The following is a 144,179-nucleotide window of genomic DNA, read 5'->3' as shown; positions in this document are numbered from 1 at the left end:
GGAACAGCCTATTTGTTGAGAAATTTCTTTCTGGGTCTTAAGGTACCTTCACACATAATGATATTGTTAACGATATCGTTGCTATTTGTGACGTAGCAACGATATCGTTAATGAAATCGTTATGTGTGACAGCGACCAACGATCAGGCCCCTGCTGGGAGATCGTTGGTCGCTGAATAAAGTCCAGAACTTTATTTTGTCGCTGGACTCCTCCTGACATCGCTGGATCGGCGTGTGTGACACCGATCCAGCGATGTCTTCACTGGTAACCAGGGTAAACATCGGGTAACTAAGCGCAGGGCCGCGCTTAGTAACCCGATGTTTACCCTGGTTACCATGCTAAAAGTAAAAAAAAAAAAACACTAGATACTTACCTACCGCTGTCTGTCCTCCAGCGCTGTGCTCTGCACTCCTCCTGTACTGGCTGTGAGCCGGAAAGCAGAGCGGTGACGTCACCGCTCTGCTTTTCGGCTCACAGACAGTACAGGAGGAGAGCAGAGAAGCAGAGCGCAGCGCTGGAGGACAGACAGCGGTAGGTAAGTATCTAGTGTTTGTTTTTTTTTACTTTTAGCATGGTAACCAGGGTAAACATCGGGTTACTAAGCGCGGCCCTGCGCTTAGTTACCCGATGTTTACCCTGGTTACCGGCATCGTTGGTCGCTGGAGAGCGGTCTGTGTGACAGCTCTCCAGCGACCAAACAGCGACGCTGCAGCGATCCGGATCGTTGTCGGTATCGCTGCAGCGTCGCTTAATGTGAAGGGGCCTTTACCCTCTTGCTTGAGGGTGTCAATGATGGCCTTCTTGACATCTGTCAGGTCGCTAGTCTTAAGGTACCTTCACACATAACGATATTGTTAACGATATCGTTGCTATTTGTGACTTAGCAACGATATCGTTAATGAAATCGTTATGTGTGACAGCGACCAACGATCAGGCCCCTGCTGGGAGATCGTTGGTCGCTGAATAAAGTCCAGAACTTTATTTCGTCGCTGGACTCCCTGGAGACATCGCTGGATCGGCGTGTGTGACACCGATCCAGCGATGTCTTCACTGGTAACCAGGGTAAACATCGGGTAACTAAGCGCAGGGCCGCGCTTAGTAACCCGATGTTTACCCTGGTTACCATCCTAAAAGTAAAAAAAAACAAACACTAGATACTTACCTACCGCTGTCTGTCCTCCAGCGCTGCGCTCTGCACTCCTCCTGTACTGGCTGTGAGCCGGAAAGCAGAGCGGTGACGTCACCGCTCTGCTTTCCGGCTCCCAGACAGTACAGGAGGAGAGCAGAGAAGCAGAGCGCAGCGCTGGAGGACAGACAGCGGTAGGTAAGTATCTAGTGTTTGTTTTTTTTTACTTTTAGGATGGTAACCAGGGTAAACATTGGGTTACTAAGCGCGGCCCTGCGCTTAGTTACCCGATGTTTACCCTGGTTACCGGCATCGTTGGTCGCTGGAAAGCGGTCTGTGTGACAGCTCTCCAGCGACCAAACAGCGACGCTGCAGCGATCCGGATCGTTGTCGGTATCGCTGCAGCGTCGCTCAGTGTGAAGGGGCCTTTACCCATGATGGGGGTTTTGAGTAATGAACCAGGCAGGGAGTTTATAAAAGCCTCAGGTATCTTTTGCATGTGTATAGAGTTAATTAGTTGATTCAGAAGATTAGGGTAATAGGTCGTTTAGAGAACCTTTTCTTGATATGCTAATTTATTGAGACAGGTTTTTTGGGTTATCAGGAGTTGTATGCCAAAATCATCAGTATTAAAACAATAAAAGACCTGACAAATTTCAGTTGGTGGATAATGAATCATTAATATATGAAAGTTTAATTGTAATCATTACATTATGGTAAATAATGAAATTTAACACTATATGCTAATTTTTTGAGAAGGACCTGTATATGGGATATCACCATGCTCAAGAGAAATTGCCTAACAAATTGTAAGGTCCACTTTCTCCTATTAACACTTGTGAAACATTTTGGGCTAGACCAATATTTTTTAAGTGGAAACAATTGCCCTTTTGTTGTAGGATTTCCAGGTTGTAGGGTTTCGTTCTAGGTATGTTTTCACCTTTGTGTGAGCTCCCGCAGGTATCCTTCATAGGAAACACATTATCTGGAGACACTGGGCCTCATTTAGCAAAACTGTAAAACTGACCTTGTTGCCCATAGCAACCAATCACAGTTCAACTTTTGTTTTTTTAGAATTAGTTAATGGCATGAAAGATGAGTTGTGATTGGTTGTTATGGGCAACAAGGTCAGTTATACTCTAAGACAAATTTGATAAATGTGAGCCATTATATGTACACATGGCCTCATCTTGCTCTTCCTAACAGTTCAGTCATTGAGCCCAGCATTTTTGGTCATGTTGGCCGTAGAAAAGGAAGAACATTCATGTGATTATGTGTTTGTCTTCAAACATTGCAAAAAAGCAAATAAAAGTGTTATTCCCTCATGAAATGTGATGGAACTACCTGGTTTATACATTTTTCATAAAAGACGTATTTTTATCCTGAAAGGGAGACTGGGGGGACAATCATTACCTTCTCCCCCATCTAGTTTGTTTTCTGTCAATGTAAATAACTACTTGAAAATCAATTAACTCAATTATTTTATTATTATTTATTGTTATAGCGCCATTTATTCCATGGCGCTTTACATGTGAGGAGGGGTATACATAATAAAAACAAGTACAATAATCTTAAACAATACAAGTCATAACTGGTACAGGAGGAGAGAGGACCCTGCCCGCGAAGGCTCACAATCTACAAGTGCGGCCTTCTATTTTGTGGCTGTTACATTTGAGGGCTCAGACGTTCATACAAAATGGGCTTATCTCGGACCGCAATGCACGGACTGTCCGGAGCCCTCCTGACCCAGGTGTGACAGCTTCACATGCTTCTGAGGCTTTCATGCTGACCTTTAGTGGTCTGTGCTCTCACCAATTTGCATGTAGACAGAGTGAGGGGCCCCATACAGACTAGATAGCTGTTGGCCAAACCATGGTTAGTCCTGTCATTTGGCAGGCAGCTACCTCTCCCTACTCCCCCATACACCAAAGTGATCCTGTGTTCACAATCCGTGCATTGCGGTCCGAGATAAGACCTATTTGCATGGACATCTGTCAGTCTATAAGAGAGCAGCTGCCAGATTCCTGGTGGCAACTTATCTTATCAAGAACAAAAAAGATGGACAGTTGAAAATTAAGGCCCCTTCACATTAAGCGACGCTGCAGCGATACCGACAAGGATCCGGATCGCTGCAGCGTCGCTGTTTGGTCGCTGGAGAGCTGTCACACAGACAGCTCTCCAGCGACCAACGATCCCGAAGTCCCCGGGTAACCAGGGTAAACATCGGGTTACTAAGCGCAGGGCCGCGCTTAGTAACCCGATGTTTACCCTGGTTACCAGCGTAAAAGTAAAAAAAAAACAAACAGTACATACTTACCTACCGCTGTCTGTCCCCGGCGCTGTGCTCTGCACTCCTCCTGTACTGGCTGTGAGCACAGCGGCCGGAAAGCAGAGCGGTGACGTCACCGCTCTGCTTTCCGACTGACCGACGCTCACAGCCAGTACAGGAGGAGTGCAGAGCACAGCGCCGGGGACAGACAGCGGTAGGTAAGTATGTAGTGTTTGTTTTTTTTACTTTTAGGATGGTAACCAGGGTAAACATCGGGTTACTAAGCGCGGCCCTGCGCTTAGTTACCCGATGTTTACCCTGGTTACCAGTGAAGACATCGCTGGATCGGTGTCACACACGCCGATCCAGCGATGTCCACGGGAGATCCAGCGACGAAATAAAGTTCTGGACTTTGTTCAGCGACCAACGATCTCCCAGCAGGGGCCTGATCGTTGGTCGCTGTCACACATAACGATTTCCTTAACGATATCGTTGCTACGTCATAAAAAGCAACGATATCGTTAACGATATCGTTATGTGTGAAGGTACCTTTAGACATGATGGATCCTTATCTCCGTTGACATCATTTGTCATTGGATAGTCTAGAGGTCCCTATACACATTAGAATGTCAACCTAGCCTATCGAAATCGACAGGTCCAACCGACTTTAATCTAATGTGTATGGAGGCCTTAAGGCTAGTCTCACATTATGTTTGTGCCTCCTTTGCTGTCTCCATCAGGGACTTCATTTGACATTTTTTTTCTCACAGTGTCTATTTTTTATCCCAGGCACAATAGCATAGTCTGCAGCTCTATTGTATCCAACATAATAAATGGACACCACCGGAAAATATGTTACAGGGAATCCAAAGTTACAGACTTTGGATGCTGTTTGCCTCATAAGGCTGGGGTCACACTAAACATATGAATAATCGGTCTGAGTCTCCCTGCCAAGAGTCACACTTTTCTCTGTATGGTCGTCCGTGTGTAATGTGTTTGCAATGCGATGATGCGACCTATGCATCCGTATGACATGCGTATGGCTTTACATTTCTCACTGATTATCCCATTGAATTTAATGGCTCAATAGGCTGAAATGAAGATGTGTGCGTATTTGTCGCAAGATAGACGAATGGCCCGTGTGGACGATATACATGTACAATCGCAGCATACTGCGATTTCACATGCACGCCTTAAAAAAAATACGGTGATGTGAGCTGCCCCATAGATTAACAGTGGTCCAAGTGCTATGCAATGTGTTCTCCCATAGCACTCGTCTGTATTCTACGATAGTGTGACCCTGGCCTTATACTCTGGCTCCATCCGGGCTCTGAATTCCATTTTTCTGGGCTTCATATGGAAGCCTCTGATGGAGACAGCAAAAGAGGCACAAACATGGTGTGAAAATAGCCTAGTTCGTAAATTACCGTATCTCATCTGTTTAAGTGACATAGTGTGCAACCCATTTTATTTGCAGTTTTCTTGACGTTTTTGGTACTTCTCTCTACTATTATTGAGTTTGATCTCTATATGGAGGTTTTAACAGACTGGTTTCAGTTGGTTCCACTGCATTTCTTATGGAGAAGCTTGTGGGAATTTGCCACAAAAAAGGCGACAGGTTACACTAAGATGTCCATGTCTTCTGTATGTGTTCTATCAGTGTTTTTCATGTATAGATAAAGAATCCATTATAGTATATGTGGCTATTCACATGTTCCTGTTTTTTAGCATAGAGTTTTTGTGTTTTTACATTTCCGTATAGACTTTAAAGTGGTGTTGAGAAGATGCTATGTATGAAATCATCATTAAATTGTATCTCTACTGTAACATATTTTTCTATGTTGAATCACTTGTAAGGCAGTAATTGTAATTGATCACTTGTAAGACAGTTCTACAGTCAAAAGCATCTACAACACATAAAAACACATATACAACAAGTAAAAGTCTATGCACACTATAGACTCCCAAGAGGGTCTCGTGACAGGAAAAAAAAGAGGTCTGTATATATGATCCTGAAAGGGGTGATCCTAAACCAAGTTGAATTTCATCCTATAGGTCTATTCAATAATCTAATCACTTTTCTAATATAGTTAAATAAAAAAATCCCTATGGCTCCCTCTCTACTGCTTCTTTATTTTTTTTACTTCTGTTCCAATGAGGTTTCATTTGAGAATGCACAGTGCATGGTGGGATACTCAAAAGAGACATCATCAAAGGGCCAGGGCTGCGGACACTGCCACAACTGCTTTACCCAACCTGAAGCAATGCGCCATCAGTGACGTCTGTTTTAGGGGCAGAATTTTTCCAGCTCTACTGAGCATGTGCCAGTTGTCAATTCCAGCGTGTGCCCGGAACGCGCTCCCTGTAAGTGCTACACGCGCAGTGGTAGTGCGCTCCCTCGTCAGCTCTATTGAGATGTGTCGAGCCATCGAGAGCGCACTCAGGGCACATGCAAAAGGGGACAACTCAGCATGGAGAGCAAAGACCAGCATGGCCCCCCGAAACAGACGTCACTGATGACGTCTAGTTAACAATTAGGGAGATAGTACACAAGAAAGAACATAAGGATCACATAGACAGGATTATAATGTCTGATCCTATAGCTTCTCCTAGAGATAAGTATTATCAGAGCTGCGGTATCAGTGACATTCTAGGTATGTTCAGCCATGCAAAATCCATATGATAACGGGGCACCGGGACTGATAAGTGTGGGGCTGAACAACTGTATATAGCTGTATAGGTGCTGGTATAAACTTTTTGGGTTTAGTCGCAACATGTAAAGCATAAATGTGAAAAAAGAGCAATCCATGTCGCCTCCTGTGACTTCTTTATTCTTATTGATATTTGTGCTAGGCTGCTCATATAGCGCCAACACATTCCACAGCACAGTACAAACAATGTCACCATTCAGTCCTCTATTCTTTCACTAAAGCCACAGGCTATGAAAACTTTATCTTGCTACATTACTATCTAAATGACCATTTGTCCTCCACCCCCTGTGGTGCATTAACAGAAAAGCAAATACTCAATGCAAATCTAGTTACATTGTCATCTTTTGTATTGACGCAGATCTCTGCACATACAAAGACATCCTTGTCGTTGTTTTCTTCTGCATTAGCCCCCTTTGTTTATTAACACAGTTGCTAGATATGTCCTGAGGCTGAATTCCTCCATACAGGTTCTCAGAGGACAGACCATTCCATTTTTGTCTTTTTTTATACTTGTTTGTTTAACCACATTACTACTGTGTGTGATTCCAGCCTTATGTTGCCATACATGCACATATTACCTGCATATGTTGCAGTGTCTTGATATTTTAGAATTTTTTTTGCAATTAAAATCACATATCCACTAAGTTCCAAGTTTTGCCAGCAGTCTCAAATGTAAAGAGCTCTGGCATCCACATTAAAGACATAACAATGTGTTTGCACCGCCAATGGTCCTTGTCCTATTTCCACCCTCAGTAGACTTCAGGCTCAGTTTTGAGTCTGACAATCAATGAGACAAAAAATATGTAAGGTTTAGGCTACTTTCACACTAGCGTCGGAATCTCCCCGTCGCAATGCGTCGGGCAGAGATTCCGACGCTAGCGTTTAACGCACTGCACAACGGAGGCAGCACATGCATTTCTCCCGCGCATCCGCTGCCCCATTGTGAGGTGCGGGGAGGTGGGGGCGGAGTTCCGGCCGCGCATGCACGGTCGGAAAAAGCGGTCCGTCAGGAGCAAAAAACGTTACATGTAGTGTTTTTTGCTCCCGACGGTCCGCCAAAGCACGACGCATCCGTCGCACGACGGATGCGACGTGTGGCAATCCGTCGCAATGCGTCGTCAATACAAGTCTATGGGGAAAAAACGACGCATTGTGACGGATTGCAGTTAACGCTAGTGTGAAAGTAGCCTTACAGAATAAAATACACATAATGAAGTATTTGGAGGCTTTCAACAATTCCAACGTATCTATCCTTATTTTAGGATAATACCTATTGAGTGTCAGGAATAATCATTTATATCATTGTTTTCTACAAAGCATCAGACGAGCAAAACTTGGAACTGATCTGAATTTATGGCTAACGTGTAATGTGTATGGTGAGCACCTTGGTTACCAGTCTTTCTCAAATGACTGTTCAGCTTCTAGTTTGGTTTAAAAAGTGCTGGCAGAAGATAAGCAAGGCAGCAACACTTTGTCATTTCTCATTTATACCAGATATTTTTAATCAGATATTTTTAAAAAGTGTGTTTTAGTAAAGGAACTTACTGGTTTGTCAACTCTTATGGAAAGGTCGTCAATATGGGATTGGTGGAGATACCATTCACATTAACGCAGCTGTGCTGTTCTGCTTCTTAGACCAGTGTAATAGGCCATATTACCCCCTGTCCAGATTAAACCCGGGTATAGTTTAGTATACCCCAGGGGGGATAAACTGCCCTAAGCAAACCTACCCCAGTGGTAGTGTAAAGGTACCGTCACACATAACGATATCGTTAACGATATTGTTGCTTTTTGTGACGTAGCAACGATATCATTAACGAAATCGTTATGTGTGACAGCGACCAACGATCAGGCCCCTGCTGGGAGATCGTTGGTCGCTGGGCAAAGTTCAGCACTTTATTTTGTCGCTGGATCTCCCGCTGACATCGCTGAATCGGCGTGTGTGACGCCGATTCAGCGATGTCTTCACTGGTAACCAGGGTAAATATCGGGTTACTAAGCGCAGGGCCGCGCTTAGTAACCCGATGTTTACCCTGGTTACCGTTGTAAATGTAAAAAAAAAAAACACTACATACTTACATTCCCGGTGTCTGGTCACGTCCCTCGCCTTCAGCTTCCCGCACTGACTGGTGAGCGCCCGTCAGCCGTAAAGTACAGCGGTGACATCACCGCTGTGCTTTACAGCCGGCGCTCAGTCAGTGCGGGAAGCTGACGGCGAGGGACATGACCAGACACCGAGAATGTAAGTATGTAGTGTTTTTTTTTTTACATTTACAACAGTAACCAGGGTAAACATCGGGTTACTAAGCGCGGCCCTGCGCTTAGTAACCCGATATTTATCCTGGTTACCCGGGGACTTCAGGATCGTTGGCCGCTGGAGAGCTGTCTGTGTGACAGCTCTCCAGCGACCAAACAGCGACGCTGCAGCAATCGACATCATTGTCGGTATCGCTGCAGCGTCGCTTAGTGTGACGGTACCTTAAGAGCGATCCGATTGTCGGATGTACTCACAGCATGCTGAGAGTGTTTTCTCATGGTGAATTGGCATGAGAAATTAATCGGACATCTGCACTGCCCCATAGTATAAAATTGGGCCTAGCGCAATCTGATTTTTAATCGGATTGCACTCATCCGATTTATACGCTGGTGTGAGTGAGAACTTACAGTGTGTTTATTTAGTTACCAAAGGAACTGATAACAGCTGATCACTATGGGTGGCCTGTGTCGGACCACCACCAATCTGATATTGAAGACTTTTTCCCAAGATAGGTCATCATTATCTAAGTAGTGGACAACATGTTTAAAGGTACCGTCACACTCAGCAACTTTGCAAAGAGAGCGACAACAATCCGTGACGTTGCAGCGTCCTGGATAGCGATCTCGTTGTGTTTGACACGCAGCAGCGATCTGGATCCCGCTGTGCCATCGCTGGTCGGAGCTAGAAGTCCAGAACTTTATTTCGTCGCCAGGTCGGCGTGTATCGTCATGTTTGACATCAAAAGCAACGACGCCAGCAACGAGCATAGGGCCCCTAGATGTGTGTCGGATCGGTACACTCCGGCTGTTTGATATGGAGCTAACAACCAGTGAGAACGAGAAGTGAGTCGCCATTACGTCACTGGATCGCTCCTGCATCGTTCTGGAGTTGCTGTGTTTGACGTCTCTACAGCGACCTAAACAGTGACGCTCCAGCGATCTAGTTTAGGTCGGCTCGTTGTCTATATCGCTGCAGCGTCGCTGAGTGTGACGGTACCTTAAGACTTCTGGTGATGCATAGCCCCCAAATGTCCCAGATCCAGTGGCATAGTCCTGGATTTAGGTCTTTGTCGTGGTCTCCCGAATGTCCCGCTCTGCCATTACCAGTGTAGAGTGAGCACTGATTTGCTGAATTCATGCTGCGCATTGCCATACAGAGGAGCCGAGTCCTGTATGTAGTGTTTTCCAACGCTGCCAAGAGTCGCATAAACTATAATATCACATAGCACAATAACACTTTGTTACATATGTTAGATAACGTAAATTATACATATTAAAACGTATCCATACAACAGACAATGAGGAGACGGACCAAGAGCAGAGAGGAACGCTGTGGAGATGGTCCAAGGGCAGTGAGGAATACTGTGGCCACGGCCTGAGAACAGAGAGGAGCACAGAGGAAATGGCCGGAGGAACACAGAGGAGACAGCCTAGGAGTGACATTTCTGGTGGACGGTGCACAAATAGGATCCAATCCCATATGCACATACAGTGCCTTGTGAAAGTTTTCGGCCCCCTGGAACTTTTCAACCTTTTCAAACATGAAGATACCAAATGTACATTTTTTGGTGAAGAATCAACAACTAGTGGAACACAATTGTGAAGTTGAACAAAATTTATCGGTTATTTTAAATTTTTATGGAAACTCAAAAACTGAAAAGTGGGGCGTGCAATATCATTCGTCCCCTTTAACTTAATACTTTGTGGCGCCATCTTTTGCTGCGATTACAGCTGCAAGTCGCTTGGGGTATGTCTCTATCAGTTTTGTACATCGAGAGACTGAAATTCTTGCCCATTCTTCCTTGGCAAACAGCTCGAGCTCAGTGAGTTTTGATGGAGATCGTTTGTGAACAGCAGTTTTCAGCTCTTTCCACAGATTCTAGATTGGATTGAGGTCTGGACTTTGACTTGGCCATTCTAACACCTGGATACATTTATTTATGAACCATTCCATTGTAGATTTTGCTTTAGGTTTGGGATCATTGTCTTGTTGGAAGACAAATCTCCGTCCCAGTCTCAGGTCTTTTGCAGACTCCAACAGGTTTTCTTCAAGAATGGTCCTGTATTTGGCTCCATCCATCTTCCCATCAATTTTAACCATCTTCACTGTCCCTGCTGCATAAAAGCAGGCCCAAACCATGATACTGCCACCACCATGTTTGACAGTGGGGATAGTGTGTTCAGGGTGATGAGCTGTGTTGCCTTTACGCCAAAGATATCGTTTGGCATTGTTGCCAAAAAGTTCAATTTTGGTTTCATCGGACCAGAGCACCTTCTTCCACATGTTTGGTTTGTCTCCCAGGTGGCTTGTTGTAAACTGTACACAACACTTTTTATGGATATCTTTGAGAAATGGCTTTCTTCTTGCCACTCTTCCATAAAGGCCAGATTTGTGCAGTGTACGACTGATTGTTGTCCTGTGGACAGACTGTCCCACCTCAGCAGTAGATCTCTGCAGTTCATCCAGAGTGATCATGGGCCTCTTGGCTGCATCTCTGATCAGTCTTCTCCTTGTTTGAGATGAAAGTTTAGAGGGACGGCCGGGTCTTGGTAGATTTGCAGTGGTATGATACTCCTTCCATTTCAATATGATCGCTTGTACAGTGCTCCTTGGGATGTTTAAAGTTTTGGAAATCGTTTTGCATACAAATCCGACTTTAAAATTCTCCACAACAGTATCATGGACCTGCCTGTTTGTGTTCCTTGGTCTTCATGATGCTCTCTGTGCTTCAAACAGAACCCTGAGACTATCACAGAGCAGGTGCATTTATACGGAGACTTGATTACACACAGGTGGATTATATTTATCATCATTAGGCATTTAGGACAACATTGGATCATTCAGAGATCCACAATGAACTTCTGGAGTGAGTTTGCTGCACTGAAAGTAAAGGGGCCGAATAATAGTGCACGCCCCACTTTTCAGTTTTTGAATTTCCGCAAAAATTTAAAATAAGCAATACATTTTGTTCAACTTCACAATCGTGTTCCACTTGTTGTTGTTTCTTCACCAAAAATTTACATTTGGTATCTTTATGTTTGAAGCAGGGGGCCGAAACTTTCGCAAGGCACTGTATATGAAAAACTTGGCACTCCATTAGTGATCAATAAAGATGACATTTTTTACTTGTAGTATTTTTCAGACAATAAAAGGACGTTTCGGTCTACAACTTGACCTTCATTAGTCAGCTGGAATAGGGAAAACTGCTTGAGCCGATTCTCTCTCCTGCATAATGGTGGATACGGCATAGCTCTCACCTGCGCTGCTCAAGCAGTTTTCCCTATTCCAGCTGACTGGAATACTTCAGTGAGTATGATGTGAAAGTGACATTTTTGGCGTGTTTTTTAGTATTTTCTTTTATGCCGTTCACCAAACGGAACAAAAATGTGCCAGTTTTATAGAGCTGGTCGTTCTGGACGCCGCAATACTAAGTATGTGTACTTCTATTTTGTTTATTTTTGTTTTATCACAAACACTGTGTGTTGAGTGGCGAAACAGATTTTAGTGATTTGTGTGCACTTTTTTTTGTGTTTTTACATGTTTTATTTTACTTCCTCACATTTTTACTTAGTCCCAATGTGGGACATGTATAATTTTTATTTTGATCACTGGTCTCATGCACTGTAGTACTCATGTACAGCAGTGTATGAGACTCTCAGTGTTTCACTATGCCTGTGAGACTCAGCTTATTTCTGGATCTCACAGGCCACCGTACCCTGGGGTCATCACATGACTTCAGAGTACCATGGAAACCATTGGGACCCACGATTTTCATCAAGGGGGTTTGATGGTTACTAAGGAGGTCTTGTAACCTCTTGCAACAACATAAATAATGCTGTAATTGACAGCGGTATTAAAGGGGTTAATCGGGACTGATTGGTTGCAAAACCAGTTGGGTTCGATACTGCAAGGTGTGAGCTGTCATGAACAGCTGACACCCATGGGAATCGGCGCTGTTCCCTTATTCCCCATTGTCGTTTTAAAATGGCAATGTCACAACTTTGTTGTTGTGTATTCAGGGACCAGGTGCTCCTTCCCTGTACCTACCAAAGTAGTAGACGAAGGGGATTGGCACACAACCAAAACCTCACAAGTCTTCGATAAATCCACCAAACGCCTTCTCAAACAACAAACCACCATCTCCTAAACCATGCAGCATAAAGCTAACTCTGGCAATGAGTGCTTGCCAGGGCCCAGAATATACAGCTCTGGCAAAAATTAAGAGACCACAGAAAAATGTTCAGTTTGTCTGATTTTTCTCTTTATAGGTATATTTTTGAGTAAAATGTAATTTTTTCATTTATTCTATAAACTACTGACATGTCTCCGAAGTTCCAAGCAATACATTTTGTATTTTTTTTCTGAAAAGAAGTGGTCAAAATTACAAAAAAAAGCCAGTGCTTTCAGACCTCAAATAATGCAAAGAAAACAAGTTCATAATCATTTAGAAACAACAATACTAATGTTTTAACTCAGAAAGAGTTCAGAAATCAATTTTTTTGTGGAATAACCATGATTTTTAATCACAGCTTTCATGCGCCTTGGCATGCTTTCCACCAGTCTTTCACACTGCTCCTGGCACAAAAATGTAAGCAGTTCTTCTTTGTTTAATGGCTTGTGACTATCCATCAGAGCTGCCACTAGGAATTTTGGGGTCCCTTACTGGCAACATTTTCGGGGCCCCCTTGAGACTCCGCCCAGGCTTCACCCCAGCACTGCCTCCACCCCTTGAACTGTCCACAGTCCCACCCAGTTTTGGAAAAACTCCACTTCTGACCAATCACACATTAACAGTTGCCATCACCAGATAACACATATAGCTAGCAGCTTTTGTTTTGGCCAAAAGATTTTTTAAGCCGCCACCACGACAAGGGCCTTACTCTACTGTAACCTATTAAACAGTTAAAGAGACTCTGTCACCCCCTCCAGCTGTTATAAACTAAAAGAGCCACCTTGTGCAGCAGTAATGCTGCATTCTAACAAGGTGGCTCTTTTAGTTCTTGGTGCAGTTATTGCCAAAATAAAGCGTTTTAAAATTTTGCCAAAATACCTTTCTTTAGACAGGGAGGCAGGTCTTAACCCCCCTGCTGGAAACGCCACACTGCCGTCACTCGAATCTTCTTCGGCACCGGGCGCCGCCCCCTCCGCGCTGTTTTCAAATGAAATCCGGCGCCTGCGCTGTTTAGTACTGGCTGGGGCAGGCGCAGTGAGCTCTGGCCGTCTGACCTCACATGCAGTCTTGCAGACTGCGCCTGTGTGGCCGCCCTGCCTGTGAATCCCAGCCCCGCACTGTGCATAATGCATAACACACTGCGGGGCTGGGATTCACTAGCTAGGTGGCCGCACTGGCAGCACAGGCGCAGTCTGCAAGACTGCATGTGAGGTCAGATGGCCAGAGCTCACTGCGCCTGTACCAGCCAGTACTAAACAGCGCAGGCGCCGGATTTCATGGAAAAACAGCGCGGAGGGGGTGGCACCCGGCGCCCCAGAAGATTTGAGTGACGGCAGTGTGGCGTTTCCAGCAGGGGGGTTAAGACCTGCCTCCCTGTCTAAAAAAAGGTATTTTGGCAAAATTATAAAACGCTTTATTTTGGCAATAACTGCACCAAAAACTAAGAGAGCCACCTTGTTAGAATGCAGTATTACTGCTGCACAAGGTGGCTCTTTTAGTTTATAACGGCTGGAGGGGGTGACAGAGTCCCTTTAAAATATCCAATACAAGTATATTTTTATTTATTTTTCAATTTTTAAAATGACCAATAATATCACATACAAGGGACAAATACCACCGCACCATGATCATACCACATGTTACCACCACATAGTGACCTATAATACCACATACAAGGAACAAATACCACCACACCATGCCCAGACCACATGTTACTGTGATGCTCCAGGATCCTGGTCGTCACAGTGGCGTTGCTTTCCTCACGGGGAGAGTGATGTCACGCTTGGAAGCGATGAAGGATAACGCTCACCAGGTAACACAAACATGCAACATGTTCACACTCAAGGCCACAAGGGGGAGCTTTTTATCCTATTTCTAGGTGACTCCCCTGCATATAGAGATATATTGTGGTTTGGAGGGAAAGTTAGTCAGATAGTGTCGGAGAGCAGATTGGAGCAGTCTGAGGCAGGAAGAACGTATGAGGAGCCGTGCAGCCACGAGAAAGTGCTGCAGCTCTTGGACAGAGATAATACCAAAAGCCGAACAGATTGTAGTGAGCTTGTGGGAGAGCGAAGCACAGGAGAGTGATACCAGTGGAGCAGAGCAGTGAATTAGCTACCTCCCTGGCTGGCGCAGATTACCGGTAGCCGGAATACCGAGGTTGTGAAAGACTCTAAGGCTACGTTCACATGAACGTCCGGCGACGCAACGCACAACGCAAATAAAAATGCACCAAAACGCACGCAAAAACGCTGCGTTTTGCGACGCATGTGTCGTTTTTTGCCGAAATTTGGACGCAAGAAAAATGCAACTTGTTGCGTTTTCTTGGTCCGACGTTTGCGGCAAAAAAGACGCATGCGTCGCACAACGCAACAAACAAAAACGCATGCGTCCCCCATGTTAAATATAGGGGCGCATGACGCATGCGTCGCCGCTGCGTCGCCCGAAGCAAACCCGACGCAAACTAGCATAACGCTAGTGTGAACGTAGCCTAAGACTGACAGCAGAAACCGGCAGGACAGCTAGATTACACATCACCTGTTTACCCGAATACCCACGAGGCACAATGACACATAGAGCCCGGGTCATGATAGAGCTCTTGTAAAAAGGTTCGAGTCACCTGCCATACGGGTTTATGGAGGACAGAGAGAACTGTGAGGACCTTATCAGAAGCCATAGGCAGTAAGGGACTACAACACCACCGCGCATGAGGAAGGCTTTTAGCTCCACCTGGTAAAGGGGACTCTGAATTCGCTTCCAAGCCGGCCGGACCCTGCCTGTCCTGTGATCTGGTGCCCTGGACTGTGACTGCCTGAAGTCTTCAGTAAACCAGGTAAAGAGACTGCAAACCCGTGTCCTCATTCTTTACTGCACTATTCACCATCTTCCATCTACACACCGGGAGCCCTGGGGATATACTTCACCTGTGGGAAGTTATACCATCTAGCTGCCATAACATCACCCCAGAGGACCCTTTAAACCAGCGTCGGTCCTCATTGACCGAATACCACAGGTGGAGTCATGAACATAAACTTTATTCAATTTCCTTTTTACATGGGCGCCCAGGGCCACGGACTGGGTCGCCACCGTGACATCCCCATGTGAATACCGGACCTGGTACCGGGTACCCCACGGCCCTGGCGGGCGACTCATTACCACTACATGGTGACCTAATATTATCACATACAAGGGACAAATACCACTGCCCCATGACCATATTACCACCTCATAGTGACTTATAATACCACCACATAAGGAACAAATACCGCCACACTATATCCAGACCACATATTACCACTACAGTGACCAAATAATATCACATACAAGGGACAAATATCACGCACCATGTCCACACCACATATTACCACCACATGGTGACTAATGATACCACATACAAAGAACAAATACCGCCACACCATGACCCAGGGCCATATTTGCCACTAGGCACTTGAAGGCACGTGCCTAGGGCGCCAGGATGCAGAGGGGTGCACTTGAGCTAGGTTTTTTCTTATTATAAAAGTCCAGGGTCGAGTGCCCGCCCCCCTCCGCCCTCCCTCCCTCCTTCCCGCCCCCCTCCCTGAAGACGTCATACTCGCCCTCCTCCAGCAGTGGCTGCAACTCCGTCTCAGCGCCGGCAGTGCATCCTGTCTTCAGCGGTCATGTGGTACCGCTCATTAAGGTGATGAATATGCACATATTCATCACCTTAATGAGCGGTACCACGTGACCGCTCATACTGGAAAGAAGACGCTGCACAGATGCCGGGAAGTTCTGCTCTGCGTGGTGAGAGGTGAGTATGACAGGTGAGGAGGATGGGGGAGCCATGCACACAGGGTTGGAGGATAGAGGAGCCATGCACGCAGGGGAGGAGGATGGGGGAGCCATGCACGCAGGGTGGGAGTATAGAGGAGCCATGCACGCAGGGGAGGAGGATCGGGGAGCTATGCAAGCAGGGGAGGATGGGGGAACCATGCACGCAGGGTGGGAGGATGAGGGAGCCATGCACGCAGGGGAGGATGGGGGAGCTATGCATGCATGGTGGGAGGATAGAGGAGCCATGCACGCAGGGGAGGAGGATGGGGAGCCATGCACACAGGGGAGGAGGATGGGGGAGCCATGCACGCAGGGGAGGAGGATGAGGGAGCCATGCACGCAGGGGAGGAGGATGAGGGAGCCATGCACGCAGGGGAGGATGGGGGAGCCATGCACGCAGGGTGAGAGGATAGTGGAGCCATGCACGCAGGGGAGGAGGATGGTGAGCCATGCACGCAGGGTGAGAGGATGGAGGAGCCATGCACGCAGGGGAGGAGGATGGGGGAGCCATGCATGCATGGTGGGAGGATAGAGGAGCCATGCACGCAGGGGAGGAGGATGGGGGAGCCATGCACACAGGGTGGGAGGATGGGGGAGCCATGCACACAGGGTGGGAGGATGGGGGAGCCATGCACACAGGATGGGAGGATGGGGAGCCATGCACACAGGGTGGGAAGATGGGGGAGCCATGCACACAGGGTGGGAAGATGGGGGAGCCATGCACACAGGGTGGGAGGATGGAGTATAAATACTGGGCCCTATATGGGGGACACAGTGTAAGAGGACAGTGGGAAGAGGGGGCCGGTATAGAAAGGAGAGATCAGTGTGAAGAGTATGTACCATAAGAGGGACAGTGTGGAAGTCATATTTTGTGCAGACAATATAGTGAGGGGGAAATTTTTATTCAGGAGCATTATAATGACACTTGTATCTTTATGGGCATCATGTGGAGATTTTCTGCAAAAGAACGGAGATGATGGAAGTCTGCAGAGATGGCTGTGGAAGAGAAAACGCATCATGGGATCTGGAGAAGATGAAGAAAAGAAGGAGAACGGCTTGAGAGACGACGTCATCTATAAGGTACCTGGATGTAAAATGTTATTGGTGATATTAACTAACTCATGTTTTTATTTATGTTAGGAGCATTAAAGGGTTGTCCAGGTTTGTGATGAGTCTGCAGTCATTCTTTGTGACTGCAGACTTCTGAGTTCTCACAGTGCGCACTGCACGCTGTCAGAATTCTCTCATGCTGGGGATTTACATACATGCGGTCACATGCTGACTAGACATGTGTGGCCTCTGTCAATGAAAATTAACTGAGTGAGGCCGGGCACGTCTAGTCGGAATGTGGTCAGTATACAAATCACATGCTTGTGCTGACATGACTGTCCACCGGCCAGGGACAATCCTAAAAGTGTGCAGTGCTTAAGTTGTGAGAATTCAGTAGCCTGCAATGTCAGGATTCAGCTCTGCAGGTTCCAGTAGTCGTCAGATGGACACGACACTCATATGTAGAGTTGAGCGACTTTTACTTTTTTAGGGTCGAGTCGGGGTTTCGCGAAACCCGACTATCTCAAAAGTCGAGTCGAGTGAAATCGGCCGATTATCGCGAAAAGTCAGGGATCGACCGAAACACGAAACCCAATGCAAGTCAATGGGGAAGCATAGTCGGCAGTGAGTGGAGGCAAGGAAAACACCTACAGTGCCCATTTTAATGGCAAAAACATTCCATTCTTGTTACTGAAGCTTGTCAATCTTAATTTACCTTATAATAATAGTTAGGCATTGGAAATTGGGGGTCATTTGGCTAAAGTTGTGGGGGGTATGGCTGGTTCAAGTATTTAGTGGGCCCAGGAAACGTGGACCACGTCACGGCAGTGGAGCAGGGAGAGTTAAGTATTTCAACTTTTCAAGTGCTGTGATCCTGAGCAAGCAGGGGGGGCCCACTCATTCGCATTGGCACTGGCACAGGGCCCCTCAAAGTACGGCGGTGTGTTTGCACGGCGGGGGTGCCTCCCACCGGCAGCGACACTTTTGCGTACTATGAGGGGCCCTGTGCCAGTGATGTCGCCAATGAGTATGCCCCCCCACCTGATGAAGGAACCTGCACTTTCATCTGCACCTTCCTCTTTGTCCCTGTGTAAGGTGGTATAGTATGCGGGAAGGGGAACCTGACTTTCAGCAGGGTCAGACTCTGGCTGTGTAGCGTACAAGGGGAATGTAGCGGTCTGGGTCAATGTACCAGCAGACTCATCTAGCACTGGCTGGGCAATGGGCAGGATGAGGAGGAAACACAGATATAGGCCCAAATAATAAAGTGGGCTAAATGCAGTTCAAAATTGGTAACAGGACTAACCAGGCGGCATTGCTTTGTTCAGTGGAGGACAACTGTAATGAGAGGCTGACACAGTGAGTAGGCCCAAATCAGTAAGTAGGCTAAATGCAGTTCAAAATTGGTAACAGTAGTAAACAGGTGGCAATGCTTTGTTCAGTAGAGGAGAACAGCAAGGATGAGGAGGAAACACAGATATAGGCCCAAATAATAAAGTGGGCTAAATGCAGTTCAAAATTGGTAACAGGACTAACCAGGCGGCATTGCTTTGTTCAGTGGAGGACAACTGTAATGAGAGGCTGACACAGTGAGTAGGCCCAAATCAGTAAGTAGGCTAAATGCAGTTCAAAATTGGTAACAGTAGTAAACAGGTGGCAATGCTTTGTTCAGTAGAGGAGAACAGCAAGGAGCGGCAGACACCGTTAGTAGGGCAAACAAAACTAGTAGGCCAAATGCAGTGTAATTTAAAAACTACTTAATGAAAGCTTGAAGATAGAAGCTAAAGCAAGTAAACCTGGAGAACACCTTGGAGCGGCAGACACCGTTAGTAGGCCCCAAACAAACTAGTAGGCCAACTGCAGTGTTATATTAACAACTACTTAATGAGAACCTGAAGATTGAAGCTCGGGAAAATAAACCTGGAGGACACCTTGGAGCGGCAGACACCGTTAGTAGGCCCCAACCAAACTAGTAGGCCTAATGCAGTGTTATATTAACAACTACATAATGAGAGCCTGAAGATTGAAGCTCGGGAAAGTAAACCTGGAGAACACCTTGGAGCGGCAGACACCGTTAGTAGGCCCCAACCAAACTAGTAGGCCAAATGCAGTGTTATATTAACAACTACTTAATGAGAGCCTGAAGATTGAAGCTCGGGAAAGTAAACCTGGAGAACACCTTGGAGCGGCAGACACCGTTCGTAGGCCCCAACCAAACTAGTAGGCCAACTGCAGTGTTATATTAACAACTACTTAATGAGAGCCTGAAGATTGAAGCTAAGGTGTTATGACCTGGTGGTCAGGACAATAATGGACCTGGTGGTTAAGAGCACACGGAATGACCTGATAGTTACTGATAATAAGGATGAGCTCTGGGACGTGGGAACTCTGCTGACCGCAATCCCTAAACCTATCAAACACACTAGAAATAGCCGTGGATTGTGCATAACGCTCCCTATGCAACTCGGCACAGCCTAAGAAACTAGCTAGCCCTGAAGATAGAAAAATAAAGCCTACCTTGCCTCAGAGAAATTCCCCAAAGGAAAAGGCAGCCCCCCACATATAATGACTGTGAGTAAAGATGAAAATACAAACACAGAGATGAAATAGATTTAGCAAAGTGAGGCTCGACTTACTGAACAGACCGAGGATAGGAAAGGTTACTTTGTGGTCAGCACAAAAACCTACAAAAAGACCACGCAGAGGGCGCAAAAAGACCCTCCGCACCGACTCACGGTGCGGAGGCGCTCCCTCTGCGTCCCAGAGCTTCCAGCAAGCAAGACAACAAATTAAATAGCAAGCTGGACAGAAAAAATAGCAAACCAAAGAAATACAAGCTGGAACTTAGCTTCTGATGGGAAGACAGGTCACAAGAACGATCCAGGAGTGAACAGACCAATACTGGAACATTGACAGGTGGCATGGAGCAAAGATCTAAGTGGAGTTAAATAGAGCAGCAGCTAACGAATTAACCTCGTCACCTGTGAAACTCAGAAACACCCACCAGAGGAAGTCCATGGACAGAACCAGCCGAAGTACCATTCATGACCACAGGAGGGAGCCCGACAACAGAATTCACAACACTAAGGCAAGTAAACCTGGAGAACACCTTGGAGCGGCAGACACCGTTAGTAGGCCCCAACCAAACTAGTAGGCCAAATGCAGTGTTATATTAACAACTACTTAATGAGAGCCTGAAGATTGAAGCTCGGGAAAGTAAACCTGGAGAACACCTTGGCGTGGCAGACATCGTTAGTAGGCCCCAACCAAACTAGTAGGCCAAATGCAGTGTTATATTGACAACTACTTAATGAGAGCCTGAAGATTGAAGCTCGGGAAAGTAAACCTGGAGAACACCTTGGAGCAGCAGACACCGTTAGTAGGCCCCAACCAAACTAGTAGGCCAACTGAATTTATATTAACAACTACTTAATGAGAGCCTGAAGATTGAAGCTAAGGCAAGTAAACCTGGAGAACACCTTGGAGCGGCAGACACCGTTAGTAGGCCCCAACCAAACTAGTAGGCCAAATGCAGTGTTATATTAACAACTACTTAATGAGAGCCTGAAGATTGAAGCTCGGGAAAGTAAACCTGGAGAACACCTTGGAGCAGCAGACACCGTTAGTAGGCCCCAACCAAACCAGTAGGCCAAATGCAGTGTTATATTAACAACTACTTAATGAGAGCCTGAAGATTGAAGCTCGGGAAAATAAACCTGGAGGACACCTTGGAGCGGCAGACACCGTTAGTAGGCCCCAACCAAACTAGTAGGCCAACTGAAGTTATATTAACAACTACTTAATGAGAGCCTGAAGATTGAAGCTAAGGCAAGTAAACCTGGAGAACACCTTGGAGCGGCAGGCACCGTTAGTAGGCCCCAACCAAACTAGTAGGCCAAATGCAGTGTTATATTAACAACTACTTAATGAGAGCCTGAAGATTGAAGCTCGGGAAAGTAAACCTGGAGAACACCTTGGAGCAGCAGACACCGTTAGTAGGCCCCAACCAAACCAGTAGGCCAAATGCAGTGTTATATTAACAACTACTTAATGAGAGCCTGAAGATTGAAGCTCGGGAAAATAAACCTGGAGGACACCTTGGAGCGGCAGACACCGTTAGTAGGCCCCAACCAAACTAGTAGGCCAACTGCAGTGTTATATTAACAACTACTTAATGAGAGCCTGAAGATTGAAGCTAAGGCAAGTAAAGCTGGAGAACACCTTGGAGCGGCTGACACCGTTTGTAGAACCAAACCAAACTTGTAGCCCCAATGCAGTTTTCAAATTCCGATAGGCTGAAAACCTGACAATTGCAGCTCAGCTTTTTAAGAGGAGGACAGCTGTATTGAGTATATATAAAGAAAAACCTTGCACTCAACTTTATGCTCTTAGTGAATTTTAATGTAGTACCCAAAAAAACATTTCGGTCCAACACACCGGACCTTAATCAGTTACTGAGATGAAGACAGGCAAGAGTTAACATCCACTTAAACAGAGGAGGGGGTGGTGTGTGCCGTGCATAGACGCGGAGTCCTCCGCTTGTCTGTGACGCATCAGAGCTGAAGTAGTGAAACTGGTCTCAGAGAGAAGAGTAGGTTTCGGACAAAATGTCCAGCAGAGAGACTTATATCTAGTATGTGGCACTGACGTGGAGAATAGGAGTGAGAGGGAACTATATAAGACGAGCAGAGGACTCCGCGTCAATGCACGGCACACACCACTCCCTCCTCTGTTTAAGTGGATGTTAACTCTTGCCTGTCTTCATCTCAGTAACTGATGAAGGTCCGGTGTGTTGGACCGAAACGTTTTTTTGGGTACTACATTAAAATTCACTAAGAGCATAAAGTTGAGTGCAAGGTTTTTCTTTATATATACTGTAAGGTGTGGGAACCTACCTTTGCACCACCACCAGTAGTGCACACGTTTCTACCATTTAAGCTGTATTGAGTAGCGCAGACAGACACTGGTAGTAGGCCTTAGACCACAAAGTTGGCTTGATGCAGGCTTAAAAAAGGTTACAGGGGTACACGGGCAGCATTGGTGTGGTCAGCGGAGGACAATTGGCAAGAGGGACCGCAGACAGACTTAGTAGGCCTAAAATAAAAAATTTAGGCTCAATGCAGGTTTAGTTATGTTGCAGGGGTGCACAGGCAGCATTGGTGTGGTCAGCAGAGGACAATTGGAAGGAGGGACCGCAGACAGACTTAGTAGGCCTAAAATAAAAAATTTAGGCTCAATGCAGGTTTAATTATGTTGCAGGGGTGCACAGGCAGCATTGGTGTGGTCAGCGGAGGACAACTGGAAGGAGGGACCGCAGACAGACTTAGTAGGCCTAAAATAAAAAATTTAGGCTCAATGCAGGTTTAATTATGTTGCAGGGGTGCACAGGCAGCATTGGTGTAGTCAGCGGAGGACAATTGGAAGGAGTGTCTGACACAGTTAGTACTCCAAAATAATAAATACATGTTAATGTGTCGCCCCCCAAAAAATAAATAAATAAACAGGTGGCATACCTAGGTACAGGGGTGGGCTCCTCTGCTGACTTGCAGGCATTGGTATTTGGCGCAAAGTATTAACTGGTGTAAATGTAGGACAGGGCCTCTGAATATTTTTACTAGCATCATATATGTCAACAAATTGGTATTGGCAGTGCCATTGAAGGATTTAACCACATAGACTAATCAGTAGTGGAGCAGTGAGAGATAATTTTGCAAGTGGTAGAGCACTGTTTGAGCTGGGGGGGGGACACTCTCTCGTGGGCGGCGGTACTGGCCCAGGGCCCCTCATGTTACAACGGTGTGTCTGACGTTGGGTGCGCACCACCACCGTCAGAGACACTTCATTGTACTATGAGGGACCCTGTGCCAGTGCCATCACCCAAAAGTGGGCACACCCACCTCTTCAGACACGGCACTCTCAGGGGGGCTTGCGCCAAGTGATGACTGACCACGGCCCCGTGGGGGGAGTCGGCCCATTTAAGGAGGTTTAAAAGTATCGTATGCTGGACATACAGCAGCTGCAAATTGAGAAATTGGAACAGTCAGTAAGACCAGTCCAAAAGCAAGACCTTTTTACAGGAAAGCTAGGTGTCAGCCGGGAAAGGTGGGGCAAAATAATTAGAAATCCATGATTGGTTCATTTTAATGAAGGTTAGATCATCAACATTTTGGGTCGCCAGACGAGTCCTTTTTTTGGTCAGTATTGAACCAGCAGCACTGAATACTCTTTCTGATAGCACACTAGCTGCTGGGCAAGCAAGCTCCTGCAATGCATATTCTGCCAATTCAGGCCAGGTGTCTATTTTGGATGCCCAGTAATCAAATGGGAATGACGGGTGAGGGAGAACATCGATAAGAGAGGAAAAATAGTTAGTAACCATACTGGACAAATGTTGTCTCCTGTCACTTTGAATTGATGCTGCAGTACCTGTCCTGTCTGCGGTCATTGCGAAATCACTCCACAACCTGGTCAGAAAACCCCTCTGTCCAACGCCACTTCTGATTTGTGCACCTCTAACACCTCTGCCATGTTGCCCCCTGCAGCTCGTGTGAGAACCATCACCGCCGCTGTGTGCTGGGAATGCCTGAACCAGTCTACAAGAGTTGCTTGTTTGGTTGCCAATATTTGTTCAAGGTTCTCATGTGGCATGATATTTAGCAATTTCCTTTTATAGCGTGGATCCAGGAGGCAGGCCAACCAGTAATCGTCATCGGTCATCATTTTTATAATGCGGGGGTCCCTTTTTAGGATACGCAAGGCATAATCCGCCATGTGGGCCAATGTTCCAGTTGTCAATTCACTGCTTGTGCTGGGTTGAGGAGCACTTTCTGGCAAATCAACGTCACTTGTCTCCCTCAAAAACACTGAACCTGTCCTTGCAACGCCACCAGTTTCTATTGCCCCCTGAGAAGCTTCCTCATCAAAAAAGTATTTATCCCCATCATCCTCCTCGTACTCCTCCTCTTCGCCCGCCACCTCGTCCAGTAGACTTCCCTGACCAAACAATGGCTGACTGTCATCAAGGCTTCCCTCGTCCTCGGCTGCAGACGCCTGCTCCTTTATGTGCATCAAACTTTGCATCAGCAGACGCATTAGGGGGATGCTCATGCTTATGATGGCGTCGTCTGCACTAACCAGGCATGTGCATTCCTCAAAACACTGAAGGACTTGACACAGGTCTTGTAGCTTCGACCACTGCACACCTGACAACTCCATGTCTGCCATCCAACTGCCTGCCCGTGTATGTGTATCCTCCCACAAATACATAACAGCACGCCTCTGTTCGCACAGCCTCTGAAGGATGTGCAGTGTGGAATTCCACCTTGTTGCAACGTCGATGATTAGGCGGTGCTGGGGAAGCTTCATAGATCGCTGATGGTTCTGCATACGGCTGGAGTGTTCGGGTGAACGGCGGATGTGCGAGCAAAGTCTGCGCACCTTCAGGAGCAGGTCGGGTAACCCCGGATAACTTTTCAGGAAGCACTGCACCACCAGGTTCAAGGTGTGAGCCAGGCAAGGAATGTGTTTCAGTTGTGAAAGGGCTATGGCAGCCATAAAATTCCTTCAGTTATCACTGACTACCTTGCCTGCCTCAAGATGTACACTGCCCAGCCATGACTAAGTTTCTTGCTGCAAGAACTCGGACAGAACTTCCGCGGTGTGTCTGTTGTCGCCCAAACACTTCATTTCCAACACAGCCTGCTGACGCTTGCCACTAGCTGTTCCATAATGGGACACCTCAGGTGCAACAGTGGCAGTTGCGGATGGAGAGGTCGTGCGACTGCGGTCTGTGGACGAGCTCTCGCTTCTGCTGGAGGACAAGGAGGAGGAGGAGGGGTGGCGAACGCCTACAGCCAACTGTTTCCTACACCGTGGGCTAGGCAGAACTGTCCCAATCTGGCTGTCCCCTGTGGACCCTGCATCCACCACATTAACCCAGTGTGCCGTGATGGACATGTAACGTCCCTGGCCATGCCTACTGGACCATGCATCTGTTGTGAGGTGCACCTTTCTACAGACAGATTGACGGAGTGCATGGACAATGCGGTCTTTTACATGCTGGTGGAGGGCTGGGATGGCTTTTCTCGCAAAGAAATGTCGACTGGGTAGGTCGTAGCGTGGTACAGCGTAGGCCATCAGGGCTTTGAAAGCTTCGCTTTCAACTAACTGGTAGGGCATCATCTCTAACGAGATTAGTCTAGCAATGTGGGCGCTCAAACCCTGTGTACGCGGATGAGAGGATGAGTACATCCTTTTCCTAAGGAGAGTCTCTTGTAGGGTGAGCTGGATTGGAGTGCTGCATATGGTGGAACTAGCGGGGGTGATGGTGGACATGGCGGACATGGCAGACTGAGAGAGGGTTGGTGATGGTATTCTTGCAGTTGGCCTACATACAGTGTCTCCTACCACGAACCTGGTGATTCCCTGCACTCTTCCTACTATCAGATACCTTTTCAGGCATTGCACACTGAGCTACTTTAACCGGATGGCCACGCTGTCCTACAACTGTTTTAGGTTTTGACACACATTTTTGGCCAGATACGGGCCTGCCAGATGGAAGCTGTTGCGATGTTGATGCCTGCTGCGGCTCCTCCTCCTCTGCTTCAGAGCTACTGCCGGCTGCCCCCTGTTCCCCCAATGGCTGCCAATCGGGGTCAACAACTGGGTCATCTATGACCTCCTCTTCTATGTCCTGTGCACCTTCCTCTGTGTCACCGTGTAAGCCGGTGCTATAGCGTTCGTGACGGGGCTCCATAGTCTCATCAGGGTCAGATTCTGGATCAGTACACTGCGAGGGCAATGTTGTGATCTGAGTCAAAGGAACAGCATAATAATCTGGCTGTGGCTGTGCATCTGTGCACTCCATGTCCGATTCATCTTGTAATGTGCATGGCCTGTTAACAATTTCCCTTTCTAACCCAGGCACGGTATGTGTAAAGAGCTCCATGGAGTAACCCGTTGTGTCGCCTGACGCATCCTTCTCTGTTGTTCTGGGTGAAGAACACAAGGAAGTGACTTGTTCCTGACCGGGAACATCCACTGACGACGCGCTGCTTTTAAATTTTGCACTTTCCGAAGAGGAGGCGAAAGAGCTAGAGGCAGAGTCAGCAAGAAAAGCCAAAACTTGTTCCTGCTGCTCCGGCTTTAAAAGCGGTTTTCCTACTCCCAGAAAAGGGAGCGTTCGAGGCCTTGTGTAGCCAGACGATGACGCTGGCTCAACAACTCGAGACTTAGGTGCTATATTACCAGCTGGTAATGACCGTCCACGGTCACGACCTCTTCCACCAGACTTCCTCATTCTTGGAAAAATGTAACCAAACTAACAAACGTTATATGGTACTGTAAAACCAGTTAGAAGGTGTACGCAAACTTGTTGTGAATTTAAATCTCCCTTTATAGGTGTGCGAGACTGCAGGGAAAATCAGGCCCACTGTATTACAGTACACAGCTTCAGTGGCAGACAGTGGCTGACAGATATGCCACTAACAGGACTGACGCAGATGCAGTTAGTGGCAATATAAATCTCCCTCTTTATGTGTGGGAGACAGCATAAAAATCAGGCCCACTGTATTACACTACACAGTTTGATTGGCAGAAAGAAGCTGGCAGATATGCCACTAACAGGACTGACGCAGATGCACACACTGGCAATATAAATCTCCCTCTTTATGTGTGGGAGACAGCAGAAAAATCAGGCCCACTGTATTACACTACACAGTTTGATTGGCAGAAAGAGGCTGGTAGATATGCCACTAACAGGACTGACGCAGATGCACATACTGGCAATATAAATCTCCCTTTTTTATATGGGAGACTAGTGAATAAATCAGGCCCACTGTATTACAGTATAGTTTCTGTGGCAGAAAATGACTGACAGATACCACAGACAGGACTGGCACAGATGCACAGATTAGGCAAAATAAAAGTAAGTTTGGTCTTTGGCAAGCTATTTGTCCAAGGCAGAGTTAAGAAAACCCGCCATGGGCTTTTACTTTTGAAGCGGACTACAGGATGGTAGTGGGGTGGTCGGCTTCTTCCAGGCTGGGTCTTACAATTGGACCATGGCCACAGATTACATTTTAAAAACCCTGCAAGCAAAGGGTTGGGTGTGTCAGTTTGGAGTTTGCAAGTTCCAGAGCAGGAGGCTCTGTGCAACCCAGGTCGGTGTGGAGCTAACACAGAGCCATGGAACTCAAGGCGGGTGATGCACCCAAAAGACACGGCAGAGTCACTGTCCACAGCAATGGGTTCTGAGTTCTGGACTGTGTTTACGGATACCCGGCTGCGATCTGGAGGACATTATTCCTTTGTGTGAGTTTTTTGGACATTAAAGACATTTGCTTTGAACTTTCCTGTGGTCCCTGCCTACCTGTTGCACTGCAGCAACCCTGCTGCACTACACCAGCCAGAGAGATGATGGCTCCCACGAGTAAAGAACTGAGAACAAGGAGATAATAAAACATATATTTTTTATTGAATAGTAAAAAACAGTAAAAATAGAGTTAAAATCCATAAAAGGTGCTAGTACGACTGGAGATGCAGTAAGATGCCAGGCATGTATGTAATTAGAACCATTAGGTATTGCTATAATATGGCATCAGAATAACTCAATCATGATGACCACTATAGTAAAGCAAGACTCATTCTAGAAGCAGTATCTCAGTAAAGTTAGCAGCTAACATAATGATAAAACTATAAAGTATTACCTGGTTATATAAAAAACAATGGCTGCTTTTAGAATGTCACTGCGTCCCTCCACCCCGACGCACGTTTCGCCTTGCTTCTTCAGGGGGAGGACACAGATACAGGCAAGGGAAAAAAGTGCCCTATTTTATAAACTGAGAGGTTTGCGGTGACGTCATAGTGCGCTTAATACTGTCTCATCAGAATGTTGAACTAAGGCCCAATTGTTAAATTTTGTACATTTTTGCTTACCCGCAAAACAACCATGTATAAGTTTTGTGCAGTCCATGTGTTTTCTTTTTTTACAGCTGTGATCTATTTTTTACGGACTGTCCAGAAATTTCTGGACTGTTAGCAACTATGTCTCGAATATGCAGCTGTATACATAGATGTATTCGAGGAGTATATATATATATATCTACTATATAAAGCTGAATGTGTGTGTGTGTGTGTGTGTGTGTGTGTGTGTGTGTATGTGTGTGTGTGTGTGTGTATGTATGTCCGGGAATGGCATCTGCACCGTCGCAGCTACAGCCACAAAATTTTTCACAGTCACACGTCTGGACCCCGAGAGCGTCATAGGCTATGTTGTGAGGCGAAATTTTAACCCCGCGCGTTCCAATTCACCAAACAATTTTGCCCCTATCTACATAATGGGGAAAAAAGTGAAAGGAAAAGTGTTGGAAGCGTCGCAGCTACAGCAACAAAATTTTGCACAGTCACACGACTGGACCCTGAGAGCATCATAGGCTACGTTGTGAGGTGAAATTTTAACCCCGCGCTTTCCAATTCACCAAACAATTTTGCCCCTATCTACATAATGGGGAAAAAAGTGAAAGGAAAAGTGTTGGAGGCGTCGCAGCTACAGCCACAAAATTTTGCACAGTCACACGTCTGGACCCTGAGAGCGTCATAGGCTACGTTGTGAGGTGAAGTTTTAACCCCGCGCTTTCCAATTCACCAAACAATTTTGCCCCTATCTACATAATGGGGAAAAAGTGAAATGAAAAGTGTTGGAGGCGTCGCAGCTACAGCCACAAAATTTTGCACAGTCACACGTCTGGACCCTGAGAGCGTCATAGGCTATGTTGTGAGGTGAAATTTTAACTCCGCACTTTCCAATTCACCAAACTATTTTTCCCCTATCTACATAATGGGGAAAAGTGAAAGGAAAAGTGTTGGAGGCAAATTGACAGCTGCCAGATGTGAACAAGGGGGACTTAAAGAGTGAGAGCGATGGCGCCAAAGAGTATATACCGTACAGTTGCTAAGGTGGGACCCCGACATGGGATACTCACCACACACGGGGATATGAACACACACACAAAATGCGCCACACACTACCACGTGCTTGAACACATATACCACCCTCAGCACACATTTCACCACACATACACCAACCTCGCCACATAAGTCGAAACACAAAAGTCGCCGCTCAAAACTCACCACGCGCAAAACTCGCCACATGCAAAAAATAGGCTCACGCAAAACTCGCCACAAGTGCAAAACTCACCTCATGGAAAACTCGCCACACGCAAAACTTGCACATGCGGAAAAATTGCCACATGCACAAAATTTGCAACACATGCAAAAGTTGCCTCACACAAAACTTGCACATACTCAAAAGGCACCAGACATAAAACTCACCACGCGCAAAACTCGCCATGCGCAAAACTTGCTGCACACAACTTGCTACACTAACCTGTCACATGCAACTCGACACACAAAAAGTTGCTACACACATGTTGCCACACAAAACTCATCTCACAAAAGTCGCTACATGCATGTCGCCACACACAACTCAACACACACAACTTGACAAACGAAACTCGCCCTAAAACACACACAAGTCTGGTATTAGCCTTCAAAAATAAAAATCTGATTAATAAGCAGACAAACTACAAGAGCAACAAATGTACCATATAGGAAATAAAGCAGCTGTCAGTCACATGACCTGTCTATTATGTGTATGTGTGAGCTAATATATACTGCCAGGGGGAGGGCTTCCTGTTGGCTGGGGATTTATCAGGCTGCCAATTTATCTTACAAATACTGAGGTAAAAATACTGAGCAAATAACGTGTGAACGAGGTCTAATACAGGAGATCACACAGGTATATACAGGGCAGATGACACACAGATATATACTATATACAGGAGAGATGACACACAGGTATATACTATATAAAGGAGATGACATACAGGTACATACTATATACAGGAGATGACATACAGGTATATACTATATACAGGAGGAGATGACACACAGGTATATACTATATACAGGAGCAGATTACCTACAGGTATATACTATAAACAGGAGGAGATGACATACAGGTATATGCTATATATAGAAGATGACATACAGGTATATACTATATACAGGAGGAGATGACACACAGATATATACTATATACAGGGGAGATGACACACAGGTATATACTATATACAGGAGGAGATGACATACAGGTATATACTATATATAGAAGGAGATGACATACAGGTATATACTATATATAGGAGGAGATGACATACAGGTATATACTATATACAGGGGAGATGACACACAGCAGGTATATACTATATATAGGGGAGATGACATACAGGTATATACTATATACAGGAGATGACATACAGGTGTATACTATATATAAGGGAGATGACAAACATGTATATACTGAGGTGAAAATGAGAGGTGTGAGGTAAAAATGAAAGTGAGGGAAAATAGTGTAGTGATCGGAAAATGACAGATGTGAGGTCGAACTGACAAGTGTTAGGCGGGAATGAGAGGAGTGAGGGAGAAAATGAGAGGTGTGAGGGAGAAAATGAGAGATGTGAGGGGGAAAATTAAAGATGTGATTGGGAAAATGAGAGGCGTGATGGGAAAACAAGAGAAGTGACGTGCTATAACTAACCACAGATATTTACTATGCCCAGGCAACGCCGGGCTCTTCAGCTAGTATATATATATATAACTTTAAACATAGCTGTACTTGAAGTGTATATGCAGCTGCATGCATAGCATTATATATACTTAACGGATCTGTTACAAATGGAAGAAAAACGGATTGCTGAATAACAGATCCGTTTTCTAAAGACTTCAATGTTAAAAAACGCATCCAGCAGAGATCAGTTATTTAAAAACGGAAGTTGTGTCTGCAATGAATTGCTGCGGGATCCTTTCTAACTGATCACTACTGGATATGTGAACATGGCCTTGCCCTGTACTATTGTGTAGCTCTATAAAGACACATTATCCCTCACATTGCTTTGTCATTCAACAAAGACCCTTACCATTTTCTTTGTTCCTTTGAAGTCAGTACATGCTTTGTCCACTAGGGGGACCTAGACATCTTATATAAACCCTTATGCTTCCTTTTGCTTAAGTCATTTGTTATTCTAACCCTCCAATAAGGCCTTTATAATGATGAACTTATAGCAGAAAGTAGGAGAAAAGCTGCAAGATTGATTCTTGTCCAGAGAAAACTTTACACCTTGCTCAGCATGTCTCCGTTTCTGTCTCAATTTACCCGGTTCTAGAAATGCAGCAAATTATGCTGATTTTGGCTCCCACTTGATGTAAAGCTTTAGCACAAATTACACAATCTTATATTTATTTGGTACAGAAACATTGACCCCTAGGCAGTCTACTGGTATGTAATGAGAAATAAATACATGGATGGTATTATGGTATTACAATATGATCTCTATTCATTCTAGTTATTGCAAAACCTTCCAGGTTGTAGGCACTGGACTGGATAATGTTCATACATTATTATTATTATTTATTTATATAGCACCATTAATTCCATGGTGCTGTACATGAGAAAGGGGTCACATACAGGGTATACATGGGTTTACATGGAAAAAGTGATATATAGGAATGGTTGGGCTAGACTCCCTCCCAGTGAAAGAAACGTGACCAACAAGCATTTACAGTGAATGATCGAACACAAACTTCCTTCAGACCTGCAGCCATTTTTCATGGTTTATATAATGGTTCCATGAGAGGGGGTCCCTAGATAGCTGCTGGCGAGACTCGTTTCTAGTCAGGGATCCCAAAAAGTCAACGGAAGTAAGGAGCGAACTAGTGCATACGGTAAAACAGCAGATTTTATTGAAAAAAATAATTTAACAACACAGTAAAAAAATAATGAGAAGAGTCATGGAGTGTCACATGGCCACTTATAAACTTTGCTCTATGCACTTTATATTACCCTACGCATAGTTATTTCCCTTCTGGGTATTACATGGCCTGACCATACATACATCTTACTACCTGTGTATTTCCTTTTTTGACTCTTATTAGGCACTTATATTATTATTTATTATTATAGCGCCATTTATTCCATGGCTCTTTACATGTGAGTATATACAGTACAGATCAAAAGTTTGGACGCACCTTCTCATTTAAAGATTTTTCTGTATTTTCATGACTATGAAAATTGTACATTCACACTGAAGGCATCAAAACTATGAATTAACACATGTGGAATTATATACTTAACAAAAAAGTGTGAAAGAACTGAAATGATGTCTTATATTCTAGGTTCTTCAAAGTAGCCACCTTTTGCTTTGATGACTGCTCTGCACACTCTTGGCATTCTCTTGATGAGCTTCAAGCTGTAGTAATACCTTTACACCACTACCTTGCTCATACGTGACAAGCTTACTGCGCTTGCAGCGTCCAATGTCCGGTCCTCACTAGCGCAGATCGGGGATCTGCGCTAGCGGGGACGGCGAACGCGGACCAAAAAGGAACATTGCGCTAGCGCAGTCTGCTAGCGCTATGCGCTTAACGGATTGCCCTAACGCAATGTGAGCCTAGCCTAAGCCTAGAGTGGGAAATGCAGCAGCTACCGGTAAATGTCAAAAGTAAAAATAGATACCAATAAAAGTAAAATTAATTGAGACATCAGTAGGTTAAGTGTTTTTGAATATCCATATTGAATCAGGAGCCCCATATAATGCGCCATAAAGTTTATGATGGGCCCATAAGATGCTCCATATTAAAATATGCCCCATATCATGCTGCATAAAGGTTAATAATGGCCCCATAAGATGCTCCATAGACACACTTGTACGATGGACTCCTCGCCAGAGACGGACTACACCTCAACAAACCTGGGAAACACACATTCGCCAGAAGACTCGCTACACTCATCAGGAGGGCGTTAAACTAGAAGAAGAGGGGACGGGAAGAAAAACATTACACTTGAACAAAGAAGATCCAGGAAAACATACTCAGAAGGGAGGTAAGAACATTTCTAAAACAATCCACAGCGAGGAGATTGGAACAAAACAAAATCCTCTAAACTGCATGCTCGCAAACGCCAGAAGCCTGACAAACAAGATGGAAGAACTAGAAGCAGAAATATCTACAGGTAACTTTGACATAGTGGGAATAACCGAGACATGGTTAGATGAAAGCTATGACTGGGCAGTTAACTTACAGGGTTACAGTCTGTTTAGAAAGGATCGTAAAAATCGGAGAGGAGGAGGGGTTTGTCTCTATGTAAAGTCTTGTCTAAAGTCCACTTTAAGGGAGGATATTAGCGAAGGAAATGAGGATGTCGAGTCCATATGGGTCGAAATTCATGGAGGGAAAAATGGTAACAAAATTCTCATTGGGGTCTGTTACAAACCCCCAAATATAACAGAAACCATGGAAAGTCTACTTCTAAAGCAGATAGAGGAAGCTGCAACCCATAATGAGGTCCTGGTTATGGGGGACTTTAACTACCCGGATATTAACTGGGAAACAGAAACCTGTGAAACCCATAAAGGCAACAGGTTTCTGCTAATAACCAAGAAAAATTATCTTTCACAATTGGTGCAGAATCCAACCAGAGGAGCAGCACTTTTAGACCTAATACTATCTAATAGACCTGACAGTATAACAAATCTGCAGGTGGTCGGGCATCTAGGAAATAGCGACCACAATATTGTACAGTTTCACCTGTCTTTCACTAGGGGGACTTGTCAGGGAGTCACAAAAACACTGAACTTTAGGAAGGCAAAGTTTGACCAGCTTAGAGATGCTCTTAATCTGGTAGACTGGGACAATATCCTCAGAAATAAGAATACAGATAATAAATGGGAAATGTTTAAGAACATCCTAAATAGGCAGTGTAAGCGGTTTATACCTTGTGGGAATAAAAGGACTAGAAATAGGAAAAACCCAATGTGGCTAAACAAAGAAGTAAGACAGGCAATTAACAGTAAAAAGAAAGCATTTGCACTACTAAAGCAGGATGGCACCATTGAAGCTCTAAAAAACTATAGGGAGAAAAATACTTTATCTAAAAAACTAATTAAAGCTGCCAAAAAGGAAACAGAGAAGCACATTGCTAAGGAGAGTAAAACTAATCCCAAACTGTTCTTCAACTATATCAATAGTAAAAGAATAAAAACTGAAAATGTAGGCCCCTTAAAAAATAGTGAGGAAAGAATGGTTGTAGATGACGAGGAAAAAGCTAACATATTAAACACCTTCTTCTCCACGGTATTCACGGTGGAAAATGAAATGCTAGGTGAAATCCCAAGAAACAATGAAAACCCTATATTAAGGGTCACCAATCTAACCCAAGAAGAGGTGCGAAACCGGCTAAATAAGATTAAAATAGATAAATCTCCGGGTCCGGATGGCATACACCCACGAGTACTAAGAGAACTAAGTAATGTAATAGATAAACCATTATTTCTTATTTTTAGGGACTCTATAGCGACAGGGTCTGTTCCGCAGGATTGGCGCATAGCAAATGTGGTGCCAATATTCAAAAAGGGCTCTAAAAGTGAACCTGGAAATTATAGGCCAGTAAGTCTAACCTCTATTGTTGGTAAAATATTTGAAGGGTTTCTGAGGGATGTTATTCTGGATTATCTCAATGAGAATAACTGTTTAACTCCATATCAGCATGGGTTTATGAGAAATCGCTCCTGTCAAACCAATCTAATCAGTTTTTATGAAGAGGTAAGCTATAGGCTGGACCACGGTGAGTCATTGGACGTGGTATATCTCGATTTTGCCAAAGCGTTTGATACCGTGCCGCACAAGAGGTTGGTACACAAAATGAGAATGCTTGGTCTGGGGGAAAATGTGTGTAAATGGGTTAGTAACTGGCTTAGTGATAGAAAGCAGAGGGTGGTTATAAATGGTATAGTCTCTAACTGGGTTGCTGTGACCAGTGGGGTACCGCAGGGGTCAGTATTGGGACCTGTTCTCTTCAACATATTCATTAATGATCTGGTAGAAGGTTTACACAGTAAAATATCGATATTTGCAGATGATACAAAACTATGTAAAGCAGTTAATACAAGAGAAGATAGTATTCTGCTACAGATGGATCTGGATAAGTTGGAAACTTGGGCTGAAAGGTGGCAGATGAGGTTTAACAATGATAAATGTAAGGTTATACACATGGGAAGAAGGAATCAATATCACCATTACACACTGAATGGGAAACCACTGGGTAAATCTGACAGGGAGAAGGACTTGGGGATCCTAGTTAATGATAAACTTACCTGGAGCAGCCAGTGCCAGTCAGCAGCTGCCAAGGCAAACAGGATCATGGGGTGCATTAAAAGAGGTCTGGATACACATGATGAGAGCATTATACTGCCTCTGTACAAATCCCTAGTTAGACCGCACATGGAGTACTGTGTCCAGTTTTGGGGCACCGGTGCTCAGGAAGGATATAATGGAACTAGAGAGAGTACAAAGGAGGGCAACAAAATTAATAAAGGGGATGGGAGAACTACAATACCCAGATAGATTAGCGAAATTAGGATTATTTAGTCTAGAAAAAAGACGACTGAGGGGCGATCTAATAACCATGTATAAGTATATAAGGGGACAATACAAATATCTCGCTGAGGATCTGTTTATACCAAGGAAGGTGACGGGCACAAGGGGGCATTCTTTGCGTCTGGAGGAGAGAAGGTTTTTCCACCAACATAGAAGAGGATTCTTTACTGTTAGGGCAGTGAGAATCTGGAATTGCTTGCCTGAGGAGGTGGTGATGGCGAACTCAGTCGAGGGGTTCAAGAGAGGCCTGGATGTCTTCCTGGAGCAGAACAATATTGTATCATACAATTAGGTTCTGTAGAAGGACGTAGATCTGGGGATTTATTATGATGGAATATAGGCTGAACTGGATGGACAAATGTCTTTTTTCGGCCTTACTAACTATGTTACTATGTTACATTTGCCCAATATAATGCTGCACAAATGCTGATTATGGCCCCATAAGATGCTCCATAAAGATATTTGCCCCATATAGTGCTGCACAAACCTTGATTATGGCCCCATAGGATGCTCCATACAGACACTTGCCCCATATAGTGCTGCCCAAACGTTATGGCCCCTGTTATGATACGGTGGTCTAGGAGCAACATGGAACGAGCTCTGAAGGAAGTGGTAACTGTACTGACCGCAGTCCCTAAGCTCAACACAACACTAGAAGTAGCCGTGGAATGCTCCTAACTCTCCCTAGGCATCTCATCACAGCCTAAGAGCTAATTACCCCTAAAGATAGAAGCAGGAAAGCTATCTTGCCTCAGAGAAAATCCCCAAAGGATAGATTAGCCCCCCACAAATAATGACTGTGAGTGGAGAGGGAAAAGACATACACAGAATGAAACCAGGATGAGCACAGGAGGCCAGTCTAACTAAATAGATAGGACAGGATGGAATACTGTGCGGTCAGTATAAAACACTACAAAAATCCACGCAGAGTTTACAAAAAATCTCCACACCTGACTAAAGGTGTGGAGGGTAAATCTGCCTCCCAGAGCTTCCAGCGAGACAGAATAATTCACACTGATAAGCTGGACAAACATAGAAAGCACAGAATGGATAAGTCCACAATCTATGGACAGAAAAGAGCAAGCAAAAACTTAGCTTAGCTGAACTGGTCAGGATAACAGGGAACTCCAAAGAGATGTGAATCCAACCAGGAACCATTTACAAGTGGCACTGGCTGAAGATAGAGCCAGACTTAAATAGCCGAGCAGAAGAGACGATAAGTGGAGGCAGCTGATGACAGCTAACTCCAAGGAGCAGCCATACCACTAGAAACCACAAGAGGGAGCCCAAGAGCAGAACTCACAAAAGTGCCACTTACAACCACCGGAGGGAGCCCAAGAGCGGAATTCACAACAGGCCCCATACAGACACTTGCCCCATACAGTGCTGCACAAACGATATGGCCCCATAGATGCTCCATACAGACACTTGCCCCAATTGCTGTTACTGCGATAAAAAAAAAAAAAATCACATACTCATCTCTCCGTCGCTCAGGCCCCCGGCACTTTCAATATTCACCTGTTCCTCGTTCCGGCGCTGCTCCATCTTCAGCGTCTTCTGCACTGACGTTCAGGCAGAGGGCGCGCACTAACCACTTCACCGCGCCCTCTGACCTGAGCGTCACTTCAGAAGACGCTGAAGACTGAGCGGCGCCTGGAACAGGGAGTGGTGAATATCGCGCAGCGCTCCCCCTCCCCATTATACTCACCTGCTTCTGGCGCTGTGCAGTCCCTGCTTCTCCGACGCCGCAGCTTCATCCTGTACTGAGCGGTCACCGTTAGCAATCATCCCTATGGGAGGTGGAGCCGTATATTCATTACTGTAATGAGCGGTACCATGTGACCGCTCAGTACAGGAAGAAGCTGGGGCGCCAGGGACCACGCCAGGAGCAGGTGAGTATAATTAGACAGCCCCCGCTCCCCCTCCCCTGCCGACCCCTGGGTATGACTCGAGTATAAGAAGAGAGGGGGACTTATACAAAGGGAATGTGTCATCTTTAACTTTAGTCCTTTGAGAGATCATTTCATCTTCATCTTGCTTAACTGTTCACAATAATAGTAATTTTTACCAGGAGTGCCCAAACATTTACATGTCACTGTTTATTTATTATTTAGTGCTAATAATTGATATATATATATATATATATATATATATATATACTAGATTGTGTCCCGATTCTAACGCATCGGGTATTCTAGAATATGCATGTCCCCGTAGTATATGGACAATGATGATTCCAGAATTAGCGGCAGACTGTGCCCGTCGCTGATTGGTCGAGGCCTGGCGGTCTCGACCAATCAGACGCGGGATTTCTACGTCCTTTATGATATCATCGTCGCTGTGCCCGTTGCTGATTGGTCGAGGCCTGGCGGCCTCGACCAATCAGAGACGCGGGATTTCTACGTCGATGCTGTGCCGGGATTTCCAGGACAGACAGACAGACAGACGGAAAAACCCTTAGACAATTATATATATAGATATACTAGATTGTGGCCCGATTCTAACGCATCGGGTATTCTAGAATATGCATGTCCCCGTAGTATATGGACAATGATGATTCCAGAATTCGCGGCAGACTGTGCCCATCGCTGATTGGTCGAGGCAACCTTTATGACATCATCGTCGCCATGGCAACCATTATGACATCTACGTCGATACTGTGCCCGTCGCTGAATCAGAAACGTGAGATGTCTACGTCCTTTATGACATCATCGTCGCTGTGCCCGTTGCTGATTGGCGGCCTCGACCAATCAGAGACGCGGGATTTCTACGTCGATGCTGTGCCGGTCTCTGATTGAATCAGAGAGCCGGGATTTCCAGGACAGACAGACAGACAGACAGACAGACGGAAAAACCCTTAGACATATATATATATATATATATATATATATATATATATATATATATATAATTACACACAGGTGCTTCTCACAAAATTACAAGATCATCAAAAAGTTAATTTATTTTAGTTCTTCAATACAAAAAGTGAAACTCATCTATATATATAATTGTCTAAGGGTTTTTCCGTCTGTCTGTCTTTCTGTCTGTCTGTCTTGGAAATCCTGCGTCTCTGATTGGTCGAGGCCGCCAGGAATCGACCAATCAGCGACGGGCACAGTATTGACGTAGAAATCCTGTGTCTCTGATTGGTCGAGGCCGCCAGGCCTCGACCAATCAGCGACGAGCACAGCAACGATGATGTCATAAAGGACGTAGACATCCTGCGTCTGATTGGTCGAGGCCTGGCGGCCTCGACCAATCAACAACGGGCACAGCGACGATGATGTCATAATGGTTGCCATGGCGACGATGATGTCATAAAGGTTGCCTCGACCAATCAGCGACGGGCACAGTCTGCCGCGAATTCTGGAATCATCATTGTCCATATACTACAGGGACATGCATATTCTAGAATACCCGATGCGTTAGAATCGGGCCACAATCTAGTATATATATATATATATATATATATATATAGTGTGTATATATATATATATATATATATATATATATATATATATATATATATATCAATTATTAGCACTAAATAATAAATAAACAGTGACATGTAAATCTAGTATATTATATAGAGTAATTACAGACAGCGATCTATTTCACGTGTTTATTTCTGTTAATGTTGATGATTATGGCTTACAGCCAATAAAAAACCCTAAAGTCATTATCTCAGTAAATTAGAATACTTTGTAACACCAGCTTGAAAAATGACTTTAAAATCCAAAATGTTGGCCTACTGATATGTATATTCACTAAATGCCATCAATACTTGGTTGGGCTCTTTTTTCATGAATTCCTGCATCAATGCGGCATGGCATGGAGGCGATCAGCCTGTGGCACTGCTGAGGTGTTATGGAAGCCCAGGTTGCTTTGATAGCAGCCTTCAGCTCGTCTGCATTGTTGGGTCTGGTGTCTCTCATCTTCCTCTTGACAATACTCCATAGATTCTCTATGGGGTTAAGGTCAGGCGAGTTTGCTGCCAATCAAGCACAGTGATATTGTTGTTTTTAATCCAGGTGTTGGTACTTTTGACAGGTGCCAAGTCCTGCTGGAGAATGAAATTTCCATCTCCAATAAGCTTGTCAGAGGGAAGCATGAAGTGCTCTAAAATTTCCTGGTAGACGTCTGCGCTGACTTTGGTCTTGATAAAACACAGTGGACCTACACCAGATGACATGGCTCCCCAAACCATCAGTGATTGTGGAAACTTCACACTAGACCTCCAGCAGCTTGGATTGTGGCCTCTCCACTCTTCCTCCAGACTCTGGGACCTTGATTTCCAAATGAAATGCAAAATTTACTTTCATCTGAAAACAACACCTTGGACCACTGAGCAACAGTCCAGTTCTTTTTCTCTTTGACCCAGATAAGACCCTTCTGGTGTTGTCTATTGGTCATGAGTGACTTGACACGAGGAATGCGACACTTGTTCTCCATGTCCTGGATACGTCTATGTGTGGCGGCTCTTGAAGCAATGACTCCAGCAGCAGTCCACTCCTTGTGAATCTTCTCCCAATTTTTGAATGGCCTTTTCTTAACAATCCTTTCAAGGCTATGGTTATCCTGGTTGCTTGTGCACCTTTTCCTACCACACTTTTTCCTTCCACTCAGCTTTCCATTAATTTGCTTGGATACAACACTGTGAGCAGTCAGCTTCTTTAGCAATGACCTTTTGTGCCTTCTGGACATCTGTCAAGTCAACAGTCTTCCCCATGATTGTGAAGCCTACTGAAACAGAATAAGGGACCTTTTTAAATGCTTTGGAAGCCTTTGCAAGTGTTTTTGTTGTTTATTCTAATTTACTGAGATAATGACTTTTGAGTTTTCATTGGCTGAAAGCCATAATCATCAACATTAAGAGAAATACGTACGCTACTCACCTGGTAGCAGTGTTTTTTCAGGAGCCATGACAGCACAACGAGAGAGGGGATCCGCCCTTCAGGGACAGGAAACCTCAGACATAAAAAGGGCGGCACCTCACTCCCCCGCCAGTTGGTTTACAGAGTATGAAAGGACCTTCTAGGTTAGTAGCACATAGACAATATTAATATATGGTACAATTCACCCAGTGACTAAACTTAGGAATTAACTAAAGGAAGTGTTGAACCCATAAACAAAGAGGGTAGGGAATATAAGGGTGCTGTCATGGCTCCTGAAAAAACACTGCTACCAGGTGAGTAGCGTACGTATTTATTCAGTCGCCATGACAGCACAACGAGAGACTTTCAGAGAAGTGAAAAAAGTGACTAGGGAGGGATAACCGCCTCCAGCACCCTTCTCCCAAACGTGAGGTCGGAGGAGCCACCTAGATCTAACCTATAGTGTCTAAGAAAGGTGGATGGAGAAGACCATGTGGCCGCCTTACAGATGTCTTCAATCGACACTTCTGCCCTCTCAGCCCAAGATGTGGCTACCGCACGAGTGGAGTGTGCCTTTATGCCTTCTGGAATTTCCACGCCACCTGCGGTATAAGCAAGAAATATGGCCTCCCTAATCCATCTGGCTAGCGTATTCTTTGATACCCTAAGCCCCTTCCTAACTCCCTGGTAGGATAAAAATAAGGAATGATCTTTTTTCCAGGCGTCTGTTACTGCAATATATCTGAGAAGGCATCTACGCACGTCCAAACAATGAAATCTCTGTTCTTTATTGTTAGAGGGATTAGGACAAAATGAAGGCAAGATTACCTCCTGGGACCTATGAAATTTTGACGCGACCTTTGGAAGATAAAGAGGGTCAGGCCTCATCACCACTCTATCTTCCGTAATTTGCATATACGGACGCTGCCTGGACAATGCTTGCAGATCACTAACCCTTCTTGCCGATGTGAGGGCAACTAAGAGGGCTGTTTTGACAGACAGGATCTTGATCGGGACAGAGTCAATGGGCTCGAACGGAGCTTGTGTTAGAGCCGAGAGCACAAGATTTAGGTCCCATGGAACTATTCTCTGTTTAATAACCGGCCTGGATCTGGTGACCGCTTTGAAAAACCTTGTTATCCAGTGATTACTAGCTATGTTGGAATTATATAGTGCCCCTAGAGCCGAAACCTGAACTCTAAGGGTGCTGGTGGCTAAGCCTAAATCTAGGCCCTTCTGTAGAAATTCTAGGATCTGAGCAATATCAGGTTTCTGATCGATCTGTGCTCCTGAGCTTGATAGGAACTTCCTCCATATCCTAACATAAATGCTAGTCGTGGAGGCTTTCCTACTCTTAAGCAGCGTATTTACAAGGTTCTGAGAGAATCCCTTCTTTTTCAGAAGTGACCTCTCAAGTTCCACGCTGTCAGATGTAAGTTGGCTACTCGTGGATGCAAAACTGGACCCTGGGAGAGGAGGTCTGGAATTTCTGGGAGAATCCATGGTTGGGAAATGGACATGCTTCTTAACCATGGGAACCAAGACCTTCTGGGCCAGAATGGAGCTATTAATATAACTCGGGCTTTGTCTTCCCGAATCTTCCTCAGAACTAAAGGAATTAGATTCAGAGGGGGAAACGCATAGGCGAGACTGAAGTTCCAGGAGATCAGAAGAGCGTCGATTGCGTACGGGTTGTCTCTTGGGTCTAGGGAACAGAATTGATGGAGCTTCTTGTTTCCTCGACTGGCAAACAGATCTATTTCTGGACATCCCCACAACCGTACGATCTGATTGAAGACAGCCGGTTTTAGAGACCAATCCCCTTGTTTGAGCTCGTTGCGGCTTAAGTAATCGGCCATGGTATTTAGTTTCCCCTTTATATGAAGGGCCGTAAGGGAGAGTAGGTGATTTTCGGCCATCTGAAAAATACGATTTGTAACGTTCATTAATGACGTAGACCGTGTGCCTCCTTGGTGGTTCACATAAGCAACTGTCACCTGGTTGTCAGAGAGTATTCTAACATGTCTACCCTGTAGAGGTACAAGAAACCTATCCAAGGCGCGTTCCACCGCCATCAATTCTTTCAGATTGGAAGACGAGTCCTGCTCAGATCGGGACCATAGACCCTGAACGTAATTATTTTCCCAATGTGCTCCCCACCCCGTGGGACTAGCATCAGTTGTTATTACTCGTGATATATGATATGTCCAAGGTACCCCTTTACGCAGATTAGGGATGTGCGTCCACCACCTTAGTGAAACCGTGGCCTCTACGGATAGAGAGAATTTCTTATCTAGGTTGGCGCCTAGTCGCCGAAAATTACGTAGAACATCCCACTGAAGAGACCTAGAGTGAAACTGTGCCCACATCACCGCCGGAAAACAAGAAGTAAGTGACCCCAAAAGAGACATAGCACTTCTTAAGGAGACTACGGGATTTTTAATTGCTCTAGAGGCCAGCCGGTGGATAGCATCAATTTTTGAGTCTGGCAGGCGACATTCCTGCTGAGCTGAATCTACAATAAGACCCAAAAACTGCTGTGATGTGGAGGGTTGAAGACGCGATTTTTTAAGATTGACAATCCAACCTAAGTTACGAAGTGCTACCATCACTTTCTCTAACTGCTCTTTACAGTGTAACTCTGAATGCCCCACGATCAGTAAGTCATCCAAGTAAGGAATTATCAGTATGTTTTGCTCATGAAGGTGTGCCATAACCTCTACCATAACCTTAGTAAAGACCCGGGGTGCGACTGCAACACCAAAGGGGAGTGCCTGATATTGGAAGTGCTCCACTGTGCCGGCAAGAGAAATCGCCACCCTGAGAAAACGCTGGTGATCTGCATGTATCGGAACATGGTAATAGGCGTCTTTTAGATCTAAGACCACCATGAAGCACTTGTGAAAAAGAAGCTTTATTGCCGTTTTCACAGATTCCATTTTGAAGGATGGGATTAGCAAGAATTCATTCAGGCCTCTCAGATTAATAATGGTACGGTATGACCCATCTGGCTTCTTTACCAAGAATAACGGGGAATAGAACCCCCTACCTCGCTCTTCCGTGGGTACCCGAATAAGAACCCCCTTTTGTCTGAGATCCTGAACTTCTGACTCCAACGCCAACTGTTCTGCAGGAGAAGAACGGATAGGAGTTAGTTTAAATTTGTCCTGAGGGATCTGATGAAACTGGAACTTTAATCCCTCTTTAATGATACTGAGTATCCATGGACTGTTGGTGATCCTCAACCAGGCTGGGTAGAAAGCTAAAAGCCTACCGCCCACCTGGACCGCTAGTCATTGAGTTTTCTTCGAGTCCCGAGGGGTGTTAAACATATACCCCCTACCTCTTCTTCTGCTGCTGCTGTAATATTTGGATGAATCTCTATTTGGTTCTCTATCAGATCTGCGGCGATAAGACCATCCCCTGCTGTAGTCACGCCTATAAAAAGGTTTTCTTAATAGAGGGAACCGCTTCTTAGAGTCGCCCGCCTTCTCAAGCAGCTCATCAAGTACCGGACCGAACAGATGAACTCCTTCACAGGGGATGCCGCATAGCCTTGACCTAGCTTGTAAATCACCTGGCCAACATTTAATCCAAAGTGCTCTGCGGGCTGCGTTGGATAAGGCTGAAGATCTTGCGGCCAGCCTGACCGAATCCGCTGATGCATCCGAAAGGAAGGCTGCAGCATCTTGGATCATGGGCATAGATGATAGGATTTCACTTCTAGGAACTTTATCCTTAAGTTGATCTTCCAGGTGGCCTAGCCACACCATCAAGGACCGAGCTGTGCAAGTAGCCGCCACTGCCGGTCTCAGGGATCCCGCAGAAGTCTCCCAAGCTCCTTTAAGGAACACATCAGCCTTTCTATCGAGCGGGTCCTTTAAGTTACCTAAATCTTCAAATGGAAGAGAAGAGTTTTTGCATGCTTTGGCCACTGCTGCGTCTAACTTCGGGACTTTGTCCCAAGAAGCTGAAGCTTCTTCCTCGAACGGGTATCTTCTCTTAAATGCTGGCGGAAGTGACCCCTTTCTTTCGGGCTTCTTCCACTCCTTCATAATCAGAGACTTGATTTTCTCCACCACAGGAAAAACCCTTCGGGATTTACGGTCTATGCCCCTGAACATAATGTCCTGAATGGAGCATTCTGGCTGAGTCTCTTCAATCCCCATGGTGTTGTTGACAGCTTTCACCAGATGATTAATCCTATCTAATGATAGACATGTTCGGCTAGACTCTACGTCCTCTGAAGATGAAGATGATGGATGAGAATCCGAGCTCACACTATCGGAATCCATCTCTGATACAGGGGATGAACCTAGTATTCTCTTCTTGGATTGTTTCTTATGAGAACTGGATTTTAAGGAGTCCCTGATCTCCTGTCTGACCATGTCCCTAAGGGTAGACGTCAGGTCAGGGGCCTCCTCTTCGATTAAGTGCTGTATGCAGGATCTGCACAGCTTCTTTTTATGCCCATCTGGGAGAGGCTCTGTACAAACGGCACACTCCCTATGTTTAGCTTTGGAAGCACATTTTTTCCCCTAAATAAGGAGAGAGGGAATACAAGGAGGGACACCAATCAGAAGTGTACTTTCACGTAGCTCACTTACCCATCCTTGAAGTAAACGGTACCGTGATCGGGGGGTCCACTTTGGCCGGAGAATTCCTACGGCCCGAGGATTTGGTGGGCCTCTGAGCAGCTTTAGCTCCACCAGCACGACTACTGCCACTGGAACGCCGCTGGGAGCTTCTCTGAGACTTTCCTGTTTGTGGCTGCTCCAAAGGCTGCTGCTGTTCACCGCACAGCTGCGGAGTTCCCTCCGGTGACTCCATTAGGAAATGGACAGGAACCAGGATGGGCATCTGTGCGGCTCTTAAATACATCCCCCTGGGTACCACCCCCGGATGGGGGTCAGCAGGGCTTCCTCCAGGTGTCAACGATCGGTATTAACTACCGATAGGCTCTGGCCACTGCACGCCGTGCCCCACGCTGAGCGCCGAACTCCCTGCGGCCAGTATCCTCCCCCTGCCCCTGGGCGCCGCCATTAGCCGGCGAAAGAACGCTACCGCGCATGCGCGGCCGCGCCACCGCCCGGCGCCGCTCGCTGCGTCATCCGGACACGCCCCTTCCGGTCACAGCCGCGGCGCCGAGGGCAGACGCGCCGAACAGAGGACGGCAGCGTCCTCCGGCCAAGACGGACCACCAAGGCAGGAGTGGACAGACCCCAGAGGCCACGTAGACACGGCGGCGTATACTCACAAGGTAATGTGACACCTAGAAGCTAACCCCTTGGGGTTGCTTCCTCCTGCTCTCACCGACACTAACAGTCCCCCTGCCGTGTGGTGCTACCGGCCTCCTGACTAGGCCGAGGCAGGGGACCCCCGCTACCTGATCCGGCCTGTCAGGAGTGGGAAGACTTCTTTCTTCAACCTTCTTCAAAAAAGGTCTGCCTGAAGAGGTTCCACTGTCAGGGACAGGAAACCAACTGGCGGGGGAGTGAGGTGCCGCCCTTTTTATGTCTGAGGTTTCCTGTCCCTGAAGGGCGGATCCCCTCTCTCGTTGTGCTGTCTGTTGTGAATTCTGTGGCTGAGTTCACTTCTGTGGTCACAAGTGGTATTGCAGTCTCTGGGCTTCCTCCCTCAGGTGTTTTGGTGAGCTCGTTGGCTGCCTTGCTATTTAGCTCCACCTGAGTCTGTCTTCCTTGCTCCTTGTCAATGTTCCAGTGTTGGATCTGAGCTACTGCATCTTTCCTTGGGCCTGCTGCTCTGCTAGATAAGTGCTTCTAGTTTGTTTTCTGTTTTTTTCTGTCCAGCTTGCTATTGTCTTTTGCTGGAAGCTCTGAGAAGCAGAGGGGTGCACTGCCGTGCTGTTAGTTCGGCACGGTGGGTCTTTTTGCCCCTTTGCGTGGTTTTCGTTTTAGGGTTTTTTGTAGACTGCATAGTTCTCTTTGCTATCCTCGCTCTGTCTAGAATATCGGGCCTCACTTTGCTGAATCTATTTCATTCCTACGTTTGTCTTTTCATCTTGCTAACAGTCATTATATGTGGGGGGCTGCCTATTCCTTTGGGGTATTTCTCTGAGGTAAGTCAGGCTTGTATTTCTATCTTCAGGCTAGTCAGCTCCTCAGGCAGTGCCGAGTTGCATAGGTAGTTGTTAGGCGCAATCCACTGCTGCTTATAGTTGTGTGAGGATAGATCAGGTACTGCAGTCTACAGAGATTCCACGTCTCAGAGCTCGTCCTATTGTTTTTGGTTATTGCCAGATCTCTGTATGTGCGCTGATTACTGCACGCTGTGTTGCCTGATTGCCAGCCATAACAGCTGTCATGGCGACTGAATAAATAAACACTTGAAATAGATCACTCTATAATGACTATATAATATACGAGTTTCACTTCTTGTATTGAAGAACTGAAATAAATTAACATTTTGATATTATTCTAATTTTGTGAGAAGCACCTGTGTGTATATATAATATATATATATATATATATATATATATATATATATATATATATATAATCTCAATTATTCGCACTAAATAAACAGTGGCATATAAATGTTTGGGCACCCCTGGTCAAAATTACTGTTATTGTGAACAGTTAAGCAAGATGAAGATGAAATGATCTCTCAGCCTCCGTATACACAGCCCGGCACAGTGCGGTTTTGCTCCACACAGCCCGGCACAGTGTGCGGTTTTTCTCAGCACAGCCTCCGTATACACGGCCCGGCACAGTGCGGTTTTGCTCTGCACAGCCTCCATATACACAGCCCGCCACAGTGTGCGGTTTTGCTCCGCACAGCCTCCATATACACAGCCCAGCACAGTGCGGTTTTGGCCCGCACAGCCTCCATATACACAGCCCGACACAGTGTGCGGGTTTGCTCGGCACAGTGTGCGGTTTTTCTCCGCACAGCCTCCATATACACAGCCCGGCACAGTGTGCGGTTTTGCTCCGCACAGCCTCCATATACACAGCCCGGCACAGTGCGGTTTTGCTCGGCACAGTGTGGGGTTTTTCTCCGCACAGCCTCCATATACACAGCCCGGCACAGTGTGCGGTTTTTCTCTGCACAGCCTCCATATACACAGCCCGTCACAGTATGCGGTTTTGCTCGGCACAGTGTGCGGTTTTTCTCCGCACAGCCTCCATATACACAGCCCGGCACAGTGCGGTTTTGTTCCGCACAGCCTCCATATACACAGCTCGGCACAGTGTGCGGATTTTCTCCGCACAACCTCCATATACACAGCCCGGCACAGTGTGCGGTTTTTCTCCGCACAGCTTCCGTATACACAGCCCGGCACAGTGCGGTTTTGCTCCGCACAGCCTCCATATACACAGCCCGGCACAGTGTGCGGTTTTTCTCCGCACACGCTCCGTATACACAGCCCGGCACAGTGCAGTTTTGCTCTGCACAGCCTCCATATACACAGCCCGGCACAGTTTGGTTTTGCTCTGCACAGCCTCCATATACACAGCCCGGCACAGTGTGCGGTTTTGCCCGGCACAGCCTCCATATACACAGCCCAGCACAGTGCGGTTTTGGCCCGCACAGCCTCCATATACACAGCCCGACACAGTGTGTGGTTTTGCTCGGCACAGTGTGCGGTTTTTCTCCGCACAGCCTCCATATACACAGCCCGGCACAGTGTGCGGTTTTGCTCCGCACAGCCTCCATATACACAGCCCAGCACAGTGCGGTTTTGCTCGGCACAGTGTGCGGTTTTTCTCCGCACAGCCTCCATATACACAGCTCGGCACAGTGTGCGGTTTTTCTCCGCACAGCCTCCATATACACAGCCCGGCAGTGTGCGGTTTTGCTCGGCACAGTGTGCGGTTTCTCTCCGCACAGCCTCCATATACACAGCCCGGCACAGTGCGGTTTTGTTCCGCACAGCCTCCATATACACAGCCCGTCACAGTATGCGGTTTTGCTCGGCAGTGTGCGGTTTTTCTCCGCACAGCCTCCATATACACAGCCCGGCACAGTGCGGTTTTGTTCCGCACAGCCTCCATATACACAGCCCGGCACAGTGTGCGGTTATGCTCGGCACAGTGTGCGTTTTTTCTCCGCACAGCCTCCATATACACAGCCCGGCACAGTGTGTGGTTTTTCTCCGCACAGCCTCCATATACACAGCCCGGCACAGTGTGCGGTTTTTCTCCGCACAGCCTCCGTATACACAGCCCGGCACAGTGCGGTTTTGCCCCGCACAGCCTCCATATACACAGCCCGGCACAGTGCGGTTTTGCTCCGCACAGCCTCCATATACACAGCCCAGCACAGTGTGCGGTTTTTCTCTGCACAGCCTCCGTAAACACAGCCCGGCACAGTGCAGTTTTGCTCTGCACAGCCTCCATATACACAGCCCGGCACAGTGTGCGGTTTTTCTCCGCACAGCCTCCATATACACAGCCCGGCACAGTGTGCGGTTTTGCTCCACACAGCCTCCATATACACAGCCCAGCACAGTGCGGTTTTGGCCCGCACAGCCTCCATATACACAGCCCGACACAGTGTGCGGTTTTGCTCGGCACAGTGTGCGGTTTTTCTCCGCACAGCCTCCATATACACAGCCCGGCACAGTGTGCGGTTTTGCTCCGCACAGCCTCCATATACACAGCCCGGCACAGTGCGGTTTTGCTCGGCACAGTGTGCGGTTTTTCTCCGCACAGCCTCCATATACACAGCCCGGCACAATGTGCGGTTTTTCTCCGCACAGCCTCCATATACACAGCCCGGCAGTGTGCGGTTTTGCTCGGTACAGTGTGCGGTTTTGCTCCGCACAGCCTCCATATACACAGCCCGGCACAGTGTGCGGTTTTTCTCAGCACAGCCTCCGTATACACGGCCCGGCACAGTGCGGTTTTGCTCTGCACAGCCTCCATATACACAGCCCGCCACAGTGTGCGGTTTTGCTCCGCACAGCCTCCATATACACAGCCCAGCACAGTGCGGTTTTGGCCCGCACAGCCTCCATATACACAGCCCGACACAGTGTGCGGGTTTGCTCGGCACAGTGTGCGGTTTTTCTCCGCACAGCCTCCATATACACAGCCCGGCACAGTGTGCGGTTTTGCTCCGCACAGCCTCCATATACACAGCCCGGCACAGTGCGGTTTTGCTCGGCACAGTGTGCGGTTTTTCTCCGCACAGCCTCCATATACACAGCCCGGCACAGTGTGCGGTTTTTCTCCGCACAGCCTCCATATACACAGCCCGTCACAGTATGCGGTTTTGCTCGGCACAGTGTGCGGTTTTTCTCCGCACAGCCTCCATATACACAGCCCGGCACAGTGTGCGGTTTTTCTCCGCACAGCCTCCATATACACAGCCCGGCACAGTGTGCGGTTTTGCTCCGCACAGCCTCCATATACACAGCCCGGCACAGTGTGCGGTTTTGCTCCGCACAGCCTCCATATACACAGCCCGTCACAGTGCGGTTTTGCTCGGCACAACCTCCATATACACAGCCCGGCACAGTGTGCGGTTTTGCTCCGCACAGCCTCCATATACACAGCTCGGCACAGTGTGCGGATTTTCTCCGCACAACCTCCATATACACAGCCCGGCACAGTGTGCGGTTTTTCTCCGCACAGCTTCCGTATACACAGCCCGGCACAGTGCGGTTTTGCTCCGCACAGCCTCCATATACACAGCCCGGCACAGTGTGCGGTTTTTCTCCGCACACCCTCCGTATACACAGCCCGGCACAGTGCAGTTTTGCTCTGCACAGCCTCCATATACACAGCCCGGCACAGTTTGGTTTTGCTCTGCACAGCCTCCATATACATAGCCCGGCACAGTGTGCGGTTTTGCCCGGCACAGCCTCCATATACACAGCCCAGCACAGTGCGGTTTTGGCCCGCACAGCCTCCATATACACAGCCCGACACAGTGTGTGGTTTTGCTCGGCACAGTGTGCGGTTTTTCTCCGCACAGCCTCCATATACACAGCCCGGCACAGTGTGCGGTTTTGCTCCGCACAGCCTCCATATACACAGCCCAGCACAGTGCGGTTTTGCTCGGCACAGTGTGCGGTTTTTCTCCGCACAGCCTCCATATACACAGCTCGGCACAGTGTGCGGTTTTTCTCCGCACAGCCTCCATATACACAGCCCGGCAGTGTGCGGTTTTGCTCGGCACAGTGTGCGGTTTCTCTCCGCACAGCCTCCATATACACAGCCCGGCACAGTGCGGTTTTGTTCCGCACAGCCTCCATATACACAGCCCGTCACAGTATGCGGTTTTGCTCGGCAGTGTGCGGTTTTTCTCCGCACAGCCTCCATATACACAGCCCGGCACAGTGCGGTTTTGTTCCGCACAGCCTCCATATACACAGCCCGGCACAGTGTGCGGTTATGCTCGGCACAGTGTGCGTTTTTTCTCCGCACAGCCTCCATATACACAGCCCGGCACAGTGTGTGGTTTTTCTCCGCACAGCCTCCATATACACAGCCCGGCACAGTGTGCGGTTTTTCTCCGCACAGCCTCCGTATACACAGCCCGGCACAGTGCGGTTTTGCCCCGCACAGCCTCCATATACACAGCCCGGCACAGTGCGGTTTTGCTCCGCACAGCCTCCATATACACAGCCCAGCACAGTGTGCGGTTTTTCTCTGCACAGCCTCCGTAAACACAGCCCGGCACAGTGCAGTTTTGCTCTGCACAGCCTCCATATACAGAGCCCGGCACAGTTTGGTTTTGCTCTGCACAGCCTCCATATACACAGCCCGGCACAGTGTGCGGTTTTTCTCCGCACAGCCTCCATATACACAGCCCGGCACAGTGTGCGGTTTTGCTCCACACAGCCTCCATATACACAGCCCAGCACAGTGCGGTTTTGGCCCGCACAGCCTCCATATACACAGCCCGACACAGTGTGCGGTTTTGCCCGGCACAGTGTGCGGTTTTTCTCCGCACAGCCTCCATATACACAGCCCGGCACAGTGTGCGGTTTTGCTCCGCACAGCCTCCATATACACAGCCCGGCACAGTGCGGTTTTGCTCGGCACAGTGTGCGGTTTTTCTCCGCACAGCCTCCATATACACAGCCCGGCACAGTGTGCAGTTTTTCTCCGCACAGCCTCCATATACACAGCCCGGCAGTGTGCGGTTTTGCTCGGTACAGTGTGCGGTTTTGTTCCGCACAGCCTCCATATACACAGCCCGGCACAGTGTGCGGTTTTGCTCGGCACAGTGTGCGGTTTTTCTCCGCACAGCCTCCATATACACAGCCCGGCACAGTGCGGTTTTGTTCCGCACAGCCTCCATATACACAGCCCGACACAGTGTGCGGTTTTTCTCCGCACAGCCTCCATATACACAGCCCGGCACAGTGTGCGGTTTTTCTCCGCACAGCCTCCATATACACAGCCCGGCACAGTGTGCGGTTTTGCTCCGCACAGCCTCCATATACACAGCCCGGCACAGTGTGCGGTTTTGCTCCGCACAGCCTCCATATACACAGCCCGTCACAGTGCGGTTTTGCTCGGCACAACCTCCATATACACAGCCCGGCACAGTGTGCGGTTTTGCTCCGCACAGCCTCCATATACACAGCCCGGCACAGTGCGGTTTTGCTCGGCACAACCTCCATATCCACAGCCCGGAACAGTGTGCGGTTTTTCTCAGCACAGCCTCCATATACACAGCCCAGTACAGTGTGCGGTTTTGCTCCGCACAGCCTCCATATACACAGCCCGGCACAGTGTGCGGTTTTGCTCGGCACAGTGTGCGGTTTTGGTCCGCACAGCCTCCATATACACAGCCCGGAACAGTGTGCGGTTTTTCTCAGCACAGCCTCCATATACACAGCCCGGCACAGTGTGCGGTTTTGCTCGGCACAGTGTGCGGTTTTGGTCCGCACAGCCTTCATATACACAGCCCGACACAGTGTGCGGTTTTGCTCGGCACAGTGTGCGGTTTTGGTCCGCACAGCCTCCATATATACAGCCCGGCACAGTGTGCGGTTTTGGTCCGCACAGCCTCCATATACACAGCCCAGTACAGTGTGCGGTTTTGCTCCGCACAGCCTCCATATACACAGCCCGGCACAGTGTGCGGTTTTGGTCCGCACACCCTCCATATACACAGCCCGGCACAGTGTGCGGTTTTGCTCGGCACAGTGTGCGGTTTTGGTCCGCACAGCCTCCATATATACAGCCCGACACAGTGTGCGGTTTTGCTCGGCACAGTGTGCGGTTTTGGTCCGCACAGCCTTCATATACACAGCCCGACACAGTGTGCGGTTTTGCTCGGCACAGTGTGCGGTTTTGGTCCGCACAGCCTCCATATATACAGCCCGGCACAGTGTGCGGTTTTGGTCCGCACAGCCTCCATATACACAGCCCAGTACAGTGTGCGGTTTTGCTCCGCACAGCCTCCATATACACAGCCCGGCACAGTGTGCGGTTTTGCTCGGCACAGTGTGCGGTTTTGGTCCGCACAGCCTCCATATACACAGCCCGACACAGTGTGCGGTTTTGCTCGGCACAGTGTGCGGTTTTGGTCCGCACAGCCTCCATATACACAGCCCGACACAGTGTGCGGTTTTGCTCGGCACAGTGTGCGGTTTTGGTCCGCACAGCCTCCATATGCACAGCCCGGCACAGTGTGCGGTTTTTCTCCGCACAGCCTCCATATACACAGCCCGGCACAGTGTGCGGTTTTGCTCCGAACAGCCTCCGTATACACAGCCCGGCACAGTGTGCGGTTTTGCTCGGCACAGTGTGCGGTTAACTCCGCACAGCCTCCATATACACAGCCCGGCACAGTGTGCGGTTTTGCTCCGCACAGCCTCCACATACACAGCCCGGCACAGTGTGCGGTTTTGCTCCGCACAGCCTCCACATACACAGCCCGGCACAGTGTGCGGTTTTGCTCCGCACAGCCTCCACATACACAGCCCGGCCCCCACAGTACTGAGTGTTGGCAGTTGCAGCAGCGAAAGTTTTGCTTTTTCCTCACGTCACGTGATCCGGGGCCTCTCTCACTAGCAGCCAATCAGCGGGGGCAGTACGGGTGCCGGGCGGGTTCATTCCCTAGTCCTTTAGTCTTGTCTCTTAAAGAGCCGCGGCGCGGGTGACGTGAGGAGCTGTGTGCAGTGAGGGGCCGGTGTGTGCGGGACCTGGAGGACTGATACACCGGCATGAGCGGAGGGCCGCCACCCCGAGCCCCCGAATCCCCCCTGGCCTGAGTGGAGTAGCGTGTCGGGCCGGCCTTGTGAGCCTGAGGGCGGGAGGGGACGCCAGGAGGACAATAGGTAGCGGCTGACCTGCCCGGCGGTGTCGTGGCAGGCTGCAGGGAGCCGGTGTCGCGCGTACCGGAGCAGCGCTGGGGGGCGCACGTAGATGACCGTGGTGCGGCTCCGGGTACATGACGGGACGCGGGCTGTAGGCGCTGATCTCGGACGCTGCCCGCACACACAGGGATGGCCGCTCGGGGCCGCCGCTCGTGGCTCAGTGTGCTGCTGGGGCTGGTGCTCGGCTTCCTCATCGCCTCCCGGCTCATCATCCCCCGGGCCGCCGAGCTGCACCGGTACAGCGGCAAGCGGCTCCGCTCCGCGCTAGGAGGACCGGCGGCGGGATGTGGGGGGCAGCCCGGGAGCAGGACGGACCTGAGCTGGCGAGACCTGCAAGCCACGTACAACGGAGCCCTGGAGCCGGGCGGCGAGGACGGCATTCCCCCGGACAAGAACTTCCTCTTCGTGGGGGTGATGACTGCACAGAAATACCTGCCCACCCGGGCCGTGGCTGCGTACAGGTGAGCGGCCTGCCCTGGGCATCACTGGGCACTGCGTACACCGGGCATCACTGGGCACTGTGCGTACACCGGGCATCACTGGGCACTGTGCGTACACCGGGCATCACTGGGCACTGTGCGTACACCGGGCATCACTGGGCACTGTGCGTACACCGGGCATCACTGGGCACTGTGCGTACACCGGGCATCACTGGGCACTGTGTACACCGGGCATCACTGGGCACTGTGCGTACACCGGGCATCACTGGGCACTGTGCGTACACCGGGCATCACTGGGCACTGTGCGTACACCGGGCATCACTGGGCACTGTGCGTACACCGGGCATCACTGGGCACTGTGCGTACACCGGGCATCACTGGGCACTGTGCGTACACCGGGCATCACTGGGCACTGTGCGTACACCGGGCATCACTGGGCACTGTGCGTACACCGGGCATCACTGGGCACTGTGCGTACACCGGGCATCACTGGGCACTGTGCGTACACCGGGCATCACTGGGCACTGTGCGTACACCGGGCATCACTGGGCACTGTGCGTACACCGGGCATCACTGGGCACTGTGCGTACACCGGGCATCACTGGGCACTGTGCGTACACCGGGCATCACTGGGCACTGTGCGTACACCGGGCATCACTGGGCACTGTGCGTACACCGGGCATCACTGGGCACTGCGTACAACGGGCATCACTGGGCACTGTGCGTACAACGGGCATCACTGGGCACTGTGCGTACACCGGGCATCACTGGGCACTGTGCGTACACCGGGCATCACTGGGCACTGTGCGTACACCGGGCATCACTGGGCACTGTGCGTACACCGGGCATCACTGGGCACTGTGCGTACACCGGGCATCACTGGGCACTGTGCGTACACCGGGCATCACTGGGCACTGTGCGTACACCGGGCATCACTGGGCACTGTGCGTACACCGGGCATCACTGGGCACTGTGCGTACACCGGGCATCACTGGGCACTGTGCGTACACCGGGCATCACTGGGCACTGTGCGTACACCGGGCATCACTGGGCACTGTGCGTACACCGGGCATCACTGGGCACTGTGCGTACACCGGGCATCACTGGGCACTGTGCGTACACCGGGCATCACTGGGCACTGTGCGTACACCGGGCATCACTGGGCACTGTGCGTACACCGGGCATCACTGGGCACTGTGCGTACACCGGGCATCACTGGGCACTGTGCGTACACCGGGCATCACTGGGCACTGTGCGTACACCGGGCATCACTGGGCACTGTGCGTACACCGGGCATCACTGGGCACTGTGCGTACACCGGGCATCACTGGGCACTGTGCGTACACCGGGCATCACTGGGCACTGTGCGTACACCGGGCATCACTGGGCACTGTGCGTACACCGGGCATCACTGGGCACTGTGCGTACACCGGGCATCACTGGGCACTGTGCGTACACCGGGCATCACTGGGCACTGTGCGTACACCGGGCATCACTGGGCACTGTGCGTACACCGGGCATCACTGGGCACTGTGCGTACACCGGGCATCACTGGGCACTGTGCGTACACCGGGCATCACTGGGCACTGTGCGTACACCGGGCATCACTGGGCACTGTGCGTACACCGGGCATCACTGGGCACTGTGCGTACACCGGGCATCACTGGGCACTGTGCGTACACCGGGCATCACTGGGCACTGTGCGTACACCGGGCATCACTGGGCACTGTGCGTACACCGGGCATCACTGGGCACTGTGCGTACACCGGGCATCACTGGGCACTGTGCGTACACCGGGCATCACTGGGCACTGTGCGTACACCGGGCATCACTGGGCACTGTGCGTACACCGGGCATCACTGGGCACTGTGCGTACACCGGGCATCACTGGGCACTGTGCGTACACCGGGCATCACTGGGCGGCACTGTGCGTACACCGGGCATCACTGGGCGGCACTGTGCGTACACCGGGCATCACTGGGCGGCACTGTGCGTACACCGGGCATCACTGGGCGGCACTGTGCGTACACCGGGCATCACTGGGCGGCACTGTGCGTACACCGGGCGGCACTGTGCGTACACCGGGCATCACTGGGCGGCACTGTGCGTACACCGGGCGGCACTGTGCGTACACCGGGCATCACTGGGCGGCACTGTGCGTACACCGGGCATCACTGGGCGGCACTGTGCGTACACCGGGCATCACTGGGCGGCACTGTGCGTACACCGGGCATCACTGGGCGGCACTGTGCGTACACCGGGCGGCACTGTGCGTACACCGGGCATCACTGGGCGGCACTGTGCGTACACCGGGCATCACTGGGCGGCACTGTGCGTACACCGGGCATCACTGGGCGGCACTGTGCGTACACCGGGCATCACTGGGCGGCACTGTGCGTACACCGGGCATCACTGGGCGGCACTGTGCGTACACCGGGCATCACTGGGCGGCATCGTGCGTACACCGGGCATCACTGGGCGGCATCGTGCGTACACCGGGCATCACTGAGCATGATGTGTACACCGGGCATCACTGAGCATGATGTGTACACCAGACCTTGCTGAAGGTCATTACCAGGCACCGTTTGTACACCGGGCATTACTGAAGGGCATCACTGGGCACAATGCATACACCGGGCATTACTGAGGGGCATCACTGTGTACACTACATCGTTACCAGGGGGGACACATAGGGAACAGTTTATAGACTTAACTCTTACGATCAGACTCCTGGTATATCTGGTCGCTGGGTCGGTCCCCTCGTTGGTACATACAGGGGTATTGGGGAGGGCACATAATAACCTCTGTAGTGTATTAGGTGTGGTTGTTACTAGTACAGGAGATGCTGGGATATTGGCATGGTGCTGCCCATGATGCCAGTGCTGGGTAAGGTTGGTATTCCATGTAATGGTCTGTGGTGAGCGGACCAGTGTGTAGCTATAATTCCCATGGCCCATTACACTGTGGCTTCCAGCGGACATCGGGCTTGTGTGTAATACTTTACATGGCTTCATTAATGGGGCACGTGGATGACAATTGTAAACGCCAGTCTTCTCATGGCCGCAGTCTGGGGAACCATCAGGCACAGATACTGTGACCTCATTTACTGGTGACATAAATCCATTATTTGAGTGACGCGGTGGTCTATCATGTATTTTGTGCTTGGGTTTTCTGTCAGACCCTCTGACTCTTGAATTGTGTGGCAATGTGCATGATGGCCCACCACTTCATTCATACTGGTCCCAGCGTGCGGACTATTACTGATGTGCTGTATTCTCCATACTGGAGCTTTCCCTTGGCAGAGTACGGACACTTGATTAGACTTCTGTACTGTGGGTCCTTGGGCTTCTCTCATTCCTCCGTGTCGTCGGTGCCTTCGTCCTATCTCTCTCTACCTTGTTACCGAGGTGGTCAGTTATTCAGCAGACGTTGTATACAATATACCAGGTGAAAGCTGGCGTGAGGGGGACAGTGCCATTGTTTATAGTGGGCAGGGGTCCTAAAATGCTCCAGCCTCTGTCACTCTGAGCTGTAAGATAAATGTACATGCGTATATTTTACTCATATAGCGCCATTAATTCCACAGCTTTCACAGACATTATCAGCGCTGTCCCCATTGTGGCTCACAATGTAGATTCCTTATCAGTATGTCTTTGCTTTCATCCCCCACTCCATACAAACTCCTTGCAGATGTTGTCCTTCCTTGGATTACTCGTTCCTGATACTGAACCATTTACACTTTAAGGGTATGTGCACACATCCGGATTTTTAGCGTTTTTTTTTTCGGAATTTCGCCATAAAAACGCTATAAATCCGCTAAAAAAAACGCTAACATTATGCATCCTATCATTTAGAATGCATTCCGCATTTTTTGTGCATATGTTAGCGTTTTTTTCCGCAAAAAAAAAACGCATACCGCAAAAATCCGGACATGCTCTATCTTTGCGGATTTTCTGCGGATTTCCTATCAAAATGGACATTCTGGAAAAATCCGCAAAAATTCCGCAAAAAATCAGTGCAAAAAAGTGTCAAAAACGCGCAGATTCCGTGAGAAATCCGCGAGAAAAAAAGCACGCGGATTTCTGGCAGAATTCTCCGGATTTTGTCAGGAAAAAAGCCTGACGTGTGCACATACCCTTAGGGTATGTGCACACGATGCAGATTTAGTGCAGAACTGCAGCAGATTTTTCTGCACCAAATCTGCATCGTGTGCACACAGCCTTAGAGTATGTCCTGACTTAAAATGTTGTCTTGGATTAGTACTTGAGTAACCTTTGGCTAGGGTCTCCTCCTTTATAACCCATAAATCCATTAATTGTGACCAAAATAATTACCGTAATTGTGTTTAGAGGTTGAATGTAAGTGGACTGTATGACAAAGTCTCCAAAGTTGGCCAGTCCTCCCGGCCTTCTAATGTGGTGCGTAGCCAGACACAATAGAGTAGTAGTATAATAATAATATTATTTATTTATAATATTAATAGTATTCTATTGTCTGGCTTAAAAAGTCATGTGTTAGCCCCAGCTTGGGTACTTGAAGGCTTTTCTGAAGCTCGTCCTTTTGGGTTTCCAATAGGAGCTTCTGACTGAGTTATGAATGTGGGCACGGGTCATGCCAAGTCTAAGTGTACATCATCAATGCCTTATGGCCAAATTCCCAAGCCAAGTAGGGCACCCCCATGCTGAATCTTTTACCGGTAACTGAATGTCCCCTTTATCCGGGTTCTCTGATGTGTACACTCTGTACAAGGTGATATAGTTGGCGGCACATTTTGATGCGAATGACTTGCACGTTACAATAAATGTAATTGCTTTGGCTCGGTTTCTGGCTTATCTCTGGGTGATTAAGCATTGATGCCGCTATCGGCTGAGGTGTCTTGGGTTGCAGTGTACCATGATCACTGATCCAGTGCTGCCGACAAACCGTTTTCTTCCAGAACAATTCTTCTGCATGCTTGAGTCTTACACAAGGGCTAATTGGCATCAGTATGGCCATGGGTATTTGATGTGGTGAGCATTAATCTGACTGTAATGTAGCCCGGTGCCGAGATCCCGGTCACTCTAGACTTGCCCATGGTGGTGGCAGCCTTGAATGGAGTGGGTATAAGTGCTTGTTGCCTTTTAATGTGGCGCACCCTGATATCTGAAGTCACGGTAACGCCATGTATGGATGAACGAGCCCTTCTTATATAAAGATCAGTTGTACCCATAATTAGCGCTGATTACTAATATCAGGAATCGCTCTGCACTCTTCTGGGGTCCTTGCCGTGCTGATGCGAATTGTTAATACGATTGTTCGGCCTCCATGTAGCTGCATACTTGGCAGCCCATCCTGTGTTTACACCAGGAGATTATTTTTAAGACCACTAATAGGATACATTATCTGACCAATGAGCATCTTACCGGACTTGTGACAAGAAAAACATTTGAGATCAAGTATACTAATTCTAATACTACTCACAAAAGAATCTGCACTTGTTTTGTTTTTTTTTTTGTTTTTTTGTTTGTTTGTTTAGGCCGATTTTAAACTTCCAAAATTCAGTCTTTGAGTGCAGACCTCTGTTTGTCCTGGTTGTTGGTCTCCCAATCCAAACTTGATCCCCTCATGGGTATAGATCTACAGACGGCCGGGACATTACGATCCATACTCGGACAATAGGTGTCCAGGTTTAGGAAAGAAGGGGTCAGCTTTTATTTCTTGTTTTCACAAATCTCCCATTACTTGTCATGTGTTAGATGTATTCTTCATTCTCGATCACTGGTCGGCACCAGTATGGAGGTAGGAGCAGCCATGTATAAATGAACACTGTATCCTGTGCACATAGCGATGCACATTAAATTCTGGTTGTTTAGTGACTGGAATCCCACCACTCAACGTTTTATCTATTTTTTAGGTCTGATAAGAACATAGGTTTATGGTTTTGCACACCCCAGAACAGTGTCACTTTCTTCTATTGCTGCGCGTCCCCCATGTGTGTGAACACCAATTTTTTGTGGAGAGGGGATAGCGGTTCTTTTCTTCTCAATGCAGAGTGTGGTTTTAATGGTCCATCCTTGCAGGAATGCTGTTTCTGTACCCAAGTCTACTATTCCAAGGCTTTTATGCTACTAGATCACGGTCTTACCCCTCACCCCGATGAGAACAGAGACCCTTGTAACTCCCTTGTCTTTGGGCTAGTATGGGTGTCCTCGATGAGAGCAGTTGATTAAAATGACAATGTAGTGTACGGGATTGTAAAATGCACTGATGATACCTAGTGACCTGCAGATTTCAGGTCTCCTTCTGTTCTCCTTACCTCATCAGACGCTGACTAAGGGGAGAAAACTTCACAAGTATCATATGACTGCGGGTAGGCCAGTAGTGGTAGTAAATCTAGGCCAGCACATTTTCACAAGATGGTGTAGAGGAGGAGAGGGTGTAGTAGAGCTGAATTTGTCACTTATCTCTTAGAACGCATTAGCATGTCATAGAAAAACTGTATTGTTATCATACAAGTTTATCATGCTCACAAGTGGGCACTACTTTGGGTAAGTAAGGGTAAAGATGTCCTGCTCTTGGTTGTATGGCCAAGTTTAATCGCTGTTAAATAGTGACCTGGATTGATGAGTTGGTTTTGTTTTTTTTTTTTTTGTTTTTCCAGAACTTGGTCCCAGTCAATACCTGGAAAGGTGGAATTTTTTTCAAGTGAGGGCTCAGACACCTCTATACCAATACCAGTTGTGGCACTGCAAGGTGTGGACGACTCTTACCCTCCACAAAAGAAGTCCTTCATGATGCTGAAATATATGCACGATCATTACTTGGATCAGTACGAGTGGTTCATGAGAGCAGATGATGACGTCTACATCAAAGGAGACCGTCTAGAGAGCTTCCTACGTAGCCTCAATAGCAGCGAGCCCTTGTTTTTAGGGCAAACTGGCCTTGGTTCAACAGAGGAGATGGGAAAACTGGCCTTGGAACCAGGTGAAAATTTTTGCATGGGTGGCCCCGGAGTGATCATGAGCAGGGAGGTCCTACGCAGGATGGTGCCACATATTGGACAGTGCATACGAGAGATGTACACGACGCATGAAGATGTCGAAATCGGTAGATGTGTCCGAAGGTTCGCAGGGGTGCAGTGTGTCTGGTCCTATGAGGTTAGTACTTGTCTGATTACTACACACTATACACATAATGTTTTGTCTCTGTAAAGTGCTGTTATCGCCTGTTGCACTCGGTTTACGTTTTCATGGACAGGCCACTGCGATTTCACTATGTGACTGCATAATAAGGAAAGTGCCATGAGATACTGAGTGCTGGGCTGAATTACAGATGGTCCTGTGAGGTTCTCGCTTATCTCTACTGATATCTTATGACAGTATTTCCAGTCCAGTCTGCAGGAAATGAATAAGATATGAAGATGGATCATCCTTTCCACTGAGAACGAGCAAATCCTCTCATACGGATAAAGGGACTTACTGTTATAGATGGCTAATTAGAGAACGCTGCTCAGTTTCCAAGTCGAGGGCAATGCTCGCTAGTCTCTTCTCAAATATTTGGTTGGACGGAGCGTAGAGGTCCCTGCCCTGTGCCTGTGACCATCACGCAGTCAACTATTGAAGAGAAGCCTATAAATTTATATATTCAGTTCATATAGGAACTCTTCTACTCTGTTCGTTTCATCCTACCAACAAATACAAGGATATTAATGGTGCAGATCTTTATAGTTGTTTAGTAGCATAGTTTTTATATTTTGGCCTTTTGATTTTATTCTACCCATTATTGGAGTCAGAGGCTGTCCGTCCATCCATCCATGAGGCCATCGTGATCTGCTAGTATCCATAGAGAGCTGCAGACTTTATTTTCTTTAAATGTTTAGATTCCAAGACTACTAGACATGATCAAAAAGGCTACTTGTAAGACCCTGGCCCATGACCACGTCATTAGTCCATAGCTCTGCAGATCTCCTACCTGTCAGAATCCCCAGCGCCTCTTTTGATTAGTAGGCAAGGTGTAACAACGTGTCGTATCTGAACCACGACGGCACACCGTGCCTACTGATTGATTGAGGCGCCAGGAATCCATCCTGGCAGGTTTTGCATGGCTCTGAACTAGGATCTTGTGAGATTTTAATCGTGACGCATCACCCTCTAATATTGTAATAACATCCAGTAGGTTATAGTGGCGGCGCCCCATAAAGGATACAGGTAGCTGCTGTCCCACATATATTCCTAACTGGGGGCAGCTGTTTATTGAAGTGCTGCAGGAAAGATATACCGTATATCTGTATAACTTTGTTAGCCAATAGATAGAAAAATATTAAAATTTGAGAGTCCTCAGTTATGTTTTCAGTTAACCATTAAACGGTAACACATTGCAAGCCTTCCAGACTACTCGGGTGTCTTCTTCAGGCATAGAAGTAGAGACCTACTAAAGGAAACTCGTTTTGTTGGCCCCTGTGCTCCTGCCTTCTCTGAAGCTCCTGGTTTTTGCATTACCTCGTACACCCAGCTTGGAAACCTAGACTTTGTTAATCCCCGAAGAGCGGGGCTTGCGTCTGATGCACTCGGAGGCTCTCGGCTGGAATATTTCAGAACACAGGCTCTGGTTGTCTGATTCCAGTTAGCACTTTATGGAGTCTCTCATTAGCATCCAGTGAATGCTCAGGAGTAAGGCTGCTCTCCTTCTGGCAATTTGTTACTCCAGTGCCCCTGCTCATTAACCCCTCTGGCGCTGGCTTCCCCCGCGGGCGCTGCACATCTCGTGCTGTGTAGCATGCTCACCTGGCATGGAAGGGGATAATCGGCACGCTGGATTATACGTCACTAGGATCAGGGCAGCAAATGCTAATCTGTTTTACCCTGCGCGGAATGGTGCCTGAAGTTTACATGGGAGTGCACATCTTTTTAATGCTGAATGTGCCCTGTCTTTAAGAAGCTGATGACAGTAATTTTACACTTTTAGAAGGTGCATGCGGCTTTTACTGATCACGGCCCTCTCATTTGATAGTTAATGCCTGTGCGCACAGAGCACTGTGCGAAAGGGGGGTAAGTGAAGTCAATGGTGATTGTAAAACCCAATCCTTCTATGTTTAGTCGGTCAGTCCGCTTCTGCTTAGTGTTGGCTCGCTATGACCTTCAGGGTCATGAGTTTACTTGGGGAATTAGGGCCAGCTTAGTTCCCAGCTGACATTATCCTGGGAAGCAGCTTGTCTGCACTGGCTTCCTGCACTCTGCAGTTTATCCAGACCCTTGGTGGGGCAGAGGGGGTCTGTCTTGTGTCCATCTCCGTAGCCTGGGAAAGCACTTGTCAGGAAGGTGAAGATTATAGTCTTGGCATTCTGGGAGGATTTTACGGTTACGTTTATGTGCTAGTAATTGGGCAAGTGTGAACAGATGCAGCAAGGCAATTCCCCCTTCCCCAAAAAACACAAGTAGATGGAAATATTTGACTTCTCGTTCGCATGAATAAAATTACAATATCTATGTAACTTTCAATTCCCCTATTTTCAAGCTCTCCGCCTGCTCTCATATATCAGGTCATCTGGTATTTACTGCCATTTGATGCCAATCTATCTTGGTTATGTGATGGGCATACAGGTGCACGGCTCTGTACAGTGCAGTTAGGCTGGAGCTAGATTTACACATGGCAGTGCAGGTCTTGTGGCCAAAAGCAGCCATGTGCCAGTGCTACAACAGTGTTATACAGTTGAATGGGGTCTTAAAGGGAACCTGTCACCCTCAAAATCGAAGGTGAGCAAAGCCCACCAGCATCACGGGCTTATCTACAGCATTCTGTAATGCTGTAGATAAACCCCCGATGTATCCTGAAAGATGAGAAAGAGGTTAGATTATACTCACCCAGGAGCGGTCCCGCTGCGGTCCGATCCGATGGGCGTTGCGGTCCGGGGCCTCCCATCTTCTTACGATGTCCTCTTCTTGTCTTCACGCTCTGGCGCAGGCATACTTTGTCTGTCCTGTTGAGGACAGAGCAAAGTACTGCAGTGCGCAGGCGCCGGGAAAGGTCAGAGAGGCCCAGCGCCTGCGCACTGCAGTATTTTGCTTTGCTCTGCCCTCAACAGGACAGACAAAGTACGCCGGAGCCGCAGAGTGAAGACAAGAAGAGGACATCATCGTAATGCTATAAGGCATGGCAGATTTGTGGTAATCTGTAGTAAATGACACCAATTTATGTGGATGATCTTTGTGGCAAGATCCGGGATTGCCATGGGTTTGCGTTGTGGCTTTTACCTCTTCAATATAATGGCTAAAATCTCAGTGGATCTGCGATAACACGTGGACTTTTGCAGGTTTGCAGCATAAACGTTCTGGCGTGTCTTTGGCTCTTATTCACACCACTGTATTATACAGTCCATGTTCCAGCTATAATGTCTGACAGCACACTTCCTGACCTGAACGAACAGCGTCTTATTTAGGGTCAGAAGATCTGGGCTTGCTCTTCCCCACAGATGGTGCACGTAGAGCAGAGAACCTCTTGTTTCATCAGACGCATGCGAAGGACAAAGGGACAAGTTGCGCATTTTAATAAATTCTTAGTTATTCATATATAATTTACAATCCATGCTCTCCTTGATCGTCATAGTTGGTAGTTACTTTTGATGGCGGCTTCTGCCAGCCTTGGGCCAGCTGGCGCAGTGTGCCCATGTGCATTTTTTTTTTTTTTTCGTTTTGTACATTTGGTACTATGTACATGTTATTTATTTATTTTTTTTGTCCCTGAAGGAGCTGTTAAACATGTACAGCTGAAGAGCTTCATATGTTGGTGTCTTGGGGATTTGCTGCGGAGGAAAAGTCAGAATGTGAATTCCGAGCCGACCAAGAAACAACTTGTTTACTTAACTGGCCTGCGAGGGTATATGGTACAGACCGAGCCTTGTTAGCTCTCCGCAAGTCACAAGGCCGGTCTGTAACCATCCTGCACCGAGGCTCCACAGTACTGCGCTATAATTGGCGCTCGCTCACCTTTGTATGGACACTGGTGTAGCAGTAAGTATGGCTGCCACGGAGTGATCTCTGTGCCCTGCATGCAAGAAATGGGCACCTAAAATAGTGTGGTGTACCCTCTGACTCTATGGTTAAGGGGTCTGCAAGCTGCAGCACTCTGACTGCTGTTAAACTACAACCCCCATCATGAATTGCCCCTGCAGGCTATGGCTCACTCTGTGCCATATGCATTAATTTTACTGTAAGGTTTATTGAATGCAGCATAAACCTTTTACACCTTGCTGGATATTACTTTGGATTCAGATGCCAGCTTTTTACCCCTGTGCCATTGTTATAGAAGCCTGGGGGCTGCTTGACTGCGCATACTGTAAAGGAGTAAAGCTTTGGTGTTCTGTTCCTCACTAATTCACAGTTCCACCCACTCAGTATGGAGCTGATCCCCATAGAGTGCGGCCTCTGGAGGGGGGGGGGGGTGAGTGCGGCCACTGAGGGGGTGGTGGGAGGGTGAGTGCGGCCACTGAGGGGGAGGGTGAGTGCGGCCACTGGGGGGGGGGGAGGGTGAGTGCGGCCACTGGGGGGGGGGGGGGGAGGGTGAGTGCGGCCACTGGAGGGGGGGGGGAGGGTGAGTGCGGCCACTGGGGGGGGGGGGGGGAGGGTTAGTGCGGCCACTGGGGGGGGAGGGTGAGTGCGGCCACTGGAGGGGGGGTGTCAGACACAGGGATTTCCCATTCAGTTCCACAGGACACCTGGGATCTGTTGCCTTCCCTTCATGCAATTCCATCTTCCTCTGTGCGGCTACTGGAGAGGGGAGGGTGAGTGCGGCCACCAGAGGGGGGGGGGGGGGATAAGTGCGGCCACCGGAGGGGGGTGGGGGGTGAGTGCGGCTCTGTTGAACATTGCATGTGAATGTTTGCCTAACAGAAAATCTAGGTACAGTGGATCAATTTCACTGTTATCTCCTATAATCGCCTTTTAGTAGCTTATCAGTTCCACCGAAAGTTATGACTGTTAAAGTCCATTTTTGCGCTAATAAGTGTTGTAAAAAGTTATTGCCATTAAAGTTCACTTGAGATAAAACTTGGTCTCTGTAAAATGCTGTGATTATCGTGCTTTGCTGTTTTTGCCCAAATTTTCCACTTACTTGAACGATGAGCCTACCCAGCTCAGAAAGGGAAGAGACAGAAGCGCAAACATGTAGACACCAATCCTAGCACCTGGCATTATATAGAATCTCAAGAAAAAGAAAAAAAGTGAAGCGCACTCACCGGTGATGAACCATCAGATTTATTCGGACATAAATTATGTGCTGCAGGGAGGGTTGTGACCACACACGGACGACAGCCGTTTTGTGCTTAAAGCACTTCAACAGGTCCTGTGGTCCGTGTGTGGTCACAACCCTCCCTGCAGCACATAAGTTATGTCCGAATAAATCTGATGGTTCATCACCGGTGAGTGCGTTTCACTTTTTTCCTTTTTCTTGAGATTCTTTGAACTGTTTTAGAAGCAGCACCCTGGTGGGACCTTTTTTGTAAAAAAGGCAATGATACGGTAAAATATTACAGCAAAACAGAGGTATAGGGGTCTAACCAATAACGGCGGTGCGGATGTGTATTTTCTTCCTATTGCATGGACCTGGCATTATATATCTAGCACCGGGACCCTGTCCGATGTCTTGCAGTGTCTGTTGGAGGCATATCTGTAGGATTTCTTAATGTATGCCTCTGACCATACCACCACCTAGATATAAAGTGATATTCGCTGCCCGTAGGTTTCCATGCTGCAGTAATGTGCCCCTCACACTACAGGCTCCTTAGTCCGGACTCGCACTACTGTGCGATATAACAGCCCTCAGCCTGGTGTTACTCTATGGGGCAGCTCAGATCTGTGATTTTCTCATGCTGAATCTGCATGCTGTGACTGTCACCGACACTCGGCCGAGTCTCTGCTCACTTGCACCCATATACGTCTATGGGTGCAAGTGACACAGCACTCCATATCACCCGAGTGCAGTGCGATATATGGCGGCAGCGGAGGAGATGGAGAAATGACGTAATCCGCCTCCTCCGCAGCTGTGCTCCGATCCTCTGACACTTGGATCACACTCGCAGCAGAGCAGGAGCAGAGGGTCGCTCACACATGGCATCGGATGCCATACACTGGTGTGACTTACTGGAAGCCTCAGCACTGTGATACATAGCATGCTTCATGTATACCAGCCTGATGGACACTCTTTTGGGTGGACGGGACCTGTAGTTACATTTCTTTGAGGAGCGTGACTTCACTGACTCTTTCATTTTGGGGGCAAGTGTTCCTGACTTGAGCATAAAGTTGCTCTTTTGGACGGACCGTCTCTACTACTAAACATGGAGTCCATATGTGAGCCCCAGCTGACGGCACAGACGGGGCTTATGGTGTCTGCTCTGGATGTCGGGATAAAATGCACTTTTTACTCCATAGTTATAGCCGCACCACCTGCTAAGTCATTGACATGCTGGTTGTATTTCTCCATGTGAGGACCTAATCCATAGCTTTCCTGTAGATTTGCATCTCTTGCCATGACCTTCTTACCCCTCTGAACTTCCTGTGGACCCGCCAACAGCTGGTCACCATACCCATGTGCTGTACCATGCCAGCAGGAGCCTGTTTGATGTGGTTGCTCGCAGCCGCAACATCTGTAGTTTTGTTTTCTGATAACATGATCTCCGTGTCCCCTCCGGATTTGTCGTTGTGGACCCCATCCAAAGCTGCTCCTTGGACTTTGCATCCCCCCCGTCGGAGACTTGTCATGTTCCCGGTGTTAGGAGGTGCTAGGAGATGGTGTTGATGACTCTACATTTTCTCTTTTCGGCGCCACCTCACAATGTGTAAGGTGTTTGCTGCTATTTGTGGCTAATTATCTGGGCCGGCTATTAATATCCGTACGGTTGTAGCAGAAGAATCCTGTCTCTATCTTGTTGAAAGCCTTTCAGGCCTCAAATTCTTGTGGCGGTATTTTATGGTCCCATGTAAAACACAACCACTGGTGGGCAAATAAGGTCAGGCTTCTCGGGCTGGAACGACAGCGGTTTCAGATTGGATATAATGATGAAAGCTGGTCAGAAGACTGATGCTATACGATGGCGAGTTATATATGTAGGTGCATCCACCAAGGATGATCTTATATGTGGCCCTCTAGTGGTCATTGAAGGCAGTAGTTTGGCCGCGAATGGAGACTGTTATCTGTAGTCGTAGTCAGATCTGCTGTATGCCCTGACTGATGAGGCCACACACATCTTGAGGTATGCCCCTCCACCCCTTTATTTAACTCCTTGTGTGTCTCCTATAGCTGTATACCTTTGCTGTGTTGGTCTTTGTTCTGTCTCTGGTGTAGGCATTTTGGCAGCTGCGAGAATTTATGATATGGTCATTATAGACTGACGGGAATGTGCACACTGGAGGTTACAGCGTCATGGCTGCCAGCGAGCTGCTAGAATTCGGCATATGATTTACCACTTGCTGACTCAAGTCTCACACCCTTGTGTGGAACAAGGTGATCTATGGATAAGGTATTCCCCTCAGTGCTTCATATTCTTATAAAGCGAATGGCCCTAACTGGAACAGACAAGTGCAAATTCTCCCCCACCCACCGCCAAAAACTATTTATTTATTTTAAATCTAGTTTGATTATAATCCAAACTCGTGCCATAGAATGATAAAATTCTGTCTGCCTAAAGTTACCACTAGGTGGCGCAGCTGCGGTTGTTAACAGTGAAGCTCCCTCTAGTGGTGACTGCAGGCATCCCAAATATTTAACATTTATTTCCTGGTCTATACAGAGAGATTGATGCTCTGTCAGAAAACCAGATAGGCAGATACTGTAGGTAGTAGGTTGGTTTATTGTGCTTTAAAAATTGAACAAGAATAAGCCTTTAATCTGCCAGGCAATTAGGAGCAGCACTTAGTGGTTTTCTGCAGATTGCCGCTGGTGATGTTTGTGCGGACTCCATTGTTGGCTATGTGTACGATTTTCTTAATTTTTATGATATAATTTTCGGCTTCTCTCAGTTGATTTTGCAATATCCCGATCCAGTGATTGTGACAGCTGAAGTACTCTGCAGCCACGAGCTAGCGGGAGAATACCCTGAAACTGTTAATGCCGTCTCTTTTAATAAGTCATTCAGCCCCCCTAGTCTTTAGCTGTAAGAGGATATGGCGCAGGATATGGTTTAAGAGCAGGGGGTGAATGAAGCCCTCCCTGTGCAGGCACAAAGCTGGCATTGTTCAGACCTACTGCCAGCCCCCTGCCCGGTTTTACCCTAGGAGAGGGATATTGAATTCTGGTTATCTTGTGATAAGTGATCAGTTACTGAAGCTTTCTCTGCACAATGAATGGCTCAGTCACAAACCCCCAGAATCACCTTCCGCTTCCATTTAATCGCTATTAAAAGGCACATTGTCATCTTCAGGGAGGATTTTGGGGACTCTTTATGCAGGAATTTCTGGGCCTGTATCTCCAGGAACCTCCGTGTACAGAGTGTGGCCTATTAGCAGGATGGCTCCTTCCTCTACGTCGCCAGTCCTCGGTGTATGGCTGCTTTTCAGGCGCTGCCACCTATTGTGACCTCCTCGTGCTTTTTCGGGCCGGTTTTGTTTCCACAACCGCTCGGACTATTTTCGCTCTGATTACAATGTCTGTAGAAGGCTCGCTGTGTCTGGAGGAAATTGCGTATGATTTTGGTCTAACCGCTATTCTAGTCACTCACAACAAGTGAGTTTTTTAGCTGGCAACCTAGATTAACCATTAAGGGTCTGTCCATGCTCTTTGCCGCTGGTTGTATTATTAATCTGCTGGTTTCTGGTCCAGAGGATACAGAGTAATCCTGACCCTGCTATTGCCCAGCTCTCTACTAATACCGAATGGTATAGAACTCCTTTATAAAGTATCGACCTCTCCTGCTCTGCCTTTATGCAGGTCTGTCTTTCCATGAACCAGGAGGAGCAGGATGACCTAAAGAAATTTTCCAAACAGGAAGCTGCAACTGTAGTAAACTACAGCAGCTGTAAAACTATATTTCCCTGCACGTCAGAGAATGCTGGGAGTTGTAGTGGCACAATAGCTGGGGATCGCTGCTGGTTGTCTAAGCTGTATACTTAGCACCGTGTAGTAACCGGTCTGGTAGCGGTGTTGGCAGGCGTCTTATTGGCGGCTCCATCTGCCTCTTGGTAGAGTCGGCCTGCCTCACCTTGGACCCTTTATTCAGCCGTTCGTTTCCTTCACCCTCCTCGATTCTTCGGCTCCTCACTTCCACAGATTGCCTGTGAGCTGCCGCTGGCTCCTCTCCAACATGTGGAAAAGTGAAATCGCTTTAATTACAGGGTGAGGGTTTACTCAAGTCTTGTTTATATGGAAAGATGGCTTCCTCGCACTGTTTTTCTTGCTGTTTAATGAACTTGGCAAATCTGATAATTCTGGACTCCATTCAGATTTGATTATCTAGTCAGCTTGTGGCTTCGGTTGGCCCTCGCGAGTGTTGGCATGAAGGCGCCCGACCCCATGAGCCATGGAAAAGCGCATCCAGTCGCCTTGCGGGTCTTCAGGAAGTGTGTGATCTGTCCCTACAGGTGTTCCGGTTCTTAATGACATTGCATGGGACATCAGGACATCAGTGTGCGTCCCGCACTGGACTGGTGACTGTCAGGATAGCGCACCGTCCCCTGTCACTCGGCGCTGCGCTATGCTGTGAGGGCACCGAGCCACTGTGCTAATTGTACAAGTAAGTTGGGCAAATAGATCTGGAAGATGTGGTGTCTGTTGCGTCCAGGATGTCGCTGACAACCACACTGGTGATGATGATGCTTTTTCCTCTTCTAAACCTCAGATAGTTCTACTTAATTTGTTTACTTGTGTAGTGTGAACTGGTTTCCCCTCCTTCGATGTGCAGTAGATGACATGGACGCGCTGCCCCTTTATGAAGTTGCACGAAGTTATGAGGGGGTGCAGTGAGCCTTGTGCATGGCCTGTTAAAATGCCTGCTGGCTAATCTGCAGAGCTACTGTTCCTTTTGTTTTGCTTTTTTGGACTAGTTAATATCTACAGTGGCTTTACAAATTGCTGTGGCGGTAAGCTTACTGCATGTATTTACAGGCCGGAATGTCAGTCTGCGTACTATGGCTGGTCAGTGGGACCAGGTCCAGATTATGGTCTGCGTACTATGGCTGGTCAGTGGGACCAGGTCCAGATTATTCTCTGCGTACTATGGCTGGTCAGTGGGACCAGGTCCAGATTATGGTCTGCGTACTATGGCTGGTCAGTGGGACCAGGTCCAGATTATTCTCTGCGTACTATGGCTGGTCAGTGGGACCAGGTCCAGATTATTCTCTGCGTACTATGGCTGGTCAGTGGGAGCGGGTCCAGATTATCGTCTCCGTACTATGGCTGGTCAGTGGGAACGGGTCCAGATTATCGTCTGCGTACTATGGCTGGTCAGTGGGACCGGGTCCTGATTATCGTCTCCGTACTATGGCTGGTCAGTGGGAGCGGGTCCATATTATGGTCTGCGTACTATGGCTGGTCAGTGGGAACGGGTCCAGATTATCGTCTGCGTACTCTCGCTGGTCAGTGGGAGCAGATCCAGATTATTCTCTGTGTACTCTGGCTGGTCAGTGGGAGCGGGTCCAGATTATAGTCTGCGTACTATGGCTGGTCAGTGGGAGCGGGTCCAGATTATTCTCTGCGTACTTTGGCTGGTCAGTGGGAGCGGGTCCAGATTATCGTCTGCGTACTCTGGCTGGTCAGTGGGAGCAGATCCAGATTATTCTCTGCGTACTCTGGCTGGTCAGTGGGAGCAGATCCAGATTATTCTCTGTGTACTCTGGCTGGTCAGTGGGAGCGGGTCCAGATTATAGTCTGCGTACTATGGCTGGTCAGTGGGAGCGGGTCCAGATTATTCTCTGCGTACTTTGGCTGGTCAGTGGGAGCGGGTCCAGATTATCGTCTGCGTACTATGGCTGGTCAGTGGGAGCGGGTCCAGATTATTCTCTGCGTACTTTGGCTGGTCAGTGGGAGCGGGTCCAGATTATCGTCTGCGTACTATGGCTGGTCAGTGGGAGCGGGTCCAGATTATTCTCTGCGTACTTTGGCTGGTCAGTGGGAGCGGGTCCAGATTATAGTCTGCGTACTATGGCTGGTCAGTGGGAGCGGGTCCAGATTATTCTCTGCGTACTTTGGCTGGTCAGTGGGAGCGGGTCCAGATTATCGTCTGCGTACTATGGCTGGTCAGTGGGAGCGGATCCAGATTATCGTCTGCGTACTATGGCTGGTCAGTGGGAGCGGGTCCAGATTATTCTCTGCGTACTTTGGCTGGTCAGTGGGAGCGGGTCCAGATTATTCTCTGCGTACTTTGGCTGGTCAGTGGGAGCGGGTCCAGATTATCGTCTGCGTAGACATGCTGACCATCAGATCACTAACCCTGTCCTTGGACAATTGGCAGCACATCTCCCTGCGTAGTGTGTGGCTATCCAGCTCTGCATGAACTGGCACACCAGCACATTGACTTACAATTAGCTCTTCGATCAGATCTGACATTGATGTTTTCAAGCCAGAGTCATTGCTTCATAGTTCATTGCTAGTTATTGTATCCATAAAACGGAGAGGATCGCAGTGCCAACTTTTTTTTTTTTTTTTTTTTTTGTCCGCTGTTTCTCAGATTGCCTTGGTGCCAAGTCTGCCGGCTAGCTGGCACAGAGAGAACCAGTGTGGAACTTTTTTGTTACTTTTATCATTGTTCGGGGAGATTAATCCAACAATACATAAAGTATTCCTTCCAGTCCATCAACTTTTCTATAAGCTCCTTAACTGCGCAAATGTTGCGGTCTCACTGAGCTGCTTAACAAAGAGCCCATTCATATCATTCATTTGTGCCAGGTAGCAAGTGGGTAATTGATAGGGCATGAGTCTTGTGTAAACACGGTCTCTCTTCCAGGAGGCACATGTGGGCAGAGTAATGGATGGAGTGTGGATTGGGCTAGATACCATATATCAGGGATACATGGTTATTTGGGGTCTTGAAGCCCTCTGTACATCACAATAACGTCTGATTTTTAATAAACCTCTGGTTCTCTCCACGCATGGATTTAATGGCACTTATCGGTATGTTTCCTAACATATGCCAGGGCAGTCTATTCTTAAGGCTTGCATGATGTCCCTGGTTTCTTCCTGCTCCTAAATCTCTCATCTGTCGACATTAAGTAGGATGTCCAGGATTAGGAGAACATGGCTCCTCTCATTCAGAAATGGCAACACATTGGGTTGTGTGGCATTGCAGCTCTGCTCCATTAACTTTAGTAGGGCTAAGTCTCAGTACTAGACACAATCCATGGTCCTAGTCTGATAGAACAACAGGACTAGTTTCTAATTCTGGACAAACCCTGGGTGTCCCATTAAACTCCCTTTTTGTAGGCATCATGAGATCTACAGACTGATCTATCCATGTCCGTTTAGTAGGCCAATGACAAATTTGGCTTTGGTGCCTTTTTTTTTTTTTTTGACTGAAATAAGTCTTTCCAATGTGTAAAGCAGTTGATGTGTGTTTTTGATTTCTTCATGTTGGGAGTTGACAAGTTGTTCATGCTAAATGACGGATTTTGGCCCATCAAAGAATGGTTGGCGATTGATTTTAACTTCTACCATTGTCATCCAAAGCAACAAACTTCACAAACCATGAGCTACAAATCCTGCAGAAAATGCGACCTGAAACCCTGATGTGTGGGCACCTTTCCCGTCTGTAGGGTGTTCACATGCATGCAAGGGAGGCTGCCAGACGTCGGTGGAGCCTACCATTTTCTTAAAAAAGGCTATGTTCACACTCCGTTGTTTTTTTTTTTTTTTGCTGTATTTTTGTTAATTTTAGCTGCGCTTTAGAGTGGTTGTGAAAGCTGACATTTGAAAAATCTCATGCATGCATTTTTTTTTTTTTTTTTTTTTTTTGTCCTTCCTGACCATTTTGGAAATTTGCTGCTTTTTAAAAAAAATTGCAGCATGCCACACTTTCAGCTTTTTTGCAGGTTATTTTCAACCGTAGAAAGCAATGAGTAAGGTTAAAAAAAAAAAAGGGTTGTCCACTACTAGGACAACCCCCTTCTTAAACTAAATGTTCGGCCCCGATTAAAATAATAAAGCTTGTACTCTCCTCCAATGCCGGCCCAGTTCCCATGGTGTCGGCACTCACGTTTACCGGGGCTGTGATGCAGTGTTGTGACGCTGGCGTCACTGTCTCCGCCTTCGTACGAACTGAACATGAAGAGGGATCATCTGCAGCCCCGACTGCCTCATGCTCAGTTTGTTCAAAGGTGGAGACGGTGACGCCAGCGTCACAACACCGCAACACAGCCCCGGGAACGTGAGTGCCGACACCGCTGGAAGAGAGGTGGCACACGAGGGGGGGGGGGGAGGGGAAAGGCTCTATTATTTTATTGGGGCAGAACATTTAGTTTTAAGAAGGGGGTTTAGGTTATGTTCACGCAACATGTGAACATAACCTAAATGTTGCTATACATTGATATTTTTTAAGTCTTTCTGTAAAATGACATTATTCATTCTTGCTCTTTTAATGTGTGTAAGTGTTTTCATAATTTGGGACCGTTATGGAATGTCCTATAAATGTCTGTTCTGTTCCTGATGTAAGGATCTGGACTTTTAGTTGCATCTGTGACCCCACAGCACTGGTCACTACTGAGCATGTACATAAAGTGCAGCACAGATTCATCTCATCTACGACCCCACAGCACTGGTCACTACTGAGATGAATCTGTGCTGCACTTTATGTACATGCTCAGTAGTGACCAGTGCTGTGGGGTCGTAGATGAGATGAATCTGTGCTGCACTTTATGTACATGCTCATCTACGACCCCACAGCACTGGTCACTACTGAGCATGTACATAAAGTGCAGCACAGATTCATCTCATCTACGACCCCACAGCACTGGTCACTACTGAGATGAATCTGTGCTGCACTTTATGTACATGCTCAGTAGTGACCAGTGCTGTGGGGTCGTAGATGAGATGAATCTGTGCTGCACTTTATGTACATGCTCATCTACGACCCCACAGCACTGGTCACTACTGAGCATGTACATAAAGTGCAGCACAGATTCATCTCATCTACGACCCCACAGCACTGGTCACTACTGAGCATGTGCATAAAGTGCAGTAGTCTGAGGTTTGGCTTACTGACTCCACAGCCCTGCTCACAGCACTTTCCAATAATGGGCATCGTCTGTTGCTTGACTAACATGCCATGTAGTTAGATTATAGGAAACTCCTGCTGTAAAACCCGCTGATCTTGGCGTGCAGCCCTGTTAATATCTGCCTGTGCACATTAGTATTGGACATGCCTCACGTTAGTAAGTCCTATATCTAATAAAGCCGCTGGTGTATTCTCCAGGCAGCTAAAAGTAGTTAAAATTGATGTGGATTGAGTGCATTTCAGGAACAACGTTGGCACGCAGCCCTGTGTATAATCCAGAACTGTCGGTCCTCGCTGACGGCTGTGGATCTGAATGGCGGTGTTACAAGTTTGTTTCTAAAGAAGCTTTTTGATGCAGCAGATCTGGCTGGGAGCCTTCACTGGTGATGTACATGAATAGGCAGAGTATGGGGGGGTGGCTGTAGTCAGCGGCTGGGACTTGTCACCCAGCACCAGATGTCTGTCCAGATCGATTATTTTTTTTTTTAAGGTTTAACTGCTTACATGCTGCCTTCCTATGATCTGGTCAAGACCCCCGAGCCATCAGTGAGGCAAACTACCCCCTTTTGGGAATTATAAGTAAAATTTGGTTTAATTTGGAAAGTAAACTGAAGTAGGTCCAAAGTCATGTAGGCCACTTGTGGTGTAGACACAGTAGTCGGCTGGTAATGTTGGGTTTCCCAGTGGCCGGGGAGGACCGGTGACCTACTCGTCTCACTGTGCACCTCTTTCTGGATGAAGTGTTTGCTGGCCGTCACTTCATACCCGTACATGACGCACTTTACCTTCCTTCGTTAAATCTTTCACAATCGCTCAAGTTTTGCTTCCTGGCAGCTGATAATCTTGAGATGTGTGCTTGTACCAGATCGAGTGCCTGCAATGTGACTAATGATTGGTGTGTAGCTGCGCTGCATGGGGATGATGTCAGCTTTTTCCATCTTAGAATTGCAACACCCCATTACCGTTCTTTATTATCTGAATGTTCCCAGAATAAAAGACTTGGGGGAGGGTGGAGAGGTCCCTGCATGGAGGTGGATGGGGTAGGAGTGATAATGTAAGGTTCACTGTTGGTGAGCTATTAACCATGCGTCTGAGTGACAAGCTAGGGACCACTATAAAGGGCTGTTCCAGTATCGCCTAATGAGTGTTGTAGCCTTTGTTCTAAGAAGTCAGTGGATGGGGTCCGCTACCACGCTCCTCTCTGGTCAATCTGCTGTAAGGCTCTGGTTTATATCTGAAATGGGATTTCTGCTATAGATGCAGTTTGCACTGATCCCATTTACGGAGTATAAAGGATGAAGACAAAGTGGTGCTCCATAATGTAGGGGTTTGGGGTAAAAAAAAGAAATGTGGTGAGAACAAGCACAGATCTGTCCAAAAGCTTATAAAGGGTGGACCCAGCTGCTGCTTGTGCCGGATATCGGCTTCCCAAGGTCCACAGTGATGCCCGTCATCTTGACAGGAGCTGCATTCAGTACTATTCCCCCTGTCAGATGAGTGTGCGATGCACAGTCCTAACGAAATCTGTCTCCATGACCAGTATATATTTCTATTCACTGGAAGGAAACTGAGAACGTTCCTCCTAGATTAAATATTTAGTACAGAAAATACTGTAAAAATATTGTTGAAGCAATGCCCTTTATTTAGTGACTCTTTACAGTTGGAGCAGTCACTGTGGAGTGCCCGGCCACAAGAGCTAGCAATGGAGGAGTCACTGTGGAGTGCCGGACCACAAGAGCTAGCAATGGAGGAGTCACTGTGGAGTGCCCGACCACAAGAGCTAGCAATGGCAGACCCTATCTCCACATATAAAAAGCTAGAGGCTGTTCTCACAACCGATGCCATTGTGGATCATAAGTAATCTAGCGATAGAGAATGTTTGGCCGGTGGGAAAGGTTCAACGTATGTTCCCCTCCCTCGGCCCCTCCAACCTGTGAAATTATATAACCATGTACCCTGCTGGATGTTCCTCCTGGTGATCATTACACATGAAGTGGTAAAAGTAGCACTTCTCAAAAGAAGTCAATGCCCACGGCATCCTATAAAAAGTGTCCTTTTTATCCTTTGTGCCCTTTTATGTGGATTCTGCAATACTTTGGAAACACTTTTAAAACGTTCCAGAATGTCCTTAAAAATCTCGTACATGTGACTGGCCCTTTTGCTGAGCTCAGAGAAATGACATGTTACCAGTGGTTTATATATCGGTTCTATGTGGACATTATTGCACTGTAGGCTGCTGATTATCGCAGCCTCATTCACACATTCATTAAACACGTACCAATGTCATCACTGGTTTAGGATCAATGTATGGTCTGTTGGAGCTGATGTAACACATTCACAAAGGGGTTTGCCATGTCCCAAAAAGTTACTTTCCAGAAATCCCCAGGTTTTCCTGAATCTGCCGCTGCTGTCCTTTTACTTAAAATTTTGTGCCTCTGTTGTGGAAATGTGCTCCTCCTGGCCCCAACTTGTTGGTGCTTAGTATGCAAAGTCCTGGCTGGGGATCCCTTAGAGAGAGCATGTCAGTTGTCCCAACAAAAGTGAGCTTGTCACCTTCCCAAAATCTCTGGGTGGCCCTGAATCTGCTTCTCCCTTTTATGACTCTTTCCAATCTTCGCTGGACAGCATCTGAAGTTGGTCAAACGATGTGATCTTGTGATGAGACCACACTGTAAGGGTACCGTCACACTATACCATTTCGATCGCTACGACGGTACGATTCGTGACGTTCCAGCGATATCGTTACGATATCGCTGTGTCTGACACGCAGCAGCGATCAGGGATCCTGCTGAGAATCGTACGTCGTAGCAGATCGTATGGAACTTTCTTTCATCGCTGGATCTCCCGCTGTCATCGCTAGATCGGTGTGTGTGACACCGATCTAGCGATGCGATCCAGCGATGCGTTCGCTTGTAACCAGGGTAAACATCGGGTAACTAAGCGCAGGACCGCGCTTAGTAACCCGATGTTTACCCTGGTTACAAGCGTAAAACTAAAAAAAAAAAACAGCACATACTTACATTCTGGTGTCCGTCAGGTCCCTTGCCGTCTGCTTCCCGCACTGTGACTGCCGGTCGTAAAGTGAAAGCAGAGCACAGCGGTGACGTGCTTTCACTTTCACTTTACGGCCGGCAGTCACAGTGCGGGAAGCAGACGGCAAGGGACCTGACGGACACCAGATGTAAGTATGTGCTGTTTGTTTTTTTTTAGTTTTACGTTTGTAACCAGGGTAAACATCGGGTTACTAAGTGCGGTCCTGCGCTTAGTTACCCGATGTTTACCCTGGTTACCCGGGGACCTGGGCATCGTTGGTCGCTGGAGAGCTGTCTGTGTGACAGCTCCCCAGCGACCACACTACGATTTACCTACGATCACGGCCAGGTAAATCGCATAGTGTGACGGTACCCTAAGGCTACGTTCACATTTGCGTTGTGCGATGTTGCGTCGGAGACGCAACGCAAACAAACGCAACAAAATGCACGCTAGAACGCAGCGTTTTGCGATGCATGCGTCCTTTTTTGCCGAAATTTGGACGCAAAAAAAATGCAACTTGCTGTGTTTTCTGCGCCCAACGCTTGCGGCAAAAAAAACGCATGCGTCGCAAAACGCAGCACAACGTATGTCCATGCGCTCCCGCATGTTAATTATAGGGGCGCATGACGCATGCGTCGCCGCTGCTGCGCCCGACGCAACCACGCAAAACGCTAATGTGAACGTAGCCTAAGGGTACCGTCACACAGTGCAATTTTCATCGCTACGACGGTACGATCCGTGACGCTCCAGCGTCGTAACAATATCGCTCCAGCGTCGTAGACTGCTGTCACACTTTGCAATCTACGACGCTGGAGCGATAATTTCATGACGTATGTGCGATGTAGAAGCCGTTGGTTACTATGCGCACATCGTATACGATATATGTTACACCATGCAATCATGCCGCCACAGCGGGACACTAGACGACGAAAGAAAGTTTCAAACGATCTGCTACGACGTACGATTCTCAGCGGGGTCCCTGATCGCAGGAGCGTGTCAGACACTGCGATCTCGTAACTATATCGCTCGAACGTCACGAATCGTGCCGTCGTAGCGATCAAAATTGCACTGTGTGACGGTACCCTAAGACAGCAGAACTGAGTGTGTGTCACGTGGAGAGCAGGAGGACCTCGTGAGATCACGTTGTCTTGTGTTTTAGATGCTGCCTAGGGGTGATTTGGCTGTGTCCTAGAGGGGGAGGACTGCACAACCCCACTGAAACCTCTCGCGGAATACCCTTTTGGACCACCGCCATATTAGAGGCAAATCTCCATAATAGAGGGACAAAATTAAAAACTGGCAGCCATGGATGATTCGGGGTAGCATTGGGATTTTGGCAAAGTGACAAACACAATTTTTCTTTGGGCCAAAGATATTTTAGATGTTAGTTTCCAGAATTGCCTAATATATATGAATTGGTAGTTTGACGTCACGAGTGAGGCAACATCTCGAGTGCCTTTAGGCATTTTAGTAATCTTTATATTTCCTCATTTTGGTTTTTTGATTCACAACTATTCTGCCAGGTAGAGAAGAGGTTAAAGCTGTGCAGCTCCGACTTGCAAGTTCTGAGATATGGACACTGATTCTCCTTCTTCCTCCTGGGCTTCATAGTTTCTATATTGATCACCAGTCTAGTAATGTTTCTTGGCCTTTTCCCTCCCAACTGCTTCCAAGATTCTGAGACTTAAACTGCTGATGGCTTGAGATTTTCTGACCGTCCACATCCAGATTTAATAATGGCCATGACGTAAGCGCAGTGATGCTGAGAGCCTCGTATATCTACAGACATTGCTCTGCATACTAGCCTTACTCTGGTGCAATGAATGTCCAATACATGAGTGCAGGCTGTATGAGTGCCCCCTAAACTATACCTGAATGTAGAGCTTTCAAAGACAAGTACAGCAACACCTTTACATTGCTAGTCTGTTACTCAATTAGTGAAAAATCAGCATTTGACTTAATATGCAAACGAGGCTGTAGATCTGAAGCCTCTCACTCCAGCTCCATTCCCAGGGTGTCCTGCTTGTCTGGCAGCCTCTATGATGTGTGACTTTAGCCAGAGGAGCCGTCCTTCAAGCAGGAGGAGGCTGCGCTGGGCAAAGAATAGAGCTGGAGTGACAGAGGCTTCAAATCTAGTCTCCATTTTCAGATCCATACAAATGCTGATTTCTTAGGGGTGGGCTGGCCACATGATTGTATTGTTGGATTGGCTTTTGAAAGAGCCACGTGCTCGTATAAATAGATTTGTGGTGGGGGGATGAATCCTGCGCTCATCTGGTCCCGCTGGACCATTTTGTGACCTCTAATTCTGACTGCCTGGAAGTCAGAGGTTGCATCACAAGCGCTCCATTAAAGTTTGAGAGCTAGACTGATTCCACTATATTTTTCTCAAAATGGGAACGTGAAATAGGCAAATCACTGACACTGGAGGACCGTTGCAAAAGTCTCCTCTTCACTTTTAGATCTTCATTATGCTCAGATTATCAGGAAAGAAGCTACAGGCTTTTGTCTAGGTGGTACAGATGCCCATCAAATATTCATATTACGTTCCCCACCACCCCTGACATTTGCTGGAGTTGCTGGGGGGACAGGGGACCTACTCGCACATCTGGTGGTCCTGCCCACCTATTCACAGCTTCTGGGAAGGGGTCTTTGAACTTCACAATAAAATGTCTTTCCACAAAATACAACCTACAATGGAAATGGCCTTACTATCTATATGTGACCTTTCCATCGCCAAATTCAAGAAAAGTCTGCTAAGGCACTTCCTAACGGCAGCGCATAACCTGATTTTGTCACAGAGCTCAATCACATTTTTAGAATGGAGCAACTGATTGGTCGGGACACTAGAACCTCGGATAAAGTATTAAATACTTGGTCTCCCTGGATTACCTTTAGGCTATGTGCACACGTTCAGGAATTCATGCAGAAAATTCCTGAGAATTCCGGACATGTTCTGCATGAAATCCGCAAGAAAACCGCATGCGTTTTTGCCGCGGTTTTGCCTCGTTTTTGCCGCGATTTTTTCCGGACACTTCCCAATGCATTTTGGAGTGGGAAATCCGCAAAAAGATAGAGCATGTCCGGATTTTGTGCGGTATGCGTTTTTTATGCGGAAAAAAACGCATCATGTGCACAAAACATGCGGAATTCATTCTAAATGATGGGATGCTTATTGTATGCAGTTTTTTTGCGGTTTTATAGCGTTTTTATCGGGAAAAACCGCGAAAAAACCGCAACGTGTGAACACAGCCTTAGAGAGACTGAAGAGCTGAATAATTGGTTACGCTAGTCAGCCCAACCGGAACCATTAAAGCCCGTACCTATCACTTTCCTCGAAAATGGGACAAACAATATAATACCACGAAACTACAGACCCAAGTTCATCCGGACCGGATTCCAGACTCCTATCCCTTGTTCCCTAACCCCACCCCCTATCCTCCTTTACCTCCCCCCCCCCTTTTTTTTTTTCTTCTTCTTCTCTCTTTTCTCTTATTTCTTCCTTCCTCTCTTCCTCTTTCTTTCTTTCTCTCTCACTCCTCTTCTTCTCTCTTTATGACCTAGGTTGTAATCAGATTTCCTTAGGTGTCAAATGTTATAGAGTGCCTAGACATCATCACTCCCATTTTGATAAATAAATAACATTTCCGAATTATATGGAAATAGAAAAATGGGAGGTCAGGAGATGTAATATCAGTAAAAATTTTATTTAAAAATTAATGAATCTTTAAAGTAGTTAAAAGTAACATGTTCACAGGACTGAAAATACAATAATCAGTTTTCAACATTCCAACTCTCTTTAGGAGTCAGTTACGGTATATTTGTATTTTAATAACGCAAGAGAGACAAATATTGATTATAAGCAAAGTTGTTCATTTATTACATTCACCTTATACCTTTGTATGGGAGTATAATTGAAAATAATTATTTAGATTTTTATGTATGTTCATATGCAACTTAATAAACTTGATTTACACACAAAGTTTGCGAGCCAGAACGAGGATCTCATACTTGCATTGAAGAGTGGCCTCCGACGCGCTCCATGAAACACCTGAGTAATCCAGTAGGTTCACAAGCTGTTGGACACTGCCGAGAGCTGCTGTGATAAAAGGTGAAGACTGCTGTAGATGAGTAGAAGACAGCGCGGGTAGGGACCATAGATGAGAAGCACCACTCCAGTGGTGAGGGGAAAAAAAAATCCCTGCTGGAGTTGGTGCTTAAAGTAAATGATTGTATCCCCATAAACGAAAAAAACTATAGCATCTTTTCTGACAACTGTTGCGCTCTTCCTACCTTGACAGCTGAGTTTTCCCAGGGTCACAATTGACAATTGGGTGTTCTCTTCCCATCGCAAAGTCTTCATTTCTTGAAGGAATAACTGGATAATACGTAGCTCCAGAATTGGGATCTCATTTTGATTGACAAGAAACCGCATGTAGGTGGAGATGACGGGCACCTTAGGAGTTCATACCGATCAAGTGTAATGATTTTAGCCTAGCATTTACTAGTGAGATGGATGTGACTTCTATAGAGATGCCCTTATGATGGTGTGATTTGTGAATCCAGACGTTCCCACACAACTGGGGTCTGCTTTGTCCACGATAGTTGTAAGGTGCCTTCCTATGTCTGCCGTGATTGTTTAGCTCCAGTTCACACAAGCCTCGGTCCTTCCTTCTGGCACCCTTACAGCACAGGCCTGTTATTACTTAGCGATGTGTTCAGGGAAGCAAAAGATTTCTTCATGTGCTGGTCAGCAGGCCAAGACTTGCTCTGACGAGGAGTAATTAGGTGCTTTGTTCTGTCATTTTGCAAGCTAATATGCTCTCCTCATACAGCGTTCACCTGGATTCCTTGGTGTCTTTCGCCTCCGCTTGTGTACGTTGTCCTCACACAGCTGGCATGCACTTCTGTAAAGTCTGCGGTGACGGGTGATTACTGGCCAACTTGTCCCCTGAAAACCACTTCTACAAGATGCTGCCACATTCTGCATTTTATAGTTGTAGGAATATTTGTCTTGACATCCCAATGGATGCCTGTCTTCATGCTTTGCCCACACCTGTCCTGGTGGATGTGGCCATCGCTGACCTATAGCAAATGTGAAAGGCAACTTTCTTTTCTACTCCTTCCTTCCCTGCTCGTTTGGGCCAGTTTTTTTTTTTTTTTCCTCTTTCATGACATTGGAAGTACTGGTCTCAATCGATAGAAATGCTTTTTTTTTAACTCTTCATATTTAATAGGCTGGCAAGCTGATGGCTTCTGTTGTCTGTTTGGTCCACCCATTTTTCCTTTTTGGCATGAATCCTTTGACAGGCCACAGCCAGGAAAAGTTTATAGGCCATGTGAGATCACCTCAGATTCCCTCTTGGGAGTGCAAGGTTCTCTAGGAGCGTCTCGTGTAAGATTTCTATTACAAGCTTTCTATGTCCCTGTTGGCACGAGTCTCTGCATTGCCTAAGTCTCTATTCTTTCATTGATTAGTCTGGTCTAAAATCCCCTTTTTGGAAACCCTCCACGCTCATCTGTATGTACAAGTAATTGTTCCTTACCTTCACCCTCCTCCAAGGAGAGTGGAAAGCTGAAACCAGGAGCCGATGTGTAATGACACATGTCGGGTGAATGTTTTGTAAAATAGGCAGGAAATGAGGTTTCCCACCCGAAGACTGAATAAACATTCAGGGGCGACTAATGTAGCCGGTATACCCTCTCCGGCTCTGCATGTTGAATCCATAAGGTTAATGCTCTGGAAGCAGTTCTGTAGTGATGTGCTCCACGACTGAAGAATTGCCACCAAAAACCTCAGTTTGTAGATTGTAAAATTAAAGATTGCTCCACTGCCTCCATTTCAGATCCAGCGAACTGATTTGCCGGTAGCATGGTCCAGTGGACATGTTTGTAGCCACCTGAGGCCAGTGAACCTCCTCCTACCTGCCGGCATGTCGCCTTTTCTGATCAGTAGGTTTGGCTTCCAGCACCGCAACAATTTATGTAGCACTCGACCTACAAAGCAGAAGAATTGTAGGGGATGCTGGTAGATGGGAGAAAGTTTTCAGGGTTCGGGCCATCACAGACTACCGATGTGGCCTAGACCAGGGTCCTGCAAATCTTTCTGCTCAGCTCTAGGAAATATGAATTTTCAATTCTGAAAAGTTTTTAGATTGCATGGTAAATAGGTATGGCCTGATCATCCACAAAAAGTGGATGAAGTATGAGGTCAGAATACCCTGCATTCTCTTGTTTAGGTGCCAGCTGGCAAACTGGTAGATACCGGAATTGTCAAGCATTTTGGTGATCTGACCATTCAGGAGAACTAAACTGCATATACTATGACCCAAACTTGCTGCTACTAAATGCCTCATTTCAAAGACGCATGTACGTAATTCCTTATGGAACTTAAGAATCCACGTTCTAAACTTGACTTCACCAGACACTTGTTAGAATGTAAATTGTAGGACAGAACCCGGAAAATGTGTGTGATTGTCCACCCGCGACTCCAAAATGAGAATGAATGAAAGGGCGACTGGAGTCTGTGAATTTATCTAGGAAACCTCAATCCCAGCTGTTGGGCTGACTTTCTATTTCCAGCATACAATCCAAGCTCTATTCTTGGACCACAGCCATAATTGTCTAAGGCCAGCAAGAGAGGAACAAGAGATGGCGAATACAAACCCAGGTCTGCAAACACAGGCTGAATTCACTCAACGCTCTGTTGTTGGTGGCCCAAAGTACATAATCTCACCCTTGAAAAGTGACTTATTTCTGTCTACCTTTAGGGCATGTTTGTGTTTTTGTTTTTTGCAGAAAAATTTATGGTGTTGGCAGGAAAATTTCTACTTAAAATATAAACATTTTTGCTGATGCCAGACCAGATCTGGATTAGTTTTCTTTTTAAGGCTGGTGCAGACACCACAAAATGATAGTTTATATCTTCCAGCTTCTTCTATCATTCTAAGGCTACGTTCACACTAGCGTTCTGCTAGTGTGCGTCGCCTTAGCGTCGGGCGACGCAGCGGCGACGCACGCGTCATGCGCCCCTATGTTTAACATGGGGGACGCATGCGTTTTTGTGTGTTGCGTTTTGCAACACTTGCGTCTTTTTTGCCGCTAGCGTCGGACCAAGAAAACGCAACAAGTTGCATTTTTCTTGCGTCCGATTTTCGGCAAAAAACGACGCACGCGTCGCAAAATGCAGCGTTTTTGCGTGCGTTTTGCCGCGTTTTTGTGTGCGTCGTGCGTTGCGTCGCCGACGCAGCGGCGCGCAACGCTAGTCTGAACGTAGCCTAAGAATCCTGTGTATTCTAACTTTCCACCTCCTTTTCCACCTAATTTGTATTTATTTATTTTTTAATCACCAGTTATAGATTTCCCAATTATTGTCGATCATAGTATGAAAGCATTATAATTCTCACCAGGACTGATTTGAGCAACAGATTTGGTCATGGCCACTATACAATTCAGTGAGAAGTGACTAGGCAGGCGTTGCTGTATTGTGTTGCTGCTGTGTAGTATCCCTAGGACTTGCTTCATGGGCAGCTACTTTATGGCATGTGTTTGCTATTGTCTTACTTTTTAAGTTGGGCAGTATAGACCTTAGAGGATATCATTGCATCTAAACACTCAACCCTTCATTTTTTCATAGTTTGCGGTATAGCTGCTTCCATTGCAACGAGAAGAACTTGCCTTTCTTAGAAGAATCTCCATTCATTTAATTTTTTTTATATGTAAATCCAGAGTAATATCCTGCACTTCTTTTAATATCCTGCAAAATTTTATTTGAAAATGCTATAAACTTCCTTTTTCTGATGGCCGGACTCAAACTGCTAAAGGGCACAAGAAGAGACTCCCATATTGTCACCAGACGCCCGCCTGGTGCTTTCCTGTTTTGTTATTCAGTATGTTCCCTCTCTGCCTTTCGTCTAAGTAATGCCCTCCTAAAAGCTTCTCCACCTGAAGTATTGGGACATGTCCTTTTCTAATGCAGAGTGTGTAGAGATCAACTATGGAGCTTTTCACAAAGTAGTTTATATAGGCCAAATCTACACTAAATTATTATATACTTACATTGATGACACCATAATCTCAACTAGTACCTAGTCTCTGGTGTACAAGATATAGATACCAATCAGTTTTATCATTTTCTTCTTTTGTCTGCATCTGCTATAGGTGAAGTCTGAAGTTCATAAAAGCGGCAACTACCCCTTGTGTAGTAATGGGCAATGGAAACTGCTTACACATGACCCATCTAATGATATCGAGGCTCCGAGTTAAGATATGCATGGAGTAATGATTTTGTAGGGGTGCACGCAGGTTATACCAGTGCTCGAAGTAGTTAAATGTGGAATTCCTTAAACCTCAGGACACTCCTGGGCCCTGGCCACAATCTTCTGCAAACCTTCATTTGTCTACAGCTGTCTGGCCTGAAGTGGTTGTCTTCCTGCAGGCTGAATAAAAGGCAAAGCCTTGTGGTTGGACCACGGGCACTAAAACCTCCTGTTCGGCCTTCAGAAAGTGAAACGTTTGTTCTCCCTAATTATGTGTATTCAGATGCTTATTACAGACATTTCCAGAAAAGGCTTTTTATACCTAGTATTATACAAAGATCCAGTGACTTGGTGACATCTCCTTTTTCTTCTGTGCCACATCATCGGTTTCCTCTCGGTTGAGTTTTTCCCTGGCATCACCTACTCTTCAGCAGCACATTTCCTGTGAAGCCAGCCAGTCCTTTCCTATTTATTGCTTTTTTTTTTTTTTTAAATATTTTTTTTTTCTTTCTGAGATGTTGGTCTTGTTTTTTGAGGTGGCATTTATACAGTGGGTTAGGTTAAAACTGTTGTCACTTTGTCCATAAAAGGGATAGCCGCCTTTTCCCTCCGCAGAGAGGATACATGAACGCTCAGCTAAGCTCCTATTCTGGGGTTATGTGCCAAGGGTTCAGACATAACGAACCCTTTACTATCTGTGCTATTGCCAACTTTAGTGCAGTGTTTTTCTTGTCATGGTTTTATCGAGCCTTCTAAAGTCTCTTATAGTTGGGATATTTTGTGAAACAACAAATTTAAAATTTGGGGTCACCCAAATCCATGTTTCCAGGTGCTGATCTGATCGCGACATCTACTTCACATACACATTAATGACTAACTGTGGCTGCCGCGACTATGTGCCAACCCCTCTACTTTTTGAAATTGCTTAGTATTGGTGTGTGTTGTGGTGTCAGATATGTCAGGGAGCAACATATTTGTCATCAGAAATAAAAGACCAGCCATGCTCAGTACCAACATGCACCATACTTTTCCTCCAACATCTGCTGATGGACGAGACACCACTACTATAAACCTTACTGATTGGCCAAAAGGTGTGCATTTTGGCCAGTGCCTTTGAGGACCTTGTGACTGGGTAGATGGTGGCGTTGCCGGTCTGTCAGCCTTGAACATCCTGTTGCTTTTGCTCCCAGTCAGTTATGTTACCTAGGATGACCTGCTTTGGAACATACAGAGCAGCCTTCGGTATCAGGCGCTCGGCTGGAGAGTATGCTGCTATAGTAAGTGTGCTTGGGCTTATGTTAGCTTTGGCAGAACTCTGCCGGTGCCCGATCCCCATCTCTGCGTATAAATCTGCTCGCTTGCATGGAATCTCTGCTTTTTTTCAGAACACTCCTGGCTTGTGGTTGCACGGGTCAGCACGTAATGATCCGCACTTCTGGATGGGTTTCAACTTGTAGTATTTTGGGGCGTGCCGTTTATTTATGTAGTTTCATACAAGTAAATATAACCCTTCAGCTGCGTAATTATACGCTGTCTGCCATTAATTTTATGGTGATGTATCAAGTTTTGTTGGTGCCCTCTGGCATACAAAACTGCTTAATGTGCTTTGGATTATTAAAGGGCTTGTTGAGCTTGAATAAAGGTTTTGGTTTGTGTAAAGAACCAAAAGATGCAACATACTAGTATAATTGAATATTGTCATTGACGGCTGACTCTTAATAAGGCTACACAGCGACTTTGGCTGTGACACCTGACATGCGACCAAAGTTTGCTTGGTATCACTGCTACATTGCAGTGGACAGGGTTGAATTGTGACCTTTGAGGGTACTAGGACAAGTTGCAAAAAAATCCAACGCAGTTGTACTAATACAATGTAACCCCATTCACTGTTATTGCGCTACCTTGTTGTAGCAGTAATGGCTAGAAAACTTTGGTCATGTGACTAGCGCCATATGGCCCTAACCTGTCTCTGTCCTGTGCCTGTGTTGCACAAACCAGAACAAGAGCCACGCTGATGTCTTGATTGGGGTTCCAGCCTCTTCCAACACCTGAAACATTTTTTTCAGGGAAAAAAATGTTTAAGCTGTACCACCCCTCTAATTTTAATACTTTACCTCTGCAGATATAAATGAAACTGCTTCAAATCTGCAAGGGAAAAAAATAAGCAACGGCTGCATGAGACTTCATGAATCTTTCACTTTGCTGGTATTAAGAAACCCTTTAAGTTTGTGACCACTGCGTGGGGAAAAAAAGCCACAAAAATGCAGCAAATACTTAATGTGCACTACACTAGCAGAATCCTCTCCTTCAGTGAATTGCTAAAGTTGAGCTTGAAAAGTTAATAATAATTTATATAGCACTATTGATTCCATGATACTGTACATGAGAAGGGGGCTATATCTAAAATACAAATATCACTTACAGTAGACTAACACTGGTAGATTGGTACAGAGAGAAGCGGACCCTTCCCTTGGGGGCTCGCATTCTACAGGGTGATGAGGAAGTAGACAGTAGGTTGGGGGTTGCAGTAGCTCTGATGGTGTTGAGGTGGCAGCATGGTCCATGCAGGTTGTAAGCCTTCTTGAAGAGATGGGTTTTCAGATTCCTTCAGAAGGGTCCGAATGTGGGGGATAATCGGACGTGTTGGGGCACAAAATTCCAAAGGATGGGGGATACTCGGGATAAGTCTTGGAGTCTATTTGGTGAGAAGTGAATAAGTGGGGAGTTCATCTTGGGAAACAGAGATTACGTGAGGGAAGATATCAGGAGAGTTATGGATCGACTGGAGCGGTGCGCGAGTGTTGGCAGGTAGGCCAAAGGAGGATGCAGTAGTCAAAATGGGAGATTATTAGGGCATGTACAAGCATTTTAGTAGATTGAGAGTGGAGGAAAGGACTGATTCTGGAGATATTTTAGAGCTGGAGGTGGCAAGAGCTTGGGTGTGCGGTTTGAAGGACAAGGCAGAGTCTAGGGTTAAGGTACCGTCACACATAGCGACGCTGCAGCGATACCGACAACGATCCGGATCGCTGCAGCGTCGCTGTTTGGTCGCTGGAGAGCTGTCACACAGACCGCTCTCCAGCGACCAACGATCCCGAGGTCCCCGGTAACTAGGGTAAACATCGGGTAACTAAGCGCAGGGCCGCGCTTAGTAACCCGATGTTTACCCTGGTTACCATCCTAAAAGTAAAAAAACAAACGCTACATACTTACCTACAGCCGTCTGTCCTCGGCGCTCTCCTTCTCTGGTCTGGCTGTGAGCGCCGGGCAGCCAGAAAGCAGAGCGGTGACGTCACCGCTCTGCTTTCCGGCTGACCGACGCTCACAGCCAGAGCAGGAGGAGAGCAGAGCACAGCGCTGGAGGACAGACGGCTGTAGGTAAGTATGTAGTGTTTGTTTTTTTACTTTTAGGATGGTAACCAGGGTAAACATCGGGTTACTAAGCGCGGCCCTGCGCTTAGTTACCCGATGTTTACCCTGGTTACCAGCAAAGACATCGCTGAATCGGTGTCACACACGCCGATTCAGCGATGTCTACGGGGAGTCCAGCGACGAAATAAAGTTCTGGACTTTCTTCCCCGACCAGCGACAGCACAGCAGGGGCCTGATCGCTGCTGCCTGTCACACTGGACGATATCGCTAGCGAGGACGCTGCAACGTCACGGATCGCTAGCGATATCGTCTAGTGTGACAGTACCTTTACTCCGAGGTAGCGAATTTCTGGTGTGATGTCATTTATTGTGGTAGATTAGATGGGGAAGATACATGAGATGGAGGAAAGATAATTAGTTCAGATTTGTCCACATTTAGCTTGAGGAAGTGAGAGGAGCAGGAAGATATGGCTGATAGACATTCTGGACAGCATAGAGGTTAGAGGTGACCTCTGGGCCAGAGAGGTAGACCTGAGTGTCATCAACGTATATATATTCCTGGAAGCCATAGGACTTTGAGTTGTCCCAGGCCAAGGGAATAGATGGAAAAGAGTAAGGGTCCTAGGACAGAGCGTTGAAGGACACCAACAGAGAGGGCGGGATGAGGAGGTAGTGTGGTAGTAGGAAGATGCTAAATGTGCGGTTGTTACAGGAAATCTGTCACCCCATTTTAGGCCTATACACTAAGACCACCGCCATCAGGGGCTTATCTACAGCTTTCTGTAATACTGTAGATAAGCCCCCAATGTAACCTGAAAGATAAGAAAAACCAAGTTAGATTATACTCACCAAGGGGCGTTCCGGTCTGATGGGCGTTGCGGTCCGGGTCCGGCGCCTCCCATCTTCATACGATGTAATCCTCTTCTTTGCTTCCTGTCGCTGCCCCTGCGCAGGCGTACTTTGTCTGCCCTGTTTAGGGCAGAGCTAAGTGCTGCAGTGCACTGGCGCCGGACCTCTCTGACTTTTCCTGGTGTCTGCGTACTGCAGTACTTTGCTCTGCCCTAAACAGGGCAGACAAAATACGCCTGCGTAGGAGCTGCGACCGGAAGCAAAGAGGATGTCATCGTGCCGGACCGCCCCTGGGTGAGTATAATCTAACTTGGTTTTTCTTATCTTTCAGGTTACATCGGGGGCTTATCTACAGCATTATAGAATGCTGTACATAAGCCCCTGATGGCGGTGGCATTAGCTTATAGGCCTAAAATGGGGTGACCGATTCCCTTTAAGGTATTAGGAGATCCAGGATAGTTCAACGTCTGACACCAAATGAAGAGTGGATCTGTAGTAGGAGGCAGAGGTCAACTGTGTTGAAGATAGAGGACAGGTTTAGGAGGAGGCTTAGGCTGGGTTCACATTTCGTTTTGGCAGTCCGTTAAACGGACTGCGTTACACTGCGGCATAACGCGGTGTAACGCAGTCCCTTAATGCCGCCATTAATCACTGTCGGACACACCGCTAGCGCACTCCCACAATAGGCATGCGCTAGCGATGTGCCGTCATTGAGTGACGGACCCTGGGGTGCGTGCTGCAGCGTTTCCAGGTCCGTCACTGCTAGCGCAGATAGAGCATCTGCTAGCTCTATCTGCGCTAGCGCTAGCAAAATTTGGCACTTACGTTAACAGCAGCACGTTAACGCATGTGTTGAACGGGCTGCTGTTAACGCAATGTGAACCTAGCCTTATAAAGAATTGTCTGTTAACTTTGGCTGTAAGTAAGTAGTTTGTAGTTTTTGGTCTAAACAGTTTCAGTGGAATGGTGGGTGCAGAAGCCAGATTGTAGATTGTCGAAGAGAGAGTTGGATGAAACGTGAGAGGAAAGTTCAGCGTGGACGTGCTGCTCAAGGAGTTTGGAAGCGAATGGGAGCAGCAATATGGGGCCATAGCTGGACATAGCGGTTGAGTCGAGGGATGGTTTTTTGAGGATATGTGCGGGTGTCATGTTTGAAAGCTGAGGGGAGAGTACCAGAAGTTGGTGATGGGTTGAAGAGATGAATTAGGGATGGGGTAAGTGTGAAGTTGGGGATGAGGTGTGATGGGATGGGGTCAAGTGCACAAGTGGTGAGGTGTAATTTGGACAGGAACCGATTACTTTCCCCTTCAGTGATGTTGTAGAGGGAGGTTATGGGGTAAGGGCATTGGTCTGTTATACAAAGGAGTTGTGGTGGGTGAACAATAAAGACTTTCCTTGTTTTGTCTACATTATTTTTGAAGTGCATGGCAAAGTCCTCTTGTCAGGAGTTGGACTCAGTATCTGAAAGTCCATCTCCCGGCAGTGATGAACCTGAACCCGTCCCTTTTAATAAGGCAACACACATTGCTCGCACTTATCCATTGATATATCATTATACACGGGGCCTTGTTTATGAAATATGCTACATCGGAGCCTGAATCTGCAGTACAAACTCTGACTGTGATGAAATCCTCTGGGACACTTTGCAGGCTGGAGGCCAGCTTCTCTATAAAACGGGCCTTCTTTTTAGCCCGTCTAATCCAATGTGTTCTACTCTGCCTGGCAGGAGCGTGTCTTCATTAAAATCCCACAACACAACGCATGCTCTTTAGTTGGAATTTTGGAAAGCAGCCAAGGTAGTCCACAGCAGCTGTACCACAAGCATTCCTCCTCTAATGGATGAGGGGACTTTAGGGCGTTCACAGGCCTTGGGTAAACACAAGTGGAGAAGGATTGGTGTCCTTTTGGTGAAGTCTGCCATTAGAAATGGCAGTGGGGGGAAAAAAACCTGAATATGTGGATGTTATCCTAAGTTGATGCATATTTGCTATTGATAAAGCCTCTTTTCCTTCCCAATTGTCCTTCTCAGTGTTCTTGCCACTTGAACAGGCATGTAAAGTCTGTATACGAGGATCGCATCTGAACTTTCAGCTTTATCCTTTCCTAGAGTAATAACTCCACCAAGAAAACATTGGGATCATATGTTGGGTTGCAAAAGTGGAGGAGTGGGGCTCTGACACCTCTATGTATAAAAGATTATAGTGATGAGCGAGTGTGCTCGTTACTCGAGTTTTCAGAGCATGCTCAGGTGTTCTCAGTATTTTGGCGTGCTCGTAGACTGTTTTTGTCTGCGGGGACTCAAACATAATTTACGAGCACGCCCAAGATACTCGGAGAACACCCGAGCATGCTCAGAAAACTTGAGTAACGAGCAGACTTGCTCATCACTAATTATCTGTAGTCAGCCAAACCATGAAAATGCTTGAGGATCTTACTGTCCTGATTATGTAGTATTATGGCAAAGCCTCTTGTGCTGATTTTAAAGGAGTTTTCTGTGAGTTTTGAAATGTTGCGATGGAGAAATAAAGTAGTAGTCATAACTGCATGAATTCCCTCGCACTCCAACGGCACCACCCTGCTCGCCTCCACCAGTACTAGCAATTGATGTCCAGTTCATCATTCACTGGCCTCGGCTTTGATGTCTGCATGTACAGTACATGACTGCTGAGACCAGTGATCTGCTGCAGCAAGCCCTTGACTGACAGCAGAGACCACTGGAGTGGCATGGGAATTTTAAGGGGGTCAGTAATTGCCTACAAAAGTCGAAATTAAAATGGAAAACACACTCGCGTAAGGGACTAAGGTAATAGTATGAAATAATGGGAGCAGTGTGAAATGTGTGTATGCTTCGTTGTTTTTTTTTTTCTGGCACTATGGTGTAAAGTCCGCCTTTAAAACATTGCTGAGATTAATAAATCCTTCGTTGTCAGCATAGGGCAGTCCTGGTTATTAAGCAGTGTGACGTGTTCTCACATTCTTGTCTTGTTCCCTGGACTTCTACTTAGGAATTTACTGTATCCCCAGCCATCCTCCACTTTTACTGTTCCTATGCACTATTGCTACCACTCTCCTTGTCCAGTGAATCCTTTTTTTCTCCATGTCTTGTCTTTGCATTTCTAAGAAACTTCCAAATTCCTTACATTTTTCTAGAAGTTCCCCTTTACATATGGCTTAGCTTTCTTAGATATGACATTTGAGCAGGCGATAAGCTCAGTCTTTGTATGTGCATTGGTAGAGTGGTCGTGTAGTGTTTCATAGTATTAAAGGGATTATAATCTTTGTATTAACATTCATCTAAATAATCTGAAGAGAATGTAGATTGTAAAGCAACAGAAATTTAAAACGTTTCTTTATTTCTTCCCCAGATGCAGCAATTATTCTATGAGAACTATGAACAAAACAAAAAGGGCTACATTCGGGACCTTCACAACAGCAAGATTCATAGAGCAATCACCCTACACCCCAATAAGAATCCCCCCTACCAGTACCGTCTGCACAGTTACATGCTGAGCCGTAAGATCGCAGAGCTCCGTTATCGCACTATTCAGCTCCACCGGGAAATCGTGCTTATGAGCAGATACAGCAGCACAGAAGTTCACAAGGATGACTTGCAGCTGGGAATGGCTCCCTCTTTTATGCGATACCAACCTCGCCAGCGGGAAGAAATCTTGGAATGGGAGTTTCTCACTGGCAAATATCTGTATTCTGCCTCAGATGGACAACCTCCTAGGCGTGGGATGGATGCTTCACAAAAGGAAGCTCTTGATGATATTGTAATGCAAGTTATGGAAATGATCAATGCAAATGCCAAAACGCGTGGTCGTATTATTGACTTTAAAGAGATTCAGTATGGGTACCGCAGACTCAATCCTTTGTATGGTGCAGAGTATGTTTTGGATTTACTCTTACTGTACAAAAAGCACAAAGGCAAGAAAATGACTGTCCCCGTGCGGAGACATGCCTACCTCCAACAGACATTCAGCAAAATTCAGTTCATGGAGCATGAAGAGATCGATGCAAAAGAGCTGGCCAATAGAATAAACCAAGATTCAGGTTCTTTGTCATTTCTTTCTAATTCTCTTAAAATGTTTGTCCCGTTCCAGCTCACTTCATCCAAGGTTGAACACAAAGAACTCAAAGATACAAAGGTCAACATACTGGTGCCATTGTCTGGTCGCTATGAAATGTTTAGTAGGTTCATGGCCAACTTTGAAAAGACTTGCCTCATTCCCAACCAAAATGTGAAGCTGGTCATTATGCTTTTCAATTCCGATGCCAACCCTGACAAGGAAAAACAAGTCGATCTCATGAGAGATTACCGGGTAAAATATCCAAAGGCTGATTTGCAGATCTTATCGGTTACTGGGGAGTTCTCGAGAGCTATGGCCCTAGAGGTTGGATCTTCACAATTTAGCAATGACTCTTTACTCTTCTTCTGTGATGTTGACTTGGTATTCACTTCAGAGTTTCTTCAGCGCTGTAGGGCTAACACCATCCTTGGCCAACAAATGTATTTTCCGATCATCTTCAGCCAGTATGACCCAAAGATTGTCTATGCCGGAAAGGTTCCTAGTGACAACCATTATGTGTTTACACAGAAAACTGGTTTGTGGAGAAACTATGGCTTTGGCATTACTTGCGTCCATAAAGGAGACCTTCTTCATGCTGGAGGCTTTGATGTTTCTATTCAGGGCTGGGGACTGGAGGACGTGGACCTATTTAATAAGGTGGTACAAGCAGGTTTAAAGACTTTTAGAAGTCAGGAGGTGGGTGTGGTCCACATACACCATCCTGTGTTTTGTGACCCCAATCTTGATCCTAAACAGTTTAAAATGTGTTTGGGGTCAAAAGCGTCTACTCATGGTTCTACCCAGCGGCTTGCCGAACTTTGGCTTGAGAAAAATGACTCTACATTTGGTAAAACCATTCACACGAATGACTCTGTGAGGACAGCCTAATAAGCCAGCACTGCTGGCTCAAAATGAACCTTTTCATAGCCATCTAATTTATTTTTTTGAAAAATATTTTTTTTTTCTTTTTAAGGTAAATGGTTTTGTTAATGATTTTTAATGTTTTATGAAGCGTTGTTTGTGAATGGGCTTTTTTTTTTTTTTTTGACAAAATGAAATGTGATCAGTATTTGCCTTGCAATCATTGCAATATGACAACTTGAACAGTTTTGTGATCCACTTCGTGTATTCTCACATTCCATGTTACCTAGTTCTTCTAGCTTACTCCATGCCCTAATGCAAAGTCCGTGTTCATAGAGGATCCTGCATTGTTCCAGCTTTATGGTTTGTGACACTACAGACCTTATTCATTTGTACTGTCCGTTTGGGAGCAACTTAAAATATGTATGGTAAAATGTAATAGTGACTGTGGATAGAGAGAAATTTCACATTTGAAACGACATTTTTTTTTTTTTTCTTTTTTTTTTTTTCTTCATCTAAATGTCAACTTGTACAAGTTTTTTTTTTTTTTTGTTTTTTTGTGTGTGTTTTAATAACTTTGCCCATTGATTTAAAATGTTGGGTCAGTAAGTGAATCACTATGTAGAGAACGTTTTGAACATCATTGCAGAATAAAAAGCTGCGCGGAGATTGTGAAATTACAGGATTGGGGAGCTGGCTGTCACGGTTGGACCTCCCATAGAAAAGGCAGCATTGTTTTATTACCATCTCTGCCTGTCTGATCACTGAACACTTATAGGAAGTGCTACAGGGCGTCCGCCTCATGTGATCCCCGAGAGGGAGCAGGTACCAGATCGGCTCTGCGGCGGTGGATTTTATTTATTTATTATTATTTTTTTTTAGCTTGCTATATGAAAACTACAGGTACAGGAGATATCGGCAATAATAAAAAATTATTAAAATGTTGAAATCCCCACTCTCGGCCCCCCACCCCACCACCACCACCACAAAGAAAAAAACCGAGGGACACAATATGTGAAATAAAGAGGGAAGGACTTTTTTTTTAAAGTGATGTAGGCTTCCAGTCCAAGTCTGTTTTCTAAACACTGTCCTTGGTGAAAAATTGCAAAACAATGTTTGCATGAAAATTTCAGCAGATAGGAAACATAATTTTTACAATTGTATTTTAATAGCCCCTTCTGGCCATAACGAAAAAAAAGATTGTGTAAAATGCATGATACAGATGCGAGCAGAATATGCTTGGTCACAAATGGAGGTGGGGGGGTTGAAACGACAGCAATGGTCAAGTCTTGAACTGGTTAATAAATGTAAAATGCATACCAAATATGAAGGAATTATGCAATGCTCAGATTTAAAAGGGGGGAAAAAAAGTTTAGTTCTAGGTTTCAAGTTTTACAATTTTGTTGAATGTCTTGATTTTTAATTGAAAAAAGCCATAGCAGAAGTTTTCTACTAGGTCCGTTTACATGAAAACAGTTCCCCCATTCAGTGAAGGACACGTCGAGGACGACCATGGTACACTGCAGGATCTGTATGTACAGACTCGATCCTTCTGCCATTGAAACCATACAATGTGTCCTTAATGTTGATACTGGAATCTTGCCATCTCGGAAGCTCCTAATGTGTTAGTCTTTTCACGTTTTTTATGACCAAACGCTTGCACATTCCCAACATCTCATCTTGTCAAAATTGTTTTTTACAATGTGCCTTACCTCTGTTTTAAGTGGACACTCCTTGGGTTAAGTTGTTTTTTTTTCTACTGTATGTTTTCCCAACACACTGCTCCTCCAGACTGACACAACTCAGACCATGTTAATCAGGTATACAGTACAAAGTTGGAATGTAATTAGGAATCAAGTGAAAATTTCATAATTTTTTTTTTAAATAATTGGACATTTCTCAGTGCCTTAAATGTCATCTCACCTTCTTTTGAAAGGGTACAGTGCAATGGATACAAGGCGCTGATGTCTGTACCAAATAGAAGACAGAATCTCTAACCAGAGCTCTGGGTCCTCTGGTCTCATCCTTCTCGTACAGTTTTTGTTATTTTGGGTGGGAGTGCTATGGACACTGTTTTTTGTTTTTAAATTATTGGGATTTTTTTTTAATGAGTTTTCTTTTTGTCACCATGTTGTTGATTTCTTAAAATGTTTAATAAAATGTTGAATATATATAAAAAAAAATCTACATCTAAGGTTTTCATTTGTTACACATCAAAGTGGATATGTGTAAAATGTCCGTCCCACAGTGCCATACATATTTGTTTACAATTCCTGCTCAGTGTTAACCAAAAAATTTTCCACTTTAATCATCACATTGGATTGAACAATTATGTAGAAAAAATAATTTATCTATTATTCCACCCTCACCCTCTAAGGCTTGCTTCATCATTGATTGAAAGTTGCAGACTATACAGAGCGGCCCACTCTACATCTCCGCAAAACCTCTGGGGGAAATCTACATTTGTAACTTTCTCATTTGTTTGTCAAATTCCCTTTAACCCCTTAATGACCGCCGATACAGCTTTTAACGGCGGCAGTTAAGGGTACTTATTCCTCAGTGCCTCTTTTTAACGGCGCTGAGAAATAAGGGTATAGCACCCCCCAAGGTTGTAAAATCTCTGGGGTCTTGGCTACCGGGGGGTAGTTGAGACCCTGGAGAACATGATTCGGGTCTTGAGATCGCTGTTATTCGCTGAATAATGGCAATTGCAAAAAAAAAAAAAAAAAAAAAGTCTGATTTCCTATTTATTTCTCTCTCCTCTGATATGATCTAGAATACCAGAGGAGAGAGACCTCCAATCCCTAGACCCTTCGGCGCCGTCTTCCAGGAAGAAAATGGCAGGTACATGCGCGGTGCGCCCACTGAGACTTGTCAGCCGGTACTCGGCAACAATCGATTTTTCCAATTGGTTCATTTTCATCACTGTGATAGACCATCACAGTGATCAAAATAAAAAAAAAAAAAGTAATTCAAACCTTTGACCCTTTGTCACCCCCATAAGTAGGTAGAGATAATGGAATAAAAAAAAATTTTTTTTCCAGGTGTCGGGGCTAGGTTTGGGGTTGGAGTTAGAATTGGGGGGTTTCCACTGTTTAGGTACATCATGGGGTCTCCAAAGCGACATGGCGCATTGATTCCAGACAATTTTGCGTTCAAAAAGTCAAACGGCGCTCCTTCCCTTCTGAGCTCTGCCATGTGCCCAAACAGTGGCTTCCCCTCACATACTGGGTATCTGCGTACTCAGGAGAAAAATGGACCAAAAAAAATTGTTGTGCAATTTCTCCTGATACCCTTGTGAAAATAAAAAAGTTTTTGGACTAAAGTACATTTTGAGAAAAAAGTAAAATGTTCATTTTTTTTCCTTCCACGTTGTTTTAGTTCTCGAGAAGCACCTGAAGGGTTAGTGAACTTCTCAAATGTGGTTTTGAGCACGTTGAGGGGTGCAGTTTTTAGAATGGTGTCACTTTGGGGTATTTTATGTCCTATTGAAACCCCCCCTTCATAAAAAAAAAAACCCCACAAGTTGAGGTGGTCCCTTTTTAAAAAAAAAAAAAAAAGAGAAATCGCTGGTCAACTTTTAACCCTTAGCTTCCTAACAAAAAAAAGTTTCCAAAATTGTGCTGATGTAAAGTTATGTGGGACATGTTGTTTATTAACTATTTTGTGTGAAACAACTCTGATTTAAGGGCACATAAATTAATTTTGAAAATTGCAAAATAACCTCTGAGACATTCTAAATATTGGCTTGGTCATTCAGGTCAAAATTGGCTCTGTCACTAAGGGGGTAAGGTAATTATCAATGGATTCATGGCGTCTGAATTGTGCGTGTTATAAATGGACCGCACACGGATGACATCCTTTTGTTTGTGATTTTCAGACCTATAGTATTAGACTTGCATGAGTGATTTTGATTCATGTCTCAGTCCTTTTTAAAAAAAAAAAAAAAAAACATACATGACTCACCACATACTGGGTACAATTTTAATAGAACAGGTATGTAATAAGCAGACCTTAAAGGGAATCTGTCACCTCATTTTTCGCATATACGCTGCGGCCACCGCCATCAGGGGCTTTTCTACAGCATTCTGTAATGCTGTAGATAAGCCCCCAATGTAACCTGAAAGAAAAGAAAAACAAATTAGATTATTCTCACCTGGGGGAGGGGCGGTTCGATGGGCGTTACAGGTCTTGGTCCGGCGTCTTCCATCTTCATACGAGGTTGTCCTCTTCCTTGCTTCTGTCGTGGCTCCTGCACAGGCGTACTGATTTGTGCTGTTGAGGGCAGAGCAAAGTACTGCAGTGTGCAGTTGCTGCAAAAGGTCAGAGACCCAGTGCCTGCGCACTGCAGTACTTTACAGTGCCCTCAACAGCACAAATCCGTACGCCTGTGCAGAAGCAGCGACAGAAGTAAGGAAGAGGATGTCATCGTATGAAGATGGGAGACAGCGGACCTGCGACGCCCATCAGACCCGAACCGGTCCGCCCCTGGGTGAGTATAATCTAACTTGTTGTTCTTATCTTTCAGGTTATCTACTGCATTCTGTAATGCTGTAGATAAGCCCCTAATGGCGGTGGCTGCAGCTTATATGCGAAAAATGAGGTGACAGATTCCCTTTAATGAGGCCGTGCGCTGAATGTCCCCAGCATTTCAGAGAGGACGTAATTTGAATAGCTGAGACTATGCATCTTGGGCCTGTACTTTAGCGCTCAAGAGGGAGTGAAAAGTTTTGGATTGTTTGCCAGTGACGTGATGGGCCGTGAAGTAGGCTTGTTTGGCCAGATGGAAAGCAGAGTAAAGGTACCGTCACACTGAACGATATCGCTAGCGATCCGTGACGTTGCAGCGTCCTGGCTAGCGATATCGTTCAGTTTGACACGCAGCAGCGATCAGGATCCTGCTGTGCCATCGTTGGTCGCTGCAGAAAGTCCAGCACTTTATTTCGTCGCTGGACTCCCTGCAGACATCGCTGAATCGGCCGCGCTTAGTAACCCGATGTTTACCCTGGTTACCAGTGTAAAAGTTAAAAAAAACAAACACTACATACCTAAATTCTGCTGTCTGTCCCCGGCGCTGTGCTTCTCTGCACTGGCTGTGAGCGCCGGCCAGCCGGAAAGCAGAGCACAGCGGTGACGTGACCGCTGTGCTTTCCGGCCGCTGCGCTTACACAGTGCAGGAAAGCAGAACACCGGGGGACAGACAGCGGAATGTAAGTATGTAGTGTTTGTTTTTTTTAACTTTTACGATGGTAACCAGGGTAAACATCGGGTTACTAAGCGCGGCCCTGCGCTTAGTAACCCGATGTTTACCCTGGTTACCGGCATCGTTGGTCGCTGGAGAGCTGTCTGTGTGACAGCTCTCCAGCGACAGCTCTCCAGCGACCGAACAGCGACGCTGCAGCGATCGACATCGTTGTCGGTATCGCTGCAGCGTCGCTGAGTGTGAAGGTACCTTTAAGCATGAACTTAGTGGGTGAAGTCTTCTGCTAAGGGATTTTCTCCACTGACTCCGCAAACTGTGAGCAGCACTGTAGAAAACGTGTTTTCAGCGCGTGCCAGGGTCACCGCCATCTATTTGCAGGTACGGCTTCATCCAGGGCACTTTCCAATGTCTTAAATATAATGTGACAATGCTATGTCTTGATAGGAGATGGAGATTGGAGCTAAAGGTGACTGATGGTATGACTGAAAGGTATTGATGGTACATAGGCTTCTGTATGTTGGGGTGACAATTCTTGACCAAGAAAGAAGGTTGTGGTCAGAGAGGTGAGTTGGTAAAGTCATACTGAGCAGAGCCGGGAGAAGACTGGTTCAAGAGCATTCCAGTCCTTGTGTAGGAGTGTTGGCAAGCTGTGAAATGCAGAGAGAAGAGATTAGAGAAAGATGAGTGGCAGATGGGGAGAGCGGATTATCAATGGGAATGTTTAAGACCCCCCCATGATAGAGTGAATATCACCGGACAGTGTGTGTAAGCCAGCTGGCAAAGTGATCGAGGAACTGGTTGGTTTTGGCTGTAGGGCGATACACAGAACCGCCACTCAGAGAAGGGTTTGACGAGTAACAGTATGGACCTCGAAGGAAGGAAACATAAGTGAAGGTACCAAGGGGATACTGCTGCAGATTCTTTCCAGGTTAAGTTGTTCCGAGCACAGATGTATGTTACACTGCAGGTTTCCTCACAGTGGGAAATTGATCACTGCTCACGTTACATTTATAGACCACAAGCAGTGGGAGATCTGCAGTATATACATCAGAAACAGAGACTGCTGTGTATACACCACACAGGAGACATCAGGGCGGGGGGGGGCATGGACATGGTTGGCGACACGGGGGCTGGTGGCATAGACATGGCTGGAGACTATTGCTCTGTGGGACGGGAGTGAATTTTGCGCTATCTCCGCCCACACGAAGTTTCTGACCGACGTAATCTTCCATTGCACGCGCTCGCAGAGTAGTAAGTAATTAAACGGCTGTCAAAATTCAGATGCCGGCCCGAGCACTTCACTCCCCGGGAATCTGCGTGCGGTTTGCAGCCCATGGGCCGGAGGTTCCCCACCCCTGCTTTAGACATTAAATTAAAATAAAAAAAAGTTTAAATTAACACAATAAAAAGAAAAAAATCACTAAACCTTCAGTTGGTAATCTCAAGTATTCATTTGTCAAGTCAAGCACTTGTGATCCAGTTGGGGACATTGTCATGGGCCTCTTCATTGCTGACCGATCAGTGAAAATTAATATCAAGAGAATGGTTTACTCATGATTAAGGCAGTTTTGACATTTTTCTTTTGCTTAAGAAAAAGAGAAAAATGTGTTCTTGTATGTCTGCTCCTCTGTGAACCTCCTTATAGTATCTGGCAGAGCAGGTTCCACTGGTCTATGCTGCCTTATTGAGAGGGGGGTGAGGTACATTAGGTTCTTCTGACATGCATTGGATACGTTGCCCATGAGTTGAAACATAAAAAGTATGTTATGCATTCAGTATGAACTCTTATCTACAAAATCTTTACACTAAGGGCTAATAATAAAAATAGCTCATGGCGTCTTAATTCTGTGGGAACATGTCTTTCAATGCCCAGATAATAATCAAATAAATTTTATGATGTACAATTAAATCATAGTCAATTGTACCCAACAAGAGAATCATACTGTCGTTAGGGATTGCCTGTACCTTTGTGACCCAACTAAAAAGGTGCAACCAAAGAAGTGCACCTTTTAAACTGTCGCCTATAAGATTCTAGTTCTGGACTTATTGTGGCATATTTATAAAGCAAAATGTGCCAGAATTATAATGTAATACACATATAAAAGAATAAACAAAAACATGCTTCTCTCAAAATTAGAATATCATCAAAATGTTAATTTTAGTTCTCCAATACAAAAAGTGAAACTCGTATATTATATAGTCATTACAAACAGAGTGATCTATTTCAAGTGTTTATTTCTGTGAATGTTGATCATTATGGTTTACAGCCAATGAAAACCCAAAAGTCATCTCAGTAAATTATAATAGTTAAAAAAAAACACCTGCAAAGGCTTCGTAAGAATTTAAAAAGGTCCCTTAGTCTGTTTCACTAGGGTCCACAGTAATGGGGAAGACAGCTGACTTGACAGATGTCCAGAAGGCAGTCACTGACACACTCCACAAGGAGGGTAAGCCACAAAAGGTCATTGTTGAAGAAGCTGGCTGTTCAGAGTGCTGTATCCAAGCATACTAATGGAAAGTTGAGTGGAAGGAAAAAAATGTGGTAGAAAAAGGTGCACAAACAACTGGGATAACCGGAGCCTTGAAAGGATTAAGAAAAGGTCATTCAAAAATTTGAGGGAGATTCACAGAGCGGACTGCTGCTGGAGTCATTGCTTCAACAGTAGAGATGAGCGAATTTGATCGGGTTCCTGCTTATTCAGCAAGCTATAGCGATTACTGAATAAGCTGCAGAGGGAATCTGGCTTCCTGGATCGCTCCAGCTGATCTGTTCGGTTCCGCAGCTGACACATGCATGGAGAGCCCAACCAACAGGAACCCGATCAATTTCGCTCTAGAGCCACCACACAGACATATCCAGGACATGGGCTAGAAGTGTTGCATTCCTTGTGTCAAGCCACTCATGACCAATAGACAATGCCAAAAGTGTCTTACCTGGGTTGAGGAGAAAAAGAACTGGACTGTTGCTCAGTGGTCCAAGGTGTTTCTTTCAGATGAAAGTAAATGTTGCATTTCATTTGGAAATCAAGGTCACAGAGTCTGGAGGAAGAGTGGAGAGGCCACAATCCAATCTGCTGGTGTATGTCCACTGTGTTTTATCAAGACCAAAGTTAGTGCAACCGTCTACCAGGAAATTTTAGAGCACTTCATGCTTCCGTCTGCCGACAAGATTTTTGGAGATGGAAGTTTCATTCTCCAGCAGGACTTGGCACCTGTCCACACTGACAAAAGTACCAACACCTGGATTAAAAATAACTATAACTGTGCTTGATTGGCCAGCAAAATCGCCTGACCTTAACTCCTTAGAGAATCTATGGGGTACTGTAAAGAGGAAGATAAGAGGCGCCAGACCCAATGCAGAAGAGCTGAAGGCTGCTATCAAAGCAACTCGGGCTTCCATAACAGCTCAGCAGTGCCACAGGCTCATCGCCTCCATGCCATTGATGAGCCCGACCAAGTATTGAGTGCATTTACTGAACATACATTTCAGTAGACTAACATTTCGGATCTTAAAATCATTTTTCAAGCTGGTGAAACTCATTATATAGAGTCATTACAAACAGAGTGATGTATTTCAAGTGTTTATTTCTGCTAATGTTAAAGGCCAACATTTCAGATTCTAAAATCATTTTTCAAGATGGTATTATAAAGTATTCTAATTTACTGACATAATGACTTTTGGGTTTTCATTGGCTGTAAGCTATAATCATCAACATTAACAGAAATAAACACTTGAAATGTAATGACTCTATATAATGATTCACTTTTTGATATTCTAATTTAGTGAGAAACACCTGTACATTATATTATAATTTTCTTTTTCGACTTTTCCAACAATTGAGTGAATCGTGTCTTCACAGCTGGACAGCAAGCATAAAGCAGAGTACACCCACTTCCTCCTTTTACTGAATACTTGTCCTTTTAGACAGAGGAACTTTGACCATGTAGCTTGCCTGCCAACAAGATGGATATCTTGATAGGTTGAACAGCATCCAGCAAACTTCCATGGTAAAGTCAGTCTGGTTGACCCCTGCGAGGTAACACTCCTTATGGAGAGGTCCAGAAGTCTATGCAGGTGCTTGTGCAGACAACCATATTTTCAGTCAGAGTGTGATCAAAGCATCGGATCGCACTCGGATCAATGTTATTCTCTGAGGCCGGGCGCATCTCATTTTCTTTCCTTGAACAGAGTTAGTGGAGAAAATAGCAGCTTGTTCGATTTGTATCCAGTATTCGGATCGCACTCGACTATGCAAGTCAATGAGTCTAAAAAAAACTCGGACTGCACTGCAGTCCAACTTTCAAGGACTAATAGAATGGAGATGTTTGTTTTTTTTCTTCTCCCAAGAAAATCAGATTACACTGATCAGACTTTCTGACCATAGTGTGATAAACACAATTGGCCCTTTTTTTTCCGGGTGAGCGAAAATAGTGGTTTGACCCTTGCCTAAGCCTCCTGATGCCTCATGGCTCAGCTCAGTTTGCCAGCTCACACATTAAGGTTCGGCCTGACCCGTCACCTTGTGCTGCAGTAGTATGATGTAATGCAGTTCGGCATCGAGGAGGGACCTAACCAGTCTATTATCTTCAATAGAAGAATACGCTGACGTCTGGTAAAGTCCAGTCAAAGCTTCTTAGTCTAGATGAGCAAAATGGAGAATATGGAGTCCTAGCCCCATAAGGTTACATTTTCCAGATATCTGGAATGGGCTGAAAGCCTTTATATAAGCAACATATTACCCAGAGGGCAAATAGACCCAATATAATGGATGCATTAAAAACTCTTATTTTTTGTTTAAAGGGAACCTGTCAGCAGGCTTGTGCATAGTAACCTACAGACAGTAGCGCCGTTATGCTAATTACAATGATACCTTGGTTGATGAAATCCGTCTTGTGGTTCTTTAATCTTTATTTTCAGTTTTGAGTTAATATGTTCATGCTCAGGGGCGGCCTGTGGGGGTAACATAGTAACATAACATAGTTAGTAAGGCCGAAAAAAGACATTTGTCCATCCAGTTCAGCCTATATTCCATCATAATAAATACCCAGATCTACGTCCTTCTACAGAACCTAATAATTGTATGATACAGTATTGTTCTGCTCCAGGAAGACATCCAGGCCTCTCTTGAACCCCTCGACTGAGTTCGCCATCACCACCTCCTCAGGCAAGCAATTCCAGATTCTCACTGCCCTAACAGTAAAGAATCCTCTTCTGTGTTGGTGGAAAAACCTTCTCTCCTCCAGACGCAAAGAATGCCCCCTTGTGCCCGTCACCTTCCTTGGTATAAACAGATCCTCAGCGAGATATTTGTATTGTCCCCTTATATACTTATACATGGTTATTAGATCGCCCCTCAGTCGTCTTTTTTCTAGACTAAATAATCCTTTCGCTAATCTATCTGGGTATTGTAGTTCTCCCATCCCCTTTATTAATTTTGTTGCCCTCCTTTGTACTCTCTCTAGTTCCATTATATCCTTCCTGAGCACCGGTGCCCAAAACTGGACACAGTACTCCATGTGCGGTCTAACTAGGGATTTGTACAGAGGCAGTATAATGCTCTCATCATGTGTATCCAGACCTCTTTTAATGCACCCCATGATCCTGTTTGCCTTGGCAGCTGCTGCCTGGCACTGGCTGCTCCAGGTAAGTTTATCATTAACTAGGATCCCCAAGTCCTTCTCCCTGTCAGATTTACCCAGTGGTTTCCCGTTCAGTGTGTAATGGTGATATTGATTCCCTCTTCCCATGTGTATAACCTTACATTTATCATTGTTAAACCTCATCTGCCACCTTTCAGCCCAAGTTTCCAACTTATCCAGATCCATCTGTAGCAGAATACTATCTTCTCTTGTATTAACTGCTTTACATAGTTTTGTATCATCTGCAAATATCGATATTTTACTGTGTAAACCTTCTACCAGATCATTAATGAATATGTTGAAGAGAACAGGTCCCAATACTGACCCCTGCGGTACCCCACTGGTCACAGCGACCCAGTTAGAGACTATACCATTTATAACCACCCTCTGCTTTCTATCACTAAGCCAGTTACTAACCCATTTAGTAATGTGGTCCTCTGCTTATATATTCACCTGTATGGCATCTGACAGGTCACTGATCCCTCACTGACCTGCCCCCCAGTTAACATAATTATTATATATACATATATATTACATATACATACTGAAAAAAAAACCTTCTGCAGGCAGTGCCAGCCATAATTGCATGTGTACTGTGTTTATAATTATTATGGTTGATGTTATCCTATCAACAAAAAATTATACATATACATATATTTCATCAACCAGTATCATTGTAATCCGTGTAACAGCTTGGAGCTGACACTGTCTGTAGGTTACTGGGCACAATCCTGCTGACAGGTTCCCTTTAAGACCCCTAGTTGGAGTTGTATAGTTTTCAGACCAGTAAAATCTCTGTTAATAATCGTAGCTGGATACAAATTGACCAAACTAGTAACATCTCATGCGTGATGGTCAAATCTCTAAATTCCAAGTTGGAAGTGCAGCTAGGAGAGTAGGAAACTATTAAGTATCTTAAAATGAGCAACGTTCGACTCAATAACCTTGGATGAAGTAGTAGAAGTAGGCCATGTCTAGAAAAAATAAATTAAGCTTCTAACTAGACCTGGCCTTGTCTCTTAAGGTGACTCCAATGGTCTTGATTATAGTAATTTTGATTGTCTTTTTGGGGCCAGAAAGAAATCTGTTTCTTTTTTCCCCCTAAATGTCTGATGTCTTGTTAAGAGTGTTGTGCGTGCGTAAGTCATTTCCATACATGTATAACGCTCTTAAGTTAAGAAAGTTGAATTGTTGTTGATAGGAAGATCTAGATATCTTTGTCCTAGCTTATATCTCTGCAAATAATGTCCTTCCGGACATGTCCTTCAGGTACCTTCCACGGCAACATCGACGACTTTCTTCTAGCTGTATGTGCACATGATGTCTCCTTCAGGCAGATTCAGCCTGAATCCTACATGAGAAAGTCCATATGTACATATGATTAACAATGTAAAAGTGACTTGTTGTGCATATGTTCTGTCTTTTGTAGCTTCTTGTAACCTCTTCCAATTCTATCCCTTTGTCTTGGAGCTTTTATGGGCTTTCTGCTTTTCATCTTTAGCGGCTGAAAACATTTAGGCTATGTGCCCACGTTGCAAAAATGCTGCAGAAATGTCCGCAGCATTTTCGCAACTCCCTGCCGCGTGTAAAACGCATGCGGAATTCACATGCGTTTTCCTGCAAAACACAAGCGTTTTTAGCTTGCAGAACGCTTGCGTTTTCCAAGCGATTTGAAGTATCGCTTGGAAAAGTGATTGACAGATTGGTCACACTTGTCAAACATAGTGCTTGACAAGTGTGACCAACTTTTTACTATTGATGCTGACTATGCAGCATCAATAGTAAAAGAATGTAAAAAAAAAAAAAAATGTTTATTCTCACTTTCCGACGGCCCTCGATCTCTTCAGTGGCGCTCCCGGTGGCTTCCATTCCCAGGGATGCTTTGCGCAAAGGACCTTTGTGACATCAAGGTCAGCCCCAGAGAGGTGGAGACTGGGACAGGAACATCTTACAGAGAGAAAGCAAGTGGATCTTTCGCCTTCAAACCACAGCACCACACGGTCTGAATGACCATCTAAGCTCCTCTTCCTGTAGAGACAGGGAACAACAGGGCATCCTAGGAATAGGGACAGCCGCCGTCGAGTGGGGGCGCCACTGCGCAGGAATAGGGTGCCAACCTCCGCGATAGGTAGGAATGGATTTAGAGAGGGCTTTGTGAGGGTATTTGAATAACTGCACCCTTTCCTGTCTTTCCTATGGCTGGAGATTCGCTGTGTTCGCCTACATATGTTTAGTTTTATATCTGTTTAGCAGAGTTTATATCTGTATATGTGTGTAATTTCTTTTTATGGGTGATGGGTGCCTTTTTTCTGAAGGTTTTTCCAACCCTCAAACCATGTAGGTATCGTTTTTTTCAAAGTGGTAGTTTCATCTGCATATAACCTAGTGGGGACTCGGGGGGGTCTTAAGATGCGTTCCCCTTATGTGTAGTAATGCAGGAGAGTTGTGAGTGACAGTTGTCTGCTCCCCTGCATTAAGCAAAGCGCAAAGCGCTGGGACGCACAAGTAACCGGGCGGCATATAAGGACAGTGCCCGCCCACCGGATATGACGTTACGGCATGTTGTGCTGACGTCTGATATCCGGAACTAAAGGTGCGATCCAATAATCCAGGGTGCACAGATTCAGGTACACCGGAAGTGAGGCTCCCGGCGTCTGGAAGCACAAGATGACAAACGCCGGTGAGCAGGCTATAAAAAGAGGCGGAAGACGAGCCGCCACAGCATCATGCTCATTCACTATGCGTAAAGGTGACACAATCCCCTGATGAGTATAATATATGAAACGCGTTGGGAGGCACTCTTTAGCAAGGTGGACCCAAAGTGAAGGATGCGGTTGGAAGAATTAAACCGCCCGGACGGGCCACTGTAACTCAGCACTGCATAAGGTCCAGATGGTAACCGGCAGAAGACTGATGAGTATTATTATTTTTACATAGATGTTGGTGACGTATGTGGTATCATACCTGATATGTATCTAGGAGGTCTATATAACCACTGGGTCACTGCGGATAAATGAGCATTGTAATAGGATCATACCGCCTGGTAGGAATGTGTGTATCACAATAGTGGTCACCAATAAGTTTGAAGACTGGCAGCAATATAGTTTTCTGGTACGCTATCCTACCATATTTTGTGTATACACAGATCTATAAACTGTGAGATTTAGAGGGTTACGGATTCACGGACATCGTAGACCTGTATGTAATGCTAGTCATTGTTACTAGGCATTATTGTTTCTTTGGCGGTGATACGCAGATGCGTTTTTATATGTGTCTTTTGTGTTGTACGTATGCACCTTGCACCTTTGTTGGCACTATATGTTTGCACTTTTTAAGAAGATAGAAATAAAAGTTATATTTTAACTATATACAGGAATCCGCTTATCCCATTGTCTTTTTGGGGCCAGAAAAAAATCTGGGTTTTTTTTTCCCCCTAAATGTCTGATGTCTTGTTAAGAGTGTTGTGCGTGCGTAAGTCCTTTCCATACATGTATAACGCTCTTAAGTTAAGAAAGTTGAATTGTTGGTGATAGGAAGATCTAGATATCTTTGTCCTAGCTTATATCTCTGCAAATAATGTCCTTCCGGACATGTCCTTCAGGTACCTTCCACGGCAACATCGACGACTTTCTTCTAGCTGTATGTGCACATGATGTCTCCTTCAGGCAGATTCAGCCTGAATCCTACATGAGAAAGTCCATATGTACATATGATTAACAATGTAAAAGTGACTTGTTGTGCATATGTTCTGTCTTTTGTAGCTTCTTGTAACCTCTTCCAATTCTATCCCTTTGTCTTGGAGCTTTTATGGGCTTTCTGCTTTTCTTCTTTAGCGGCTGAAAACATTTAGGCTATGTGCCCACGTTGCAAAAATGCTGCAGAAATGTCCGCAGCATTTTCGCAACTCCCTGCCGCGTGTAAAACGCATGCGGAATTCACATGCGTTTTCCTGCAAAACACAAGCGTTTTTAGCTTGCAGAACGCCTGCGTTTTCCAAGCGATTTGAAGCATCGCTTGGAAAAGTGATTGACAGATTGGTCACACTTGTCAAACATAGTGCTTGACAAGTGTGACCAACTTTTTACTATTGATGCTGACTATGCAGCATCAATAGTAAAAGAATGTAAAAAAAAAAAAAAATGTTTATTCTCACTTTCCGACGGCCCTCGATCTCTTCAGTGGCGCTCCCATTGGCTTCCATTCCCAGGGATGCTTTGTGCAAAGGACCTTTGTGATGTCACGGTCGCATTACCGCAACATCATCTCAAGTGATTTGTGCAATGCATCCCTGGGGACGGAAGCCGCCGCGTGCACCGCTGAGAGGCAGGAGGACTCCGGGGGCTGTCGGAAGGTAAGTATATCAATATTTTTTATTTTAATTTTTTTTTTTTTACAGAAATATGGTACTCAGGGCCTGGAGGAGAGTCTCCTCTCCTCCAGACCTCTGTACCATCCGCACATGAATCGCTCACTTTACACATAGTGGGCATAGCCACATGCGTAAAGTGAGCGATTCAATGCAATCCTATGGCTGCGGAATCGCCGCGATTCCGCAGAAATAACGAACATGCTGCGGATTTTTCAACTGCGGAATCCCATAGGATTGCATGGGAATGCGGGTTTTTAAGCGTTTTTATGCGCTTCTTTCCGCTGCGGAAAAAACGCAACGTGGGCACACAGCCTTATAAGTGATTTATTGTCCATTTTGAGTTCTATTATAGGTTCGGCTTCTCCACATACTGCTCTGTAATCCACTAAAGGAGGCAGTGGGTGTTGTCTTTGTATTTGCTCTCGAGTTCCTTTTCAGCTGTGGGGGCAGTCAGATCCAGCTGTGGGGTCTCACTGCTGCTGTCATGGCTAAAATAGCATTACTGGTAAGTAATCGCCCTTTTCATGACTTGCCTTATTTATTATGTGACTTTTTGTACCTTGTCCAACACCGTACACAAAGAATGCATCAACATTTTTAGCGCAAAAAATCTGTCTCAAAGTAAGCAAGCTGTAAGATAATGTAAACTTTGATAAATCTGCATATTTTAACTGTCTAATCTAACAGCATGAACTATGATAAATCTGGGGCATCTTAAGACTATGTAGTCTGTCTAAGAACACTCGCTCACGATAATCGTCCAGTGTAAACAGGCTGCCGGTCACTTGACAAATGAGTAAGATGCTCGTTAGACTGTTTAAACTATATTTTATGTTTTCAGCAGCACATCGTCCAGTGTAAAAAGGTTGTGTGCTGCCGAGAGCTAAGACATTACATGCACACAGAATCCTCTCTTACTGATCTTCTGTGTGGTTGGCATGTCTAAGGCTATGTTCACATGTTGTGTTTTTGCCGCTTTTTTATGCAATTCAATACTGTTTTTTTACAGTACCAGCAAAAGCTGAGATTTCAGAATTTTTTGTGTTTTTCCGACTAGATTGAAAAACTGCTGCTTTTCTAAAATCTGTAGCATGACAATTCTTAGTATTTATGCAGTGTTTTTTCACCTATAGAAAATAATGAGTAAATGCAAATATGCAGCCTTCAGTTTTGGTGAAAAAAGCACATGTTCAGCAGGATGTGTAACACATTTATTTTTGTGAATTTTCTTTTTCCCAAATTTGACCCCTTCCACCCCCATGCTTGTTTTCATCTTCATAACTACCGTAGGTCAAATTGTCCAATTATGACCAGTGTCACCTTATGCGGTAATAACTCTGGGATGCTTCAATGGATCCCACTGATTCTGAGATTTTTTTTTTCCATGACAGATTGTACTTCATGATAGTGGCAAACACATTTTTGATATGACTTGTTTATTTCTGAAAAAAACAGAAATTTGCCAAATATTTGACAATTTATTTATTTTTTCCTGTTTAATCAGAGTTACTGGTGCTTCTAAAAAAAAATTTAGAATATCATCAAAAAGTTAATTTATTTAAGTTCTTCAATATAAAAAGTGAAATTCATATATTATATAGAGTCTGTTTGTAATGACTCTATATAATGAGTTTCACTTTTTGTATTGAACTAAAATAAATTAACTTTTTGATGATATTCTAGTTTTGTGAGAAGTGCCTGTGTCTCCCAAAATGGATAATAAAGAACATGTCCAACGTATCAGATGAGCACAATTTTTGAAACATATTTTTTTGTTAGGAAGTTAGAAGAGTTAAAAGTTGACTAACAATTTCTCATTTTTCCAGCAAAATTCACAAAATCACTTTTTTGTAGAGACCACATCACATTTGAAGTGATTTTGAGGGGTCTATATGATGGAAAATATTATTCTAAAAACTGTGTCCCTCAAGGTGCTCAACACCAAGAAGTTTATAATCCTTCAGGTGCTTCACAGGAATTGAAGCAATGTGGCAGGAAAAAAATTAACATTTAACTTTTTTGACAAAATTTTTACTTTAGACATACATTTTTTATTTTCACAAGTGTAAAAGAAAATGAACCCCAACATTTGTTGTGCAATTTCTCCTGAGTACGCCGATACCCCATAAGTGAGGTAAAACAACTTTTTGGGCACACAGCAGGGCTTAGAAGGAAAGGAGCACTGCCTTTGACTTTTTGAATGCAAAATTGGCTGGCATCGAGAGTGGTTGCCATGATGCATCTGTAGAGCCCCTGAAGTATAACTAGAGCTGTGAAAATAAAAAACACATTTTTTCCCCACAAAAATGACCTTTTGGCCAATTTTTTATTTTCACATGGCTAATCTCCTGAGTACACTGATACCCTAATTGTAGGGGACAACTACTGTTTGGGCACACGGCAGGGCTCGGAATGGAAGGAGTGACGATTTAGAACGTAGACTTTGATGGAATGGTCTGCGGGTGTTCTGTTGCATTTGCAGAGACTCTGATGTGCCTAAACAGTGGAAACCCCCCACTAATGACCCTATATTGAAATTAATCTAGTGTTTTCCTGATATGTGAATTTTTTAATGTGGTGAATACATCAGGTTGGCATACGAGTTGTTTAAGTACGAAATAAATGTATTGGTCCATGGATGAGTGGTAGACTCTGAAACAGTCTTTCATGCACAGGCTAGGTTTGTTAGGGCAGGGGTCACACTTATAAGTGGTGCACTTTCATATTCCCCTTCTGTAACACATTAAACCTTGTTTGAGGGACATTTCCTGGGAAATCTTGCCCTGGTATACACGGGCACCTTCAGTTTTGGAAGATCTGGGGCCCGCCCTTCCTGACTGTCAAATATTAAGGCCTTGATCATTATTTCCTGTAACTAAGGGAAAGTCCTGGCCTGGCCTGCACATCATGATGGCACAAAAGAGTTTTTCCTTGCCATCTGTATGATGTGCATGGCCAGCTTGTAGCACACCTTGGCCTTTCTCATGGCACTGTATGGCTCGAGGTCTTGATGAGAGAGATCAACCCCTTTCAGTGTTCTTGTTTTACTCCAGTACACAGTCTGGCTTAGTGACCTGTGTAGAGGTACCTTGTACAGTGGTAGGGGTGCTACCACCACCATGAATGGTGATCAAGAAAAGGACATCCCTCTTATCCTTGGCCACCAGCACCTTTCTGAGCAGCTGCTCAATTAGTGTTTTTGGGATGACTCTCTGGTTTTTGCGGGTGGTACGGCATGTTGCGGTAGCTTACGCAGAGAGGGACTTGAAGAGTGGGATGATGGTATTTTATTATTATTTTTATTATTATTATTATTATAGCGCCATTTATTTCATGGCGCTTTACATGTGAGGAGGGGTATACATAATAAAAACAAGTACAATAATATTAAACAATACAAGTCACAACTGGTACACGAGGAGAGAGGACCCTGTCCGCGAGGGCTCACAGTCTACAAGGGATGGGTGAGGATACAATAGGTGAGGGTAGAGCTGGTTGTGCAGTGGTTTGGTCAATCGGTGGTTACTGCAGGTTGTAGGCTTGTCGGAAGAGGTGGGTCTTCAGGTTGTTTTTGAAGGTAGGCAAGAGTCTGATATGTTGTGGTAGAGCGTTCCAGAGTAGGGGTGATGCGCGAGAGAAATTTGTATGCGATTGTGGGAAGAGATAAGAGGGATGTAGAGAAGGAGATCTTGTGAGGATCGGAGGTTGCATGCAGGTAAGTACCAGGAGACGAGGTCACAGATGTATGGAGGAGACAGGTTGTGGATGGCTTTGTATGTCATGGTTAGGGTATTGTACTGGAGTCTCTGGGCAATGGGGAGCCAGTGAAGGGATTGACCGAGGGGCGAGGCCGGAGAATAGCGGGGGAACAGGTGGATTAGTCGGGCAGCAGAGTTTAGAATAGATTGGAGGGGTGCAAGAGTGTTCGAGGGGAGGCCACAGAGCAGGAGGTTGCAGTAGTGAAGGCGAGAGATGATGAGGGCATGGACTAGGGTTTTTTCAGATTCTTGGTTTAGAAATGTACGAATCTGTGAAATATTTTTGAGTTGAAGGTGGCAGGAAGTGGAAAGGGCTTGGATATGTGGTTTGAAAGAGAGATCAGTGTCAATGATTACCCCGAGGCAGCGAGCTTATGGGACTGGGGAGAGTGGGCAGCCATTTAGGCCTCTTTCACACTTCCGTCGGTATGGGTCCGTCGCAATGCGTCGGGCTGACGTACCAACGGACGTTGTGAAAGTTTTGCATGGCGTGGGCAGAGGATGCAGTTTTTTGACGCATCCGCTGCCCATTCTGCAGTCCGGGGAGGAGGGGGCAAAGTTTCGGTCACGCATGCGCGGTCGAAAATGGCGGACAAAAAAACGTTACATTGAACTTTTTTTGTGGCGACGATCTGCCAAAACACGACGGATCCGTCGCACGACGGACGCGATGTGTGGCAATCCGTCGCTAATACAAGTCTATGGGCAAAAAACGCATCCTGCGAGCACATTTGCAGGATCCGTTTTTTGCCCAAAACGATGGATTGCAACGGATGCCAAAAGACGGAAGTGTGAAAGAGACCTTACTGTAATGGATATAAAAGTTCTCTCCATATCTATATAGATTAGATAACCTTGATTCAGCAGTGGGTGCACTAAATCACACTCAATTTTTCCTCCCAGGACAGGGACATTCAGGGGGTTGAATCCGGGTGTTCTTACCTTCATAAACGCTAAGCCTGTGGATTAATCCTGAGGTACGCTCACACAGTTTGTAGAGCTTAATTTCATACCTTGCCCTCTTACTGGCCAGGTATTGCCGTAATTTGAGTCTCCCCTTGAAATCCACGTTGAAGGCCCTTTGGGGAACGTACACCTCCGGAAACTTATTGCTGAAGTGGTCAATGACTGGCTGAATTTTGAAAAGTCGTTCAAAGCTGGGGTCACATTGGGGAGGACATTGTGCATTATCACTGTAACGCAAACATTTCTGATTTGCGCCACTGATCAACGCTCAACGGCTACAGGACGCATGAAAAAGAAAAAAAAAGCCAAAAATTGAGCGATCAAGTACCGATCAGTGCTATACGGCAGAAAGGGTAGGTGGGGACGGTGAGGAAAGGGTGGTTGGGGTTGATTTGGAAAGATCAGGAATGGATCAGAGAAGAGTCAGGAAGTCTTCTTTCTTCTTCAGCAGCAGCAGCAGAGGATCCCCAGCAGTGAAAACACAGGCTTGAAAAAGTATGTGTCACAAGAAGGTCCAGCACAGTACACAGAACGACAATGACAGCCCTGTACAAGTCTGCAGCTAGAATGAGGAAGTGCAGGGCAGTCATTGTGTGGGGTCAGATCGCGTCTGTTCACTCTGTCAATCGCACCAATCAATCAGAGTTGGCCCTGGTGACGCCTTAGTTCACGGCTGCACTTCATACATGAATTCGGCTTTTTGTTCAGATTAGTCACTATTCTTTTCAGACACAAACTTTTTCCACTAAATAATTTGATTAAATTGTCCTTTTTTTTCCAAAAACACCTTGTATTGTTCACAATGAATTTTGATATCCTGAAAAACTGCATCAAAACCTGCATTTTGTCTGCAGCTTTTTTTACTGATGAGATAAGGTTTTGGCTGCAGAAAGAAAAACAACTGTTGAACATAGCCTTAAATGCAAATAAATGACCACAATTGGCAAACATTAGTGATGATGAATGAATATACTCGTTACTCGAGATTTCCCGAGCATGCTCGGGTGTCCTCCGAGTATTTTTTTTTAGTGCTCGGAGATTGTTTTCTTTGCCGCAGCTGAATGATTTACATCTCTAAAGGTACCGTTACACTAAATGATTTACCAACGATCACAACCAGCAATACGACCTGGCCGTGATCGTTGGTAAGTCGTGTGGTCGCTGGAGAGCTGTCACACAGACAGCTCTCTAGCGACCAACGATGCCGAAGTCCCCGGGTAACCAGGGTAAACATCGGGTTACTAAGCGCAGGGCCGCGCTTAGTAAAGTGATGTTTACCCTGGTTACCATTGTAAATGTAAAAAAAATGTCATGACGTCACCGCTGTGCTCTGCTTTACGGCCGTCCGGCGCTGACACAGTCTGTGCGGGAAGCTGACGGCGGGGGATGTGACAGACATCGGAATGTGAGTATGTTGTGTTTTTTTTTTTTACATTTACAATGGTAACCAGGGTAAATATCGGGTTACTAAGCGCGGCCCTGCACTTAGTAACCCGATATTTACCCTGGTTACAAGTGAACACATCGCTGGATCGGTGTCACACACGCCGATCCAGCGATGACAGCGGGTGATCCAGCGACGAAATAAAGTTCTGGCCTTCCAGCGATGTCACAGCAGGATCCTGATCGCTGCTGCGTGTCAAACACAACGAGATCGCTATCCAGGACGCTGCAACGTCACGGATCGCTATCGTTATCATTCAAAAGTTGCTCAGTGTGAAGGTACCTTTAGCCAGCATAAGTATATGTGGGACTTGCCTGGTTGCTAGGGAATCCCCACATGTAATCAAGCTGGCTAACAGATGTAAATCATTCAGCTGCGGTGAGGAAGACTAAATCTCTGAGCACTAAAAAATACTCGGAGGACACCTGAGCGTGCTCGGGAAATCTCGAGTAATGAGTATATTCGCTCATCACTAGCAAACATGGATCCATTTAGGGGTTTGGTTAGTATTAACCCACTCTATGTGCACTGTATGTTGTGTTTCAATATTCCAATAAATGTAGTTATTTGACTGCATAACTAAGGTTGCAGTAACTTTTTTTCACATGGTTTTAAATTATTTTAACACATAACCTAACTGATTATTTATCTACTGTATTTAGTTTTGTTGGTCATCTTATTTGTGGATCTGAATCACCACTTTTTGATGTCTGTATATTTATTATAAAAAACCTATTAAAGCTGATTGTGTCTTGTTTTTCTGAGTGGAGTACCTGCACAAATATTCATCTTATTAACCTTTGTTTCTTTCTCTCTAGCATTGCTTATCTCATACCACTATCAAAGGATTTGATTGAGCATGTCCAGCTTTCTCCTCTAATAGCCAGGATGTTTGATCTGGCAATGGCAGTGAGAACACAGGAGCTAATCCCTTCACAATTTACTTCTTAACAGGTTATGATTAGTCCAATTATACAATTTTTTTCAGATGTTTGTAGTGTTTGAAGTGTTTCTGAAGAATCTGAAATTGGAAACGTCTATTCAGTGCCGAAGTAGAGTAGAAATTACTTGGTGAGAACGAAGGACGAGATCATGTGGACTGAGATCTCAATTTCCTGCGATTACATCTAGAGGTGAAACCAAAGAATGTTTCCAGAACTTTTCACTGTTGAGCAAAATAATCCCCAGGAAATGTTTAAGCTACACTCACATGTAGGGAAAGTGCTGAGTTTTGTGTTTTTTTTTCCACAGAAAATCTGTATTTAAAGAAGTTGTCCACTACTTGGACAACTTCTTCTCAAGCCCCTTGCTTGAATAAAGTATACTCACCTCTCGCGTCGATGCCGTTCTCGCGGTGTCAGCATTCAGGTTCCCATGCTGTTGTTGTGACACGTGACGCCGGTGCCCAATCATCGCTGGCATTACTGTCCCCGCCTTCTGTTAAATTGAGCAGGAAGATGAAGTCCAAGATCAGATGAAGTCCAAGATCAGATGCAGCCCAGGCTTCCTCTTCATGTTCGATTTGCCTGAAGGCGGGGAAAGTGACGCCAGCACTGATTTGGCGCTGGGGTCACATGTCATGCAACCACACGAGAGCCCCGAGATCTTGAGTGCCAACACCGCGGGAACGGAAACGGCACCGGGTTTTTCTTTTTGCTAAGTCCAAGTGGGTGGTGTAATATACAGTACAGACCAAAAGTTTGGACACACCTCATTTAAAGATTTTTCTGTATTTTAATGACTATGAAAATTGTAAATTCACACTGAAGGCATCAAAACTATGAATTAACACATGTGGAATTATATACATAACAAAAAATTGCAAAGCAGTCATCAAAGCAAAAGGTGGCTACTTTGAAGAACCTAGAATATAAGACCTATTTTCAGTTGTTTCACACTTTTTTGTTATGTATATAATTCCACATGTGTCAATTCATAGTTTTGATGCCTTCAGTGTGAATTTACAATTTTTATAGTCATGAAAATACAGAAAACTTTAAATGAGAAGTGAGTGTCCAAACTTTTGGTCTGTACTGTATGTATGTGTATGTGTATATATATATATATATAATTTTTAAAAAAAATTTAAGACCTTTCACCAAATTGTTCATGTGGAAATGGTTAAACAATGTTGCCATGTTGAATAACCTGTAAAACAACAGACTTCCACAACCTCAGCTTTGTTGCAGAGTTTAACCACTTGTTTCCCAGTTTGATATGATTAATCACTTATACACATGACTAATCTTACAAAATCCATGACTTAGTGCAAGTGGACATAGCAGAATTGATGTTGTTTTGGAGCAAAGGTACACCAAATATCGATTTGATTTATCTTTCTTCTTTGCATTTTGTTAATAAAGAAATAAACTATTAAGATTTTGCAAACTCTCTTACTTTGCATGATTTTTCCACACCTGCCTAAAACTTTTTCACAGTACTGTGTGTGTGTATATATATTTGTATATGGAGACATGGTTCCTTGAATAAATAAATGTAGCGCCGAGCTATTGGCATACCTGGAATGAGGACAAGAGGGGTCGGTCTACCATATATTATGCCATCCTTCATCATAATCCTGGGAGTAGAGTGTTTTCTTTTGAAGACATCTTCATGCCGTTGCCCACGTTGTCTCCAGGCCACTCTCCGGCTTTCACTGCAGTCAAAACCAGGACTCATGGCTGAGGAGGATTGATCAGTCTTCTGTTGGTTTGTGCAGACACTGTTTGACACTTTAGGCTTAGTATATGACTTCCAATTTCACTTGTAGAACAGAATGGATCAATTATGATACAGCCATTTCTCCAAAGTGTTTCCGAAACCATTTTTCAATATGGCAATGCCAGGCCATGTATTGCTCGTACTCCTGTGAGGCGCCTTTGTTGCCTAAACGGTTTGCATGGCCTGGAGAATCAGCATCTGTGGTCGGCAACTGCAAAGGGAGCTGTCAGCAGTGGATCTTGATAATTTGCATACACAATTGCATTCGGTGTGCCTACAAATTACTCAGACAACTATTAATAACCTCCTTGACAGCAGCCAACACTGTAAATGAGTTTATGTCTGCACATGGTGCTCATATTCAATACTGAACAAGTCAAGAGGTTTTTCAATTTTTATTTCCATTTTTTAATTTGCACATCATTAACACATGTCTATCCTACCTATAATTTCTTTAATTCCATGATTTTTCATGCTTGGTGAAGCAATTTCAATGTTGAGGTGTATGTATAGATGTGTGTGTGTTAAGTAATCAGCATAAAGGAGTACATCCCCATTTAAAAAAATATAAAATTTTACTTAATATCTCACTGAATCCAAAAATAATTTACATCGTTTTGACAAGAGATTCATAGAACATTTAGTTTTAACCCAGAAGATGACAGTAAGATTAACAATATAATGTTCATTACAAAATCTTCAGTTTTATAATAATAGAATAATATAATAGAACTTATAGCCGTATAATAGAACTTTCAGGTCAAAAGTCATTTTCAATCAAGTCCAACAAAATCTGAAAAGAAATAAAAAAATCCATAGCGGATGTAGGGGTTCCCTATCCAGTGAGACTGTATGACCTTTGGCGATACATATGAAGTATCCGCTGAAAGAGAGCGACGCAAACAAGAGGAGCTAAGTCACTCCAAGTAATAATGGTGTAAACACAAAAGGAAAGAATGAGACGAAAAATAGAAATAAGGGGGGGGGGACAACTTGCACCCCTATAATGACGTCCGTCTATCTCGTATTGTTCAATCTATCTTCCTTATGGCTTAGAAAAGAGGGATTGAAAATCCTGAGAGTACATATACAAACTACAAGGACTCCAAAACCTGCAGATATTTCTCCATTGAACCATTAACCTCAGGGGACAATTCCTCCATACTTTGAGGGCTGGTCATCTCCTTAACCCATTCAGACATATTCGGAGATTGGGGGGGATTTCCAATGTCTTGGGATCACAGTGTCCGCAGCAGTTAAGCACAATCTTAGGAGCCCCTTTTTCTGGAAGCGAAATGAGCCCGGGAGGATAGATAATAAAGCCACCTGGGGGGGAGTTGGTCACCGAATGACGACTAATGGCTTGATAAGTGGAAAAGACAGAATCCCAAAATGGTTTAATATGCTTACATCCCCACCAAATGTATAGCATGGTACCTCTCCCTATTCCACAATGCCGACACCTTTTGGAGATGGAGGGAAAAGCGGCGTGTAAGACATCAGGACAGCGATACCACCTGGTGAGAATTTTGTAATTCTTTTCCTGTGTGGCACAGGCAATAGAGAATTTATGTGAGTATATGAACGCCTTCCTCCACTCCGCCTCCAATATATCAACTCCCAACTCACCCCTCCACCTCTCCACATACTTGGGGAACTCGTCTTTGGTATTTTGGTTCAATAGAGCATATGTTAAGGAGACAGCATGTGCAGGCAGCGACCCCAACATGAAAAGCTTTTCAAACGGCGTAGGAAGGGAGGAGTATGAGCCTGCGCCCTCTGGAGACCAGAGGAAGGATTTTAGTTGGAGGTATTCCAACCAGTCAGAAGGGCCCCCACCCTCTAACGGCTGCATTGATGCGAAAGCAGGCATGGCCGAACCCTTGAAGCATCTAGTATTGTCCCTTCTCTCCCACCCAAGAAAACAATCCCTCTCCACCCCCGGGCGAAACTCCGGATTAGAGAAGAAAGGTGTAACCGGTCCACTGCCTAAGGACAGAGAGCCTCTGCGGGTCTCCAGATCCTATCCTCTAAGTGTATCTTTAAGGAGGTCAGCTGCAGAACTGAATTGACCTCTATTTTTAGGGCTGATCCAGTGCAGGTTATGGAGTGGAATTTTAGAGCTATCTTATTCTTTTCCCACCCATTGTTTGTCCGAACTGTGGTACTACCAGTCTAGCATGCGTGTCAACAGCGCTGCTTTGTGATACCATTTGAAAGCTGTATACATTTTTTATGCAGCTGTCACGCTTGGGTGGGGAGAGCCGCTGGCCAGTCCATGAACTGCGGTCTGATCTCAGTCCAATTTATACGGCTGTCTGACTGCACCCTTAGGGTATGTGCACACGTAGGCAGGCCGCCATCAGGGCATTACTACCCAGACTGGTGTATGGGGCCCGGTGGGCAGAGGGGACCTGCATTGGGCCCCGTCTCATCCGCCCACCGGGCACCTACCAGCAGGCTAAACCGGGCCCTTTGCGGCGCTGCGGCAACACTATTGACGTGAGCGTCAATAGTTAACAGCTGCCAGCCAATCTGAGGCTGGCAGCTGACGTCAGCTGCAGCACGCACATTGCCGGCGTCTGACGTCAGTGTCAGTTGCCGGCAAGTGCGTGCTTCAGCTGAGTGGAGGGAGCTTCGCCTTCGCCGCAGGAGCACGGCCAGGTAAGAAGAACTTTTTTATTATTATTGAGAGCGGAGATCCGGGGGGTCCGGGGCAGATGCTGGATACACTGGGGCAGAATGCTGGAGACACTGGGGCAGAATGCTGGAGCACTGGGGGCAAAATGCTGGACACACTGGGGCAGAATGCTGGAGCACTGGGGGCAGAATGCTGAAGACACTGGGGAAGAATGCTGAAGACACTGCGGCAGAATGCTGGAGCACTGGGGACAGAATGCCGGACACACTGGGGGTAGAATGCTGGACACACTGGGGCAGAATGCTGGACACACTGGGGGTAGAATGCTGGACACACTGGGGCAGAATGCTGGAGCGCTGGGAGTAGAATGCTGGGCACACTGGGGGCAGAATGCTGGAGCACTGGGGGCAGAATGCTGGACACACTGGGGGCAGAATGCTGGACACACTGGGGGCAGAATGCTGGAAACACTGAGGCAGAATGCTGGACACACTGAGGCAGAATGCTGGAGCACTGGGGTAGAATGCTGGACACACTGGGGGCAGGACTGGAGACACTGGGGGCAGAATGCTGGACACACTGGGGGTAGAATGCTGGACACTGGGGGCAGAATGCTGGAGACACTGGGGGCAGAATGCTGGACACACTGGGGGCAGAATGCTGGACACACTGGGGGCAGAATGCTGGAGAAACTGGGGCAGAATGCTGGAGCACTGGGGGTAGAATGCTGGACACACTGGGGGCAGAATGCTGGAGCTCTTGGGGCAGAATGCTGGACACCCTGAGGCAGAATGCTAGAGACATTGGGGCAGAATGCTGGAGCACTGGGGGCAGAATACTGGACACACTGGGACAAAATGCTAGAGCACTGGGGGCAGAATGCTGGACACACTGGGGGCAGAATGCTGGACACACTGGGGGTAGAACGGGAGACACTGGGGGCAGAATACTGGGGCAGAATGCTGGACACACTGGGGGCAGAATGCTGGACACACTGGGGGTTGAATGCTGGACACACTGGGTGTTGAATGCTGGACAAACTGGGGGCAGAATGCTGGACACAGGCAGAATGCTGGAGCACTGGGGGCAGAATGCTGAACACACTGGGGCAGAAAGCTAGAGCACTGGGGTCAGAATACTGGACACACTGGGGGAGGACTGGAGACACTGGGGGCAGAATGCCGGAGTCACTGGGGGCAGGACTGGAGACACTGGAGGCAGAATGCTGGACCCACTGGGGGCAGAATGCTGGACACGCTGGGGGCAGAATGCTGGACACGCTGGGGGCAGAATGCTGGGCATGCTGGGGACAGGACTGGAGACAGGTGGGGCAAGAATGAAGATACGGGGCATGATTGGAGACACGGGGCAGAATGAAAGACATGGGGGCAGGATTGGATCATGGGGCAGGATGGATAAGATGGAGACAGATGGGTCAGGATGGGGAGATCATATGGGGCAGAATGGATACTCATGAGGGCAGGATGGGAGAACATATGGCTGACGCCAGGGATCTCGATTTTGTGTAGGGTGCCAACCTCCGCTGATAGGTAGTGATCAATAAGGGTCCCTTGATAGGGTATATCTTGAGAGCACGGTTGTCTGTTTGGGTTATGCTTGTGTTCATGGTTTTAATTAATTAATATGTAATAAAGGTATATATATATATATATATATATATATATATAAGGATTATAGGTTATTTGTTTACACTTTAAATTCCTTTGACCTATAGATAGCATTTGGTTCTGACGCCAGGAATGAGACACACAGTGGCCAGGATGGGGAATATTATTACCATAGGAGCTAATTATTACTGCAGTCAGGGCCGGCTCCAGGTTTTTGGAGGCCCTGGGCAAACGAGTCTCAGTGGGCCCCCCCTTTAACACATACCACGATTAATGATCGCATATAAACACAGCCATATAGTATATAACACAGCCCACGTAGTATATAGCACAGCCACGTAGCATATAACAAAGCCATGTAGTATATAACAGCCCATGTAGCATAAAACACAGCCACGTAGTATATAGCACAGCCCATATAGTATATAGCACAGCCACATAGTATATAACACGGCCCACGTAGTTTATAGAACAGCCATCTAGTATATAGCACAGCCCACGTAGCATATAACAGCCCACGTAGTATATAACACGGCCCACGTAGTATATAGAACAGCCATGTAGTATATAGAGACACTTGCCCCATATAGTGCTGCACAAACGTTATGGCTCCATAGATGCTCCATACAGACACTTGCCCCATATAGTGCTGCACAAACGTTATGGCCCCATAAGATGCTCCATACAGACACTTGCCCCATTTGCTGTTGCTGCGATAAAAAAAAAATCACATACTCACCTCTCCGTCACTCAGGCCCCCGGCACTTTCAATATTCACCTGTCCTCGTTCCAGCCGCCGCTCCATCTTCTTCAGCGTCTTCTGCATTAACGCTTAGGCAGAGGGCACGCACTAACCACGTCATCATGCCCTCTGACCTGAGCGTCACTGCTGAAGACGTGGAAGACGGAGCAGCGGCTGGAGCGAGGAGCAGGTAAATATCGCGCAGCGCTGCACTCCCCTCCCCGTTATACTCACCTGCTCCTGGCGCTGTGCAGTCCCTGCTTCCCGGCGCCAGCAGCTACTTCCTGTATTGAGCGGTCACCGTTACCGCTCATTATAGTAATGAATATGCGGCTCCACCCTTATGGGAGGTGGAGCCGCATATTCATTACTGTAATGAGCGGTACCATGTGACCGCTCAGTACAGGAGGAAGCTGGGGAGCCGGGGACCTGCAGGAACCGCCCCAGCTGCCAGGAGTAGGTGAGTATAATTAGACAGCCCTCAGCCGCTCCCCCTCCCCTGCCGAGTCAGCTCCGTGATGTGCCGCTAGCTGAGAGCCCCTGGGGGAGCGGTGGTCCTAGGCACTGGCAGCTGCCAGCCCTTAACGCCGGCCTTGAATGGGCCCCCTGTCTCGCCAGGGCCCTGGCACTTGCCCGGGTACACCGGGTGCTGACGCCAGCCCTGACTGCAGTGATGAATTTATTTAATTTTTGGAGTATACTGTTTGAAATGGGGGGGGGGGCGGTCCTGTTACTGTATAGAGTGACACTATGTCGCCTTTTTTTCTTCATGTAGTGTAAGGTAGAAGTTGGGAAAAATTAAGTAATGTGTTCTGCAAGCGGAGCTCGAGATAACTGTTATTTCCTGTAGAGATGAGCCCTGGCTGGATGAAGTGATGGCGGTCTGTGCTGAATGAAAGATGAAAAACAAAGATGAAGGACTTCACCTAGAGACGTCACTGGTGAGTCAGTGTGTTACCTATAAACTGACATTGTATGCTATATACAGAGCTCCTGTGTATAATGTCACTAGTGATCACTGTATTACCACTGGGGGCAGAATGCTGGACACGCTGGGGCAGAATGCTGGAGACACTGGGGGCAGAATGCTGGAGCACTGGGGGGTAGAATGCTGGACACACTGGGGGCAGAATGCTGGACACACTGGGGGCAGAATGCTGGACACACTGGGGGCAGAATGCTGGAAACACTAGGGCAGAATGCCGGAGCACTGGGGGAAGAATGCTGGAGACACTGGGGGCAGAATGCTGGAGCACTGGGAGCAGAATGCTGGATACACTGGGGGCAGAATGCTGGACACACTGGGGGCAGAATGCTGGACACACTGGGGGCAGAATGCTGGACACTGGGGGCAGAATGCTGGACACACGGGGCAGAATGCTGGACACACTGGGGGCAGAATGCTGGACACACTGGGGGCAGAATGCTGGACACACTGGAGGCAAGACTGGACACATTGGGGTAGAATGCTGGACACACTTGGGCAGAATGCAGGACACACTGGGGCAGAATGCTGGACACACCTGGGCAGAATGCTGGACACACTGGGGGCAGAATGCTGGACACACTGGGGGCAGAATGCTGGACACACTGGGGGCAGAATGCTGGACACACTGGGGGCAGAATGCTGGACACACTGGGGGCAGAATGCTGGACACACTGGGGCAGAATACTGGACATACTGGGGGCAGAATGCTGGACATACTGGGGGTAGAATGCTGGACACACGGGGCAGGACTGGAGACACTGGGAGCAGAATGCTGGACACACTGGGGCAGGACTGGAGACACTGGGAGCAGAATGCTGGACACACTGGGGGCAGACAGCTGGACACACTGGGGGCAGAATGCTGGACACACGGGGCAGGACTGGAGACACTGGGGGCAGAATGCTGAACACACTGGGGGTAGAATGCTGGACACACGGGGCAGGACTGGAGACACTGGGGACAGAATGCTGGACACACTAGGGGTAGAATGCTGGACACACGGGGTAGAATGCTGGACACACTGGGGGCAGAATGCTGGACACATTGGTAGTATAATGCTGGACACACTGGGGGCAGGACTGGAGCCACTGGGGGCAGAATGCTGGACACACTGGGGGCAGAATGCTGGACACACTGGGGGCAGAATGCTGGACACACTGGGGGCAGAATGCTGGACACACTGGGGCAGAATGCTGGACACACTGGGGCAGAATGCTGGACATACTGGGGGTAGAATGCTGGACACACGGGGCAGGACTGGAGACACTGGGAGCAGAATGCTGGACACACTGGGGCAGGACTGGAGACACTGGGAGCAGAATGCTGGACACACTGGGGGCAGAATGCTGGACACACTGGGGGCAGAATGCTGGACACACTGGGGGCAGAATGCTGGACACAATGGGGGCAGAATGCTGGACACACTGGGGCAGAATACTGGACATACTGGGGGCAGAATGCTGGACATACTGGGGGTAGAATGCTGGACACACGGGGCAGGACTGGAGACACTGGGAGCAGAATGCTGGACACACTGGGGCAGGACTGGAGACACTGGGAGCAGAATGCTGGACAAACTGGGGGCAGACAGCTGGACACACTGGGGGCAGAATGCTGGACACACGGGGCAGGACTGGAGACACTGGGGGCAGAATGCTGGACACACTGGGGGTAGAATGCTGGACACACGGGGCAGGACTGGAGACACTGGGGGCAGAATGCTGGACACACTAGGGGTAGAATGCTGGACACACGGGGTAGAATGCTGGACACACTGGGGGCAGAATGCTGGACACATTGGTAGTAGAATGCTGGACACACTGGGGGCAGAATGCTGGACACACTGGGGGCAGAATGCTGGACACACTGGGGCAGAATACTGGACATACTGGGGGCAGAATGCTGGACATACTGGGGGTAGAATGCTGGACACACGGGGCAGGACTGGAGACACTGGGAGCAGAATGCTGGACACACTGGGGCAGGACTGGAGACACTGGGAGCAGAATGCTGGACACACTGGGGGCAGACAGCTGGACACACTGGGGGCAGAATGCTGGACACACGGGGCAGGACTGGAGACACTGGGGGCAGAATGCTGAACACACTGGGGGTAGAATGCTGGACACACGGGGCAGGACTGGAGACACTGGGGACAGAATGCTGGACACACTAGGGGTAGAATGCTGGACACACGGGGTAGAATGCTGGACACACTGGGGGCAGAATGCTGGACACATTGGTAGTATAATGCTGGACACACTGGGGGCAGGACTGGAGCCACTGGGGGCAGAATGCTGGACACACTGGGGGCAGAATGCTGGACACACTGGGGGCAGAATGCTGGACACACTGGGGGCAGAATGCTGGACACACTGGGGGCAGAATGCTGGACACACTGGGGCAGAATACTGGACATACTGGGGGCAGAATGCTGGACATACTGGGGGTAGAATGCTGGACACACGGGGCAGGACTGGAGACACTGGGAGCAGAATGCTGGACACACTGGGGCAGGACTGGAGACACTGGGAGCAGAATGCTGGACAAACTGGGGGCAGACAGCTGGACACACTGGGGGCAGAATGCTGGACACACGGGGCAGGACTGGAGACACTGGGGGCAGAATGCTGGACACACTGGGGGTAGAATGCTGGACACACGGGGCAGGACTGGAGACACTGGGGGCAGAATGCTGGACACACTAGGGGTAGAATGCTGGACACACGGGGTAGAATGCTGGACACACTGGGGGCAGAATGCTGGACACATTGGTAGTATAATGCTGGACACACTGGGGGCAGGACTGGAGCCACTGGGGGCAGAATGCTGGACACACTGGGGGCAGAATGCTGGACACACTGGGGGCAGAATGCTGGACACACTGGGGCAGAATGCTGGACACACTGGGGTAGAATGCTGGACTCACTGGGGGTAGAATGCTGGACACACTGGGGGTAGAATGCTGGACACACTGGGGCAGGACTGGAGACACTGGGGGCAGAATGCTGGAGCACTGGGGGCAGGATGCTAGACACAGGGGGCAGGACTGGAGACACTGGGGGCAGAATGCTGGACACACTGGGGGTAGAATGCTGGACACACGGGGCAGGACTGGAGACACTGGGGGCAGAATGCTGGACACACTAGGGGTAGAATGCTGGACACACTGGGGGTAGAATGCTGGACACACTGGGGGCAGAATGCTGGACACATTGGCGGTAGAATGCTGGACACACTGGGGGCAGAATGCTGGACACACTGGGGGCAGAATGCTGGACACACTGGGGCAGAATGCTGGAGCACTGGGGGCAGAATGCTGGAGACACTGGGGAGAGAATGCTGGACACACTGGGGGCAGAATGCTGGACACACTGGAGGCAGAATGCTGGACACACTGGGGGCAGAATGCTGGACACACTGGGGGCAGGACTGGAGACACTGGGGACAGGACTGGAGACAGGTGGGGCAAGAATGAAGATACGGGGCATGATTGGAGACACGGGGCAGAATGAAAGACATGGGGGCAGGATTGGATCATGGGGCAGGATGGATAAGATGGAGACAGATGGGTCAGGATGGGGAGATCATATGGGGCAGAATGGATACTCATGAGGGCAGGATGGGAGAACATATGGCTGACGCCAGGAATGAGACACACAGGGGCCAGGATGGGGGCGGTCCTGTTACTGTGTAGAGTGACACTATGTCGTCTTTTTTTCTTCAAGTAGTGTAATGTATAAGTTGGGAAAAATTAAGTAATGTGTTCTGCAAGCGAAGCTCGAGATAACTGTTTTATTTCCTGTAGAGATGAGCCCTGGTTTGATGAAGTGACAGCGGTCTGTGCTGAATGAAAGATGAAAAACAAAGATTAAGGACTTCACCTAGAGACGTCACTGGTGAGTTAGTATGTTACCTATAAACTGACACTGTATACTATATACAGAGCTCCTGTGTATAATGTCACCAGTGATCACTGTATTACCTATACAGTATATACAGAGCTCCTCAGGGCCGGACTGGCCATCTGGCAATGCTGGCAAATGCCAAATGGGCCTGTCTGGTCGTTGGCTGCCTTGTCTGCTAGTGGGCTGCCTTGTCTGCTACGTTGTTGTAGCAGACACCAGAATTGGTGTTCTCAAGATACCCATACTGTTAAGAGTTGTAATGGAGCACAAAGTCGCTGATTCAATCACTTATCCCAGCAGCCACGAGTATCATTAGAAATATTGGTCTTGTAGAAAATCTTCCTTTCCTCTATCCAGGGTAATATTAGTTATATATCCCATCTGTTTCATGGGGACGAGGACAACATGGGCCTGTGTGATTTCAAATGCCAGGGCTGAATTTCAGCCCCAGTCCTTACCTGGAGCTCCTGTATAATATCACTGGTGATCACTGTATTACCTGTTGTGAATTCTGTGGCTGAATTCACTCCTGTGGTCACAAGTGGTACTGCAGCTTCTGAGCTTCCTCCCTCAGGTGTTCTGGTGAGCTCGTTAACTGCTTCATTACTTAACTCCGCCTGATGCTGCTATCCTTGCTCCTTGTCAATGTTTCAGTGTTGGATCTGAGCTTCTCCTGATTGTTCCTGTGACCTGCTGCTCTGTATAGCTAAGTGCCTTTTACTTTTTTGTTGCTTTTTTTCTGTCCAGCTTGTCTTTTGTTTTGCTGGAAGCTCTGAGACGCAAAGGGTGTACCGCCGTGCCGTTAGTTCGGCACGGTGGGTTTTTTTTGCCCCCTTTGCGTGGTTTTGCTTTAGGGTTTTTTGTAGACTGCAAAGTTCGCTTTACTGTCCTCGCTCTGTCCTAGAATATCGGGCCCCACTTTGCTGAATCTATTTCATCCCTACGTTTTGTCTTTTCATCTTACTCACAGTCATTATATGTGGGGGGCTGCCTTTTCCTTTGGGGAATTTCTCTGGGGCAAGTCAGGCCTATTTTTCTATCTTCAGGCTAGCTAGTTTCTTAGGCTGTGCCGAGTTGCCTAGGTAGTTGTTAGGCGCAATCCACAGCCGCTTTTAGTTGTGTTTAGGATAGGATCAGGTGTGCAGTCTACAGAGTTTCCACGTCTCAGAGCTCGTTCTTGTATTTTTGGGTATTTGTCAGATCACTGTGTGCGCTCTGATCGCTAAGCACACTGTGTTTCTGGATTGCCTTCATAACACCTGTCATTAGCAAACATAACAGTACAAGGAGCCGAACTAATGATTCTCAATAGAGGGAAAGAAAAAGTTCTGACATCATTTTTTTTTTTTTTTTCTCTGCTCTGTGTTCACTTTTTTTTTCCCCCTAGACATTTGGGTGATTCTGGACACAGGTGTGGACATGGATATTCAGGGTCTGTGCTCTTCAATGGATAATTTCGTTATAAATGTACAAAAAATTCAAGATACTATTGATCAGAAATCTATGTTAGAACCAAGAATTCCTATTCCTGATTTGTTTTTCGGAGATAGAACTAAGTTTCTAAGTTTCAAAAATAATTGTAAGCTATTTCTGGCCTTGAAACCTCATTCTTCTGGTAATCCTATTCAACAGGTTTTGATTATTATTTCTTTGTTGCGCGGCGACCCTCAAGACTGGGCATTTTCTCTTGCGCCAGGAGACCCTGCATTGAGTAGTGTCGATGCGTTTTTCCTGGCGCTCGGATTGCTGTACGATGAGCCTAATTCAGTGGATCAGGCTGAGAAAAATTTGCTGGCTTTGTGCCAGGGTCAGGATGATATAGAAGTATATTGTCAGAAATTTAGGAAATGGTCAGTACTCACTCAGTGGAATGAATCTGCGCTGGCAGCTTTGTTCAGAAAGGGTCTCTCTGAGGCTCTTAAGGATGTCATGGTGGGATTTCCTATGCCTGCTGGTTTGAATGAGTCTTTGTCTTTGGCCATTCAGATCGGTCGACGCTTGCGCGAGCGTAAATCTGTGCACCATTTGGCGGTACTGCCTGAGGTTAAACCTGAGCCTATGCAGTGCGATAGGACTATGACTAGAGTTGAACGGCAGGAATACAGACGTCTGAATGGTCTGTGTTTCTACTGTGGTGATTCCACTCATGCTATTTCTGATTGTCCTAAGCGCACTAAGCGGTCCGCTAGGTCTGCCGTCATTGGTACTGTACAGTCCAAATTCCTTCTGTCCATTACCTTGATATGCTCTTTGTCGTCGTTTTCTGTCATGGCGTTTGTGGATTCGGGCGCTGCCCTGAATCTGATGGATTTGGATTATGCTAAACGTTGTGGGTTTTTCTTGGAGCCTTTGCGGTGTCCTATTCCATTGAGAGGAATTGATGCTACACCTTTGGCCAAGAATAAACCTCAATACTGGGCCCAGCTGACCATGTGCATGGCTCCTGCACATCAGGAAGTTATTCGCTTTCTGGTGTTGCATAATCTGCATGATGTGGTCGTGTTGGGGTTGCCATGGCTACAAACCCATAATCCAGTATTGGATTGGAATTCCATGTCGGTATCCAGCTGGGGTTGTCAGGGGGTACATGGTGATGTTCCATTTTTGTCGATTTCATCATCCACCCCTTCTGAGGTCCCAGAGTTCTTGTCTGATTATCAGGATGTATTTGAAGAGCCCAAGTCCGATGCTCTACCTCCGCATAGGGATTGTGATTGTGCTATCAATTTGATTCCTGGTAGTAAATTCCCTAAAGGTCGATTATTTAATTTATCCGTGCCCGAACACGCCGCTATGCGCAGTTATGTGAAGGAATCCCTGGAGAAGGGACATATTCGCCCATCGTCATCACCACTGGGAGCAGGGTTCTTCTTTGTAGCCAAGAAGGATGGTTCGCTGAGACCGTGTATTGATTACCGCCTTCTTAATAAGATCACTGTTAAATTTCAGTATCCCTTGCCATTGTTATCTGACTTGTTTGCTCGGATTAAGGGGGCTAGTTGGTTCACTAAGATAGATCTTCGTGGTGCGTATAATATGGTGAGAATCAGGCAAGGAGATGAATGGAAAACTGCATTCAATACGCCCGAGGGTCACTTTGAGTATCTAGTGATGCCGTTCGGACTTGCCAATGCTCCATCTGTGTTTCAGTCTTTTATGCATGACATCTTCCGTGAGTATCTGGATAAATTCCTGATTGTTTACTTGGATGACATTTTGATCTTCTCAGATGATTGGGAGTCTCATGTGAAGCAGGTCAGAATGGTTTTTCAGGTCCTGCGTGCTAACTCTTTGTTTGTGAAGGGATCAAAGTGTCTCTTCGGTGTGCAGAAAGTTTCATTTTTAGGGTTCATCTTTACCCCTTCTACTATCGAGATGGATCCAGTTAAGGTCCAAGCCATCCAGGATTGGATTCAGCCGACATCTCTGAAAAGTCTGCAAAAGTTCCTGGGCTTTGCTAATTTTTATCGTCGCTTCATCTGTAATTTTTCTAGCATTGCCAAACCATTGACCGATTTGACCAAGAAGGGTGCTGATTTGGTTAATTGGTCTTCTGCTGCTGTGGAAGCTTTTTAGGAGTTGAAGCGTCGTTTTTGTTCTGCCCCTGTGTTGTGTCAGCCAGATGTTTCTCTTCCGTTCCAGGTCGAGGTTGATGCTTCTGAGATTGGAGCAGGGGCGGTTTTGTCACAGAGAGGTTCTGATTGCTCAGTGATGAAACCATGTGCTTTCTTTTCCAGGAAGTTTTCGCCCGCTGAGCGTAATTATGATGTGGGCAATCGAGAGTTGCTGGCCATGAAGTGGGCATTCGAGGAGTGGCGTCATTGGCTTGAAGGAGCTAAGCATCGCGTGGTGGTATTGACTGATCATAAGAATTTGACTTATCTCGAGTCTGCCAAGCGCTTGAATCCTAGACAGGCCCGTTGGTCGTTATTTTTTGCCCGCTTCGACTTTGTGATTTCGTACCTTCCAGGCTCTAAAAATGTGAAGGCGGATGCTCTGTCTAGGAGTTTTGTGCCCGACTCTCCGGGTTTATCTGAGCCAGCGGGTATCCTCAAGGAAGGAGTCATTGTGTCTGCCATCTCCCCTGATTTGCGGCGGGTGCTGCAAAAATTTCAGGCGAATAAACCTGATCGTTGTCCAGCAGAGAAACTGTTCGTCCCTGATAGGTGGACTAATAAACTTATCTCTGAACTTCATTGTTCGGTGTTGGCTGGTCATCCTGGAATCTTTGGTACCAGAGAGTTAGTGGCTAGATCCTTTTGGTGGCCATCTCTGTCACGGGATGTACGTACTTTTGTGCAGTCCTGTGGGATTTGTGCTAGGGCTAAGCCCTGCTGTTCTCGTGCCAGTAGGTTGCTTTTGCCCTTGCCGGTCCCAAAGAGGCCTTGGACACATATTTCGATGGATTTCATTTCTGACCTTCCCGTTTCTCAAAAGATGTCAGTCATTTGGGTGGTCTGTGATCGCTTTTCTAAAATGGTCCATCTGGTGCCCTTGGCTAAATTGCCTTCCTCCTCTGATTTGGTACCTTTGTTCTTTCAGCATGTGGTTCGGTTGCATGGCATTCCTGAGAATATTGTTTCTGACAGAGGTTCCCAGTTTGTTTCAAGGTTTTGGCGAGCCTTTTGTGGTAGGATGGGCATTGACCTATCCTTTTCCTCGGCTTTCCATCCTCAGACTAATGGCCAGACCGAACGAACCAATCAGACCTTGGAAACATATCTGAGATGTTCTGTTTCTGCAGACCAGGATGATTGGGTGTCCTTTTTGCCGTTGGCTGAGTTCGCCCTTAATAATCGGGCCAGCTCGGCTACCTTGGTTTCTCCATTTTTTTGCAATTCTGGGTTCCATCCTCGTTTCTCTTCAGGACAGGTTGAGTCTTCGGACTGTCCTGGTGTGGATTTTGTGGTGGATAGGTTGCAGCAGATCTGGACTCAGGTAGTGGACAATTTGATCTTGTCCCAGGAGAAAGCTCAACTTTTCGCTAATCGCAGACGCCGTGTGGGTCCCCGACTTCGTGTTGGGGATCTGGTTTGGTTATCTTCTCGTCATATTCCTATGAAGGTTTCCTCTCCTAAATTTAAACCTCGTTTTATTGGTCCGTATAGGATTTCTGAGGTTCTCAATCCTGTGTCTTTTCGTTTGACCCTCACAGACTCGTTTTCAATACATAATGTATTCCATAGGTCGTTGTTGCGGAGATACGTGGCACCTATGGTTCCATCTGTTGAGCCTCCTGCCCCGGTTTTGGTGGAGGGGAAATTGGAGTATATTGTGGAGAAGATTTTGGATTCTCGTGTTTCTAGACGGAAACTCCAGTATCTGGTTAAATGGAAGGGTTATGCTCAGGAAGATAATTCCTGGGTTTTTGCCTCTGATGTTCATGCTTCCGATCTTGTTCGTGCCTTTCATGCGGCTCATCCTGGTCGGCCTGGGGGCTCTGGTGAGGGTTCGATGACCCCTCCTCAAGGGGGGGGGGGTACTGTTGTGAATTCTGTGGCTGAATTCACTCCTGTGGTCACAAGTGGTACTGCAGCTTCTGAGCTTCCTCCCTCAGGTGTTCTGGTGAGCTCGTTAACTGCTTCATTACTTAACTCCGCCTGATGCTGCTATCCTTGCTCCTTGTCAATGTTTCAGTGTTGGATCTGAGCTTCTCCTGATTGTTCCTGTGACCTGCTGCTCTGTATAGCTAAGTGCCTTTTACTTTTTTGTTGCTTTTTTTCTGTCCAGCTTGTCTTTTGTTTTGCTGGAAGCTCTGAGACGCAAAGGGTGTACCGCCGTGCCGTTAGTTCGGCACGGTGGGTTTTTTTTGCCCCCTTTGCGTGGTTTTGCTTTAGGGTTTTTTGTAGACTGCAAAGTTCGCTTTACTGTCCTCGCTCTGTCCTAGAATATCGGGCCCCACTTTGCTGAATCTATTTCATCCCTACGTTTTGTCTTTTCATCTTACTCACAGTCATTATATGTGGGGGGCTGCCTTTTCCTTTGGGGAATTTCTCTGGGGCAAGTCAGGCCTATTTTTCTATCTTCAGGCTAGCTAGTTTCTTAGGCTGTGCCGAGTTGCCTAGGTAGTTGTTAGGCGCAATCCACAGCCGCTTTTAGTTGTGTTTAGGATAGGATCAGGTGTGCAGTCTACAGAGTTTCCACGTCTCAGAGCTCGTTCTTGTATTTTTGGGTATTTGTCAGATCACTGTGTGCGCTCTGATCGCTAAGCACACTGTGTTTCTGGATTGCCTTCATAACACCTGTCATTAGCAAACATAACAATTACCTGTACACAGACAATGCATACTAAGTTCAGATCTCCTGTGTATAATGGCACTGATGGTGATAGTATTGTGATTTTTTTTATTACTGATCAGTATTTTAGTATTCAGTCACTATATGGTGGTGATATGTGGTCTGGACATGGTGTTGCGTTATTTGTCCCTTGTATGTGCCATTTGGTCACTTTGTGATGGTAATATGTGGTCTGGACGTGGTGCGGTGGCATTTGTCCCTTGTATGTGATATTATTCGATCACTGTGGTGGTAATATGGTGTCTGATCATGGTGTAGCGGTATTTGTTCTTTGTATGTGATATTATTCGATCACTGTGGTTGTAATATGTGGTCTGCTCATGGTGCGGTGGGATTTGTTCGTTGTATGTGATATTATTGGTAATTTTAAAAATTGAAAAATAAATAAAAATATACCTAAATTGTATTGCATATTTTAACAAATATTTAGTAGGTTACAGCAGAGTAGGGCCTGGCTAAAAGTGTCTACTGTGTTATGGTGGTGGCTTAAAAAAATCTTTTGGCCATATCAAAAGCTGCCAGTTACATGTGTGATCTGGTGATGGGAACTGTTAATGTGTGATAGGTGAGAAGTGGAGTTTTTCCAAGAGAGAGCGGTGGGACTGTGGACAGTTTGAGGGGTGGAGGCGGACCTGGGGTGGAGCCTGGGCGAAGTCTCAAGGGGGCCCTGAAAATTTTGCCAGTATGGGGCACCGAAATTTCTAGTGGCAGCCCTGCACATAGGTGGGATGTTTGCTGATTTTTCCGCACCTGTTATTGTAAATCCGCAGGTAAACCGCACTGCGGATTACCTGCGGAATTACCGAGGTTTTTGTGCGGATTCCACCTGCAGTTTTACAACTGCGGATTCCTATTATGGAGCAGGTGTAAACCGCAGCTGAATCCGCACAAAGAATTGACATGCTGCGGATTGTAAACCGCGGCGTTTCCACTCGTTTTTTTCCGCAGCATGTGCACTGCGGTTTTTGTTTTCCATAGGTTTGCATGGTACTGTAAACTCATGGAAAACAGCTGCAGATCCGCAGTATCAAAACCGCTGCGGATCCGCAGCAAAATCCGCACCGTGTGCACATACCCTTACTCACATTAGTTGAATGGGTACACCCCACATAAACACCGACTGCATCTAGAATTTTATATGACCTCCATGACTTTTTAGGACAGCACCAATTCTTCTGGGCCTGGAATGAATACATTTGAGACATGTTGCAACAATTTCAAAATACATAAGTACACTGAGAATTTAGTAGAGAAATTGTTCAGTTTGTCTTAGAATGCCCGTCCGTGTTCCCATAAAGTGTCTTGGCAAGACAAACAAAGGTGATTGTGCCAAGGAAGTGACAGCATGCTGGTACATTGCGACATTAATGTCCTGCTGCTGGATCCGAGCTGATCTCCAGGATGCAAACAGCTGGACATCCCCTTCTGCGTCCGGCACGGGGTTCTGCTCTCATACGTGGGGTTGGAAAGTAATTCTAAGTGACAGTAATGCCATGAAAATAATCACATTTAACTGTGAATTCAACTCTTGCTGTGAGCAATGGGCGTTTGTGTGTTGGCAGGACTCGCCCAACCATTCTGTTTTCACCTTTTTAATATATTATGGAAGCAACACAATTTCCTTCTGCGGTCCCAGACAAAACAGTATATAATAATCTTCCATAATTACTGGATGCACCAAAAGCATTTGCGGTTACGAAGACGCATAGCCTGTGCATCCTGTGTGTTTTGGTTTTGCTGTTTAGACCATGTTTAACCCCTTCACACCCCCGAGCTAGTTTTCACCTTCATGAACTGGCCAAATTTTACAATTTTGACCAGTGTCACTTTGACAATAAAAGTGCAGGAAAATCTCATAGCGTATATAACCCAAAAAAAGAAATGTATTTAAATATTTAGTAATAACATCACAAAATTAGATAAATTTGGAGTCTGCTAAGCACCATTCCAGAGATTCAGGGTATGTGCACACGATGCGGAAAACGCTGCGGGTCCGCAGCAGTTTCCCATGAGTTTACATTACAATATAAACCTATGGGAAACAAAAAACGCTGTGCACATGCTGCTGAAAAAAATGCGCGGAAACGCAGCAGTTTACATTCCGCCGCATGTCTCTTCTTTTTGCAGAGGTTTTACAGCTGCTCCTATAGAAAACCGCAGTGAAATCCACAGAAAAACCGCGGTAAATCCAATATAAATCTGCAGCAAAAACGCAGTGGACCATTATACGTGTGCACATAGCCTCACATATATACAGTGCCTTGCGAAAGTATTCGGCTCCCTGGAATTTTTCAGCCTTTTCCCACATATCATGCTTCAAACATAAAGATACCAAATGTACATTTTTGGTGAAGAATCAACAAGAAGTGGAACACAATTGTGAAGTTGAACGAAATTTATTGGTTATTTTACATTTTTGTGGAAATTCAAAAACTGAAAAGTGGGGCGTGCAATATTATTCGGCCCCTTTACTTTCAGTGCAGTAAACTCACTCCAGAAGTTCATTGCGGATCTCTGAATGATCCAATGTTGTCCTAAATGCCTAATGATGATAAATATAATCCACCTGTGTTTAATCAAGTCTCCATATAAATGCACCTGCTCTGTGATAGTCTCAGGGTTCTGTTTGAAGCACAGAGAGCATCATGGAGACCAAGGAACACAACGGTCAGGTCCGTGATACTGTTGTGGAGAAGTTTAAAGGGGATCTATCACCTCAAATTTCGCCTATACGCTGCAGCCACCGGCATCAGTGGCTTATCTAACAGCATTCTGTAATTCTGTAGATAAGCTCCCGATGTCACCAGAAAGATGAGAAAAACATGTTATATTATACTCACCCAGGGGCGGTCCCGATGCGGTCTAGTCCGATGGGCATCGCGGTCCGGGTCCAGCGCCTCCCATCTTCATGGGATGACGTTCTCTTCTTATCTTCCTGTTGCGGCTCCTGCACAGGCGTACTTTGTCTGCTCTGTTGAGGGCAGAGCAAAGTACTTGAAGAAAAGGATCACAGTTCCAGCTCCTTAAAACGATTAGTTTATTAAGTTCAAAAATATAAAATCCAAATATCCAAAGTGAATAAACTCCCAGCGGTTGGTGCTAAGATAGCGAAGACTGACTGGCAACGCGTTTCGATCACATTGATCTTTATCCGAGCCACATGTCAGTATGGTTGCGTCTTTCCTATATAGGGAGACTTGTCCAACCATGACACAGATTTAAGTCATATGACTACCTCGAAGGTCCTGTCTAAAACCAAATACTATTACAATAGAAATGCAATAAAACAGTAAAAATAAAAATAATCATCTTTAGCAATAGTGTAGCATAATTTCGTTTCTCTTATTTAGTCCCATTGGAGCCCGGGTATCTAATTGTAGAATCCAATACGCTTCCCGTGTGAGAAGTCGGCGTCTGATATCACCGCCGCGGGGGGAGGAATTAACCCTTTCTATTCCCTGGACCTGAAGACAGCTTATGCTGCGTGCATGATGAATGACAAAGTGTTTTGATGCCGCTGACATGTTTCTATTTTGGTTATCCGTATTTTTTATATCATATAGATGTTCCCTAATGCGTATTTTTAATTTTCTGGATGTACATCCAACATACATTAGATTGCATTCTGTGCATCTGATGTTATATATTACGTTGGACGAATTGCAATTAATATATTGCTTTATATCAAATTCCATAGTTCTATCCGCATTATGGAAAGTTTTAGCACTGGCAGCCACTTTACATGTGCCACAATTTTGTATGCCGCATCTAAAAAATCCTGGATAATTCAACCAGGTTTTTTTATTTCTTTCCGAACTGAACATGCTAGGAGCTATTTTGCTGCCAATCGTTGGAGCCCTCCTGGACACAACATTAATACCCGAATTCAAAATTTCGTATAATTGATCATCCTCATACAATAATGGCAAGTATTTGTAAATGATATTTTTAATTTTAGGGAACTGGGGACTATAATGAAAACATATATATGGTTTCTTGTTTATTTGTACATTATCTTTATTTTTTTGGGGTGCAATTAGCTCTTTTCGATTTTTTTCATTAACAATTCCCTTAGCCCGATCAATTGTCCATTGAGGATATTTACGGCATTTTAATTTTTTCGTTATCTGATTTAACTCACCATTTAGATCTTTTGATGAGCTACAATTACGCTTGATCCTGGTGAGTTCGCCCACAGGTATTGATTTAATTGTGTGCTTGCTATGACTACTATGGGCATGCAAAATTGTGTTTCCCCTAACTGGTTTATGATGTGTTTTAGTTGCAATTCCCTGATCAACATGTCCTGTAAGTTCCAGATCTAAAAAAGAAATATCATTTTTATCCACTTTGTGCGTAAATCTAATGTTATACATATTACAATTCAAGTACTCCAGAAAGTGTGGTATGGTAGATACATCCCCCTCCCAAATTATGAGGGTATCATCTATGTATCTACCATACCACACCAGATGCTCCAGAAAAGGATTAGCCACAGAAAATACATACTCCATCTCCCAAAAGGCCATGACTAAATTTGCGAGGGAGGGTGAATATTTAGCACCCATGGCCACTCCTGCTTGCTGAACAAAAAACTGACCATCAAATGAAAAATAATTATTAGTCATCAGAAAATGTATAACCATAAGCAAATATTCAATCAGGTCCACAGAATAATTACTATGTTTCTCAAGATGATATTGTATAGCCCTCATTGCCAGATCATGCGGAATGCACGTATATAAGGATATCACATCGCAACAAAGCCATGAGTAATTAGACTGCCAGACTTTATTCTCAAAGATACATAGGACCTCTTTGGAATCCCTGATGTGTCCTGGAGTGCGTTTGACCAGTGGTTGGAGGAGAGAATCGACCCACTGGCAAAGTTTTTCGTTACATGATCCGATTCCGGACACAATGGGACGCATGGGGGGAATACCTTCTTTTTTGTGTATTTTTGGTACCCCATAAATGATGGGGATAACCGGATTTCGTACTGTAAGGTATTCTATTTGCTTTTTAGTTAATACCCCCAAATTCTGTCCTTCTTTTATGATTTGATCTCTTTTGTCAATAATTTCCTGAGAGGGATTATATTTCAATTTTTTGTATATTGTATGATCAGATAATAATTCTACCATCTTCTTCTGATAATCCGTTGTGTTAAGTACCACAACTACTCCCCCTTTATATGACATCTTAATAGTTCAGTCTGACATGTCTTGAAGTTCTTTTATTGCTTTGCGATGTTTTATAGATATATTTTTTTGACTACTATTCCTTTTACTTATTGTGTCCTCATATAATCGTTTTAATTCTTTTTCGACACTTTCTTGGAATCTGTCCATACATTCAGATCTAGTCTGGACTGGATAAAAGTATGGATTTTTAGTCGTAAAATTTTGAGAGAAATGCACCCTGTCATGATCTGGCAATGCTGAGGCACCGAGATCCTGGTTATACATTTTCTGATGACTAATAATTATTTTTCATTTGATGGTCAGTTTTTTGTTCAGCAAGCAGGAGTGGCCATGGGTGCTATATATTCACCCTCCCTCGCAAATTTAGTCATGGCCTTTTGGGAGATGGAGTATGTATTTTCTGTGGCTAATCCTTTTCTGGAGCATCTGGTGTGGTATGGTAGATACATAGATGATACCCTCATAATTTGGGAGGGGGATGTATCTACCATACCACACTTTCTGGAGTACTTGAATTGTAATATGTATAACATTAGATTTACGCACAAAGTGGATAAAAATGATATTTCTTTTTTAGATCTGGAACTTACAGGACATGTTGATCAGGGAATTGCAACTAAAACACATCATAAACCAGTTAGGGGAAACACAATTTTGCATGCCCATAGTAGCCATAGCAAGCACACAATTAAATCAATACCTGTGGGCGAACTCACCAGGATCAAGCGTAATTGTAGCTCATCAAAAGATCTAAATGGTGAGTTAAATCAGATAACGAAAAAATTAAAATGCCGTAAATATCCTCAATGGACAATTGATCGGGCTAAGGGAATTGTTAATGAAAAAAATCGAAAAGAGCTAATTGCACCCCAAAAAAATAAAGATAATGTACAAATAAACAAGAAACCATATATATGTTTTCAATATAGTCCCCAGTTCCCTAAAATTAAAAATATCATTTACAAATACTTGCCATTATTGTATGAGGATGATCAATTATACGAAATTTTGAATTCGGGTATTAATGTTGTGTCCAGGAGGGCTCCAACGATTGGCAGCAAAATAGCTCCTAGCATGTTCAGTTCGGAAAGAAATAAAAAAACCTGGTTGAATTATCCAGGATTTTTTAGATGCGGCATACAAAATTGTGGCACATGTAAAGTGGCTGCCAGTGCTAAAACTTTCCATAATGCGGATAGAACTATGGAATTTGATATAAAGCAATATATTAATTGCAATTCGTCCAACGTAATATATAACATCAGATGCACAGAATGCAATCTAATGTATGTTGGATGTACATCCAGAAAATTAAAAATACGCATTAGGGAACATCTATATGATATAAAAAATACGGATAACCAAAATAGAAACATGTCAGCGGCATCAAAACACTTTGTCATTCATCATGCACGCAGCATAAGCTGTCTTCAGGTCCAGGGAATAGAAAGGGTTAATTCCTCCCCCCGCGGCGGTGATATCAGACGCCGACTTCTCACACGGGAAGCGTATTGGATTCTACAATTAGATACCCGGGCTCCAATGGGACTAAATAAGAGAAACGAAATTATGCTACACTATTGCTAAAGATGATTATTTTTATTTTTACTGTTTTATTGCATTTCTATTGTAATAGTATTTGGTTTTAGACAGGACCTTCGAGGTAGTCATATGACTTAAATCTGTGTCATGGTTGGACAAGTCTCCCTATATAGGAAAGACGCAACCATACTGACATGTGGCTCGGATAAAGATCAATGTGATCGAAACGCGTTGCCAGTCAGTCTTCGCTATCTTAGCACCAACCGCTGGGAGTTTATTCACTTTGGATATTTGGATTTTATATTTTTGAACTTAATAAACTAATCGTTTTAAGGAGCTGGAACTGTGATCCTTTTCTTCAAGTATGAACATTTCGCCTGTCTGCAGCGGAGTTCCGTGCACCTGCGGTGATTACTGGTGAGCTGGTTACATACCCCTTCTCTATGTTAGAGCAAAGTACTACAGTGCGCAGGCGTACTTTGTCTGCTCTGTTGAGGGCAGAGCAAAGTACTACAGTGCGCAGGCGCTGGGCCTCTTAATTTTTAAGTTGAATGAAATTTATTGGTTATTTAAAATTTTTGTGGAAATTCAAAAACTGAAAAGTGGGGGGTGCAATATTATTTGGCTTTTTTAACTTAATACTTTGTTGCGCCACCTTTTGCTGCGATTACAGCTGCAAGTCACTTGGGGTATGTCTCTTATTAGTTTTGCACATCGAGAGACTGAAATTTTTGCCCATTCAAAGCTTGGGAATACGAACACAAATTTGAATGTGCAACGTTTGTGCCGAATTTGAGATTGCCAAACAGTTTCCAAACAAGTTTGCTCATCTCTACTCATTACCTGTATTAATTGCACCTGTTTGAACCTGTTACATGTATAAAAGACAGCTGTTCACACACTCATTAAATCACACTCTAACCTCTCCACCATGGCCAAGACCACAGAGCTATTTAATGATAGCAGGGACAAAATTGTAGACCTGTGCAAGGCACAATTATTAGAAAATGGAAG

The 144,179-nt window shown here is 46.2% G+C and overlaps 1 protein-coding gene across 1 annotated transcript; it reads left to right on the top strand.

Annotated features, from left to right (window-relative positions):
- The first annotated feature begins 53,845 nt into the window (after positions 1-53,845).
- CHSY1 (chondroitin sulfate synthase 1) lies at positions 53,846-98,291 on the top strand. The gene is made up of 3 exons (XM_069766324.1): positions 53,846-54,527; positions 61,147-61,642; positions 94,549-98,291. The coding sequence occupies exons 1-3, from the start codon at positions 54,196-54,198 to the stop codon at positions 96,139-96,141; spliced, it is 2,421 nt and encodes an 806-aa protein (XP_069622425.1). The 5' UTR covers positions 53,846-54,195; the 3' UTR covers positions 96,142-98,291.
- Positions 98,292-144,179: the final 45,888 nt, after the last annotated feature.

The sequence above is a fragment of the Ranitomeya imitator genome, chromosome 4 (assembly GCF_032444005.1).
Source record: "Ranitomeya imitator isolate aRanImi1 chromosome 4, aRanImi1.pri, whole genome shotgun sequence".
Taxonomy (NCBI): Eukaryota; Metazoa; Chordata; class Amphibia; order Anura; family Dendrobatidae; genus Ranitomeya; species Ranitomeya imitator.
This window is presented reverse-complemented; position numbering and strand designations above follow the sequence as displayed.

Excerpts from the sequence above, each read along its gene's own strand:
- CHSY1 (XM_069766324.1), top strand. The coding sequence starts at position 54,196 with ATGGCCGCTCGGGGCCGCCGCTCGTGGCTCAGTGTGCTGCTGGGGCTG. Across the intron at positions 54,528-61,146 it reads CGGGCCGTGGCTGCGTACAG|AACTTGGTCCCAGTCAATAC; the intron begins GTGAGCGGCCTG and ends TTGTTTTTCCAG. Across the intron at positions 61,643-94,548 it reads AGTGTGTCTGGTCCTATGAG|ATGCAGCAATTATTCTATGA; the intron begins GTTAGTACTTGT and ends TTTCTTCCCCAG.